This window comes from Neolamprologus multifasciatus, chromosome 12, assembly GCF_963576455.1.
Source record: "Neolamprologus multifasciatus chromosome 12, fNeoMul1.2, whole genome shotgun sequence".
Classification (NCBI taxonomy): domain Eukaryota; kingdom Metazoa; phylum Chordata; class Actinopteri; order Cichliformes; family Cichlidae; genus Neolamprologus; species Neolamprologus multifasciatus.
Window position 1 is genome coordinate 25,786,260 of NC_140450.1, and position 144,179 is coordinate 25,930,438.

Genomic DNA, 144,179 nt, shown 5'->3' on the forward strand with positions numbered 1-144,179 from the left:
GAGGCTGTGGACAGGTGTCTTTTATACAGATGATGAGGTCAAACAGGTGCCATTCATACAGGTAACGAGTGGGGGACAGAAAAGCTTCTTACAGAAGACGTTACAGGTCTGTGAGAGCCAGGGATTTTCCTTGTTTGAGGTGACCAAATACTTATTTTCCACCCTGATTTACGAATAAATTCTTTACAAATCCTACCATGTGAATTCATGGATTTTTTTTTCACATTCTGTCTCTCACAGTTGAAGTGTACCTCTGGTGCAAATTACTGACCTCTGTCATCATTTTAAGTGGGGGAACTTGCACAATCGGTGGCTGACTAAATACTTTTTTGCCCCACTGTATATTGCAATATGCCAATACTGACGTATTGACAATCAAAGCCTCAAGTGTTGAATCCAAAAACGGTTGGAGCCTCCAGTGCATATAGTAAAAAAATCAGTCATTGTGCAGTTATTTACAGAGGCTTACAGATTGTTAAACAGTCATGTTGCTAAGATCAACGTTTTATTTTATGGTTATAAACAAAAAGGTTAGATGTGCTGATAAGTCCCTAGAAGAGTTTTCAGCTCTCTCATGGAGGGGACTGGTAGCCAGAGAAGTTTATGAAGGATGGGAGTATTATCGTGATGGTGCCACACTGTCATTATCCTAATGACAGTGTGGCACTGCTCTGAATATACCGGAATTTCTAAACTCTTGGCAGGAGGCGCAAAACCAAGTATTGCAGCAGTAAAGCCATGCCCATTTACCTCAGAAAAAACGTCAACCGTTATATTTGCATTTTTTAAACAGTATTTGGATCAGAAGACTAAATACAGTATGTGGTTTTAAAGTTTGTACTGGAGATACAGATACAGCGAAAGCTTTAACATGTCATACTAGAAAAAAAACACAGATCTATCAATAACAACACTAGTAATGTTTTAATGAAATGTTACATTAGCTTGCCAGTAAAAACGGTTTTCAGTACCTGTAATTTCACAGCTTAGTGACCACTCTGCTGGTTGTCCTGTGTAGCCTATGGCCAAGAGTGCTTAATGCTGGCAATAAACTGAGTGAGATATGCATCAGTGTGAACAGCCGAGGGAACTAAGAGCATGACAGGAAGATGAGTGAAAAGTACCATGCAACACAACGTGACATTCCCTCTGAGGTGAAAGACGTGACAGTAGCTCATAATGTATGATGTCTTGTTAAGCTACACACAAGCTACACACACATACACCTAACGCAACTAGTCAAAAATTCATAAATAATTTCAATTTCTACACAAGATACCTGAGGAACATCTAATTATGAAACTGAGAAATGAATGAAGGGTGTCGTGATGGGGTGGACTGCGATGCACTGAAACACCTTGTTGCAAACTGGATGGTTTCCTGCATTATATCAGTCAAACTGCTGCAGGGATGCACAAAAGCACCGGGTACCAGACTGTCCAAGGTGCCTAGCCTCGCTGCGTGCTTTCACAAAGTGAGAGAATCAGAAGGAAAAGGACAACGGCGGGGCTGAGAGCAAAGGACGACGGGATCATACTGCCCAAAAAATATTTGCAGACTGGATACTGAACACCGTTGTTGAGGTTACTATTTATCTCATGCCAGCCAAGTTGGCACGCACATCTGGCGCTGGGTACTTAGTGCAATTATTTATGATTTCCTCCAAGATTTAAAAGCTCTTCGCCCGGCCTTGTAATGCAGTAACTGATTGCACTGCTAATGTAATTAAGGGGAGATTATGATGTCCACGTGGCACACCAGATGGTGGCATTCACAGCGATGGGGGAAGGCACAACTGGCACACCACTGCACAAGGGCAGTGAGGCGCAGTCAGTCGGAGCAGTCCAGACTCCCCACCAGACGGAGGAAAGTGTATGTGTGTGCGCGCGCGTGTGTGTGTGCGTTTGTGTGTATGTGTGTGTGCATGCATTAGTGGTCTGCATGCACAGATGCATGTGCGTGTATGGGTGCATTTAATGATAAGTTGAGCAATAAAGTGTAAGCTGATAGAGATAAGCAAATGTAATATACTACAGAAGCAATTACTTACAGTAGGACGCTCACATAAGATCCATGCACAAGTATAAATACACAAATGAAACTTAGAGCCCATATATAAAAACCACTGGTTGATTTTGGAAGTTGTGTACAACACCATCTCCAAAAAAGTTGGAAACTGTTTAAGATGTAAATTACAGAATCTGACTATGTGTGAATTATTTAAACTCTGAAGCACGTGTCATTGAAAAAAAAAGTGTTTCCGTCTTGAAATATATATACTGCATGCTCATTTAAAACCTGATCCCAGTAGCACGATTTGAAAAAGGAAACGTGGTACGTTAAGCTATTCTACCTTTCTATGATCATAGTTTGCCAAATGCTGCAGATTGGCCTGTTTGACTCTTTTATAGATGTATTTGGTTGTAACACCTGCAGAATGTAGGTGTTACAAGAAGACGTTATCTAAATCATAAAATATGTATATATTGTTCAGCATTAATGATGCCTACACAGTTGTGTGCACTGATGCACAACTATGCTGTCATAAATGCTGGCTTTTAACGGTATAACAATCATTTCCTGAAATAATTTCTAGTTTTATTCAGCCAGACAGGACAGCGCGCTACTGTATTTTGCTTAATTCCAACTTAAATGAGCTCCTGATGCAGATTTAACTTGCATTTATAGCTTAAGCGACAAACTCTGCTCGCTCTGGTCTGTCGAGCTGGTGCATTGATTTCCACAACAGAACTGCATCAGGTGGAGCTGGAGGTGGGAGAGTTGAAGATGTTGAAATTTTCATTGGACGTAACCAGGAGGGACGGGGTTAGAAATTATTACAGTGAGAGAGTTCAACTTGAGCAGTTTGGAGACAAAGTTAGAGGGGCAAAGCTGGGATGGTTTGGACATTTAAGACAAGCAGTGCAACTCTTAGACAAAGGACATTAGAGATGGAGCTCCCAGGCAGGAGGAAAAGAGAAGGTCTATGGCTTTAGTGAGAGAAGACATGCAGAAGGTGTGTCTGACATGAGGAGGATACAAGGAGATAGGGTGAGATGAAGACAGCAGACCCCTAAAGAGGAAGATGAAGGAGACTGAATAAGAGCCTGAGGATCACTGCAATTTTACATTGGTTTTCAGCTTTGCCCCTGAAGTACAAGGATATCTCTGAATTCTCTGATTCTTATAATGATATTAGATTCTTAATATCTAACAATAATGTTAGATTTAATCTTTTTCAATTTTCCTTGGACTAATGCTATTCCTAAATTGTTGGAATACTTGAAACAGTTGTTAAAAGAGTGGCGAACCCCCCCCCCCCCCCCCCCCCCCCCGTCTTTACTTGTGGAAGACTCAGCCTCTCTGTTTATACCCAGTCACGTTACAGACCTGCAGTTAATTAACCTAATTTGCAGTGAAATGTTCACCAGATGTTTGTTTTAGGATTAGATCACTTTTATGTGCTGTTAAAAACAAAACATGTGGCAGATATTGATTTCAAACTCAAACAGTTTTGATATTAAACTATTAAATATGCTTTCTTTGTATTTGTCGAGTTAAGATTTGAAAGGATTTCCAAATGAATGCGTTCTGTTTTTACTGAGGTACAGCGAACTTTGTCGGAAATAGCGCCGCGTTATCTAGAAGCATTTTAAGAAGTCTCCTCTTTTTATGGATGATTTGTTTTAAACTGCAAACATGAAGAATTAGTGAGTGAATCTGACAGTTCATACATTTTCAACTTGTGCAATTCAGTGCTTTGGCCAAGAAAACAGATGGCATAAATGGAAAATTAAATCACATTTGGAGAAGCCATCATGTTTCGGGAGGTTTTTTTCCAGCCAGGGCAGCAATGAGACTCGACCAAACTGACCTTTAATTAGAGAGAAGCATGATATCATGGAGCCATGCGAGGCTGTATTCTATGGGGACGCTCAGGGTAGGCTTCCTAAAGCTTGTTATTATAAGCTATTCAGGAGACACTGTTTTTGTTTTTTTTAATGTGTAGAAAAGCAAGGAGGAGGGGGTTGAGGGTTATATATAAAATGAGACCTGCAGATTTCTACATAGCCCATAATGGGCTCATGCGGGTGACGGGGACGTTGGGGCGCAGTAGATTTCCCAAGTTGAGATAGGATATTATTACTCTCGGGGTGGCAACACAGAAATCTCCATCTCTGGTCCCTAGTCTAGTGTCAGCAAATTACTGAACACAGTGAATGACCTTTACACGTGGAAAAGAAAACCTTTGCTGTTTTTTTTTTCTTTAATCATTCAGGTGCAAAGTTATTCACCAAGGTATAATTTTAGTCCAGGGGCTCTTCTTTCATCCACTGATTACCACTCACGACTACAAGATTGTTACTAGAATGTGTGTGTGTGTGTGTGTGTGTGTGTGCGTGATATTTTGCTCACGATAAGATGATCCAGTATTTATGGGGTCAACTTTAAAGCGAGATGTGTCATAAAGTATACATGAAACAAAGCGTGAACAGAGAAATCACAGTTTTAATGAACCTTTTCAAAATGCCAGCTGTAATGCTATGCGTCCTACACTGGCTGCTCCCCCACAGAAATCTGCCACAGCCATCATTCATCTTACCCCACAACCCTCAGCATGCAATGTGCCACACATTAAAACACTGTAAAAGCTGATGGTTTTCACAGTTAGCATGTGTTGCTGCTATCTCCAGACTCTCAATGAGTGTTTCATCACCTATTCCATAATTAGACCATTACTTTAGCAGGTGCACCTCTTCGCAGCTGGAGCATGTGTTGTTGTTTTGGGTTTTTTTCTCCCCTCTCCGTCTACTCTTTTCTCCCTACCAACACCTGAGATTTTATTTTATCAACTTCAGCACCACTGCAAATCTCGTTTCAGTAGGTTGTCAACACCTTGATGTGATAGCATGTGCTGGTGCGTGTGAGGTTGGTGGTGGTGATGATACGGGGTGTTACAGGGGCTTACGAAGTAGGAAAATCTTCTTCCGCTGTGTAAATTTCCTCACCGGAATTAATTGCAGCTCCAACTGACATACAGTTAGCCACAGTTATCAGTGCTGTGTTGTATGACGTGAAGAACACTGTTTGCAACATGCCAGGATCTTTACACTTGTTTTATTCTGTCAGCCACAGGCTATGCAAGACAAACTATTCTCCCCATTACAAACTCAAATGATGACTTAAAGGAGTAAAATCTGATAATCAGATATATTTGGAGGATCATGAAAGATGTTATGCGAATTATTCGAATTGTCATCGCACTGCATCGACAGTAAGATTTGAAACAAAATGTAAAAGGCAAACATTTTATTTTCTCTCAGTCTTTTATGTTCAATAAATGTTAATATACTGGATAGTGAGACAATCAACATGAGAAAAGATTTTTTTTAAAAAGGGTTATAAAGGCAAGCGGTAATATTTTTGTCTGCATCCTTGGTAAAAATCAACCACATGAATGGAGGTGTTGAAATGTTTTTTTGTTACATGGGGTGTCACTTTCCTCTGAAAGTCACCCCCTCTTCCTAAATTTCAGAAGGAAAACCGATCTCCAATAAATACATCTCACTGCCTGTGACATTCGGCCAGCATATGGCACCATGTCATAGAGCAGAGCAACAAATCTTTGATTTGAATACAGTACATTAGGATAATAGTCGCAGAATGAAATAATTTATTTGATTGGTATGGTGGGGGCAGAAATAATAAACTCGATGATGGGAAAGCATCTGTTGCCTGCTGGTGTTTTGGACAGTCTACAAAGAGGCTTTCAAGTTTTGCACTCAGAGAGACATGAACATCCTAATGTTACAGCTAAGTCAATACACTGGGCTTGGTCTTACTTTCATCTGATTACAGAAACGACATGTGACGATTAGAGAGACAACCAACTGCCAGGAGGCGTGACCTGTAGATATAGCCATGTAATGATAGCCATTTAGTGAAGCACAGCCTAATTTAGTTACAACAGCTAAATTGGATCACGTAGGTTATTGCTAAAAAATACACCCTGCCATTGCAGGCCTTGAAATTCTTTGCATGCTTTGTTCTTAATGTAAGTTTTTGTTTTGTTTTGTTTTTTTAAGCAACTGATATCTAAGCCGTTTGCTGAATAAAATGTCCAATTTTGGGGTTTTTTAATCGTTTAATTTATTTATTTATTAATAAAACAATAAATCACAGAAAAAAAATATTCTCGGAAGACCAAATATTGGACTGTAGTTAATAATTTATTCCCTTGAACACCAGGAAGTATTTCCTTCCTACATGTTGGCGTGTAAAGGCCAAAGTTCACAAAGTGGTAGTGATAACCGGGGGGAGACGTTTTAGCAGGTAAAAAAAAAACAAAAAACAAAGGACTCTGTGTTTAGCTTCTGTGTCAGCTCACTGTTGAGTTTGTGGTGGGTTTCAAGTCTCCAGGTAATTTGTAAGACTGCTATATGGCAGGCGTTAGCGTTTTATACCACAAGATGCATTTTGGACGTTAACTAGAGCTGTGTTTGCGTCACACCCCTCTCGGTAAAGCAGTTGTAACTGGGCACTTGTAAATAAGCACTTTCGAGATGGATACAAGATAAAGCTAAAACTCTTTAAACCCTAGAAAAACCAGTAAGTATGCTAGCTAAACAGAAAGTTGTTTTTTTAGCCAAAGAACTGCTCTTAGCTTGTAAATATGACTGTCAGATACACCATAAACCGCATTAGTGTCTTAATTTTATGAGCATAATGTTTCTAAATATGGTTCTTAACATAAGAATTATTGAAGTTTGTCACCTGTGACCTGACAGGTTAGCAATATGCAAAATGTTCGCAGGTACACGTTTAAATAATTTGTAAGATTAATATTATAATATTATAATATTATAATTCTCCATATAACTTACAACCACAAACTGGCTCTTCAGTACTATTTAAGACTGTATACTATCTTGGATTTCATGGTGATTTTTGTCTTTGGAAATGAAATATGCTTGCAATGGTTTCTCTTTTTTTAGTTAATCTGCCTGGATAAGTTCTCCAGGCCTTGTTTTTGTGCCGGAAAAACAAAGCGCGTTTTAAACAAATGAATGTTACAAAGAGATTGTTCAATCTATTAGCTAATTTGCTATCTGTTTCATTTGAATAAGTACAGCTATCTAGCATTTGTTAAAGAGACAGCTGTTTTCTGGAGTAAAACCCCTAATTTGATCAGCTTAATTGCAATAGATTTTCTAAATATCAAGATTGAATGCAGCAACTTTGTCAGTTAGTACAAGAATGTTTTAAACCTAATCTAATAAAATTGCGCAAGGGAACCTTTTGTAAAGCCACTTACCCTGTAAGAGGCTTGCATACCCATTAGAAAAAAATTCCCTTAGACAGGAATAGATAGCAATTGATTGGGACTTCCTTGAAAATATGTGATCACTCCCCCTAATTTGTGATTTGGTGAAGTCATTGGGTAGTCTCCAAATGCTGTTTTGTCACTGGTCTCACTTGTCATTTGATCCTGGATTAGGCGGACACTTTTTCTTCTAGATCCTAATAAGCCTCATCAAGAAGTCAATATTGTGGCCATTTTAGCCAAGAAAGTCTGTGTGCATCCTCTGTGTAATGACTGCCAGAGGTGAAACACACACATACACACACACACGCGTGTGTGTGTGTATGTGTGTGTTTCACCTCTGCAGAAAGAACTGTTGATACCAATTGTACCAATTGTAAAGGTACTCTTCTACTTTTCTAACAGAGCTTCGACATGTCTGAAGTCAGCAGCCAGTTTCCCATAGACCCCATCACTGCAGTTGGAGTAGTGTCTTCACCCAGCAAGGCCCCTGATGGCTACTATGTTGTGAGTACAAACATCCTGAGCACAGGTTTTATAAAACCTGTCCTCAGTACACCATGAAATCACCAATTGCATTCTGGAGGTTCAGTGTTAGCATTTTGCCTGCCACCATGATGTAAACCATACATGGATGAGAGGGTGGATTGTTATCAGCTTATGCTGGCAAGCCTGGTTATTAAGCTGTATCCATAGTTTTCAGATGTCCAGATATTCGCTAATTAGTTCCAAGTAAAGAAGTCATTCACCAAAAACGGACTATTTTTATGGCTGTTCATATAATTAACATACACAAAACCAGTGAAAGTACAGTATCCAGATCCAGTTCTAAGTCAAATTAGCAGAGGTGACACCTAGCCACTTTTGTCAGTGGTAACCCCATATAGTTATTATGATGGCTATAATTACTTACAGTAACTGTAACTGTTTTTTGTACCACACACCGTTATGGTTCTGATGATTTTTACCCCATCAAAGGCTGATGGGGTATCGTCATTATCATGCTGGGTAGGTGGGTGGGTGGCCAGGTGGAGTGGACACCTAAATTTGTGAACATAATAACTCGAGAGCAAGGTGGCTCATATTTCATATTTCATTACATGTGCGTTTGCTAAAACAGGCTGAGAGCAAGTCTGCACTTTATTTTATTTCTTTTAAAAATCACAGGTTCAGTAAAAAAGCACTTTTTTGCCCTGATGATGCATTTAACATTTTAAAGTGTTTTTTGTGATAGGACCAGAATCCAAATTGTTAATCAGTGATTGTTGTCATAATTGGAGCTCTAATAAGATTTATTTTGCTTTCTGTACTGAGTTGCACATGAAACAGTTGAAAATGATTGTGTAGCATAATGCACACCCAGGCTGTTGGCACCCTTTCAAGGTGTTTTTGTAAGATCTGCTAGATGACTTATTCATAAAGTTTACTTTGATGATTAGACGGATTGCCATCGTTGGTTGCCACCAGTGTTGTAGACACACCAGAGGCAAAGGTTTAATGATGTTAGGTTTATCCCCATATAATTTAACTTTGTCCTCATGTTTTCTTTATATTCAAGTCTCACAGCGTCTTCACCATTAACAGAAATGTGAAGTAGTGCAGGGTAGGCTGCTTAATTAGATTTTTTTTTTGTAACTTAGTTTAAAGGGTAAAAAAAGAGAAGATAGTGCACAAGTTTATCAAAGCACGAAACAAGCTCAAGGGCAGATCTCTCTTCCTCTTCCCTTCTTCCTATTCAAGCTTCTTTTGTTTTCATTAGGCCCCCAAAGCCTCCCTCTTCCCCCTGTTTTTATCTCTTCCTGCTCCACCCAACACACTCAGCTTGTTCCTATCGAGCAGATGACGGTGGGTTGGCATCAGAAAGGAGCCATCGGCACGGAAACTGCATACACGCAACACAGTAACAAACACAGGGAAATCAGATTTCATTCTCTACCAGTCCACTGCACCTTACGCTGTGTGCGCAAACACTGTGTATGTTCCAGAGGGTGGTAGACGAGAAGTGCAAAATTAAAAACTAATATTTTTAAAATAAATATAAATCTGATGTCACTCTGTTTTTGCAGGAAATACTGTTACTGCATGAAAACATGCTAGTAGAACTAATTGACCAAACTTAGTAGGTTACTACTTTAGTTTCAAATGGTAATGTTAGCATCTGAGCTACTTTGGGCTGCTCCCTTGTCACAAAGGGTCACCATAGTGTGTAATTCTGCATGTTGGATTTGGCAGGCTTTTATACCAGATGCCTTTCGCTTATCAAGCAAATGTGTGAATCGCTACACTTGGAGCCATAGCTTATTGCTATTGATCTGTTGCAAGGGTATCATAATAAATAAATCTTAATCACAATGTATATGCTCCAATCAGCCTCAGCTGCACTTTGCGTTGAAATGGTCAGCTGCCAGAATGAACTAAGATGGTGTTTAGCAACATGGCAGTTGCTAAATATGAGAAATTTGATATTGTTAACCTTAAATGCACTGTTGTAAGCTTGTTAGCATGCTGTTATTAGGATGTAGTTTATGTAAAGTATTGTGCCTATGTACAGCCTTCCCAATGTGCCAGATGTTGGCTGTTGACTCCTAGTTGTGTCAAGTTATCAGTGCTTAGCTGCAGGGATGTTGCTAGTAGATTATTTTAAACTACCTCATAGCTGCGCTTTGTGACCTGCGTTGGTCACTAAACTGGCTGTGGTTGGTTTTATGCGTTAGTGTGTTGTTAGTGGATCACCCACAAACCTTGGCTGCCTGATAAATCTGATGACTTCCTCTATTTGAGATAGCTTCTGATAGAGTAAGATACCTGTTTGTAGAAAAGAAGGACTGCAGTACAACCTTTAAGAGGGTTTTATTGTCAAATTTTTAAGTCAAATTTAAAAAGTTATGATTCAAGATTAGAGCATAAAGAATAAAAAGTTACGTGCAAGTCATCTTCCAAGATAAGATTCAAGGTCTTTCAGGCTCATAGGATCTATTTCATGTGTTTGTCCCATCTTCAAGAATATCTTTTCGAACATCACTATGTGGTCTTTCATCTGCAGACTTGAAATACAAACAAAAATATCTGCAGTTGGTATCAGTGTACTAATGCACCACTGAGGAGGGAAATCTCAGGATATTAGCTGTATTGACTTTTTTTTTCCTTTCATATAAGAAATCTTTTCAAATACCTCCTTAATACGGACTGTTCACCATACTTTCCATATACTTTATAAAGCAGATCAAAGAACTGATTAACTCTTTTGCTCTCTGATACCGTACGCTCACATCTCTGAACTTGAGCAGGTTGTTCCAACACGAGAGAGCGCAGGCCCAGATCAAACACTGTTCCACTGGGATCAGGAGCTTTGCTAAAGCACCAGCAGCCACCTAACATCAAACGCACAGTAGACTCTTGCTCACTCATGCTCTGTTCATGGGTTGCAAAGGAGCTATGGCAGCTAGCTTCTTCCGCTCTGCTTTCAGCTAAACTAATTGCTCGCACGCTTTAGCACCCACTTTTAACACACACGCTGAATCTCAACAAGAAAGTCAAGTAGATTTCAAAGTGACTTTAGTTCTTTAAAGTACACATATTATGCTTTTTGGGTTTCACCTCTTTTTCTGTCATAAACTATTTTTGTGCTTGTCAAACGTCTGCAAAGTTCAAAGGTCATCCAAAAAAGTTATTCTCTGTCCAAAATGTCTTGTTAGGAAAACAGGGTTTCTTGCATGGCTTGTCTACATCCCTGCACATTTGCATAATGGCCACCTAGTGGCTAGTTGAACACAGCCTCAAGCAAACAGTATGCAGCTGCACCACATCATTATTATGTACTTCTTAATGCTCCTCCTCTATCTGTAAATTTTTTCAGCTATGAACAAAACATTTAGGCATTGTAAGAAAGAGTGAATACGTCTTATCCATCCTCTTATCCTTATCAAGGTGATGGGGGGCTGGAGCCTATCCCAGCTGTCACAGGGCAACTCTATTGCAGGGCTAACACTTAGAGACAGACAACCGTTCACACTCACATTCACACATATGAGCAATTTTAGAATAATCAATTAACCTAACCCCACTAACTGCATGTCTTTGGATTGTGGGAGGAAGCTGGAGTACCCAGAGAGTACTCCACACTCCACACTGAAAGGCCCCAGCCAGATAGTGGAGTCACACTCAGGACCTTGTTGCTGTGAGGCGCCAGTGTTAATGTTTTCCTATTATTCCTTGAATAATAGGAAAATCCTTTGCATTAGCAAATTATTGGGTGTATGACATAGATAGTAATGATGGACATTGCTTCCAACTAGGGCTGCCACGATTAGTCGACTAATCACGATTACGTCGACTATTAAAATTGCCGACGACTAATTTAATAGTCGACGCGTTGTTTGAAGCTTTGTAAGATCCCAAAAGACACAGGAATAAGAAGTTGGATTTAGAAGTGTAATAACGGACTGAAACAGAAGATGGCAGCACTGCATGTACAAGGATGCCAGCTGCCGTTAAACCCCGAAGAAGAAGAAGCAGTGTCCGGTATGGTAGCTGTGTCCAAAGTCAGGAACCGCGCGGCCCTCCTCAGTTTCCAACAATGGTGGCAGATAGTTAGTTTTAATATTATTAGTGATGGTGAGATGATGAACTGAAGCTTTCCACCCAATTGGTCGACTCATGGTTCGAAGCATTGTGATGATTCATTTGCTCTACTGCGCCATCAAGTGGACAATTCAAGTGAAGTGGGCTCTGTGATTATAATGATGTGTAAACCTCTAAACTGAATAAATAAATTGTTTTCTTGGTTATTTATCCCGAATATTGTCTCAGTATGTGTGATACAAAAGAGAAAGTGGAAACTATCAGGACACAGTTTTGGTATGATTGTGTAACTGTTAGCCTCAGACAGTCAATAGTATAATTCAGATCATAGATCAGTACATTTGCATATTTGTATAACTATAAAAAGAAAGCTGACACTTTCGAGACTTCAATGTGTAAGCATCACAGCAGATGCCTTTGTGTCAACATAGCTGAGGCTAAAACAGAAAAACGATTTTATAAAAATATTCAGCAGTAGATCAAAACTGAAAGAAAACCACTAATCAACAAATGAACATTACCTGATGCTGCTGAATTGAAGCAGAGCAAATTACAGAGGTTTTATTAGAGACACACCTTAGCGTTTTGCAATTTTGCATAATGTTAAAAAGTTTAAATTATTTTAGTAGCCTATTGAACGGCAGAAATTAGGTTTTCTTTTCGGAAGTATTTAAAAGGGAAAAAACAGCGGCTGACAAACAACGGTGGTCTTATGCGTAACAAACAAGCGAATAATGCAGAAAACAGATTTTTAGACGGGAAACTGTTCTTGAAGTATACTGTGTGTGTGTGTGTGTGTGTGTGTGTGTGTGCGTGTGCGCGTGTGTGTGTGTGTGTGTGTGTGTCTGTGTGTGTGAGAGAGAGAGAGAAAGCTGTGCATGGAGTGTGATTTTATCCTGGTGAAAGCAAAACAGCAAAAGTAAGAGGAAATTCATGACGATGTTTATGTGAAGCGTAGTTTGGATCTCCTTTTGCTGCTGGTTCAGTCAATATTGTTTGAAGAGAAATAAAACCTACAGCTTCAGAATCAGCGCAAAAAAGGCATAAACACGAAGCACGGACCCACCGACGGATTAGAATCAGTGAGCTGTCAGCTTTTAGCCCTGACCGTGTCCGTGCTGTCTGGTGAGAAAAGCGACATCTCACTGATTCTGATGCGTCCGCGCTTTGTGTTTACGTCTTTGTGCAGAATCGGTGTACCTGCTCTCATTTACTGTTTTAGCTGTTTGGTGGTGGTTGAAATGTAGTAATATTTATATTAAAAATCGATTCAGGATTTTAATGAATCGATATCACGTTATCCAAGCTAGAATCGATTTTAATCGATAATCAAACCCGCTCCAAGTACCTGTGTAATCATGCTTATGTACATCTGGATAATGACACAAACTAGTATTTGGCGCGTCACTTTTTAATAAACTAAAAGACAGAAATCAGATTATAGGATCTGTAGTGTTGTTTATTTATATTATGGTGCTTATCATTTGTGATTTTTATTACTGTGTGCATACTTTATTAGGAGAGATAAAATAAAATAAAAAATCTCTTCCTTCCTGGTTCCATCGAAGAAGAAATGCTCAAGTAACTATGTAACACATACGTAATCCAATTCCACAACACAATGTGATGGGAAATCAGCTGTGTTTTTCTGCCCATTTCGAATCTGGCGCGAACCGGTGAACCAGTCCCTGAATCAGTCACGTGGTACGGACTGCCCGCGAGGCCTCGAACGTCACTGCATACGTAATCAAAGCAAGCCTCGATACGCGCTTCACAGAAACGCCCCCGAGATTACCTGACACACGATTCGACGCTTTGACACACAGGACACATCACTAAATGTTACTCTTATTATTCTTTCTGGGTCACAAAATAAACGTTTAACATATTTTCAGGGGAGAATATAGCTGTGTAAACCTCAAATATCTGCTCAGTTTATCAAGACACTACATATTTTCAAAAGCGCTCCAACATTTTCGGAGACGTCTGTTACCCACCACCTCGATAGTGAGCCGGGGTTCAAGGCTCACCAGAGCCGGTGAGAACATCGGACTCCCGGCAAATCGTTTTAAAACCCATCGCCGTCTTTCGCTACTCAGGTTAAACTTGATATATAAGTCACTTAGATAACTTAAAAATGTTATTGTTTGGCTTTTTTTTTTGTATTTTATTTGTTACTGAGTAAATCGGTTTGGCTGAGATTAAAGGTATAGTTTTTACACAGAATATACTCCAGTGTCCTGTTATATTTTAGATAGCAAGGAGCAGACGGCTGAGTTTATTAAACTCCACCAAAACAATCTGCAAATTTCATTTAATAAACTATCATCTTGTCTTTATTTTTAGTTAGCACATACCTTAAACACTTAAAGCTGTAAGATAATGATAGTTATATAAGATCAGATGCATGCTGGTGCAATAAGCTGTACGTTTTATGTCCAATGGATGCATGATCTGATTAGTCGACTAATCGCAAAAATAATCGGTGACTAGTCGACTATCAAAATAATCGTTTGTGGCAGCCTTACTTCCAACTGAAATATTGGGCTGTGTATTGGAGTATGTCTATACAAAATATGTCTGTTTTTTAAATCTTGGTCATACTGGATTGACCAAGGATTATCTGGGGTTCACCCATTGAACCATTGGCTAACAACTTGCCATTAGCCAATGGGTGGCTTCATAGTCAGACCCGCCCCCTTCACAACTTCCAGTTTGTTGCATTGCACCTGAAAGTTGTATCTCAAAGCTTCAAAATGGGACTTAAGAAACAAATGGATCATGTCATTGTAGTTTTACTTTACTTTATGCTTTAGTGTCCCCAAAGAGGAAATTTGTTGTTGTGTCCAAGCTCAAGCTGCCAGCAGTACAGCCACTATAACTACCATGTAGATACAGCTAAATCTATCTGTATGCTCACATTGCTGTCAGAACTGGAATATTAAAGGACAATAAGGATAACTGTTAAATTGTAAATGCAAACCAATAAACAAGGACTGGGTGTGGGTCATTATGTTTTCGTGTCACTCAGCTGGATTTTCATTAGCCTCCCCTGATATATATTATTATATTATACACACACACACACAAGGGGATTTAAGGGGCAAAAACTCTACCAAGGCAAATGCTGTATTCAGCCGTTTTGAAGAAAGTGATTTTTCTTTAAAATGGCCCAAATTTAAAGGGCACCCATGTGTACCCATGTGCTCCACTTCTCAGGTTTTCTTGGTAGTTTTTTCCATGGTCCTAATGACGGGCAGACAAACAGAACAGCAAACATAGCTTATAAAGGCTTTATCAGAGGAATAAATTGTAATGATGGAAGTCATTTTGGTGTTGTATGAGAGTACTGTGCATACTCACACACATATTTTAAGTACTTGATTTACTCCTCATTTAGTCTGTCCAGCTGTCACGGGTCTGTTAATAAGGTGGGCCTCAAAAAGCAACAGGAACTTAATGGTTATTTTTAATCATTAAAATGTGTGCGCTTTTACACTATTTTACAGACCCCCCAAATAAAGTTAAAAACCTGTAAATAGCCACAGTGTGTGTGTGTTTTTTTTAATATATTGTCAGAAGCTGATTTATTTAAAAATAAGATCTGAAATACTTCTCAGCTTCTGTGTTTTTCTTTGTTTCCCTGTGCCTCGTATATTTTCTCTTCACCTGGTTTTACTCTCCAGAGAGTTTTGATTTTATGCCTTTATATCTGTATTCACAGCTGTGTCTCTCAGTGCTTCATGGCATCTTGCTGCTTATGTCTGTCTCCAGAGATGCTTCATAGGAATATTCAATACCCCCTAAAGACTTGTTTCATCGGTGGGCTTTCAGATCACTGCGAGCATAAGCTTTTAAGAAGCAGTAGTTGAATCTGACATTGCATTTTAAATCAAATGACACGACCATATTTCAATATCAGAGGTGTGATATCTCTTATCAGACAGGTGACATTCTTCTCATTGAAGTCTGTGTAATGACGGCGCCATACAGTGGCACTCGTGTATGTATTAGACAAGATCCACTACAAGTTTACACATGCTTTTGCTGCCGTGGCTCAGCGGTTGGCGTTTCAAATTCAAGCTGCGTCGCATTCTTGCTGCCGGCGGCTGTGGCAGGATGATGCCTGAGGTGCCTCCTCAGAGGACCGTGCCCTCGTTACTCCTCAACTTGACTTTGGGTTTCACAAAGCGAGCCCTTTGTTTACGCTGACAGGATGCGCTGGCTACTGACCTGGAAAAAGGTGGCCAAGACGGGTTGTCTTGTAAGGAAGTAAGGGAGGCTGGTGATGTATTGGCTCCTTCTGGGACCTTTCATGGAAGTGCTGTGGAGAGGCCCTGCAATCCCTCTCTCTGCTCATCTTCTCTTCTTTCTCTCTCCTCATCCTACTATCTGTCTCTGTTCCCCACTCTAGCCTCTGCTCTCATCCCATCTAGTCAGTGGTGGTTTTGCATGAATCTCCCCATACCATGTCCCCCCCCCTCAACCAGTCACCGGGGTCATTCATCATTATTGTCAAGGGGGTAATGTGTGTGGGTGGGTGCAGAGATCTATGACTTCTTCATTTGAATGAACCTCATTAGATTGACTCTTCTTTGTAAAGGATCCCTTTAGAAAATAACTCTGGCAGTTATTTAGGTTATTCTCACATGATAGCCAATGGAACATGACGCTTCAGCCAAGCATGTTTGCTCGAACGATGGAAGAGTCTCTGCGATGCAGTCTGCAGGTTATATTTTGCTTTATCACTCTGCCCTGCATACCTAAATTTACATAGCAATGCAGTATAGGACCTTGAGGTTGACTTGTGGTACCCACATGCTGTCAATTTGATGCAATCTCTCTTTTTTTTACTGACTCTACTGCTTGTTTACAACTATGAATGAGCCTGTTGTACAAGGGCAAGCGGCTCGGGTCTTTGAAATCAGACTTTAAATTCTTTGTAATTTATTCTTAGAAAAAGCTGTCTCCTTAAATAAAGTAAAACTATTCGTGCTGTGTGCGCAGTGTCTCAGTCTCAGTTTACCCACGTCTTCACTCTGGATACATTACAGAAGGTTTATTTTTTTTTAAAAAGATACATTCCACATTTACCATAAATATATTCCCTGCTTTCCCACGTTGAAGTTTGCCTCCCTTATTAGAGCAGATCCTTGTCAGGGCATCTTTAATCAGCCCAGTCCCAAGAGATGATATTTTTAGCCACCTTTTTGGAGGCTAAGACTCCTTTACCCACGCAGAGCACTAATGAGATGGAGCAGTAGTGTAGGCAAGCGTTAATTAAGGCTAGTATGCAAAGGAAGAGGCAAAAGCAGCACGCTCATGGCATACATACATTAACTTTATCCCACCTCCTGCATGTTTTCTCTCTCCTTGTTTTTTCCCCCCTACTTTTTCCACGTAGGTTGCACAAACAACAGATGGCTCTGACGCCGACCTGAGGAAGGACGGCTTATTCAAATCCAAGGTCACTCGCTACCTCTGTTTCACCAGGAAAACTGTAAGCGTGAATGTAAACTTCTCCCTTTTCCTATGCGCTCTGCACTAGCTCCTCATCTGCTGCACCTTCTTTTTTGATTGTTGTATGCCAATGGTCATTAGCTCACTTTTTGCTGCCAGAATATCTTAATAGGCCTTGTGTTTGTATGAGTCAAAGTCCCACTTTAAAAAAGCCAGGACTGGTAGTGCAGTTTTAAAGTTTTCGATAAAATGGATATGCATGCATATTCTGGATGGATAATACCTGGAAGAGGTATTTTTCATGTTGGTGGCCCTCGAAGATATTATTTATGTTTATTCATGAAATAGCAATGAGCTGTATTTTAACTATTCCAATTTATCTGATCAGCAGCAGCCATGGTTACCAAAGCTTATGTACATATAACATTTGAATCAGAAAATGCCTCCTATTTTTGCAAGAGAAAATGCTGTAGGATATATATATATATTTACAGAGAGAGAGTAACCTGATTTGAGTAACCACGACTCCTCTGTGGCTGAAATGATCTTTGCATTGTATTTCTCATAATGCTGTTGGGGCATTTTTTTGACTCCTCTCCTGCCTGCAGCCTACAGCTGATGTGTTTCTGCTTGGCTGTCAGCTGCTCTGTGGCCATAAATACACCTGCTTACATTGCCAGGATAATCAACCTGTCTAACCTCAGCGCATACAGCTTACTATTGGTCGTCTATTAATTAAGTTTCCGTGGGTTGCAGGTGGACGGTGCAGGCAGTAAACAAAACCTGCATTTTTGTTATTACTTTGCATCAGCTCAATTTTAGGACTTAATCGAGTCCGATTCTTTTTCGGCATCCCCCTTAAAGTCAGGCAACCTGGCAGCGGCTGCCTCGTGCCGGAGCTCAATCTGGCCCTCGGTTTAGTATATAGCATACAAATGGCCTTCCCCTAGTTCCTGTATATTATCTTAAAATGCGTGTCCACATTGTTTTGAAGACTTTGACGCAAATAAAACATGACAGAGCCATCAACAAAGGCTATTTTGTCTGCCAGTCAATGGAGCTCCCACTGTAATTGTCTATGACAAAAACAGATTCTGTAGAATTAGCCCCTGTATTATGTGGGGAGAAGTAAATAGTTTGTGATTTATCATACTCTAGGTTGAAGGTAGATAGCCCCCTTTGTCAGGTTGCGAAGGAAAAATTCTCCCCGGAAAAAAAAGGGGGGGAAACACAAAAAAAAAAGGTTTCATGCATAGTAATAACATTCATCCATATTCCTCCTTACGTCAGTGTAAAAACTATGAATAAAAAATGTCTCTAATGGTAATGACTGTCGGGCAACAGTGGCAGTGGAATCCAGGCTTTTCGGACGCATCAAGTCACGCCTGGCTCGCCCCACTCTCTACTGCCGCTGTGTATTATTGCAATTTATTATGGCAAAAAATGAAAATGTAATGGGAGACAGGGAAGAGTCATGCTTGAAAATGTCAGCTACACAGTCCGTGATTATTTTTAACTAGTCCCATTCTGTTGATCAGACTGCCTGCTCTGTCTCCCATCACCCCATAGCTTCTCGCCAAAAGGTTGAGAATGATTACAAGTTCACACATGCATTCTCTCACTCCAGAAAAAGCTATTAGAGAGTAATTACGTGAGCTATTTTGTCAACCATTCTCTTTAGAGACTTCTTGAGCTTTTAGTAAATCATTGAGTCTATTATCTCTACATTTTCCTCCCTGAGCACCCAAAAAAATGACTAACCTTTTTCTCATTCTTGCTCTCTGTCCTTTCCAAAGTTGCATTTGCATATATTATTTTTAAAAGTTGCTGCCTCCGCGCTGTCGTTCGTGCAGGGGCCCGATGTTGTCGTGGACATGAAGCTGACTGATATTAAAGACGCCCTGCCAGAGTCGTTCACACCAATGCAAGAAACAATGGACACAAGTAGGTAAACAGTCAATACCGACCACAGGCTCGCTCCCTTCCTCTTGCTTGTTTTTTTTCCCCCACCACTCTCCGACCAGCTTATGCCGAGGTCCTCAGGGGCAGCTTTGCTTGAGATAGTGAATGTTTTATGGGTGCAGGTTAGCTTAATTTATGGCAGGCTGTGGGAATAAAATAAACATTTTGCCCTGGAGGTACAAGAGAAGAGAATCATGAGTCATTGTTTATCTCAGCTGGAGCTGTGCTTTTCTTTATGAGGGCCTTATTTATGTATTTATTTGGGGAGAGGACGAGTGGATGGGGGTTATCTAATATTAATGAAATGCATTCCCCAATGCTTTAGTGCTTTTTGAGTGCTACGTATTTCCCCCTCACTATCCACGCTGTGGAAATGTAATAATATTTTGGTGTGGGGAGTGAGGACAGCTTGTTTATTATTTTTATTATCATTGCATTTACACTGCACTTTCTAGTGTTGCTGGGGAAATAAATGAGCAAGGCACAGATGCAATATAGGGAAAGCATGGCAATGTGTTTTTTTTTTCTTTTTTCTTTTTGCCAGAATGAAGAAAAGAGATTATGTTTTGTTTGGCTATGTTGTAATTTAATGTTTTATTACTTTATGTGAATCCATGTTTAATGTATACATGTGACATTATGTATGAGTTTCTATCTAGAATATTGAGTTTAAATCCCCGTTGTGCTCTAAAGCTGATGGAGGATTCACTTAGTTCTGTCATTTTACCTACTAAAGCGATAAAAATGATAATAACACATGTGAATTTTGTGGCTTTCCAGTGTCCACTCATTTCCCCTTTGAGCACAGCAAGTCACCCACAAACTGATATTAGCTCATCTTTTATTCGGAGGATGGTAATGACTAAATAGCAAAGCATAAATGGGATTTGTGAATATATATTTTTTCCTAGAGGCTCAAACTGTCGACAGGTTTTTTTTCCTTTTCTTTAGCCCCAAACTGAGGAGAAAACAGAACTGAATAATCAACTAACAATTTCTCTCTGACATCCTCATATTTACTTGACTCATCAGAGGAAGCTGCAATGAGGAAGAGGAGGCTCTGTGTGAAAATGAGCCCTCGTGAGGATGCGAAGACAGCTGTATGTGACATCCAGATCACGGCAAAGTCCAAGACCCATCTTGTTAACTACACCTGTGTAGGGTGAGCTATTTGACAGCGGGAATGAATAAAATCGTGAAGTTTTGTAACTTTTCTTTTTGCCGCAATCATTTTGCCATTTGCAGGTAAACCTGCTAACCAAGCTGTTGTGTGGCTTTTTTTCATTCGTACACAGCGAACTAAACAACATGGGAATATGGTATCGGTTGGGAGATGTTCGCCAGCATCAGCCGTCTAGAGTCACGTCCGGCAGGGTCGAAAGCGACGCCCGACCCAGCACAGCGAGGTAACGCCCCGCCACAATATTCAGCTGTGCGTCTCGGGTTTTAACTTTTCCTCCTTGCCTTACTTTTCATTTCCTGTGCTTGTGAGCTTTTGTTACGCTCCTGTGCCTCTTGTACGCCAACAAAGACACGAGCAATTGATCACTCCCGGGCAATCTGCTGTAAAGGTTGCTGCTGGACAACAAGGTAGCGAGGGTGAACTGGATAGACGGGGCTAACTAGACAGGAACCCCTGAACAAGAACAGAAGTTCAATGAGGGCTAAACTCCTGCTATTTGTGTAGTGTCCCAGGAGGCAGAGGGAGGTCGCTCCTCCGACTGCAGTGACAAGAGGGTTGTAGTTTGCAGACAAAAAAAAGGAGGAGATGTAGCCCGGAGAGGGAGCGACAGCTGCAGAGGAAGGGAGAGCACCAAGATCTCCTCCACTTTGGTATTCGTGTGTCCCCGCCTCTGCTCATGCTGCTCCGGTTTCCTCTGCCTCGGGCCTTCGAGTGAACGGAGCAAACCTTTGTACTGTGTCCAGAGCAAACAGCTCAATTATTTATCGCAATGAAGAGCTGGGGATTTCCACAGCAAATTGTAAATAAACAATCGAGACTCCTTTGGTGTGGCGGTGCTGTGGAGGGTGAAGCTTGGCACAGTGATCTGACGTCTTTGCCAGCTTGAAGTGCTACGTTCTGCCATCCTGTGCCGGGCTGAGTAAAAGCTCCAGCAGGCCAGAGCGGTGGAAGTCACCAGCAGGAGTATTCAAAACAGAGCTTCTGTTCGCCGTGGCTGTGCAGTGGGGTGAGAACCATTAAAACTGGAAGGCTGTGGATTCAAAACTCCAGGTTCAGACCGCGTGGAGTTTTGTGAATCGTCCATATTTTGGAAGCCGATGGTCAATAATCTTTGATGTGATGAAGTTAGATCGAGTGCTCGGGCCCACGTGCGCCTTCACAGCTCTCTTGCCGGTAATCCTCAGTTCTTTTGAAGCCCACTTTCAAGTTGGTGAGGCACAGAGGTTGGAATAAATTGTACCTCGAAGCGACTCACACACCCACTGCCCCCCCTTACTCTTGATGCCTGCTGAGATCACAGGCCGCTGTTTTTGTGTTAACATTAAAATTCATTCCACAGTCAGACTCTTCTTTTGAGAGTATTTCCATCCGTAATGCACCGACGCATAAGGACGAAACTGCGGGCAATTTATACAGTGGCAGTTCTTACATGTACTTCAGACAGCCATACATAGAGCCATAAATAGTTCTGTAATTTTTTTTAAGTCACAGATAAGATAGTTTGACACAGTGATTTATAAACAGCTCCTCAACAAGCACCGATTCCCTGAAGAAGTACAGTAACACAGTGTAACTGTCTGTGCAGTGTTACCCCACTATACTTTATTCATATTCAGCAAGAGAAAATTCTCTCCTTCACGCCTCCTTCGGGCTATCTATTACAACTTTATGGCCGTTGGAGAATAGCACCTCTTAAATTTAAGTGCTCTTTACAGTCAGTGGAAAAGATGTTTTAAATACAGTCAATAATGTATAAATTTTTAATGACCCTTATAATTTTGAAAGCTGCAGTGATCCCTCTCAAATGTTACGTTGCCTCGGGCGGCGAGAGCTCGTTAGGGTTGTATACAAACGTAAACCGCAAATCAGGTTTTTTCGGCGGCAACAGAGCTGCAGTAACTGCAGAGCGTTGCATCATTACGGGACACGCGCAGTTACTGCGTCGAGGCCAAGGTGTTATATTTAAATTGCTTTTGTATCGTTTTTGTCAGCTGTAAAACGCAGGGGCTGAGAAGTTTCGGTTTCGCTTTAAGAGTCCGAAATTGAATTTGCAAAAATCTTAAAACACTTTAGCTTTTCTTTCGTGGGCACTAATGCTCGTTATAAGTGGTTTCTGTGTGAAATAATGAGCCCGGTGAGGGCTTTCCTTTGGCGTGACTCAGAGGTTCAGTCAGCGCCATCAGACCTATTTTAACCTACTGCTAAGCACAGTATAGGGAAGTTTATACTAGAATTATGGCTTCAAGTAATTATTTACCTTCACAATTATTGTAATGAGTCTCTTTTATAATTAGTTTATAAAATTATCAGTATAAAGGAAAATTGCCTCACCCTGTGTGACTGGGGTTGCAAAACCTAAAAAAAAGACTGGGGCTGAAATTATTCATTGGACTTCTGGCTTGTTTGCTGTGTCCAGGTGGCATTAAATTCATACATTATAATAAAAATTGTTATTGACTACTGTGAAGTGCTACAGATAATAAAAAAAGAAATGCCTTTTCATGATATTTCAGGTTTTATGTTAATCAGACAGGTGTTAAAATGTGATCTACTTTCTATTCAGCGTGAAGGAAAGTCCTAAACAAGTCCGATTTTTTAAATTCAACTTTCATTTAAGCATTAGGAACCTTGAGATTAAAATCTCTGTTTCTAGTGAGATCTGTCATAGAGAGGACACCATAAAAATGACAACATAAGCACACAAAGGAACTCAACAAGTAACGTAACACAAACCATAAAGTGAACAGCAGTTGCACAGTTTTTATAAGAGCTCTGAATTCTACCCGGGAGACAAAAGTATTCTGATTTAGTGAGTTTGAACTTTATTCCGTGACCCAGGTGCAAAATCAGAGGACGCTGCTCTAACGAGTTCAGAAAACGTCCTTGGTGCCTTAAAGAAGCTCTGCTTCTAGAGGAATGCAAGACTCTAGCAGGTGCTTGTAAAACTGCAAAAAGGAATGTTGGGGATTTGTAATGCAATAATTTATTTTCCTCATGCAGTTTAGTAGTTAAAATTATGGATAAACAGTAAAGCTGAAATGGTTGTTTCTCACTGGCTCAGGCTGTTGTGCCATATTGAGCAACTAAAAGTTATAGGGAGGAGGCCCGCTGAGCCGTCTGCTGCGCAAATACGTTTAAACACTGTGTGCTTAACGTCTCTTTATCAGGTTTGTCTGAAGCGTCTCAACCCGAGACGGTGTTCTGATTCCATTCATGGCAGCAGGTTGATGTCAACCACTTCAGCTTGTTCTCTGTCAAGACTGACCATATCAGCAAGTCCCTGACTTTATAATGTTAGGGGGAAAAAAAACAGCACCATCCGGTCAGCCTTTTAATGTGGCCAGTAAAGTATCTCCCTGCTTCCTCCTCCTGACCAACGCTGCCATTTGTTCTCCTGATAAAACTGTCATTGTTGAAGCTGGTATCTGACCTCTGCAGTGACTGCTAGCATAAATTAGCCTTATTCTAACATTGCAATTTCTTTTGCCTCACTCAGAATCAAGGTTTTTGACATTTCTCTTAAAATAATGGGCCACTGTACACACTGACACTTTTTAAATCAATCTGTGCAGTGATAAAAATGTCAAGGCAAAGTCTCTTTTTCTTCCATTTCAGAGTTTTTTTTCCCTTTAACACCTGAAGGCTCGATAGTCATCAGTGTCAGAAATGGCACGCGTATCAATACATTTAGGATTGCACAGTCTTCTACCTGTGACACTCCACGCGTTGCTGCTGCTCCGTACGATTATTGTATCAGCTTTCATTGCATGCTGGTTAACCAAGACTTCCCACTGCACACAACTCTTGAGAGAAAGAGACACGGTGACTGTCAGCGTGTCGCATGACAGATCCCCTGTCTGAAGTGTTGAAGAACAATCCTTCCCGGCTCAATCTCACTCATTACTTTGCTACGTTTTGGAAAAAGTTGCAAAAACTAGCCGAGATCAAGCGAATGGATGCAGAGCGATGCCAGAAATGATCGAATGATCAGCTAAGATCTGATGGGCAGAGACTACTCGGTGATTTGCCACCAAAGTCTAAGAGATTCTCTTTTCAACACCTGACACTGAACTTAAAGGAGGATAATGATGGGTGAGAAAGCAGCTCCCACAAAGCAGCACTGTTGGCACATAGAGGAAGGTGTGGAGATGTTGTCACGGGAAAGGCTAGATGTGTGTCAAAACAAGAGCTTCCAGCTCTCTGTATCGCAGCTCTGGCTCTTCAGTCAGTGATATTACTCTCATTCTCATCTTACCTACCTGCCTGTCTGTCGCCACTGTCTCTTCCACTTTCTCTTCTCCTCCTTTTTCTTTTTTTTAAGTAGACAACTCTTTTCCGCATTTGCTATTTGTAACAACAAAAAACGAACACCACTGAATCGTAATTCATGTTGTCGAATAATCTTTTGTGCTTTGGTTTTCTTTCTTATTTTAACTGATTTTAACTCGGGCAGATTTCACGGGGAACATAATACTCTTGATCCACGTTGTAATTGTGTAAATCTATCAGGCCGCGTTCCCAGTTTTACTCTAATTTGATGAGGAACTACACTATAATTGAATATTCAAATTAGGAATATGTGTCAATATGGCTCTCCTTGCCTGAAATGAGGATTAATTGTTGTCAAAACTCCTGTGGCCAACATAACACTGCTGTTGATTAGCAAATGCACTTGCCATGTTTTTTTTTGTTCCTGTTTTGTTTTAAGAATTAGTTGTCTAATTGATTTGCCATATGTTACCCTCTCCAATCCACCTAAAATTGTATTTAGAAATCACCAATTTGGACTGAGACCGTTTTGAGCTTTTCAAACAGATGGGAAAAGAAACCCTGGAGGTTGCCTGTGGAACAGTATTCCACGAGCCTAGTGGGGATTTCCACGAGTACCACATTCACTTTTTAGGTTCACAGATAAATAGCCAGACTCAATGCGGAGCTCCCTGCTCTCTGCGTCTCCTCCAAGCGCTAATATAACACCACAAACTGCGATCCCTTAAAAGACATTTAAACCGTTTGCCTCCACTTTATCACTCCGAGGGACGTCTCTGTGCTTTGAGAGACGCACACCTTTCTTCCTCAGCTCCTCAGCTGTGGAATCAACCTTTGCAGGGTAAAAGAAGTCTGCCTTGAATATGGCAATCGTTCCCACAAGATTGATGCCAACCTTTTAAAAATTCACCATTGGCCTGGATTTAACATGGCCAAATGCTGATGTAAATGAGGAGGAGAAAAAGTCGACCCTTTCATTGCAAATAAATCTGAGTTGCAGGCTTCAGCTCATAAATACCACAGCCTGTCATGAGTCTTGTTTTATTGCTCTTGATGGAAATTATTGCATTTATTTATGTCGTCCGTAGATACGAGTCTTTGCAAGTCACAACTCGCGCACGTACTAATAGAATGTGCAGATCCGGCTTTAGTCTTAATTTTTTTTTTTACGTTTTACACTCTTCGTCAGTGAAAAATTGATTATGTTTTTTCCCATAAACACACCAAAAACAGTACATAATATGCAGAACGCACTTTGTTATTTGCAGCTTCACACCTGCTCACTCCCAGAATTTGTCCTGTCTGCGTTATAATTCAGATTCCTTTTATAACCGACTTGTCTTGTTCGTGGTCTCTAACAACAAACTCGCGTGTGCTCTAATGAAAGCAATTCCCCCTTTTTTTTATTGATATCGCCAACTGCTTTGCATTATCGTTATAAGAGCATTTGTTTTATAATGCCACCGTTGCTCCCTTTACCTACAAAGCATGTCATGTTATGCAGCTCTCTTGAAGCTGTGAATTCCCCCCACCAGCACCACCACTGCTTGCTGTGGATTTATCGATCCGTAGGGGTGAGTCACAGGGTGTAATTCATGATAGCTTGATTGATGAGGATTTCAATCTTATATGGTTTGTTAACTTCAACTCCCCGCAAAGTGCATTCTGTGCTGTTTTCTGTAATACAAGGCCATGAAAGAGGGAGAGAAGAGGGAAAAAAAACAGACTTGCCTTGAATAATGGAATCTCTCAGTTCCTCCAGAATTAACAAGATCCTGCTCCAAACCCCTGCTAAAGGTCTGCTCGAGCCCCTGGGCAGCTGAGGCACAGTTTAACTTCGACCATTTCTCCTCTTCAAGTTCACCCTGTTATTTCAGTGCTCTGTTTTGCCTTTGGACATTTTAGAAAGCCCTTTGTATTTTGGAGAAGTTCTAATGCTTTTAATCCGTAAATAAATTTCCTGCTTTATTATATTTGAATTCCCGAGGGAATTTTGGGAGCACAGGTGTTCCAAAACACAAAGTTAACAAGCATTTTTCTTGTGTGTAACGTGACTGAATATTGTTGCTTTTTTTTCTCTCTCCAGCTCGAGGATTTACTCTGAGCGTCACGGCACTGGACTCTACACCATGACAGGTAAAAGGTGTCTCACTCACACACACACACAGACACGCACACACACAAACAGACACACACAAATATGCTTGTCAGTGCTATTTATGATGCTGTCACTATAGACAATTACATGAAGTGAATATTTGAATATTTCCCAGAATGCACTATGCTGTTAAACTGCTGTCAAAGTTGATATAATGCTTAATGCTTTCTGTGTCGTTTTTGCCGTTTGTAAAAACAACACAAATTTCTGGCTGTACTTGGAAAAGCAGCTCTGGCACTTGATGCTCTGTCTCAGATGTTCTCACTGCTGGATGCTGGACAGAGCTTTGCTCGTCTCAGAGAACGTGGCTTCCCGGAGGAGCTCGGCATTATGCTCAAGAGAACATTTAACAGCTGTCAAAGACGGTCCGTCACATGCCATACTTACATATACACCTTTGCATGCACTGGAGGTATTCCTTTGGCTTTGTCAAGGATAAACTCAACAACAGTTACAATGCTCCGTGACTAAAACACGCGCACATGCACACATACACACACACACACAAAAAAGGCTAATTCATTAGGAAACAGAGCTTAGACTATGACAGCCTAAGCACCACCGAGTCAGAGCCGGCTGAGACGTTCAAGTCTAAAAGAGTGTGTGAGCCACACGAGGTGAATGAGGCAGGTTTTTATCCAGCTGGAGAGAGACACCATGTGGTGAGGAATCCTCCTGCTGCTCCAGCAGAGTCCCAGGCTATGGCCGTGCTACACCCATCTTATTAAATATATAAAAACATGATGTGACATGTGGATATGTGCAGTTCAGGATACTGATTTTATTTCAGTTTTTTTTTTTTAAATGTATTTATCTTTTAAGGACCCTGAATTTAAATCCAGTGATGTTCAAACAAACAAAAAAAAAAGGAAAAGAAATACAGAAGAGACAAAGAGCGTATCATTGACAAAATTACTGATTAATACATCATTGTGCGTGTATGACAGTCATTTTCGTAGATGGTCAGGACAAGTAAGGCCCTGAAGGAGCAGACGTTACCACACAGCTGAACAGTTTGTGGCATTTGGTGTGGGATTCCTCCGCTGGGACGGGGTTTTGAGTGACAGCGAAGGAACCTGCACATACTGTACACGGCGCTGGCAGCAGTCACCATTTATCTCCAGAAAACTGTCCTTTGCAGGTGCACGCTCCCCTTCCTTCTCCTCTTTATGAGCTGGCGAGATTTTTAAGAAAAATTGATAATGGAGTTAGCCTGACACGCTTCTCGCTTTATTACTTGAGACTGCGTACCCGTCAGCCTCGGAGCGTCACACTGCGAGTGTGAGAGGACGCGCCTTCCCTTCATTAACAATATGATGGCCCGCGGACCAAGTGTGAGGTCGTAGCCGACAGCCTATTTGTGTTAATTGTTAGCATGTCGGTAGCCCCGGTGTGTGTTTGTGCGCTGGTGCATGCGCGCCTGCGTGTGTGTGGGCTGACAGCTGGCCAGGTTCGAGTTGGTCTAAAACCATGTGCGCTCTGTCAGGGTTGTACAGGCGCCTTCTTTAGGATTGATGAATTGCCTGCTTTCTTGATTAAACCCTCCGTCACTTCCCAACAAAACAAAAACCCCAACACACACACGCGCACACACACAAAAAAAGGCGAGTTGAGGGGAGGAGAGGTAACATGTCTGGGAAATCTGTCATCTGCAGTCACATCATGTACAGATGTGATGTGCAGAAGCTTTGACATTTATTACCAGAATATTAAAAACTAATTCACATTTATTTTGCAGCCCTCTTTCGCTTGACAGTTGGAGCTCATTTGAAAAGTTATCAAGTTTTCAATGCAGCTCGAACCGTTTGCTTTTCTTCCACCGCCGTTGCTTTGATCCATGCCAAGTCCCTTTGCCAATTAGGTCTTTTATTCATACCTTGGCAGAAAATCAGGATATTTTTAAAAGTAATTATACATGCATTCGAGCTATCTGTCTAAAAAGCATATGTATGATAGAATAAATAAATAAATAAATAAATAAATGTAAATGTTTTGAAAAAAAAACACAAAAAAGCAGCCCCAAACTCTAAAATAAAACCACGTTGCATCGCAGTCTGTCTTTATTACCTGCTGGACAATATATAGCATTCAGCAGGCATCCATCTGATAAAAAGGTAAATGTAATAAAAAGTAATACATTTACATATCTATAGCATTAATCAAAAATAAATAGTGACATTGGCCCTGATCTAACATAATATGGAGAGCAATTATTTCCCTATCCATTAGGGGAACTTCAATTAACATACACGAGAAGGTTCATCCTTCAGAGGAGGAGGAGGATGAGGGGGAGAAAAAAAAATAGGGAGCTGAAAATTAACTTGGGTTTGCAAAATATCTTGGCAGGATGACAGTGATTTTTGATTTTCAGGAAACAATATTAGAATTCTTATTAAACTATGTGCATCTGCTTTTAATTTGCTGCAAATAATTGGAAAATGCAATGGAGCTTTCCAATTAAAGCTCCACTTTATGCTGTTTAATAATACCCTCATAATATTATAGCTTATGAAATGACAGGTGAGTTGGTGTATGAATAAAACATAAAGCCCTGTAATAAGAGACAGAAAAAAAAGAAGAGGAAAAAAAAACGAGACAGTTGTTGGGGGGCTTTTAAATGCTCGACATAATTTGCATATATTAATCTCCTCTTTTCAGCCTTATCAAGTATTCCACTGTATTTGAAGTTAAAATAGTCGTGACAGGCAGGGGTACGCTTCGTTTTTCCATGGATTTATTACTTGTATAATTCTGGATCTTTAATAAGCCAATATGACTGATCCTCTGAGTTCTGTGGAATTTGGTTAATTGTTCCAGATGGTGCTCACTGATTATGCAAAATTACTTTCTTTCTCCTTTTTCCCCCCCTACCAACTACACTATTTCTTGATTGACTAACATGGAGAAAAAAGATTATTTTTGGCGCAGCACTTTCATTAAGAGGGTTCTCATCAGGTTTCAAACAAAAGTTCCATCTTATCTCCCTGTGTAGTTCTGGGCGAGGCTGTGCAGAGGGAGGAGATCAGCCGGCTCTTATCTCAAACCATGATGGATCTCAACTGCTTCTGCACCGCTGGGGTTATATTTTAGAATAACACAATTCTTTAGGCTGAGGGATTAAAAAACACGACCTCTGGATAGTGACACAAAAGTTATTATTAGTGTATAGCGTTCGCTTCTTTCTCCTTTCTCTCTCCAAAGATTGATGAAATTGCTAAGCAGCTGGGTTTGTCCTCCACTTGCAGCTCGGGCTCCATCCACAACTCACTAACATTCTGTTTTGCATCAGCTAAACTGAGCTGAATGAATCATTTATGGAAGTGTTATGGGGGAGGTATGGGCAGATTTACTGCCGAGCTTTTACTTTAGATGGAATGGGATTTCTATGAAACCGATCTTGATGTCTGAAGTAATGCCAAAGCTTGCATCAAGACATGAAAGGAACGCTCTTAAAACCCACGTTTTGCTTCTTAATTCCCCTGGTCAGCAAAAGGCAAAACATACAGAGAGAGAGAGGGAAAGTTCACAGGGAGAACTGTAGTATTTACATCTAATGCCTGTACAGACATTCTCAAACTACTGCTAGCAAGTCTTGATACAAAGAAGCACCTGATTACCTCATAATAAATGAATGGCATATAGTTTAGTGCTTCTGTGCTCATATTAACCTATATGTACGTTTCCCATATTGACATGGTAGCATGTCTTGGGTGGATACTGCACGCGTGAAGCAAAGATCTGGCACAAAATGCTACGGTGCAAATCCTGTGCTAAAATATAATAGCAATAAATAATGTTTTTTGTGTTAAAAAATCCAAATCCAAAATCCAAATCTCTTGAAAAAGGTTGCTTTCTCTTCACATCTCAAGCTTTGCTTCATATTTAGAATAAAGTTCGGATGGTTTGTTATGTAGATCTTGTTGTTTTCACATTTTTTGCATTATTCCAGAAAGTGTCAGTTTCTATTTTTAAACAAATGACAGGCACAACAAGTATTTCCAGTTGTAGATATAGTCAGACGTTGTGGAGTAAGACTCAGTGTCAAAAAGCACATCTGGATTAAAGGCTTTCATGCCATTCAGTCACTTTTATTCAATTAGACGATCCAGGTTTAGTAGCAAAACATGATTGATCCTGGTGCGACGGTGCCATTAAGTATTTGAGGATCAATCCTGTATAAATCCTAATGGAATTTTTGACTCCAGCATTGAGGCCCTCGGGCATTTTCTGGACCTTTATTACAGTCAAATAAGAGACTTTAAATGGCTTTGCATTTGCAGGCCAGACTGGACTCTGGAGTCTCATCCCTCATTGCTTTCTATCCATCCCTGAGATAGAAGCAGTGCTCCATTAGTTTCAGTGTCCAGACGTGGACAGGCTCAATGGATGGGCCTGTCACGGCTCCCTCATTTGCCCCATGTACAGCAGGGTTTGTTATCACACATCTAATTAGAACTTGATAAAAAATATTTCACAAAAATCCAGTCATTAAATATAGTTTAAGGAGATTTATGGTCAAATATGCCTTAAAGATCTTTTAATGGCTCTGCTGACTTGTTAAGTTTGTAATTAATGATCTTCTAATACATACTGTGGTGTGATTTAGAAAGCACAATGAGATTCTGGGAATGAAGTCGTTTTGGAAAAGGGCATCTGGGGTTCCCAGAAGCTATATTAAATGACTCTGCTCACACTGGTTTGCTTAAAACCATGAAAGTCTGCTGTGAAAAGGTTCAAACACATCCGTGTGCTTGCATAGATTGAGGCCATTTTTTTTTGTTGAGGCGCAGGGAATATTGCATTATTATGAAACGGCTGGCTTGTCGTTTTGCAATAGTCCATTAGCGTGTACAGAGAAGTTCCAAGCTCAAACGTAACAGCACTTTTATTTAGGTGCTGCAAAATATCTCTTTTCAAAGTCCACTCATCCTCACACTGTAAAAGTAATAAGCAAGTGAATATGTATCAGACTGTAAATGCATTATACTAATAACAGTCTCCTGTTTCATCAGGAGAGTAATGGTGTCCTTATTAGCATAATTAATGACAAATGGCAGTGCAGCATTGGTGGATTGGTTCTAGGGGATGATAAATTGGTGGATGCCCAGGTTAGTGGCTGCCAAGGAGGCCTCTTTGGCTGTCATCCCTCCTGCTTCCGCTCTGGCACAGTTCATTACTCACTGTGTGAGATGCCACTTTACATTGCTTGGTACTGTGAGCATGGAGAACTTAATAATACCACCCACAACCACATAGGGCCTGCTGCTTTACCCACAGTCCAGAGGGCAAGTAGCTCAGCAAGGGCTTGGGGGTTGTGGAGGAGCAGGGCTACATGGGAATCATCTCCTGCAGCTGCACTGATCAAAACAGATCACGCGTCAGTCGATACTTCAGGGGAGCTGGGGCCATATGACCAAGTCTCCAGTGCTGGTGAGTGTTTCTTGTTAGGATTTCTGGGGCTCACCACATCCCTCGCATCATTACGGGTTAGTTTGCCCACAGAACCGCTAATTAAGAGGGGATTTGTGTAATTGTGCCTTCTGCTGTGTCCCATCCGGCACATGCAATTTACTGTCAGCCCTCTGCCAGCTTTTACACTTGTCCAGAGAGGCGTACCCCATTTATACACACATTCTGCTGCACATTTACCAGCAGCCACAGCTAGGGATCAATGCCAATGCCATGGCAGTGTCTTAAAACACACTGTGCTGCTGATTAAAATCTGATTGTCCATTTAATTTCATGAGAGTTCAGCCCAGCCAGCAAGGAGGGTTCTCTCTGTACTTCTCTAGCATTAAGTGCTTTAGAGGAATGACTAAAACAGGTTTTAAACCAAGTGACCGAACAGCCTCGGTGCTTTACGCTAAATAGCCAGTGCTACATATACAGGCTCGGTCTTGAGAAGTTATCACACATGTACGCACCCCCTCAGAGCGCTCTGCGTTATGCAGCGGTGTTTGTGGCCAAGGCACCGTAAGTGTTGCTGGCTCTGCCCACTTTCTGGAAGACTGATGGACCAGCGCCCGACTGAGGCTGTCGGCTGGCTCCCTACCCACAACCAGATTTCAAGGACTGCTTGTCACAGATGGAAAAATAAGTGGGTCATTCTACATAAGCATGTCGTTTTGCACCCCTCTGGTAACAAAGAGCAAAATTTTAACACTGGTGAATTCAACAATAAAGCAGTTTATTCAGACTCCATTTGAGTCTGTTGCTAGTTCTGTCTCGTTACTTTTTGGTACTTGTCACGAAAATCTCAGTTGCAGCTCTGCTTACAGTTTGACTATAAAGCCAATTTCATATCTCATTCTATTTATACACTGCATATGTTAGGAAAGTAACTGTTTTACTTAATTTAATGGATTAAAGATCAAAATAAGCAGTCAAGTGGACAAAGAGTGAGTTTTAAAAAAATGGTGCAGTTTCTCTCCACTCCCTCGATGCTTTCCTTCCACGATTCCTGAACTCTGTAGCAGCCCCAGCCTGTAGCATGCAACCATAAATGCATTCATCCACTGGATCTTATGCGGCGCACTCTTAGTGCTTCAGAAACCTTTTAAGCTTGTTTACGTTTTTTAAGCGTTAGGTCGAAATGAAATTAATATTTCAGTATAAACTAACTGACTGACTGTCGGGAGAATTGCGAGAGAAGCTCGCACACACTGCTGCCGTGAGACCGCTGCGGAAACAAACTGCACACAGCCGGCAGAAAGAAAATAAAAATAGATTATCAGAAACCCTCAACATCACTTCAGCGTGGGATCTATTTTAATATCAGCGTTTTACGCTCTTTTTTAGAATGTTAATCGACTCCCCGGTAAACATTTTAATAATTTAAAAAGTTACATTTCCGCTATTGCAAAGTTTTTTTTCACTCATCTGTCTAGAGGGGTTGAAAAAGTAAGGAGGAAAAAAAAAGATAAAAGAAAAAGAATGGGTTTCATAGAGCCATAGTCATTAAAAGAATCTGAAAATAGCAACTCGCTATCATCTGTTCTCATAGCACGGGTCAGGAGCTCTGACACCTCCAAAATTCCTCCTGTCAGGGTAGGGGGCCATTTGTATTCTCTCTCATTAGGCAATTTGACTAATGACCTGCCGTGGCTGCAGAGCTACTGAGGGACCCAGAGCCTCGCGCCCTCTCTCTTGCAGCAGCCTGAACACACACCCTCTATTGGAATGGCACAGATGGCAAGCCCGGGCGACAAAATAAACTACAATATGTCTCCGAGATGCTGTCAGGCCTGGGCACTATTTCTCATGTCAGACTCAGGCTAAGGGCTGTGAGTGGGCATAGGGGGTCCTCCTCCAGCTCTCTGTTCATCTACTCACCATTATCTGCAGAGGTGACAGAGAGCAGGGTCTGCAGCAGCTAGAATAGCATTTCCATGGTCTGCATAAAAAATCCAACTCAAATTGAGAGTCGCACCGACAGGGGAGGCAGTGCCATGTCTAGCTCTGGCTACACACAGAGAAAAAAGCAGCATCCAATTGTTTGGCATATGAAATGCAGCAGCCACCAGATAAAGCTTTAACCTTTTTTTTTTTAAATTATTATTTCTATTTTCAGATTATTTTGTGACACAAAACAATAGATGGCAGCTCGATCACGAGTAAAAACTTGTAAAAGACGTTCATTTGCACTTTTCGCATAATCGCCCTGATTCCGCCTCCCCGCCCCCACCCCCTCTCCAATTCAGCTGCGAGACAGATTCACCCAAGTAATCATACTAGACAGAGATCAATGCAATTCTGCTGAATTAGTGAAGTGTAAAATAAAAGTTCATCAACATTCCTAAAGTGCGACTCTCCAGTTGTGGTTCAGGTAATATGGGGTATGCTCGATCACCCACGCATATTTTTCCATCAGTCAGTGTCGGAGCACAACTCGGTGTGGTTTATGTGTTCGTGTGCGTGTGTCTGTGGGTATGCCGCTGCTTGCGTTGCACGCGGCCATGTTTGTTAGAGCCCTGGAAATGCAATGTATGGCACTGCTGAAAACCTGGGTGACAGTGCATCCAACAATGGAAGAGTGAGGGATTAGTGCTCAGCCCAGCGTACGAGGGAGCCCTTCCCGCCCTGAAACAGCCATTCATCTGTGCCCAGGGGCTGGAGATGACAATGCAGCCATTGCTCATCGCACCTGACGGAGCCATTAATAAGGCGATGATCCACACGGGGCCTGTGCTGACTTCGTTCTTTACACTACAATCACTCAATCCGCAGGGTCCTCCTTACTTAACACCACCTCTGTGTTCACTGCCACCATCATCATCATCATCATCATCACCATCATCATCTTAGACGCTATGCCAAAATTCCTTCCAGATGTTTTTGTGCTGAATATACTGACAGGCTCCAAATGCCAAATAACTGCCCAGTTCCCCGCACTGCAATGCACTCATGAGTTAATGGAGTGTAGCGGGGCCATTTAAGCAGCTAGAACATGCTTCATACTGGGATTCCTGCTCAGAAGATTGGATTTACATTATTTTTGCCCTTTGCACCTTCAGATTTCTCCTCAGTACAGCATCCATTCCTTACCACCAAGTCACCACCCGTGCTTTTCCATTTGTCTGGATGTAAGATAGCCTCTCTGGTATAGATGGAAGAGGAATACAAAGTGGGATCTGGTTTTAAATGTAATCCTTGAGCAATAAAGAAACTCTCTGGCCTTCAGCACTGTCCATTCATCTGTCTGTGCCACGCAGATCCATCAGCAGCTACAATCTACGCTTCCCATTGCTGGCTATTGATTCAGATGTATTCTCCCTGCCTACTTGTGCCTGGCGTTGGTACTCCCAGCAACAGAGTGCATGTTTATTCACTTGTAGTCCCGAGCTTGAACAAGCCATCATGCCTACCTAGTTGCCCTCTGCTTCAAATAGCAACGCATTCAAAACCGCTGCAGGGAGATGAGATCGGGCTCAATGTGTTTTTACTCCTAGCACCTATAAGACCTACTTGTGACATCGCTTGCTTGATAGTAATGTCTCTTGATTTTGAACCAGTCTGAACTATTCTAAATATTGGATTTGTTACCAGAAAATTGAATGGTGGTGCACAGAGGAGGAATAACTTTGGTGATCCACCGACTTTCCTGAAATGCAATCATTTTGATAATGCAGGAACTCTTCATCTAACGCCAATCAGCTCAAATTTATATCATATATGGACTCACATGACATTTTTCAACAAAGGCTTGTGACGCCTTAAGACTGTGTTTGTGTCTCCTTCGGGAATCATGTGTTAACTGTACCACAGAAGTGCTAGCTTTGTTAAGTGCTAATTAGTGTAACAATTCCAAATTAGTCTGTTATTTTTGCAATTATGTACACAGAACTTTTTTACCTTTATTTACCCGAGAGAGAGAGAGTTGAAATCAGCAGGAGCGCTCTGGGCTGGGATAGGCAGGGGAAACAGGGGCTCATGGAGAACAGCAGCACAGGGGCAAAGTACAAAACGGCTATCACGGTTGCAGAGTCTTGCTACTGCTGCACTTTTTACTACGGGAGATGATTGGAATCCGAGGAAGTGAGCGAGCTTTCCTGCGGTCACGCAGGGCGCGGGTCACGCTTTGATTACAAAGATCACATTGTGCTGCACTTGTGCGGAAAGTGCCAAACCGTGGATCTGTGTAATAACCTAGAAAAAAAAAAGAAAGGGAAAGCAACTCGCATAAGTGTCAAAGTGAGGGATATTTTAGAATTTCATAATTTTCAGATATTGCTGTGTGAACAGGAAAAGGCCAAAAGGAGTTTCAGCCCCCCCCCCTCATCCCTTCCACCCCCAAAACGATGACTCATGAACAGCTCTGGCTTACGTTTATGAGTTCCGTTTCCTGTGCCAGCGCCTGATGGACTGCGGGTGAAAGAACACCAGTTGGAAGCTCGGCCTCTTGATATTTGGGGCTCGCGTTGAAGTCGACTGCAGCAAGTTTTGTGCCTCCAGATTTGGGAGTTTTCTAATGAAGCCGAGCAGCTGCAGTTTTCCCTTCAGTCTGGAAACGAGAGGCTTTGTGTCTCTTGTCACCCTGTGTTAATTTGGGCCCTAATGTATTTTATAAACAAAGGGCTGCTCTCTAGCCTGACAGTCGTGACACCTTGATTCCAGTGCAGGATGCATGCAGGACGGGGTTACACCATTAATAATCAACTGGCAGCCATCACACCATTTTAACCACGATCATTATGATAAAGGGCATACACTTAATTACAGGCCTGCTTAATTATAGCTCTGTTGAAGCTCGTTTGTTTGGTCAAATGCTAATTATACCACCACGCTCTTGGCAAGTCCTCATTTCAATCCACTTTTTTTGCCAGCTGAACAGTGCGGCTTATTTTCATGCAAATTTGATATCTGGTGAATGTTTTGTCTCTCTTCTTTCCGCTTTTCTGTGCCTAGTGTGAGTGTGTCTTTGTTTCGGAGGTGAACATCTCTCAGACAAGACGGAATCTGGAATAATCAAGAGTAATTAAACTGGAAGAGGGCTGGGAAAGGGCTGGGTTGGAGGAGAGAGAGTGGAGGTGCTCAAATACAGCGGAGAATAAAAAAAAAAAAAAGCCTTTCATCTTCTCTCCGTAGACGGAAGGAAGGGAGGTGTCAGGGTGGCTGGGGATGTTGATAGCTTTGCTGTTTTTATAATCCCACGTTTAGTCTCGTGGAGATTCTTGGGATCAAGAGTGGGGAGTAATATGTTTATGTATAAAAGTCAGACTTCAACTTTGTTTTTTGGGTTTTTTTGCAGCTTTGGATGATGTGCCCTTTGTGATCTCGGAGAAGTTTTCGCGAAAAAACCCCAAAGAGGTAAAAAAAAAAACAAATAAATAAATCAAAAGGTTTCGTGGCTCTAGTGACAAACTGCAAAATGATTTCTTATGAAGGTGCCGATGATTTTTCCTACAAACTCTCTTCAGGTGAACACTAGTTCTGTCCTTTTCTTCCTTTCTTCGCCTTTTTTTCTCCCTATTCTTTCCTTTTCCTTTCCTCCAGACTGAGTGATGAATGCGTGCAGTCAGGCAGAGCTGGCTCAATGCAGTCCATTTGGCTGGCTGGCGGTGGTTGTCACTATAGCCCCGTTTGTATTGACACAGAGAGGGAGAGGATTAAAGATTTTAAGCATGCTTACTTAGCCATGAGCCTAACCGCCATGTTTCTTGTGTGTTTTTTTCTTTCTTCCCCCTTCTCCTTCTCCCTCCTCCTCTCCCCTGCTTTTGATTTCAGATGCAGCAAGTCAATTTAATGGGCATTACGATCAAATCCCTGGCAGACATCGAGGAGGAAGTGAGTAGAGGCTGCAATGCTCGGCTGCCGCTGATGCCGCTGGCCCAGAATGCAAAGCAAACGGTCTTGGGGTTGTAATTAAGTGTCTGAGACAGCGAGGCCCTGTTGGCTCCACTAAGCCCCAATTGAATAAAAGCACGGCCAAGCTAGGCAGCCATTCTTTCTTAAAAGCTTCGTATCCTGTTCCAAAACACTTGACTTATATTCCCCCAATTCTACTCTCCCCCCCCCCCCTCCCCCACCTCTCACACAGCTCAATCGAGAATCTCGCAAGCAGCGCCGTACATCTTAAGGAGCCTTTTTCCGGTCACATAAACTTTTTAAGTTTCCAATCAGCTTTGCAGTTAAAAATAAATAAATAAAAAGTTAAGAGATCACGCCGTGTGAGTAGAAAGCGCCACAAAGCCCTCCACATTTCTGATGAAACACTGTAGCCTACAGGCATTCGTATGAAGCAGATCAGCTGTGTGCGGCAGCTCCTTCTTTGGAGCTCATGTGTTTGTGATGGCAAAGAGAAAGAGAGCCGCTATGTCTTTGTGTGAGCGAGCGTGCGCGTGCGAATGTGTGTAGGTGTGCATGTGCTTTAAAGAGAGTGACAACCCCCCTTCTCTCTCATTAGCACGGTATCTCGGTATCAGAACTGCCAGGAAGTGACAGACCACTGTAAAAGAACAGGTGCTGTTGGGTTTGAGATGTGTTACAGAGCAAACACTCCCTCATCAAACCGGGTGTCTGTTCTGCACTCTGCCTCTGTCTTCTGTCATATACTATCCAAATCACACAGAGTCGCCATCTTGTCATATGGTCATCTGAATGAAGCTCATTGTCAGCACAGGTATTAATGGCATGTACATATATGTGTATGTGAGTGTGTGTGTGTGTGTGTCCGGGTTGGAGACAGCCTGACTGCTCATCCTATATGTTCTTTTCTCCCCCCCCCCTTCTTCCTCTCCCCTCTTCTCATCCTTCCTCCTCTCCTCCTCCTCCTTCCTTTCTTCTCCGAGAGTGTGATTAGCAGGAGGACACATGGTGAGCTGAGCTGGGGAAGAGAAGGGAAGGGCATGAGAAATCATTAATTACAGCCGCGCTGGAGCTGATGAAGTAAATGTGAGATAGTGTAACACACAAGATTTAGTGAAGTGGACGACAGCACAAGATTAATGGTGGGGCCAGGCTGATGAGGATGAAGTCACAGCTTAGCTTGATAATTAGTTTCCAAGTGGAAACATCCCTCACCATTGTGTTATTTTTACTTCTCTCCTCTTATTATTACCCCACAATGATATCTGCAGGACAAAGGAGGGGGTGGGGGGTGGAAACGTAGTCTGTGATATTCTCGCAAACACGCTGGAAAACATCCTGTCTGTAAATTTTCTCCTTTTTTTTTCTGGGTCTGTGCTACATTATTAATTTAATATCCACCGTGTTTTCTTTTCTTTTCTTTTCTCGTCTTTCTTTTCTCCAGGCTGCTAAAGAAGCAGAACTTTATTCGTGGTTGTATAAAACAAAACAAGACAAAAAAAGGCAGCTGTTTTGGATCTAATTGTCCCTCAGCTGGAAGTAGATTTCTTCTTCTCTTGTCCAGAAGAGGTCACTGTCCGTGCCTCACTGTAGGGCTCCTTCTCTTTTTTTCCTCCCTTATTCAGAAACTGGAGGCGCTTTCTGCACAGAACCTAATTGCCTCCTTTTTAAATCCCTTTAAAATTATAGATTCATGGAAGAGATGCGCTTTCCAGAATTCTACATATGCACATGTAATTGAGGAAAACTGTTGTAATCACAGCCACAGTTGTAGATAAGACCATTTCCTAACAGGCATCACTTAAGCCATGTCTCAGATGATGTTGGTTCCAGCAATTAGGCATTCTTTTCATTTCCCAAATGACTCGCAAAACTTGCGGATATTATAATTGCTTTTAGCCACGCATATCTAATTTGTGTCTTTTTAAGTGTTAATTAGTAAGCGATTTAAAGTGACGTCTTTATGTAGTTTGCTCTGCTGAAAAATGTTGTTGGCGGCTGGCTAATGATTTTCAGAGGGAGTACGTTAGGGTGGAAAAGAAGTGTGTATCCACACATGACAAGATTTTCATTAGCACCTATGTATGATTAGTTTTCAGTGCTTGTGGGGAGTTGGGTGTGTGTGTGTGTGTGTGTGTGCGTGTGTGTGCTTCTCTTCCTGCTTATGTTTGCGTGACTGTGCGTTTCCATGTGAATGTATGGCAGGACAGTAGTGTACAGGGGGTATGTGAGAGGGAGAGCTCCAAATAGAGGTGGAATTAATGAAGACAACATGTCACATATTTTTGGCAGTGGAGCAGGGACAGGAAATGAAGCCCGGCTCGTCTGGGTGACTGCCGCCCATGTTCTAGTGTGTCACTGTCCTGTCAGCCTGTGTGTAAAACTGGCAGACATTGATACATGCTCTCCCTGATAACACCCCATTCCCCCATCCATCATCCACACTCACACACGTACACGCAGGAATATTTATTTACTGTGCCAGATGTTAGAGACTGAATTTTTGTGTGGTGTTGGTGGCGGTGAAGTGGGGGAAGGCAGAATTTCTTTTCGCAAATAACGGGCTTGTGATATGTGACAGCTTTTGGGTAAGTTGCAGATTCCCCCCTCAAGTAGATGAAAATGAGGAAAGGTGGTGCTTTGAATCCGGAGAAGCCGATTTCAGCCATTGTGGCTCTGTGGAGTCAGTTGGAGAAACTTATTTGAGTGATCATACAGCATCACCTAGTGCTGCGTTGCAGTAATAACAGCTGTCGAACTTGGTGGAGTGGGCACAACTTTTGGTGCAAAAGTTTCCAGAAAGCGCTCACAAACAAAATCATGAAAACTTCCAGTATTTCAGAGATGTCGTTTAATAATTTAGGGCCAACAGTGTTCTTGTTTTTGGCTTCTTTTTTTTTTCAGATCACACACCACAGCCACCACAAATTTAACATGTGCACATCACCTGTGCACTTGCAGTCATTTTTTTATGATGGTTAATCGAAGCCAGAGATTGAGTGGCTCCGAAAACTGACTGAATGAAAACATTTAAATTTATAAACCACACCTTTGCAGAGGTATTCATTAATGTCAGTCTGTAGCGTTTCCATATCAAGGCCAAAAACATTTGACATTCAGTGTTATATTTTTTTAAACATGACATCACAGGTTTGTGGCACTAAAATTTTAATTCTACTCAGTTGGATTTTGATCTTTTTGGAAAAACTAATTTAAATAATAAACATGCATAAAATCTTTGAAACAAAACAAAAAAATGAAGCATTTCCTGTCGTTAACGCCACAGAAGTCAACAGTGTTTCAGGCTCTCACTTTATTTTGAGCATTGTCCATGCCAAGCCACAAGGGGGCAGTGGTTCTGTTTAGTTTCTCAGTCTTTGGGGAAAGTAGCAAATTATTCTTTAATGTTAAATCAGTTTGTTTTTTAGTTTATAGTTATGAAAATGTTTGACTGTAACATTTGATTTTTGGTGGATTTGCTGCTTGATGTAATTGTTGGTGATGTTTTTAATCTGTTTATGAACAGTGTGTGTACCACCTCTTTGTATTCTTCTTCTCTTTGCAGTTTCAGTACAACTTCAGCACAGAGCGAAGCATTGTTCTGTAACTTGTCACCGAACCTCGTCTCAGCTGACAGAGTCACAGCGACTGAGAGAGTACAGACGGACAAAGGGGATTATTCAGAACAATCATGAACTATCAAATTACACCACAATTTTCAATTGTGTAATTTAAAAAAAGGGGAAAAAATAACCCTTATGGAGATACTGGGATGATGGATTGTATTTAAATAATTCAATACTTTGAATATTTTAAATAGTTGCTACAACTGTGCACAATTAAATTTGACAAAATAATTTATTTTTCATGAAGGTTACTTTTCTAAATTTGCATTTTGTCTTATTTCACCCATCACGTTCAAAGTTAATCTTTTCTAGTTAGTATTCCTGGATAGATTCATTCATAAAAGTATGTTAGCTGTGACTCACATATTGCTCATCAGGGTAACGGGTACATGCTGACAGTAAGTAGCAGTCGGAGTGGAACAGAGAGGCAGCTTCATCACACACGAAAAGGCCAGTCTAACGTTCATTTCCCAGCAGAAGCATCTTTCCGTCAAGAGGTTTATCATGAGCAGCGCGCTGCAAGAATGAGCAGAGCCTTGGGACACGGGAGCGCTTACCCCAGGCGCCCACCCACGTCAGCAGTGACTCCTCCACTGAGTCACCGAGAACAGTTTCAGATGCCATATATATTCACCCAGCTGCAGTTTGCTACAGGAAACTGGTTAGGAAAATCAATTCGAGGGTTTTATAAAGCTGATTTTCAAATATTGTAATATTTATTTGCATATTTTTTTCTTAATATTCAAAGCATTAAAAACAAACCTACATGAAATTATTTGTTTATCTTTTTTTTTTAAATAAACTAAACAACACCCTGCTGCCACATAGAGGTTAAATTTAGAAGCAGAATTTACACTTGAGTACTGAGACATAACTTGTCTCCTTTTTCTTCATGTGTAATTTGCAACTAATTAAATTGCGAAAGAATCCATTCTCACATTTGTGCAGGGGTAATTAGTATCAGAAAGTCGTGAATAGATAAATGTCGCTGTTGGTAATTAGAGTCTTATAGTGCTAATCATACTGCATTGTGAACTTTTGCATTCAGAATTACTGAAGACTTCTGATATTTGCAGGTGTCCAGCATAGCACACAACAGGTGATGTCTCCGTGTGAGCGTTTGCTTTGACTGCTCTGTTTAGAGGACTCCTCTGCACAGACGACCGCTTTCTTCATGAAGAGGTGACACTTATGTAAGCACGGTGACAGCCCCGTCCCCCGCTGCGTGTAAAGTGCACATATACAGTTTACCGTACGTTTTCAGATTCACACTTACACTGTACAAGCAAAGGTGATCATTAATGTATGTGAACAATGAAGTATTTGATTAATTTGATATTAATAGTGCTTATAATAATTAATCCCCTGCCAAGTTTTTTTTTTATATTTTTTGTTTTAACTAAATTTGGTGATAATATTATTTTTTAACTAGTAATTTAAAAAATGACAGATAGCAAATATCTTATTTCTGTGCCATGGAGCATTATTATAGAAGACTTGTAAGCAAACTGATTGATTAGAATGACCGTGGGTACTGCAGTTTAAGAGTCAGTGTCATTCATACCCTTCTGCTATTCGACCAGGACATCTGTAGGGCTGTTTTAGCGGGTTTATAACATTAAAACTGGAACCAGTTTCAGATATGTGCAAGTCTGAAAACTTTAATCTAGAAAACATCATGCTGAGGGAAAAAAATGGCTAATTTAGAAATGCTGTCATCACATAGTTTGTCCAGCAGAGCGCCTCAGACTCCATTGTGTCCCAGCGCTGAATACATACATATATATATTCACCAAAGTGCCAAGTTTGACTGGAAACAGTCCCCAGCAAATCTCCTTTTCATCATAGGATTTTCATTAGAAGTGTTGGGTATTACAGAACTTTTGAATACTGCCAGCTTTGAAACATGCAGCTCCTAATTTGCAGAAACTGCACTTTCTCTGTTTTTCTCAGTGTCACAATGTTTTGTTTCAGGAGATGGACAGCAGGCAGAGTGACATGTTACTCGTGGAGGCCAGATGTGCACGTTTAGATGAAGCTTATCACTAGTTTTGCTTTCATGGTAAAAAAAAGTCTTGTAGCTGAAAGCTCCAGATGGGCAAAGGCAGGGCAAAGACCAGCCTCGAGAGTGCTGTCCATCAAAAAACAGCCTCACATGTTTTCACTCCTCCTTTTGCTCGGCTTCATGATATGAGAAATGATGAAACAACCTGCCTTTGGACCCCACTGGTTTTTAGATGAAGGTGCAATAGTTAGGAGCTGCTGTCTCTAAGCTTTTCACACATGACAAATCTGTTTCAAGGCACCTGCACTCCTTAGTTATCTCTGACCTATCAGACCTACTTAAGGCTTCTCAGTCAATAGCTTTGCACTGCCTGGAGGATTTGGCTCAGCTAAAGTTGAACTGAGCTGCAGAGCAGCACATCAAAGCCCCACCCTCTGTGAGTCGACCAGATGTCCCATGGTCATTTTTAAACTCACACCCCGGTGCATGACATGGAGCAGTGAGCAAGCATGTAGACAGAGCTGGATGGGCCGCTTGGAAATTGGAAAAGGAAGCCTGTATTTATGAGGTGGTTTGAGGTGCTGTGTTAAGACAGGCTTAGACTGCCACTCTGCCTCTGACAGCTCTGTTTCCCCCTGAGCTGTGGTGACCAGAGACTGAGTGAGGTGAAGCAGTAAAGGCAGGAGGCCTGTCAAAGAACACTCAGAACCAAGATGGACCCAAAGTGGACTATCTTAAGCAGGTGACGCATCGAATCACATTACCAGAAGATGCAGAGCTCCAGCATTATCTTTGCTGACCTCATACTTTCATGATTAAAAACAAACAGGGAGCGCAGAGTTTATTCAAAAGCCAAAACCTCTGCTTTTCCTTCATGGGCAGCAAAAGCATGTAGGGAAATTAATGAGTAAGTGTAATCTAAGAAATGAAGATGCTCGGGTTGTACTTTTTTACTGCTTACCTCTGTCAGCCTCTTGTTTCTTTGTTCCATGGTGACATCATCAGGTTTTAGAGTGCCCCACTGAGACTGAAAGCAAGAGGTTAGACGTGTGGTCTTCTCTGTGCCGCCACCTTAACAAGCCCCCGAGCTGCACTCAGAGGGAAGCCGCACATCAAATCTGTCTTTCCGTACCTCAGCTAGAGGCAAGGTGAGTGATCTCCCAGAGCAGCTCTCCTCGCCGCTGCCTCTGCCGTGGTCAGCCAGCCCATGTGAGTCAAATTATTGTAATTGAGCAAGGGTGTAGTCGGGTGTGAGGTGATCTCTCTCTTCACCCCCTCCCGGCCTCTTTTCTCTCTCTTTTTTTTTCTCTCAGTTATTTCGGCACATGTTGTGAAATGACCAGAAAGCATCTTTTTTTTCTCTCCCCCCTCCCTTTCCTCTAACGCTGCCTGTAACACAGAAATCAATTAGCTCTTTTCAAGTCAGATCAAAGGCTCAATACACCGTCCAGAGCTTTCCAAAACCTCCCTGGGACAATTAAATCTCCCTTTGGACAAGGACCAGACTGGACAGATGAAGGGAGGCTGCTGCCACTGTTCGTGTCAAGTAGACATAAACGGGCGGTTCTCTGGCCCTATTTCAATGAGCTTTCCTCTAATTGACCAGTTCGTTGTGCATTATTGTGGCAGTATGATGGTTTTAATTCATTGTGACAGAAGAAACACTTCATTTTAACATACTTGTGCTGTTTTTTGCCACGTGACCAACACGGTACAGCCTCTTCATCCTGCATCGAGGCGAGGCACCCTGACTGGCTTTGACTGGGTCTCATTTGTAGTCGTTTTGAGACTGAAGACATTGCAAGGGATTTGATCATTATCTATCTTTTTGCGTCTGTTTTGCACTTGGTTTTGTATCTGTTTGCTGCAATTTTTGGTCACTCTTTGCAGCACTTTTAAGTCGTCTTGCAGTTGCTTGCATCTCTTTGTGGTCGTCTGTTTGCCTTTCCGACAAGGAATGTTAAACCTCTGGGCCTGCGTCCCCCCCCACCCCTCTACCCTGCGGGCCCAGTACTCTCACTCAGTAAACCACCAGTGCTGTGATGGCACAACATGCGACATCTAACTGATTGGACAAGGCAAAGTGGATGGAGTTTTCATCCACAGACAGGTGCACTGACCCTGTCCACCCTCGAAGGTGCCACTTGCATTTTATTGGACATTTATGGCCAGCCAGCATTTTTTAACAGCCACCTGGATGCAATAAAAGGCCAGCTCCTGAGCTCTGTGGCTGCCCAGAGGATTTCCCAGCAGCTCCCGCGGGACCTCTGGCTAGTTAAGATGTTTATTAAGCTGAAAGTGGTCCAGTGGGAAAACACAGCACTTCTGAGAGATTCGGGCCAGCAGTTTTCTTGTTAGTTGGAGCGCTCCCTGGAGGATTGGGTTTCTTTTCCTTTCAAACCTCGCAGGGAGGACAGGGTCAGTTCACAGGGCACAAGGTTGACCAACTGGTAACTAGGCACATGAACCCAGGAATGGAAATATCTAGAGAGCATCAAGGTCAGCTTGGAGTGATTCCCACAGTTCCAAACACCAAGTATGTCAGCTAAAAGCATCCGTGTTGTGGAAATTTAATAACCTGTATTTCTAGAAAGTTCAACGAAAATGCAAAGGGCTGCATCTATCTGTAACAGGTCTTAGCCTTATTGGCTGGATAAGGTTAAACTGCAAATGGCAAAGTGTACTGTACTTAAATATTAAAAAGAAAAAGCTTATATATGGCTTTTACAATGCACAACTGGGGTTATTGGACCAAATCCTCTTTCCAGAAGAGCACGGTGAAATTAGTTGTGCTTGCTGTTTGACAGATCTTGACCTCACTAAGCTCTGCTGGATCTCTAGTTCAAAGCCCCGGTCTTTAGCCTCAGGCACTCTGCCCTAATAACTTCATTTTGCCTCTGTTTTGCTTTTTGAAAAATTTTCAGACACACACACACACACACAGGAGTTTATAATAACCCATACAGGAAAAGTAGTAGTTAAAATTTCTCCTTTACCACTCGCCTTGATAAATATATGTTTGGCTCTCATCTAATTTCAACTTTCTCTTCAGAGTCTCGGGTGAACACGTTGTGAACTGAGCCGCACAAGCAGGCAGTGATGGGTTTTTAGTGCTCTCTGCCTAATGTTCAAGACAGATTAGAAATGTTCGCCCGTGACAGATGCTGTCTAGATCTTCACTACCAGATCCACCCAGCTGCAAAACATCTGGCGGATTTCTACCTTTTTCTCTGAAGTGCAGCCTATTAATGACACACCCGCAATCATACATGTGCACGTGCACACACACGCGCACAGCGAACACATCCACCATGTTTGATTGTGACAGGGAAATAATCACACATATACAGATGTGTGATTGTAGGGAGTTTTTTATGGCTGCTGGCCTCGCCTGGAAGATTTTCTGTATATTTTGTTGCCATTGCTTTTTTTCACATTTTAGGTATCATTTCTTTGTATCTGTTGTTGCTCATCCAGCAAAACATGGATGGAGTTCTCAAACTGTTGCCATTTAAAAAGGAGCCAATCATATGTAGGTCTATATCATGAGACAGTATCTTAGCCTAGTTTAGCCACAAAGTCTGCTAGCACATGCAGTTTATTTAACAGACACAGACTTTTTTAATATTCCACATGAAGTGCTATGGTTGCTGTTAATGGCACACATTCTAAAATCATGCCCAAACATTTTTACGAAGACAATTCCACTGAATAACACGATGAAAGGAGCTGCAGTTCTTGCTCGGGCTGAGACGCTTCTGCAATAAAGATGAAAACAACCACGTGACAACAAATACCATGCATCCTGCTCCACCACGACAATATAACATCTGTTGCTTATGTTTTAAAGCCAAACTTTTAAAGTGTTTTTTTTTAAAGTGTTCTCATTGTTTTGTTCTGGTACTGCACACACTCTGCACCTCTGCATGGGAAATTTAATGGCCCTCGTTGGACGAAGGCTTAAGATTCTTTAGGAACTCATCAACAGAGAAAGTCACAAATACGTGTGTGTGTGTGTGTGTGTGCGTCAGATGGAGACATTTGGAGACCATGGTTTAATTTAGTTTGAAATTGCCATGCAGTAAGTTGTTCCTCATGTGTCTCAACAGCTTAGGCTCACATGAAGACTTTTTGGCCATCGCCTGTGTGTGAAGTTAAACAGAAAGGGAAGAGGGAGATCCCCACATCACAGAATAGAAAGATGTTGTTATTGCTGGGCTTCATAATGTTCATCTGTTGCCATCTGTGGTCCAACTTTGACCAGCCTTTTAAAATGTTTTGGAGGTAATCCGTTTGAAAATGAAAAGTAATCATTAGGCTTTCATGAAACATTCTGATGTTTGTTTTTTATTATTTTGCATAACCCAGTGCAGAAGAGGCCTTATTCAATTTGCATTTTTGTAAAAGAAAAGAAGAAAAACTATGAATTTATGATGTGCAAGTGATAGTAATTATATTGATGTTGAAAGGAAACGTTTATTTTCTTCTTTACTTTGGCATCAATGCAGCCAAATTACAATAAGTTAAAAAAATATATATTAATTATATTTAGAAAAGAAAAAAATGACCACAGAAATTTTAGGGGAAATAATTCAATAACTTTATGTAAATTAATGAATTAATTACCTATAGTTATATGCTCCTATTATACTCGTAACCTACTAATAATTTATTTATATTTTATTTTTAAGTAAATTATTCTCTAAAGATTGCCATTTATGCTTTGGTAATTAAATGCTCAGTGCAACATTAACTCGCAAGTGAGAGGTCCTTGACTTCTGCAAAAGTACACAGAAGGTGTGCATGCTTTTTGTTGTGTCTCGTGAACTGTGATTGAATAATACAAACAAAAACTCTATCAAAACAATATATAGGATGAGGCAAAATTTGAAAAGTACGGTAATGCATAAAACTCAAATAATACAATAATATGGTAATAATACAATAAGAAACATGCTTTCAGTACTTATTTATAATATATAAGTAGTAAAATAGTTTAAAAAAATTCTATTTATTGTTAAAACAAAAAGAACAGCTGGCTTTCTTTGCTGTTATAGTTATATAGTTATAGTTATAAGTTATATGTTTTTTATTCAGACTGAACTGAATAATATATTTTAGATATTTTTTTAAATTGATGATGTTATATATATATATATATATATATATATATATATATATATATATATATATATATATATATATATATATATATATTGATAGAAATAAAAGAAATGCAGAAATAATAATATAAGACATTGTAATTTTATTATTAGAAGTACAGACATTGAACTGTTTACATTTAAATTTCTTTGTAAGAATTAAAGCAAGGACTTTTTAAACATTTTGGACGCCCACAATAAGTAAATAAATACATAAATAGAATAGAGTATACTGGTGGGAGTTCTTGAAGTACAAACAAAGTTTAAAAAAAAAAAAAAGCTATATGTATTACTGACATATACTTCACTGAAAGCCAGACACGGTGATAACAAAATTAGTCAAAGCAAAACGCTCACTTGGTTTTACAGAAAACATTACATCACATTATCTTTTATTACTGTAGTGTATTTACAGTACATAAATAAATAATGTGTATTAACCTGTTCTTTTGCGTTCTCGTGTTAATGTATCTTTAAGAGACGATAAAACGTTGCCGTGGATGAGCAGCCACTGTTGTACTTGTAAGTTTTGTCCAGCAGGGGGTGATGTTGTCATTGGGATAGTGTGTATTGTGGCTCTCTCTCCAACGTCGCCATTAATATGTGTCCGGACTGCGTCAGGAGACCAGGTGCATAAATCTGACTCGATCGTGGATCACTGTCATCAGATGAGCCGGTCCGTCACGAAAACCGACAGCGCTGCGTGTAAGTGCGCCTTAAAAATGACGGCGACTTATTAAAACGTTCTTAAACGATGCTTTTTGGCTAGCAGCGTACTTTTCACAAGATTTGCTTCCTATTTTAGGAAATGTAGACAAATACAGATAGTAATAATCTCAACTTTGAATTACTGTTCATAAAAATACATCCAGTATATCATTAGAAGTGCTACAGGTATACGCGTGTGGCTAGAAAGTCGGACTATATTTTTTTTTACATATTAGCTTAATTCGATTAGAGCTTTAATTTGCTCACTGCATCATAGCAAATGTAGCCTAAACGCAGGTAAACAGATTTCTACCGTAGATTTGTTTTTTGTTTTTTGTTTTAAGAAAGAAAGAAAAAAAGTTGTATGTCAGCTTGCTGCCACACGGGCCTGTCAGGCCATTTGTCAGGAACTCAATAAATTTGTCAGTGGAGGAGGAAGAGAGAAAAAAAAAAAAGCAGAATTCAATAAATCATAACATAAACAAATCTAGCCATGAGTTGACAGTGCTGTATTATACTTTGACTTAATCCTCGGGGAGCTGGGATTATCCTGCAGTGGGCTATCATTTTTTGGGGGTGGTGGTGATGGCGAGGCTGCCTCAATAAAATAAGAAAGGCCGTGTGGTTCAATGTGGAGTAAAAAGCGGGAAAATGTGACAGAGTGGGTAGAAAGAAAGTTCAAATGACTCATTTGTTATCCTGCATGGTACACCAACGATTTGAAGAATAGTATTTAAAATAATGGCATGTAAAATACAAATAAATAAATAAATATTTAAAAGCGAGGTAAATTTAGTAGTCCTATATCCCGGCTCTCACAGGCCGATGGGGCCCTGGGCTGTCTCACTGTTTGTTGTTACAGTGGTTTACTGACTGTTCACTGTCTGAAATCACATTATAGCTGCATGATTTTTTTTAGCCCATGAAACCAACGAAGAAGTGCAGAAAACATTCAGTATCCCAAATTAATTTACCGCTGATTGATCGGAAATTGACGCTCAAACCTTTATAATAATCCTCCCTGTTGATCCACGAGGCTCAGCCTGTCCGTTGACTTGATGGGAAGAAAAAACAACAAAAAAATTTTTTTTTGAAGTGATCTCCCTATGAAACTCTGTCACAGCCACAGTAATGGCCCACGGAAGACAAAAGAAGAATATGACACATTTCTTCCCCCAGTTCGCTGAATCTCTCTAGGCTCAGAAACTGCCCGCTGCTGCACAATGTGAAGGTTTTGTAGGTGTTGAAGTGCAGATCGGCAGCAACAACAAAAAAATAAAGGAAGTGTGTGTGAGAGCGTTTTTTTTATTCGAGCTTAAAAAAAGGGGGCATCGTGGAGAGCTTAGACTCATTAAAAGATCAAAGTGAGTTAACTATCAAAGTCTTCAAGCCCTGCAATTTAGGGAGCCATTATGGCTTTGGTTTGCTACCTCTGAGGATGTGAAATGCTCGTCCCATTTTCGCTGAGGTGTTTTATTTATTTTTCTAAAGAAAAAAAAATCTTATCGGCGAGCTTTGTTTTAGGAATAATTAATAATATGAGCGTTTTAGTATAAATGAGCCTATAATGGGATTAGATGAGGTGCAGCGCAGTATTACCGGCCCACACATGCGGGGTGATATGGATTATAGTTTTACGTTTTAAAGGTGATTTTCTGAGACTTTGCGTCGCTGCATTGATTGTAGCCTCCGGGTTTAAGCAGAGCAGGCCGGGCACTGCTGGAGTTATCCTCTGAGCTGGAAACTGAATGAATTGTGAGTGCCTCCCAAAAACACACCGCAGTGTAAATGTAATTAAAGCAGAACGATTGTCCGTATTTTTTGTGCCCATATTTCAGTTTTATTAAATTTAAAACGGTGTTTTAATTTGATGAAATTATCGTAATTATTTCATTCCCCTTCCTGCAGTAGGCTTTCAATTCTGTTTTTTTTAATCGGCCTACACTGATTAATTATGATAGATTAATTTTACTCCTGCGAGTGGGCTGTATTTATTTCCTTTCTTCCTTATGCACTTTCCTTACATTTTTTTTTAAATTCTGCCTTAATGAAATTGAAAAGTTTGACTTTAGAGAAGGCAAACGTTTGCGCAAAAACCGCAGTTTTGTTTGGCTTCAAAGAAGAAAAAAACCTTTCCTTCCGCGATAATTCCAGTGTGGAATCACGTTTTTGCTACTTCCCCAATTGAAATGAAAATTATTATTAAAATTATTATTATTATTATTATTTTAATGTTTTTACTTTCAGCATTATTAAGTGAAGCCTGAAACCAGAATTACAGCGAACTCCTGCAGGAACGTTAGCCTCTCTGAGGGCGCATTATAATGATCTCTTACCTTTCCGATGGACGTAACAGTTCTGCTTAGCTTAAAGTAAATTGCCTAACTTTAGGGACCATTGCTTTCTGTTCTGCACACCTGCTGCAACGTTTTTTTTCCGCCCTGGAAGGCGAGGGAGGGCTTGTCATGTAGTGCCTCATTAAAACACCGCGGGCTGAAAGTCGGCGGATTGATTTATTGAATGAATGTTTGATGTCCTCATTCACGCGAGTGACCTGGCCGATAACTGCTAAATGAATGGAGGGAGGAGAGGTATCACATGCTTTTCTTCCTTTCCTTTTCTTTAAATGTATTGATTATATTGTATTGGTAGTCCTCCGCTCCTAATGCTGCTTAGTGGTAAGATAATCCAATATAGTGGGCGGAGGTAATTGACCCCATGTTGATAGAAGCGCTGGAAGGAAACCAAGCAAACCGGGGGTGGATAACTTCATGAGTGGCAGGTATGTCCTCATTTTAGCAAGAACACGAGTCGTCCAATGAGAAATGCAACGAATTTAAATATTTATATTAGATTTCGGTGTGCTGTAAACATTTCTGCGATGGTTAAATCCATCTAAAACTGCCACCGTTGGTGAAATCTCCTCTCTGTGCCTGTGTTTTATGATCGGCAGCTGTTCTCTTGTTGAACAGCAGAGGGCAACGCCAACAATCTCTTCTCTGTTTCCCCAAACTGGGCTACAGGTCATCGCCTTGATGCTTCACAAAGGCTGTAAGAAACAACACACAGCAGGCCTTTGGACTGAAGGTAAACACTGGCTGTGGAGATGTGATATACTGACATATGATTTTTTTTTAAGGGTCCATTTTTTTCCTGAGAGGAAATAATACATTAAATTATGTAAAAAAAATACCTGTTTATTTGCACAGTTTACTTAAAAATATATTGTTATTATTATTATTACGTGGAACCGTTATGACACTTTAAATAAAGTCCACAAAAAGCTATAGCTCACCCCAGTATAATATAAATATAATATTTACTATAATATAATATTTACTGTTCCCCGGCCTTCTCCGTGTGTCCACTCTTATTTTTGCCTACCCCGAGTGTATAGCTATAGAAGTATATTACATTGTGCCACGCAGCGTGTCACGGGACACAGTGGACGATCTCATTAGCAGCCCTGTAATTTCAGGCAGGCCCTCCGCAGATTTTTAAACATCTTGATCGCACCTTGACGAAGGATGTTTTTTTCCTGATGTCTGATTTTTTTTTCTATTTGTGAAATCTGAATTCGTGGGTTTTTATTAATGTACCTTAAAAAGCACGTGGATTTTTTTTTTAAACTGATAATTTCAAGTATTTGTAATATGGGGGTTCGTTTTATTTTGCTGTGGGATCCTCACATTAAATAATAATATTAATAATAATAAAATTAAAATAAAGATCAGTTCTTAAATAAGAAGGTTGTATTTATTGTCAGGAAGATCGTGTCAGTTATTATTTATTTATTTATTTATTATTTTTCCTCTCTGACCTTCCTTAAGATGAATAGCTGTGGTTGGCAGAGGGGACCTCCGTGCTGGACAGCCCGCTGTTATCGCCACTGATCGCCAGGTGCATCAGCTGAAAGGCAACAGCAGCTTCCACTGGAGACAATACACAAAAGAGCGTGGAAACACAAACACACACATACACACACTGCCTAAATTCATATGCATTTTTTTCACAGTATATAATAAATGTCCACTAAGTCCACGGAGGGCATTTTATGGCATCAAAAAGGCGCATTATTTAATCCACCACACAATGTAATAATACTTCAATTGTGTTATTATCTGTATTATTGTTGTTGTTGTTGTTATTATTATTGCTATGATGGCAGGTCAGGCCTCAGTAAAATATCACTTTGGGCTGTCTGCTTTAGGTTGCCTGTCTGTGTGTTGTTATTGGACTGTGTGGAGCTCACTGTACTCTGCTCCAATAGCATCCCAATAGCAGTGAATGGAGGACTGAAAAAAAAGTGTAGCCATGCATGCAGGAGTGGGAGGATCTACTCGCTTCAATCTCGATCTCAGACTTTTGCAGCGACAGGGGCACAACCAACCAACCGTCTCTGTTACTTCCAAAGAGTTACTGCCGGGACATCCTACACACACACACACATTCATACACACACGCACACACACACACACACTATACTATCTTTGGATTTGTTCTCAACTTTTACTTCTGCGATTTTTTCCTTGGCGAGACTGTAATCCCGTGAAGACATTTTTCCAGACTTCTCCCGTCGGCTTAGGGACGAGAAGATAAAGCTTCCTCGGTCCTCTTATCATAACAGGTGACTGTTCAGAGAGTTTCCACAGTTTCTTATTAGCTTTGTCTTCCTGCACGCTTCTCTGACACATCAGGGATTTACATAGCCAGCCTTTAACTGCCTTTACCTTTTAGCCATTGCGAGCACAAAGTCGAGTTTTTCCTCCTCACAGTTTAGTTTATTTTCCCCTTTCCTCCTCCGAGCTGCAGGCTGTATCCCACACGGATCTCAGACGGCTTCCTACACAGCATTTTCCCCCCTCCGATCAGCTCTGTGTGCCCGGGATTTTCTTGTCACGTCTGACCGTATTCTTATGGATATTGCAACAGGTCTGGTGTCACTGGAGCGCCTCTCCGCGGGTGAACAGTCCGAGACGTGCATCATGCTAGACGGCATTAAAATAGAAGATCATCCCCTGCGATCGGGACAAGCCACACTCGGAGTTATGCTCGGTGAGTCTTCTTTTTCTTTTTCTGTTGTGTAAATTACTCTGATCTGCGCGATCAAACGCTCGCTTGTGTTCTGATGTCATTATAATATTTCATTTTCTTTTCTCTGCATGCGCCCACACTGCTGTTTATTTCCTGATATCAGTTCAAAAGTATGCAAAACCGACGAAAGGTCGCACTCATGTGTGCAAATGGATATAATAACAGATCCAGATAAAGAGAAATAGCCCCTTTAAAAATGTCTCTCTCTATATATTACTATTATTGTTGCAGTCTGGATGATGGCGTAATTCGGGCCTTATATGAAGAGTAAATAAAATCAATTACAACCCTGTTTCCTTTATAATAATATCTTAAACCTCAGCGGATTTCTTCAAACAGACTGGCAAAATCTGAAATTATTTGGGGGCTTTTATCAGTTATCACTTATTGCAGTCCTTGATTCAGGCTATTTTCCTTTCTTTCTGACGGGAAACTCTTGTGCCCTTTTCCAGGGACTGAATGTCATCACAGATCCGTGTGTGAAGGATGCCAGCGTCCCATCTCCGACCGCTTCTTGATGAGAGTCAACGATTCCTCGTGGCATGAAGAGTGTTTGCAGTGCACCGTGTGTCAACAGCCCCTCACCAACAGCTGTTACTTCAGAGAAAGGAAACTTTACTGCAAACACGACTACCAACAGTAAGCACAGTTTCCGGGAAGGACTTTTCGCTTTCCCTCCCTCTCTGTCTCACTTTCTCTCTCTCTCTCTCTTTGTGTGCATTTCTTCGCATTGTTTTGGTGATTCAGTGATTTTTTTTTAAATCTTTTTTTTTTTTTTCAAAAATGGGTACATTGGGTGGTTTCTGTTGACCTGACCCGGAGGCCTCCTGTGCGCAAAAGTGCACCTGAAACGTCATTCAGCTGTAGTATAAAATGCTATTTGAATTTTTAAAAAGATGTAACCGTGGAAATAAGGAGACTTAAACTAACCTGTTGCCATCGCTCCTTCCTCCGTTGGTTTATATTTACTTCATGTAAAATGCATATTTATAAAAGAGAAAACGGAATTAAACCAAATGTCTTTTCGTAGTTAAGAAAAAAAATATATTTAATATTATAAGAGTGCTCAGACTCGCACTCCGGCTGCTCCCATTAGCGGTCATATATTATTGTCGTGTACTTGGCTTTATTATTGTCACACTGGCCCACGATATTTCCACGTTTGTCTCTTCGCAGCGGATGCATTTATAGCAAAAAGATGCGATCCCACTCAGGCCCGAGAATATGCAGGCGTGGTGCAGTCCTGATTTTTATTTTTTCCGCTTATTGTCATACATTTTCACTTTACCAGCAGCCGCTTCAGAGTTTTTCAAATATGGAAAACGTAGTCTGAGACTACAGCGCTCTTACGATTTATTTTCCGATCAGCTCATATTCCTTCATTCTTTAAATCACTTTTTTTCATTGATGTAATCAAATTTTACTAGTTAAAATAATAATATAATAATAATATCATTATTACCGTTTTAAGTTGTTCCAACTCTTCTTATTCTTATTTGGTTTATTAGAAATGCGTGGCAGGCGTCACCATACATGGCAACAATTTAACCGTTTATTGAAAAGCAATATGCGCAAAATATTGCACAGAATTACACCAACCTGCAAAGCTGAGGTTATAATTAAAAGTTCGGCCATGTGCACAAGCGCGATTCGAAGTGCATAGATCAAATTATATATACATGCATGTATAAATCTGGTGTAATCATTCAATTTTCAGCTTTTCCAAATATCTAAATAATAATGATAATAATAATAATGATTACAATAAAAAAAAATTGGCTGTAAATTAAATTGCTATACTGCGGCATTACATCAGCAGACTGAGTGCAGACTGTTCATCTGGACATTTGCTTGAGAAAATAAAACACCATAATTATTATTACAGCTAATGCTCATATATATTTTTTAAAATAAAGGAGAATTGTATTTATTTTTTGTGCAATTAGACTAGTACAGTCTTAAAACTACAAGGAATTGTCCCATTGTTTTTTAATTAAAAGCTACAATAGCTTTATGTTTTAATTCAGGCATAAGACAGAAATCATTTTAAAAAATGTAAGTTAAATTGGAGGTGTTAAATTTTTCCCATGCAAACACTTAAAGCAGGACGAGCATTCACTGTGAAGCAGAATAAATTAGTGAATGGAATCAGTAAATTATAACAAACCAGCAGAGATGGCAGATATAGGGAAGCAAATAGTGAGCTTAAATAACACAAGTATTACAATAGTGAGGGTTGCTGTTTAGCCTATGAGGACCCTGGGGTGGCCTGTGTTTCTCATCGCATGAGCGCTTTTCATGCTTGTCACTAAATTTTCAGCTTTTTGTGTCCGGCCTTTTTAACAATTCTACTTCGATTACCGGGACATTATGGCTCTCTGTTAGATACCGTGCAAGCAACAAAGAGTTACATCTATTGCCATGCGTGCCATTCATCCAGCTCTGTGACAGGAGTGTAGTCGGCTGATAACAATGGAAAATTCATAGCAGTAACTAGGGGATACCAGAGTCACGGCGTCACGGCTCAGAGGTGCCTGGAAGTTGAGACAGTCCAGCAGGGAGAGAGAGGGAGAGAGAGAGGGAGAAGGGATCTCTTTCTCATGCTTGCTTCAGCGTTGTCCATTTGGAGAATTTCTGAAATGAATTCGGTGTGTGTAAAAAGAAGAGATAAAGACAGACGTGCCAAGACTGGCAGGCTCTGTCTGCCTGCCTGATAGTGTCTACTGCCTGGCGTTTAGTTTCTGATATGCTCTTGAGGAACCATATTTGGAATATAGCTGACCATTTCCCTCTTTTTTCGCTCTCTGCCTGGTGAGCTTGTGTGGCAAAGCTGATCACTGCAGCCAAATGCAACAACCTGCTGGGCGCCGTCCTGCTCTCACACGCTATTATTCATCACGTCTTTTATTCTTCTCCCACCTCCTTTTTTGTTTGTTTGTTTGTTTGTTTTAACTCCTCCCAGGTTTGGCTTTGGTCTTTGACACCGACACAAGTATAGTCCCTGCCTTTTTTTTCTTTTTCTTTTTTTAACGTTGTTTATTCCATTTGCATTGATGGGATACTTAAAGATGTAATTGGCACCTTTTTGACTTTTATGACATCCATTTAAGATGCATTTCTCAGCCCACAAACTGCTTTGGGCTGCGAAGAGAACTCCTAGCCATACAGAGGTCTACGTGCCTAATAACATTCCTACAGCAACTGATTCATGCCCCGTAATCAGCTCTCACTAGCTATAATAAATCAAGGAATTGGCAAGCAGTCTTTTTTCACACCTTTGGAACAGGTTTAAGTGCAGACGGGGGAAAACAATTGTGTACTGTATTATTAAAACTCCCACCAACCCAGTTCAACACAACCTGCTCCATATAGTGCAATTATATAGTAACAAGATTGGATTTTATTAGTCTTTTTCCCATATGTTGGCTTTGCACATGCACGTGTGTGTGTAACTGACCTGTGCTCGCCATTATCTGTTTTGTTATTTCTTTTGAATGAGGAATATTTTTGATGGTATTAAGAGTCCTAAAGCGGCCGTCGACGTGTTAGGTAAAAAGAAAAATTAAATGTAATGTATTTACGGTAAGAATATTTTGAGGGCAAAGAGCTGTCAGTTGGACGAGAGGTGTAGTCGTGGAGTAGCAACAAGCTCAAACGAGACACGCGGTATGTGAAAGGTAGTGTGTAATCGGGCCAATCCGACCGAGTTTGTTGTGCCCTGGTGTTCGGACGTCAATTATACATCATTAGAAAGAGAGAGATCTTTTCCCCAAGGGGGGGCGGCCTTTTCTTCTAGCCGAGCAGATGCTTTGAAAGCAGCCGTGTAATAAGGCTTATCATTTGAACCCAAGTGTTGGACAACACCCCTGTAATGGACTGTCTTGTTAGAAACTGCCATAGGCTCCATCTACAAAACATAACATTAACTAACTATATTATACACCACGCCGCCTACTTTTGGGTGCCGCTGATGCATAAAAAACCTCTCATTTCATAGTGGATTTTTTTCCTCATGCTCTATAAACTTTTATTGTCCAGCAACATGTTATTTTAAAATGTTCCATTTGTAAGCCATCCAAATACATCAGCCTGCTTTTTTTTTTTTTTTAATCTTTTACCTCACGTGCTGGAGGCTAAATTTGATTCAGGTCACGGTAGTATGAGCAGTAGAAAAACACAGCGGTGATGAAGCCATAAAAGAAGAGCTCCCAAAACCGGTCTTACCTCCCATGTATTCCAGGACGATCCCCCGGTGTGCTGAGAGGTGCTTTTTAGAACAGTTTGGAGCGCCCTCCTGTGAAATTGTTGTTTTTTAATTAGCCGTGCTTGGGACGCAGCAGCGGCAGCAGTGTGTGTGTGTGTGTGTGTGTGCCGGATAGATGCTGACGGCTGGGTTTCTATGTTAGCTCACCCATTTTGTGTGCGTGTGTGTGTTTTACACTCACAAGGACACTCCCGTATGGCCTGGCACTTGTGAACACTCACTATATGGATAACAAACATTTAAAAAATAAAGAAATAAAAAGATTTTTTTTAAAAAGCCACCGGGATATGTTTTGTGCTGCCAGCGCAGCTGGGTAGTTTTGCAGTTAAAGACTGTCCTTGTGTATTTTAAAGTGCTTCACAGGCGGCTCTGCAGGCAGATGCGAGTGTGTATTACTGTTTTTTGTGTGTGGAAGGCTTCCTTAACTTTCTATTCCTTAATTCTGCCTAAAAAGGATAAAAATGTGTCTTTAGCTGCTGCTCTTGGGTAAATAAGAGAGGACCTCTACGGAGAGACAAATCTAATGTTAGAAACACAAAACTGGATAATATTGCTTCAGCTTGCTGGGATTTTTTAGTGCTCGGCAAGGAGCTAGCTGAAGCTGGCCCCGTTCCTCTGTAAGGAAGTATTGGGTTTTATGTCAACATGGCTCGGCCTGTCCCAGCAGCATACTAGGATGCATCATCTGTCATCTCATGGTTTACTAACTGTGCACCCCACCCCACCCCCCAAACACATTTAGACCATTAAAAAGACCTGTTAAAGTGTGTTTATTTGCATCACTACCAGCATCTGTGGGTTTTTTCTTCTTCTTTTGTTGTCCTTTCTAGTTCCCATAAAGTGTGATATTTAATTTTTCCGTGAGCTCTACATGTTAAAAAAAAAGGGGTTGTACGTTTTTTAAGTTACATCCATAAAGAGTTCACTGGTTTTGTCTGCCAGTGGCTTTCTGACATTATCAGTAAATATCAAGTTCAATTATTGTGTTATCAAATCGAGTGATGTCATTGATCTTCCTGTTTCTAAAGGCATTTCCCCCCTGTGTTTTAGTCTTCCCTGGGTGCAGGGGATGAGTAGTGTGTGTGTGTGTGTGTGTAGCAACAGTTGGAGCACAAAGCACTTTGCAGGACGCTATGGGAAGCCACAGAGGCTCAGCCACGGTAATGCCCATCACCACTTTAGAGGCCAGACTGGTGGCAAGGGATGTGGAAAGAGGTCTCTGTGGCTTTGTGTGGGGGAGCTGTTGTGCAGGGGAGGAGAAGGATCTGCAGAGGGATCTGCCTGGTGTGCTCACATTACACTGGATGATAGCAGAGGGGTGCAGAGGAACTCAGGCGTGCAATTTGTTGGTAGCCACAATTTAACCTCATCTCCTAAAGCCAGCAGTTAGGCAGCCAGTGGGACATGTCAGTCAGTCGGGAATGCTAATCAGCGACGGTCGAGAGAAAGCCCTCGACTCGGCGATGCAGGGATTTTCATTATTGGTTCCAAGTCCTCGGGCCTTCAGGTTTATTTTCACAGCGTGACAACTCTTCATAACAAAAAGTACGACAACCACAAACCATTAAATGCAATTTACAAATTAGATTTTGGCTAAATCAGTGAAATACTGTAATGGCCTCCTTAAAGTAGCCAGCCGAAAAAATACACACGCTCAGCAAATGTTTTCAATTTTGATTTCCCAGATTACATGTTTAAATCAGGACAGCAAGCATTTTTAGTAGCCGGATTTTTGCAGCTACTATAATGACTTATTTTTAAAGGATGCCTCGTTTTCCACGTGCCACTGAGAGGGTAACAGTTCCTAATTATTAGCAACACTTCTGATTACATTTCAGATCTTTTCATCTTTTGTCTGGTTTTATAGCCTGGAAATAGGCCACACTTGTTCCTTCAGGCTGGCAGGTCGAACGGGCATGAGAAATTGAGACATGGCCTCTGCTGCTGGCTCGCGATATTGCCGCTGGCCCCAACTGTGTATATGTGATCCCACTCTGGAATGTTTTTCCAACACGTAGGCTTTTCACAGATACACTAGAGAGGACTGGCATCATAGTGGCAAGTGCTGCATTCAGACTGTTGTGTGCCCAAGGCTTACTCTCACACTCACGTCACACATTCTAGCTCTACATGGGAATGGGCAGAGCAGTGTGTTTGTCTACATACACCCCACGTTTTTTTTGGGGGTTTTTTTGTGAGGGTGTGGGCGCATGTGCATGGGCACTTGCTTCCTCTCTCTCAGCCCCTTTCTGTCTTTTGTCTTTAATCTAAGCAAGATCCACTGCCTCTCATTCACACTGCGTTGTAAAAGACACATTTCAGCACCTCGTCATGTTATGTTGGTCCTTTGAATTACAGCAGTGTAGATTTATTTATTTATTTTTATTTATTTCTTTGCACAGATGCATCATAACACATTTCATTGTCTTCTTTTTAACCCTTTTAATCTTCATCAAATGAGATTAGCCCCCAAATACCGGTATTCCTGCCCAAAGTGACTGACAGAGATTTGCACTTTTATCATTAAGTGTGACACTAAGCTGGTCGGAGCTTTGTTTTGAATGGAGGGCCTGACGGAAACGGGGGCTCCTAATCCTTTTATTTGTGTCAGGCCTAGAAAGAAGGAAGAATGGGGCCGGGGTGGGATTGGGCTACAGAATGCCGTGGCCCTTAGTACCCTCAAGACCCGAGCTACACAGCCAAGTGAGCATGAGAGTCATCTTATGTGGTCTGTGCACTCGAGTAGACACACACTCACACACAGGGGCACGCATTTTTGCGTCTGCAGGACAGCATGTTTCAAAGTTTGCACCAGCATCTGCGCACAGTACAAACCACACGCGGGATTTTCTCCTACCTATGCACACAATCAGAGATAGATACACACAGACACGTACCTGCGTGTGTACCTATCTCTGTGAATCTGAGCAGATACACACACGGAGCGTGTACCTGCTCAGATTCACAGCAAGCATGAGTCCTGCCTATAAGTGCATAAATTCCAGTAGCAGGAGGTTCAGTCTAGGATGAGATTAATAAAGTTTGCCAGTTCCCTGGTCGAGGTCCAGTGCAAGGCTTTTGTCTGCAGCTCACATCGGGTTGTGGGGCTTCGGCTCCTTTTGTGTGTGCACCCTTGTGGTAATCCATCTCCAGCGGGAGTCCCCTGGGGCACTTTATTTACTCATTCAACTGTTTGGAAGTCTGTTAGACTGCAGATCAGATGCAGTGAGACCAATGTGATTACTTTAACCAGCACTTGCAGATTCCTGCCCAGCATCTCCTCTCACCCTGAACTGGTTTTGCTCTGCAGGTGGGAGGGAAGGTCCACACTGGCTCATCCTCCCCTGTCTGTCCTGTTTACCGGCATGGTTTTAGGGCCTGTCCAATATCCTCTGTTATGAAAATCCTGCATTAGATATTGAACCTCCTGTGCCCACACACCATACAGCTGATAAATCCTTTATTATCTTTGTGTATCTGACTTTGCTTTTCCTTTTTTCTCTCCCTTGCATCTCAAAAATACAACCTTTAAAAACCGATGGCTTCCTGAATTTTTTTTGCTCTCTCAGTACGTCGTAATTCAGCACCCACAGCAAGTGTGGTGTCACAGTGTAAAAACTAACATCTATGTTTTATTGCAAACAGTGAAATGGATTTGGTTATCCATCCATCAACATAAACCCAGAGCTATGTATTTGGGGCTAACCCCCATGTTAAACCACTGCAGGCTGTCAGGGCTCTCTGAATTTACTCCTCGTGTCTTCCCCTTGGCGTGGCTGGGGAATATGGTTGCGATCAGCTGCCAGCACCGGCATCTAGAGCGAGAGCTCCCTAAACTTGCTGTTTAGAACCGGCCGCTGATTGGTGATGGCTGTCTTGGCAAGAAAAATAACTCTGTATGAAAACAGTGCAGATTGGATTTCTATGCGTCTGACTCACTCCCGTCCTCTCTGACTGGCCCCCCCACGGCAAGCCAGCATGATTTGTGCATGAGGTCCCGTGACCTATAGAAGCTTCAAAAAGCAGCGAGGGGAAATATTTGGATGATCCTGATGGGGGAGTGGAGACACGGGAGGGAGGCAGAGATGATGGGGGGGCTTGGTAAGAGCAGGGTTAAGCGGTGTAAGGCAAGGCAGATGTGGAGAATCTGCAGTGCAGCCATTATGAAAAGGGAGTGTGTGTGTGTGTGTGTGTGGTGGGGGGGATGATTCTGGGCTCTTAGCACCCATCAAAATCTCCACTGTCCTTTAGGAGAGAGCCAGTGTGTTCTGCTTAAAAAACGTGTCAAACAGTCAAACAGTGAGGTAAAAGTGCACAGTGGGTTGGAAAGGGCTGAATAGACGAGGTGTTTTATGATCAGGTACCGTGCAGTGATACTGATCGTTTGTAACCAACCCCCCCCCCGCTGTACACCCCCGATCCCTTCTCCTCTCCCTTTACCTTTCCTCTGCTGGTTGGATATTAATATTTCCCAGAAAGTTGCTACAATACATCTTCCTGCGAATTTCCATGTCTCCAAAACGCTGAAAAATGATCCGGTGTCTATGAAAGGGATGGATAAGGGGATACAACATTAAAACACATACAAAAAAAAAATAAGATAGTTGTCTTTGTTTGGGTTTTTTTGCACGTGTGATTTTCTAGTTGTGTCTGAATGGAAATTTCTATATTGCCACCTCGATAAGAAAAATGCGTTGCTGCAGGTGAAGGCCGAGTTGTTTGCTCGATTCATCTAAATTTTCCTCCTCTGGCGCGCGGTATTGTTTGATTCCACCTCTTGGCCTCATAGCACATTATTTATGCGCAGAATTTGCCTCTGGGGGCAGCTCGCTGGAAACCCCGTTGAACAGAAATAGCTGTAGTAGGCTGAGGCTCAAACCCAAACTCAGCAGTTAAAAAAGCAAATCTGTGCTCCAAGGCCGCCCCAATCAGTCTTTGGCCTCTGTGCTTGTCGCTGCCTCCTCCTGAGAGTAGGTGGGTTGACTGCTCTCCCCCCCCCCCCCCCCTCCCAGGGTTTCTGTCTGCCTTAACGCTGGCCCTGCAGGCCCAGCATCACAGGGGGAGCGCTGTCCCAGCCCCCAGGCCAGATTTGTGATCTGAAACCAGAGCTCCATCGTTGTGTTGTGATCCCAGCTGGAGAGACAGCGCCGGGTCTGAGCGGGAGCCCTCTCGCAGTGTGCAGCCGGGGTCACTGGTGGCCTCTCGGCCTTCAGCGCTCATCAATCCACCGTGCTTCTGCAAAGCACCGAGCAAGACTGAAATATTTATTGACCCCTCGTCTTTCAGTTATTCTAAGTTTCTGTCTCACAACAAATACTGCAGAAAAGAATTATTGATGAGGTCATGTAACTAATTGCATCTAGCTTGAGACGGACTGTGAATATTAGTAGATGAATGCTGCAAACGAGTTGTAGCATCAGTAGCATCACACTGTTAAAATCCCTTCCTTTATGTCCATGTAACCGTAGCTGCTTTATTATGGGAAGAAACCAGAAAAATCACGACTTAAGAAAAATGTCACTTTGAGTGTTTGTGGTGTGAAATGTTTATCTCATTGTATCTGATAGGTTCCAGCTCTATAGTGCATTTAGTGATGTTTCTTTGCATTCCTGTTTGAAAGTGCTTGCATGTGTGTAGCTGTACGTGCGCATCCCATGCCTGAGTCTGTCTGTCAGCCAATCACCGGACATGCTGTTGGCAGGCGATCCACTCTTTGGATTCTCCTTTTTGGTCGTGCAGCTCTGGAGGCGCAAAAAGTGGTGCATGCCACCCAAACCACCAGCTACTTACGCACCCCCCCAATTCTCTATCATCAGCCGAGCAGCCCTCTCTCTGCTCTCCATGCTCTCCTTTTCCTGGGCCCCAGAATCTGGGCTGTGGCCTGTGGATGAGTGCTACATCCTGGCTGTCAGCACAGGGGTTAGCTGGGGATTGGCCTGTGGTGGAAGTGCAGTATCAGGCCCTGTCTGTCAGCTCCTCGTTCGACTTCCTCCCGCCCCTCGGCACAGGCCGCCGTCAGTGGCACAAACATACGTTGAGCTGTGACTGACTCGGATCTCAGGCTTGAAAATGAAAGCATCACCCTCAGAATAGGCATATTCATAGCCCTGCCAATGAAAAAGGGGCTGTTTAAGTGCTCGGGTGTTGTGTTTTTAAACAGACCACGAAAAGCTTTGACAGATGGTTTACCATTTCACCCAGGATTTGATTTCAGGTACTTTCAACCGTTTCTCTCCGACTTCCGAAGAATGACCGCTCACCCACGCCATGCATGCAAATACAGATGCAACTTCAATGCAACCATTTTCTTCCCAGAAAGGTCCGTTCCCTTTTGTCAGACTGATTTAAGAAAAAAAATAAGTTCGCGCTGGATTTTTGTGTAAGTCCTGCGAGTTTTGTGCGTGGACTCTTAACTTCACTCTGTCTTTGCATCCCATTATCTCATACGCACACATGGACACACATCTGTAGCACACATGGTCGCAGACGGGCCTACACATGTCAGAGGATTTGCGACTATAATCAGATTAATTGGTCCATCTCTCCTTGGAAACATCACATATACACTTTGAGGCCTCTGGTAGCTTTCAGCTGGATGCTGCTTACACTAACCAGAAGCCAGGCAGCATGCACAAGGTTAGAGAGGTCACAGCACACTCTCTGGCATCAACATCGCTTTATGGCTTACATGTTAGAAAAATTATTATGGCACTTACAGCCTTGTTCTGTTTGACAGAGAAGGAATTTCTATCTAATACTCTTGAGGGTTCCAGACTTTCTTTACTCTCTTTTAGTTAAATTTGACTCGGAGAAACCTTTTTTTTAAACAACATAAACATCAAGGTTTGTGTTGCTTGGCAGAACCTTCAACCTCCACAAAGACAGTGGCAAAACATGTTTGGCCATTGGAACGAATACTATAAGTGCATTAACCATAATCCTTATTAACATTCGCCAAGCTGCATGCAGTTTCACCTCCTCAGTACACTGTGTATGTTTTTCTTGTTTCCCACAAGTATGTCTATGTGAGGGTCTATCTACACACAGCCATTCATGATTTTATTATAGGTTTTAGCTTCACCACAATTTATACATTGGAATAAGTAGTTCTCGCTGTGTCTCTTTCTCCATTTCAAATTTTGCCATCTCCTCAGAACTACATAGACTTCAGCTCACGTGTATTTTAGTCATCATTATTGTGTCTGTGGGCAACTTGGGTCATCTTTCCTGGCAAAAAAATACTGTCATGTCATTGTGCTGTAGGGTGGTGATGTCCAGCCAGTGATTAAAAAGATCCACATACTGAATCATCAATGCTTAATAGAGGTTTGATGTTAACACAAACACAAAAAAAACACATCTTAAGTACGGTGGCCTCAATGTGCAAAACTGACCACAGGATACCATTTTAGAATAAGAATTTGTTTTCCTAACAAAAGATATTTGCAAAACTACACAATGTTTGCATTGCGAAGCTATTTCACTGAACAAAAACAAAAAAACACAACAAAATTTCGGCATGCCAAAAGGCTTCATCTTTTTTATTTTCTACTTCCTTGTGTTTCCCAAAATGCCAACATTTCTAGATTAACATGTGAGAAAGCTGATTTCATTTCATTTCTGTTGTTTTTTTAGCTTAAAAATATCAAAATATGTCATTTGTTTGAATCATTGCAGTCTGATGATAATGCAAATGGATACAAATTCACTTGTAGCACTTTTGTAACTGATTAACTTTCACCTGTATCATTGGAAGAGGGCGGGGCAAATTTCCCTGCCTGGATTGGTCGGGTTGAACCACCTCCGAGCATATATCCTTGTTAGACAGGGATGTGGGGCACAGTATATCCATCAGAAACAGTTTGTTAAGCTACATATTATCAGGTATATAATTTTGTCAGATATTCCACACAGCAAAGTTAGGACAACAAATACTGGGAATACTGGAAATTCCAGCTGTTCTAGATTGCGTCATTGGTGTTTTTGTGCTCAGCTGGGATTCTCAGTCTGTCTTTGGCAGATTTTTCCTGTGCCGAGTCACATATTTTTAAATAAAACAATGATTTTTAGTTTGATGATATTTATTTTTCTTTTTATTTATTTATTTTTATCTGTGTTTTTGTTGTGTTTTGCATTTAAGGGCTGCTGTAGGACAAATGACTAGAATCAGTGATGATGACTGGCACAAATTTCTCAAAGGTATGAATAAATCATTTTAAAGTTAGCTAAAGGTAACCATAAAATTGGTTGGAAAGCTAATGCTAATGGATGCAAAGTCGTAATAGGGAGCTAAAATGGAAAAACGGTTAAAATACTTGGTAAAAGCAGTAATTAAATTGCTGAAATGACCACATATCCAGTTTAAAGGTAATTCAAACGAACATATTTAGAATGGGGCAGGTTCATCTTGAAGTTCATCTAACAGGCTGTGTGAGTAGAACAGAAAACCAGTCATAACTGCTGCTTTTGTAGTAGAAACAGTGTTTATGCACATGCACGCTGACTTCCAGCCAAAAGTCAGAATCGTGCATGAATTTTCTTTCGTGTTATTTATATTATCCAGCCTTAAATATCAGCGGGATGAGGTTAACCAAATCACAAACACAAAGACAATGTTAGGTAAGCCGTCAGTCACGAACAGAGCAAATTAACCTAAACATACTTCCCCGCAATTGTCCAAATTCTGCCCGTCTGCTCTGCTTTATGTGGTAAACCTAGCTCTGCTGGCACTTAAAATGAGCGAAGCAACCCATAAAAAAAGTATTTTGCAAATACTGTTTCGCCCGGCTCTGTTTTTTTCACACATTCTGGCATTAATAAGTTCTGACACACCCTAAACAATCACCCTCTCAAAGAGTACAACTAGTGGGGAGCGGTGGTTTGGTGTCCAGGGGAAGCCTGTGGTTCTGGAGCCAGAGAAGGAGTCGTGCCCTGCCGTCCCACAGAGATGACAGGAAGATAAGAAAGAGAGGTGGCCTCTCCACACAAAAACATCCCACCAGGAACTAACCTAACCTGGGGCAGAGATGGAGGGCTTCAGGACTCATGTCAAAATCTATCCATACTGCAAGAAAATTTGCAGGAAAAAACCCCCAAAAAACATTCACTTCTTTGGCAAAATCAGGATTCCTTGAAGAATGTTGACTCAGACTGTTAGTCATCCAGAAGAATCTGAATCTCCTCTAAGAGCTTCTTGCGGTATCAAAATATCTATTCTACAACAGCATGCCTCTGTATGTCACAACTTTGGCTTTGCGGTATGACTTCCCTTAACCAACAGCCACAGAACTAAAGAGGGGAGAAAAAACTAAGCACAAGCGACAGACTCTTGGCAGACACGGGCCCCGCAGTTATAACTTAGAAAACTGCTTATAGTTTGCAATATTTGAGAAGGTGAAGTGAAGAGGTAGCCGTTTCTCCTAGACGATGCGTAATGAGGGAACCGTAGGGAAAGAGAAGCAGTGAGCGGTTTCTGGAAGCGGCACTAACACAGGGATCAGGAGCATTAAAAGAGATTTACACTCTCAGCTCTTAAACAGTTTTCTTTTGCTCAATGGTTTCTCTTTCACAGATATTTCAAGGAAGTAATAAACTGCACTGACAAGCATTCGAGTGCCTTTGAAACATCCCTCATGGGCAACAGAGCTCTATCACTTCCATCACAGTGACTTGGCTCTGCGTTGTTGTTTCTGTAGCAGTCAGCTTGTTTCTGTCTGTTAACAGCATTTGGCCTCTCTCAGATATTATGATCAGCTTGTTGTTGTTTATATCGAAGAAATGTTGCGACAACCAAGTATGATACGTCAAGCGCCGTGCTTTCCCCCTCGAGGGTAACCCAGTTCAACATTTATCTCGTTGTGAGTGGTGCTTTTTTGCCGTGTGGTTTCAGCCTACAGACTGTTTGTCTTGACAGTTAAATTCTTTTGAAGCTGACTGCATGGTCCAGAATGAGGCCCTGCACAGTGTAAGATGTCATACTCCCACTGTGCTGACCAACATGCTCTGTGGGCCTTGATGTGCCCATAACATTTAATGGTACTTTGGCAAATGCTAATGGAAACTCTTACGTTGCAGAGTAATCACATTTCCGTTCACTCTGGTTGTGCTTTTTTTTTTTTTTACCATAATTATTTGTTTGCATCTTCGATATAGTATGAACTCATGGCGGAGAGAGAAAAGTAGGGAAAAATATGAATTATCTGCTAATTATTAAGAATAAAGGTGGGGATGAATAAACTTGCAGCAGGTACGTAGAACCGCTGACTTAGTGTCGCTCTGGCTTTGATTCTGGGAGCCAGCGAGGCACTGTGAGGGAGGAAGAGCGGGGAAGGTCATGCCGTGGCACGTACCTGTCTCAGTGTGGGATGAGGAAACATCTCGACCTCGCACAGGTTCAAGAAGAAAGAGCCTGCTTTTGATTAGTTACTCTGATCTACAGCGATAAACAATTCCTGTGGTCTCCTGCGCACAGAGACATCACTGGCAACAATTGCATATTCACGGGTGGTTTGTGTTTTTGCATGTATGCTCAGACATGCAGGGTTCAAATGTGTGTGCTTTTGTGTTTAAAATGACCCCCCACGCCCACCCTTGCTTCAACAACAAAAAAATCTGTATCTTACCAAAAATGGCATATAATTTGGTTTTCCTAGTCAGATATGGAAATGGAGTAATGGGATGTTCTGATGGTCTAGAACAGGGATGTCAAAGTCATTGTACAACCCACTGTGATCTTAAGTGGGCAGGGCGAGTGAAATTCCCTTCACTATCAGTGTAAAGTTTGATTACACATTTAATCCCTGGGCTAACACAAAAAGAAGAAGTGCAATTTCAACAACTGTCTTTCATTTCTTTTAATACATAATAAGAAATGCTGCTTTGGGTTTAAAATGTAACAAAAAAGTAATAAATGTGTAAAATTACAGAAAAGTTTTGTCTGTCCCGTAATTATAAAATTGAATTTTTTTGACAGTATTTTTTTTTTACTGTGAACCCACAGTAAAAGTCATAAAGTTCTATAGTATATAGTAAAAAACCTAGAAGCCTTCTGTTATTTAATTATATATTACTCACTGATATTGCTGTAGTATGAATGGGAGCTCTTTAATAGTAGGAAAAGCTGTAAAATGTATAAAAACACAGTTAAAATTGAAAAGTCTTCAGATATTTCAAAGCCGTCCAGTGGGCCAGATTGGAGTATTTGATGGGCAAATTTTGGCCCCCGGGCCGTATGTTTGACACCCCTGATCTAGAAGGGCATGGGAGCTGTGATTTGCAATCCAGAGGTTTTGTGGTTATTTTGCTAAGTGTATAGATAGTCACATGTTTACATAGTGGGGTAGATTTAAAAAAACAAAACAGAACAAAAACATGCAAGATGTTTTTTAACGCCAGATCTACAGCCCACAAGAATCCAAAGCTATCAGCAGAAACCAGAAGGTTTCAAACATTTCACTAAGAGAGTCTGTTGTCCTCTTTGCCCTTGCTGGTAACTGTCAAATTTATCTGTTGCTGTACTTCCGCGCAGAGGCCTGGCATCGAGCCTCAGCGTGATAAAAACGTCTTCAGGAGGTAAGTGTTTATGGTGAGGATCCATAAGGTTAGCAGGATCAAAGCTTCGCTGTAAGAACATTAAGCGAAGAAACAAGAATAATAAACAAAACAGTCGGTTAGTCATCCAATCAGATTTATGATATGCAGAAACCATGTCAGTGAGAGGCAGATTTCTATTAGTCTCTTCTTTATTGCTGAGAAAAAAACACACACAACAAAAACAGGCCGCTCGAGTAAATTGTAGAACAATTGTACCGTGGAGGAGAGGAAAGCATTTGAGATTTCACACCACAAATATACATAAGATCCTTTTTTGGCCATTTATATTGCTCTTGGGTTATTTTCTTTCTCTTTGCCAGGGATTGAAATGAGACACTGATTGGATGAAAACTGTGTTTGACTTTTTCAATCTCTATGAATTTCTGAGTATGCTGGGAGGGAAATGCTCACCAGCCCTCTGCCTGTCTTACGAGGAAGAGTATTTTAGCGTCAGACAAGAACCTTGTGTGTGACTCAGCGCAGGCTCCGGCTCTTTCTTTCATCGACGGGGAATGGCTGATTGGGTTGACTGTTTTAGCTGGATTTCTTCCCCTTGAATCCCCCACCTCGGTGCACGCTTTAGTGCCAGATTATACTTAGGGTAAAGTAAAAGTAAATAAATATCACTTTTTTTTTTAGACCTATAGGGAGTTAAATGACAGGGTGTTTTTCTTTTTATGCTTTTTTTTTTTTTTACATGCTCATGTTCAAACTGGGTTTTGGAGTTTAGCTGTGTTGCGAGGACTTGCTGCAGTGGCCACGGACACGTCTTTATTTGTGTTCCCTTTGGTAGCTTCTGCCTCACTGAAACCTGTCAGACTCTCGAAGGAATGGGAGTGGTGTACCACTCGGGCCTGCCATTCTCGTCCTGCCGAGTCATTTGCTCGCGGCTAAAGCTTTAAGTGGGAATTATTACGGGGAAGATAAGTATGGAGATAAGCCGGTCCTTGCCTGCAAGATGTATGAGGTGTCTGGACATGGCGAGAGGTGCACCTGACCTGGAAATGAATGGTGCGAAGGTGCAAGTGCAGCACATGAACCTCTGTTTTGTATGTACATACCCCCAGATCATGACACAGGCACTAGGAGGTGCAGGCAGTTATATTTTGAGGAGATTATGAGGCTTTATGTGGTGTTTAGGTTAAAATAATAAAGCTATAGAGACTGTAGGGAATGTATAATTATTATTAATGTGGAAAAGAAGGAGAAGGGGGTTTAAGCTTCAGAGTCATCATTTTTTTTATTGTTAATATTTTATTAGGATCCTCCCTTTGACTGAGAGTAAAACTGCAGTCCTCTCCCTGCAATATTTCCTGTTAATATCAGTACAGCTTGATTCATAAGAGCAGGTTATGAATCAAGCTGAATCAAGAATCAAGCTGAATCAAGAATATTAATTTCAGGAAACAAAGCATAGTAAGTTTGATATGATAGTTTACCTGACCATAAATAGACTAATGTTTTGGTCAGTACTGAGTTTAATTTAGGAGACACTGGAATAAGATGTGCAGCAAGTAAAAAAAAAAAAAAAAAAATACATTTACATTTCCAGTCCTGGGTGGAACTCACGTCTAAAAATGTATTTTCGCTAAACTCTGAACAAATCACACTCTCACAATTGTAGGTTTCACTCCTCTGCTCGCTCTCTTTTTTCAGAAAAAAAGTGATTAGGTTGCAGCTTCGCAGAGGTGTGTGTGTGTGGGAGAAACATTCCTCCTGCTTGGTATGATAATTCACAGCTCCGGGGTCTCTACCAGCCTTTGTGTTTTCTTTTTTTTTTCTCCCCCCAAGTTTCTATCTAGCGTTGCCTTCCCTCCGTCAGGTGGACCCGCGGCCTCTCACGATTTTTATTTATTAGACGATCCCTTACATGTAAAAAATGACAACGCTGACATGTTACAGTCGGCCGCCGCTTTCACGCATCGAGGAGAGGGCTTTGTTAAACACCCCAGCAAATTTGAGCTTTAAATTCGATGACACTTTACATGCCAGAGGAGCTCGCTCATTGGACAGCTGCCAAGACACTAAAGAGAATCCAGGCCAGATGATTATGATCTTACAGACACTGTCAGTGAAGCAAAGTACTCAGAGGATGATTTTATATTTACCTATCTCTATCACTTTTTTTTCTTTACAAATCCCTTCAATCCGTGGTGAAACTTGTTGTGTGCAGCACTTCACTACTTGGATCATTTTCTCTTACTCATCTGCCAATATTGCCTTTTTTCTTCTTCTCCTTCTTCTTCTTCTTCTCTAAATCTCTTTGCTAAGAATCATTGTCAGGTAGCCAGCTGATGTCCAGAAATGATCACCTGCTGTTATGATTGAAGCGAGTAGTAATGGTTGGACTCGCCACACAAAGAGTTATAGGTGGTCGGTCAGCTTGTCAGTCAGGCTGGGTGGTTTTTTAATCATTTCATCTTTGCCGAGGGGCTCTCCTGAGACCCCTGCAACGTTTAGCACACTGCGGCTCAGGACCCGAGGGCTTGTCTAAGCCCTGCCTGTATCCGAGCTGCCATTATTAGCTCTGCTCTCCAGAGCACAGCGCTCATCTCTCCCCTGAGAGGGCGGCTGAGAAATGAAGCGCGCTGGCTAGGCGCGGCAGCGGAGGGCCAATAGCCCGACATGGAACAGTAATTACTCCATTGATATTCCGCACACAATAACACTGTCATCTCTCATTTGCATAACCCCGCTCAGCTCGCCACAGCAGATGAATGCATATGATCTTGTCAGGAGGCTGCAAGAGTTTAGACGCTGTGCGATTGGAGGGGTTTCTTCACATCCTTTTAGGTGCCAGTTTTGTTTCAAACACAGGATAAACTGTTTGATTATGATTAAGTTTGCAGATTGAAAGAGGAAACCACCTTTCTATCGCTCTGTGTAAACAGAGCTTTGTGGCTCAGCTGTCTTTGTGTTACCAGAACATAAACAACAAAACGGGGAGAAGAGGCAGCGGCGTATCACGTTTGTAACAGTGTGTACGCGGATGCCAGTCTGCCGGGGGAGAATGAGAGCGTGTCGAGGGGGTGGGGTGTCAGTGGATGTCATAGGGCCCTGTCTCAGTTCTTGGTTAATGGCCATTGGTCATAGGCTGTCTCCCCTTTATTTCTTTTGCTCTCCTGCTCTATCCTCCCAGGTCTCCCACTGGAGCAGCGCCCTCAGGCACCGCATCATTTATTGCTGTCAGGAGTCACAGTGGAGAGGAGGTGGGGGAGAGAAGCGGGGCGAGAGGAAGGGGGGTGGCGGTGGGTTGCAGGAGGAGAGGGAGACAGGGAGAAGATGTGCTGCAGAGAGAATCCAGTGGAGGCAACGGGTAGAGGCAGGCATGCTAGACTGTCAAATCTCAGCCTTTGAATATTTAATGGAGCCTGGAGTGTTTATTTAGTTAGCCTGTCGATTTTTACCGCTCTGTCAATAGCAGCTCCCGTGTAGCCTGCTGATGATCTTTAGTGTCTCTTCCCCCAGGAGAGGCCAGGCACTAAATGCAATTATGGATTTTCCTGCACCGCAATGTGTTTGATATTTTTACTGATCTAATTTGCAATCTGGTAGTTTATTGTTTGGCATTTTAGTGGCGCTCAAGTGGCGAGGCAAATTTGATTTCCCCTCATAATTCTTTATAACTTCATTAATGCTGTTAGCACATTGGCACAGATCTTAAATAAAGCTAGAGAATCATCCCATGGATGAATGCATTCCTCATTTTATTGTCTCCGTGCCCCATTCTTTTTACAGATTCGGGTCCTAATTAAAAATCATCCTAGTGGTGTACTGTCTGTGTGAAATATGAAATCATAATCCGATTTGAATGGCTCCCTTCACAGAGCCCTGCGCGTTCAACCGTGTGCCTAGATCTGTTGTGGGCAGAAGGAAACAGAATCAAAACAACTTACTTTTGGTGGCGTTCAGCATCTTTTGAGACAAATGAGGGTATTAGCCACAGAGCAACAAAACTAACCGAGGCAAAATAATGTGGGTGATTGTCTCCGAGAGACAGTGCGGCTCCGCGGCTTTTCTGTAGAGCCGTAGGATTTCTAGGCCTATGACGGATGTGTTAGTTAGAGGGGGCAGCATTAGCTGTAATGCTGTTAGCATGTAGCCGTGTGAGTGATGTGCTAGTTAGATGCCCAGCAGTAGCGCTAATGGTGTTACCGTGTTGAGCCTTCAGAGGGATGCAATCGGTTAGGCTGTGATGGATGAGTGTCGTGCTGCAGAGGCCTGCAAGCCTCCTCATTCGCCAGCCTGTCAGCTTCTTAAGTGGACGTGCACAATTAGCGCTGAAATCAGAGACTACTTAATCTGATAGCAGGCTTAACATTCAGTAGGAGAAATTGCTCATCTAGCTTGTGAGTGAATGGTGAGTGAATGATGGGCTCTAAAGGAGAAAAAAAAAGAAGAAGACTCAAAGCAGTGTAAGCGAGAAGGGGGCTGATATGCATCTCTCTCATTCAGAATTCCTCCAAATGTACAGTAAGCTGTGCATTGCACTGAAACCCGGTCTCACCCAGGAAAACATTGATACCGGAGAGCTTTGAAGCGCTTCACTTTAGAATTTAGCAATCTGTCATCGCTGCTCTTCGTCCCTGTTGATTGACTGACAAACAGACGCCGTTAGGTGTCGTCGGAAGCACAAGACACATTCCACTTCACAGGTAATGAACAGGGCACATATTGTAGTCAAATACACTTAAGCGTGGGACACGGTCAGACATCAGTGAGTTTCCAAAACAAACATGGGGAATTATCAAAGGTAGCTCTCCCCCTATCAGTCATTTTATATCAACAGAACTTGTTCTCACTTGGCCCCGTGCTGTGCACAGAAACATATAGCTGTCATTACCAGACAGATTATTAGCTAGACTCAGCTGTTCCTGTGATTAAAGCAACCGCATATTAGATTATTATATATTTGTTATACAGTATTCGATCTCATTTCAAACAATGACGTCTCAAAAAGAAACGTGTTTGAAAATTTCTTTATTGGATTAGAAAACTGTTGTTTTTGGCCAAGCGCAGCTCTTGCCCTCTCGTCAATCTGCCCGATTTTTTTTTCTCAGTTATTTACAAATGTCACATTTCTATATATTTAAGTAATTTTTTTTCCAGATAACATGAATGTGCCAGCGTTTCCTATGACTGATAAAATCATTTGGGTGAAACTCTTAACATGTGTAACCTTTATACACCAACTTAAACACAGTGCTTTTTTTGTGGAATCGCTCCAATTGCACAGACTTTTATTTTGAAAAAGAATTTACCAACAGCCCCCCCCCCCCCCCCCCCCCCCCCCCCCAGTCTCTAACTGAGAATTGTCATCAAATCTATTGTGACTTTTGCACTTCCCCGCTTGCATCACTTGTAGTTTCAGAGGAACACAGACCCCCTCGGCCAGATCTTAATGACACAAGCACACATGAGAGATGTTTGTACTCCAGCCGTGTATAGAATTCATTGTCCTTATCAGCTCAGATGAGACAGGGAGCGAGACTAAGGAGGATTTCTCTCGGAGCAGAAAATGTCATTTCTCTGTAATAGTTTATGATTCATCCTCCACCTTTGACTAAATAATGAGGGATGACAATTAGAGCAGGCCATGGGAGTAGAAATCAAAGGGCTTAGATTCCCCTTGGCAGAGTCAGGCCTGTCTGAGTGTGCTCCGAGCAAACAGGATCCAGATGTCGGCGTCTGTGCTGCCATAGGCTGCTGCTGCTGCTGCCATAGCCACACAACGGGGTCTTTCTGCCAGCTAGCTAGTCGGCCAATCTCTCAACCTCCATGCTTGCAAACATGACAGGAGACTCTCCCGGTGAGAGCCTGGGACAGAGGCCCCCACTCCAAATAAAAGAATTCCAGCTCACAGAGCCAAGGGCTGCAAAGTATCATTTCTTCACGCTGTGATTTATCTAACCTTCAGTTTTTGTCTCTATCCCCTCTTTGTCTTCCCTTGTTCTTCAGTTTGTGTCTCTCCCTGCCTACTGTGCATCAGGGTGGAGGCAAAATTAAAAAAAAAGGTCATGGACGTAAACAGGCGCATTTCAGTAGGTGCACTTTAGCTGTTGAGAATCTGCTGAAAGAGTGCCAATTTTGTGCTTTAATCCTCAGACTTTTATTTTCCCCCGTTCCCTTAAAAAATAATAAAATAAAAACAAAACAAACAGCCAAGAGATAGTAAGGTGATTTAATGTGTCTGTTTGTGGACAGGAGGGAGTGAAATCAAGGGGCAGCATGTTGTCACTCAGCGCGGATGCTGAATCAATGGTTCGATGCGGCAGAGAAAAGGCCGGCCGAGCACTATTGATATGTTTAACAAATTAGTCCTGATGACGGCAGGTGTGATTGTGAGCGCGGTCCTGGGGTCAGCTCGTCATATGGTGGCTAACAGACACGATATTGCCGCGTGTCCTGATCTCTCCATTCCCTCACAATGGCATTAGGGGCACCCCAGGGAAATAAAGAGTCCCACTCCCCTATCCCCAGTGCTCTTCAAATTAACTCCCCAGAAGGTTAAGCTCCCTGATTCATAATTATTCAAGCCCACCACCGCCACCAACAGCCCTCTCCACAGCCACTTCACAACCCTTCTCTTTATTTCTCTCTCTCTTTCTCTCCCTGACACTTCTCCTGAGTGGCACTTGGGTTTTTTTTCTTTCTTTTTTTTTGTGGGAAAGCCCAGGAATTAGATTAACTAAGCCTGACCTGTGAAACGCACAGCCAGATGACGGGAGCAGGATTGGACTTGATCTCTGCCTGTCTAGCTGTCTCTCTATTCAATCTAGCTGTCTGTCTCTCATATAGTGTGTTATTGCTTGTGAGCGTCCCTATGGATGAGACATTTTCAGCCGCAGCTTTTCTGCAATTGCATATATGGCTCTCGGAGGAGCGACCAGTGTCAAGAGTACATCTCACTTGCATGGGCTTGATTTGAATGATGTGAAGTGCGATTGGCTTTCAGCTCTCCCTTTGTGGGCTTGTGACAGTCTCGGCACTGGTCTGCTCATTAAATAAGTGCCAGTGTAGAGAACAAAACACAGCACAGAAAGGAGGGTGTTTCCACCAACTGGAAATAGAATGGCGAAACCGCCCACTCTATTATTGCAGTTGAAGGTTCTCTGCTCTGAGAGTACTATTTTATTAATATCGGCGATCATGAGAGGAATGTTGGCGGTCAAAAGCGATACACTTCCCCACACACATGCTGATATATATCAATATACACACAATGAAATGGCTCCATGGTTTTTGATGTATTTGCTTCTTCTGAGTTCACTTAGGCCCCAAAACCCTCAATGTTGTATAGCTAACACATTTTGTTCCAATGATTCGCCTCACCTCTGCAATTTGATTGGCTCGACACAGCTTCTGAGGCCATGCAGATATCAACTGTTGATAGTTGCCACAGTTCTCAATCAGTGTAGATGCTCTGTGGAGGAGCTGCCTGCCTCTAAAGTCAATTGGGTTCCTGTGGAGGACGAGGTAACGTAATGAGGGACCTCTCTGACTGAGAGCTTTGCTTCTTTTTTCTACAATCACGTAATTAATCTCCTGATTCTACTACTCATCATGTCACGACAGATAGGTTTGTGGCCGGTGTATAATGGTGAAGTGCTTCCTGCGTGCCTTTTGTTTTGGACAGCGCTTATAAAAACCCATTCTTTTACAGCCTGCAGAGGGTTATGTGCAAAACAACACTCCCTTTGGGCTCTATTAGGAGACAAAAAGGAAACACACACACACTTCTCAAGCAGGTACCCTAATAATATGTTGGCAATTTAGATAATGACTGGGAGTGAGATCAACTGAAGTGTGTGTTACAGGTAATTGGATCTGTGGTGGTGGCTACCTAAATATCTATGGTGTTCTATACTGTGAGCTGGTTCTTCAGCCTACAAGTGAGCACTAGGTGATAGATTGCCAGTGATAAGTACTATAAGGTTTTCCAGCATACTGTAGGCGCTAATAATGGCTGATTTAGGATATTTTAGCTGCCCACACCTATCGTCATCATGAGAGCCTCAAGAAAATCAGAGCTGACTCTGGAAATCCGGCTCTGAGTGAGGCAGGCTCTACATCATTTCTCCTCAGATCCCCGGCTCTTGCGAGCACTTCCAGTTAGTCAGAGGATGACAAATACAACAACCGGGGCTGTCAGAATGATCAAGTTGAGAGAGTTTGTTTCTCTGAGGTGAAGCCTAGAAAAGTTGGAGCCATAATGAGAGTTGTCAAGCTTGTGAGGTGAAGCGTGAGAGTATAGAAGGCGGTGGGAGCGTCACAAGGGTGCCTTTGGGGGAATGGTGGGCTGGATCTCCTTGGCCTTTAAAGAGATTACCTTGGCAGTGTAAGGAGCAAGTCTACCCAAAGGGTTTAGGGAGCGATAGGCCAACCAGCCCATTACCAATACTGCAGAGGACCCTCACAAGCTTCATTAATAATCTGATGATGAATCACTACTTTAATTGGGCATTTATAGCTGTTGCCTGATCCCCAGTCCTATCTTCTCATCTCAGTTCTTAATGGGCTGGTAGTTTGTTTTTATTTCATGCGATATTTTTTTTTTTCAATTCATTCATTAAGTTTTCTTATTTCATGCAAAGCAGGATGGATAAATAGGAGTCATGACTAATGTGATGCCTCTTTATAGAAGCATTCTTTTAGCCTAAAATTGTAACCTTTGTTTGGATACGTCCATATGGTTCAAAATAGTGTCTGTTTTTAAGACTACACACAGGGTCAGATTTCTCCCACTCTTAATTAGATGAGGGGATGGTGTAATTAAATCAAATTCATTATCCTCAGCTCTAGAAATCAAGAGGCTCTATTGGAAATAAGGTTAGGCTCCCCCTCATCCATCATGCCCTAACTAACCAATTTACAGGCCAGCCTTTTGCATGAGGCATTATTACCTTGTCATAAACACTTACCTTTAAAATCCTCGAATCAAGCCGTGATATGCTAAGCTTTTATCGCATTAGTTTGTGCTACTGTGTCAGCCTCTTTCTGCCTAAGATAAAGTAGGCTCCCAATAATTGTATTAGCCACATAAGGCGAAGACAGTGCAAACGACTGCTATTTAAAGCTGGCTGATAATTCCGTATAATTAAGACATAGTACAGTTCCTCACTCAGAAGAGGGACTGAGGGCTTTTCTGTGGTGAAACAATGAAAAACAGAACGGGGCTCTTTGCAAGGTGTTTTTTTTTTTTTAGGTTAATGCAAAAGAGGCTCCACCACCAGAAAAAGAAAATCAGTCCAGCCTCACATTTATCTATGAAGAATTTTACCTTTAGTCGAGTCTGCTGCTTCGGTTGCATGCAGAGTCTAATATTGTTAACTTGGCCACAGCGCCTCACTCCTGCAGCTGCAAGTCGCTCCGCATCCATTGTCTAGAAAACACAAAAAGCCACCATCAGGATTATTCCGATGAGCCATACATCATACAGGCCGTCTTTCATAACGCCGATGTGGAAAAATGATTAAAACGCTCTCTTTTAATAAACTGTCGCGGCGCTGTTTCCCGGCTGATGTCTTTGCATATTCACACCAGATTAGCTCAGGTTTAGCATGTGAATGGTATCTTAAGGATGTGAGAATGCTGTTACTTAAAATTTATAACAGTCCACCATAGGGCCACAAGTCCTTTTAAATGCCACTCAGTGGTGGAGCCATATTCTGAAACACATGAGGCCTGTCCTCTGATCTGTGTTGGAAAGTGAATTAGTAAGCTCCATTCTAAAGCCGGTGATAGCAACGGGCTGAGAGCAGTGATTTGTTGGCAGCGTATATTACAGCCCACGGTCAGGGAGGGAGGGATCAGAAAAAGTGTGTGTGTGTGTGTGTGTGAAGGATAGGACAGGGGGCCTTATCACTCAGTGTTTACTCACAGTAAATTGAGTTGAAATAATAGTCTTTCTCTGAGGCCAAACAATGGTGCAGGCTGCAGGCCGAGGACCCAGGCTGGTGCAGAGCTGGCCCGCGCCACTTCAAAATGAAAGGCTGAGCCTGGGGCCATGGGGAGAAGAAGGGGTAGGGTGGGTGGCGGGGGGGAAGCAGGGGTGGATCTCCTTTATGTGGACAGCTACACCAGTCGCAGAGCAGGCACCCTCTGACAGGCACCTGGGTAGGACAACAGGGAGACTGAGAGAAGCGTGGAGCTGGGAGGAGATGTGGAGGGAGGGATGCAGGAGGAAGGGGAGGGTGAAGGTGGAGTGATGAGGCCTCGGGGCTCTGTCATTAGGTTGGTGGCGGAAAGGAAGATGACTGCCCCGAGGACAGAGGAGCGACAGGTCCCGGTGGGACAGCGATCGCGACCTCCTGCTCCCCTGGGTCTGTACGGGGACTGGTGGGACGTGTCAGTTCTGTTAACCCACCCCCCAGCCTCCCCCCTTGCTTCAACACTCATAACCTCTGGCTACGGCTGAGCCGGCTGAGTCTAACCTACAGAGAGAGAGAGTGAATGCATGTGTGTGTGTGGGTAAGCAAGAGTGAAGTTGAGACTGAAAGAGAAAGGCGCACAGAGCATATCCATGTAGCGCACGGGTCTTCCTCCGCCATTGTTTCTGCATGCTTCAGCTGCACCTCAGCTCTGCCTCGTCCCCTTCATTTATCATTCTGCAACATAAAGTGCTGCCACAGCGTTATAGAAACAGCTGCTTTTTTCAGACAGCCACGGAGAATGGGCTGCTCCCCAGCACACAAAGACACTCCTGGACCCAAAGAGAGTGTAAAATTGGTTGGTGAATGCAAACCTTTTTCCATGCTGAGTGGGCTGACCACGGGTGTCACTGTCGTGGGAGACATTGTCATCACTTCTGAAGACAAATAAGGATCCATATCAGCCGAATTGGGTGTACAATGAGTGGCTGGGGCACCGGTGAGATTGGCCTTGTTCGCAGCCAAATGTGCATAACTACAGCTGCTGCGCATCATACTCTCTTGAGAATTCATATCAAGCTGTTTAAGCGGGCCTTATATGTATGAATCATCCGAGTCGAGGCATCTGTAGCTCTGTGCGCTACGGCACAATGCATTGTCAATTTGCCGAGTCCAGAGCCAAAGCAAAGGGAAAATAAACCATGTCAGTGCTCTATTAGGGGTCATAATGCAGTCACTAAGAGGCTGTGGTAAGGCCACTGAGTTGACTCGAGGTAAGCGCCGCGGGGCCATGCAGATACACTGCCGGTTGGTTCAGGGAGAGGACCAGATGTGCCGTGCCATGCTTTGCCATTCCGTTCCATGCCTTAGAGGCTCCACGCGAAGAAAAGGGAATTTTGTAGAACCGGTTCTCTTCCAGCTGGAGAGATGAGATTTTACACTCCACCAACCACATGACAGAGAAATGTTTGTTGTGCGTGTGTGGGTGGGTGGGTGTGTGGGAAAAAAACAGTGGAAAGTAGACAGAAAGAAGCAGTGAGGGCATCAGACAACTCCTCTGCCAGACCTCCCAGGGCAAAATGCATGCTTGAGTACTTTAAGTCATGAACAAAATAGTTTCGCAGTAACATTAGCTGCTACAATGGAGAGAGAATTTCCCTTTCAAGATTAAATACACAAACACCCACGTACACAACGCATGTTGCAGCCTGTACAGACAATTCCTATATTGTTCTATTAGAGTTATTTGTATCTTGTGTGGAAGGTAGAGCTAAAAAAGAAAGAAAAGAAAATAGCGTAGGGACTAATACTGCAGGATTGCACACAGGTATACTGAATCTCAAAGTAGCTGCTTCAATATGTTTGCTGTAAACTGGCTAATTATATGGCTGGTAGAGGAACTTAGACCCTTAGAATGACTAAAATTAATAAAATCTCTCATATCGGCATGGACAGTTACTTATGATAGTACACGGAAAAAGTTCTGAGACTGTTACATATGCAGCTCGTTTGTTATTTTACTATAGTCGGTAAAATAAAGGCTTTGTGATTTATTATACAGTGTCCTGATATGTTTTTGTATTCATAAAACATGTCTTTAAAGGTTTATTCTTAACTGTAGCACAAATGAATTTAGTTACATTTTGTCCTTTGACACTTTTCTGGATACATTATTTTTATTTTAAGTGCACATTTTGCATGTAATGTCATAAAACATCACACATTTGCATCTTGCATACAGTGAGGAATTTGGTTTCATTTATCTATCTTTTTTTTTTTTACATATTTTAACACACATCTCACCTACTTGACTGATGAACATAAGGTGAAATATGTCACGTGCGTTATGTGGATATGTGTAGCCTTACGCAGAGCAGATAAAGTCCTTTCGCACGAGTCGTGCAGTGAGCGTTTCACTCTACTTTCAGCCTATACAAATGTAAAGCATTTTTTTCATGTGAGAGTAACATCAAGTCCACAGAGATTTAGAAAATATTATTAACTGCATTGCTGCTGATAGTGTAGCTCTTGAAATATAACATAAACTGTGGTAACATTACACTGCTTTATATACTGTGATATAAAGGGACATGTGTTAGGGAAAAAGGATAGCAGATTTTGTTTCAATTCATCTTTCTGTGGAAACCAGACAAGCATGAATTCATCATTTTTCATATCTGACTCCCTTGGCTGGACCAGGCATCCTTAAATCAAACCAATTGGAAAAGAATATATTTAAAAAACATATCTAAATATATTTATATGATGATGCAAAATGACCTTTCTTTCGCTCTCGACCTGAATCTCCTGGGAATTTGTAGGTGGTCTCAATAATGTAGCCGATGGTCTTTAGTGAAACAGCAGGTTTTTGGTTTGCTCTGCGGTGTGTGTGCGCCCCTCTGTCTGTTTGACACATTCCAACACTGCAGCCTTCTCCAGGGCTCCTAACTACCAGTCAGTCGCCATGGTTACAACCATATCCATGCCAGCTCTTCACACTCAAAGACATATTTGTTTGGCTAGTGTAGCTACGTTCCCGACAAAAAAAAAAGGGAAAAAAAAAAACACAGCTTTTTAGCATAACACCTGCTAATCTTGGGATTTAGCTCTTTGAAGAGGATTGCTGATCAGAAATTCAAATATATTATTTGAATGCTAATCTGAATGCTAATCCGCAGCCCCCGGGTCTTAGAGCATCCTGTCTTTCAATAACAATGTTTATTTTTCATTTGCTTTTTTTTTTCCTTTCTTTTCTTTTTTATCTCCTCTCACCCCTGCGCCACCTCAATCCCACCGCACGTTTAACTCTGCAGTCCATTCCCTCAAGGAATACCGCGCTCATCTTTTAAAGTATGTGACAATTTGAGAGTATCAATGATTCGGAGTCCCCTGGAGAGGAGGATTATTATCATTCGTTCTGATGAGAATTTGAGTTGACCGGTAAAGTGCTTGCTATCGATCCTGCTCTGCTGATCTATCCTGCTGCGATCGTTCAGCCGCCACTGTCTTCTGATATCAGTGAACAATGTTATACAGTAATTAAAATCCCCAACTAGCTCTTTAAAAAACAGTCTTATGAAATTATGTGAGCCATATTTTCATCCATCTTCCTTTCATTGTGTGTTTTTTGTCTGTCTCCCACCCCCCCCCCCCACCCCCTTGCATTTCTTGGCTTTTTTCCTAGATCTTATCTGCATGTCTGTGTATCTGTGAGTGTGAGGCCACATGATAGCACGTAAAGCAGATGAGTGGGCGTTCTTTAAATTATCTTTAAGTTCAGATAAATAAATGCAAAGGAGGAGGAAAAAAACAGAAAAGATAATGAAAGATAGACAATCCTAAAATGTATACATCCTTATAAAGCTCTCACTGCTTATTGACCCTTCTAAGTAGTTAACATCTTTGCTATCACTGTATACGCTTGTGCAGTCAGCGGACTCATTCATGTTTGGTGTTCTTTAGACATCTGTTTCTATGGTGCTGACTTTTGTCTCGGTTGAGACGCGGACACAGAGAATCAAGGGCAGAGGGATCACAAACACATGGATCCGGATCTTGTGAACGACGTCTAATTCCCGGCTGCCTCACATTCACTCGCTCCAAAGTAATTTTGGGCTTAGGCCGAATCTCTGATAAGTAAACAGAGACCCCCTTATGCAACCATCCTCAGTCACAATGATCTCCAGATCATCTCTGCCCATTAAAACCTGGGCAAACACTTTACTCCACACCAATATACTAAAGACTGGAGGAAGAAAAGGATGGGAAGCACATAAGGGCTTTTTTTTTCAGACTTTCCCAGATTGTCTCTCTTTCTCCTTTTTCTACCTTTTAATCTAGTATCTTTGAGCCCTAGTAAACTCCTCAAGATGGACATTGCTTGGTTTAGGGTGGAAAGGGGTCAAGCTCCACTGGCCTCCGCACAGAGCTGTGGAATTTTTCATTAGTGCACAGCTGGGTCACAAGTGGCTCCAAAGCCGTCTTAATATTGTGTAGGCCCACAGATTAGGAGCCGGAGAAAAGAAGCCGAAGCGCGATGCTCTCCACCAGACCCTGTCTTTGCATATTTGCAGACTTGTGCTTTTGAACACCTCATATTACTGTTTGTTTTATTTCTTAGACCCAGAACCTCTGGGTCAATAGTAATTATAAAGCCCTCCAATCCAAATGTTGTTTTTTAACCATTCCAGCGCTGAATCTGAAAGCCGAGTCCATTTATTTTCTTATAATGAAGAAAGTAAAGTGTCTTAGACCGTGTTTCAAACCTCTTGTAATTATGCACATCATGATTTAATCTAATCTGTGTTATTTTACTGGACGTGAGATGCAAATTGTTTTTGCTGCTGCAACTTTTTCAAATTGACTGTTGCTTACGAAGAAAAAAAAAGCTAAACTGATCGTGTAACATCTGATAGCCATTACACTCACTAGCCATCGCTCTCGCCGTTCTGCCCGCTCCCTCAGAAGCAGCAGTCGATCGCAGTCCTGCATAAGCAATATAGTCCCCTTCACCTCACGCAGATCAGCCTGGAAGGAGGACGGACGAACAGCGCTATTAAAACATATACAAAAAGGGTGCGAGTGATTTTTACGGGTGTCTCAGCAGGAGCAGTCCAGACTTGCTTCTCGTGTCTGTGTCGTAAAGCTGTCAAATCTATCAGTGATGGCTTCTTACAGGAGGTGGAACAAACCGTCTTTTAAATTACTGTCTTTTTTTAAAAAAAAAGTTTTTAAAGAATAAGTAAAAGAATAAATCTCCAAATCTCCAGTGTCATAATTTCTTCACTGACGCTGTCACTCGGGGGCGTGTGACCATATTGTTTGCTCTGAGCTCTAAAAAACGAACTTAAATGCGATGTTGCACTCATTTTACATACTCAGGAAGACCAGCTGTCCAAACAGCATCGTGTGTGCTCGCCTGCTTACTCTTGTATTTAGATGTGTACTTAGCCTCCTCTGCTGCCCAATACACTGTCCTTTTCACTCCATGAGCTTTGTTCTACCTGTGTGGCAGCGGAGGATTATTTCCACGCTGTTTTCCTAGTGACTCATTAGCAGATCGGTGTAAAGGAGAGAGGCACTGGGTAAACTGATGCTGCAAGACAGAGCTTGAACACGGCATGGCACTGACTCTGTCGTATGCCATATAGCTTGATACCACACAGCAGAAACGCTCGTTTTCAACTGGAGCATAGTCGAGGAAAACTGAGACGTGGTGTGCATGTTTAGAGGCAGTCTGTTAGAACAACACGTTCTCTCTTAACTGTATTTCGGCATTTGCGTAATCTGTGAAGAGCACGGCGCACGGAATGAGATCATTTGAATAACGACTTAAGGGTTAGGATTTCTTTTTGCAGCTGTGCAGTATAGCCTCACACACAGATATGCCTGGGATGTCCGTCTAGCCTGTGGGGGGATGCGGGGGGACTCGTCTGAGGAGCCGTACATTCCAGCACATAGGAGCTCATGCTGCCATAGAAATAAAGTGGCCGTATTTATTTTCACAATAGTGGACATGTGGGATAGATGATCCTGGAAACATTTGACTCCACATTCACTGTAAGAGCCGCCTTTTTTTTTTTACAGATTTAGTGTAGCTCTGTTCAGCAGCTATTATCGCGCGCGCTCCCTCTGAGATGCAGGGCAGGTGCATATATGCATACTCGAACACATCGAACACCTCTCCCTGCTATTATCTTTGCTATGCCAAGTGCAATCAGCTTGTCTCATTCCTCCCCTGTGAGCTCGCAGGCTGCCGGTGCTGCGCTTCAGTGCAGGAAACAAGCAGAACCCTGTGGCCAGAGCTACGTGATGAAGAAGGCACCTTTGGGCCATTAGTGGTGTACACATTTCCCGTTAATGTGTTTTACTTTTACCTGCTGGGAGTTTAATTAAAAAACAAAGAGCCTCAATTTAAAGGCCATTATTATGCTAATGTAGTAAGCACGGGATGGTGATTAAGCAGCTTTTAGAGCTGACTGGAGCTGGCCTTTGGGAGCAGAAGGATGGCACTTTTTATTTGGCTTCATTACTCTCCATGAATCTATGCTCCAAAGAGAAATGCTGATACTATGAAACAAGGTCAGCCACAGAGGTTGTTTATGCAGACGGCATCATCGCTACTACTTTTTAACACTTTACTGCTCACGCAGGCCGAAAGTTTGTTTCAGGCTCCTTTCATGGTGAAAGAATCAATGATACTTTATCTGCTTTACGCACAAAAATATGGTGCGTTAATGTACAGGCCCCCCCTTATTTGAATCTGCTTTTATCATTAGGCCCCTCTGCAAGCAATCAAACACTCGTATCAGCCAAATTCAGATTATTTTTAGGCTTGTGTGTCTGCCACGTGTAGAGGTCAGCGTAAATGTACATAGCAAAGTAATTTTCACAACGCTGAGGCGAAGTTGAAAAGGTTTGCCGTCCTCCCTTTCACATGTAGCTAAACATCTGGGGATCAAATGTTTTCTTCTATGGCCAAAGCTCTTGATACAGTTGCTACAAAACCAATTATCCCTTATTAAGGCGTGTCTTGTGAAAAAAAAAATCTAAAATAGTGGCTGTTCAACATTTTGGAAAGTCTCTGCTGTGACGGATTAGTTTGGTGCTTTTCAGACAGCAAACAGGACAGGATTTAATCTGAAAACGTGAAGGAGAAACAAGCTTTTTGTTTGATGTACAAACTGTTTGTCAAGATAATTCTTTGAGATCCGCGAGAAAATAAATATCAGATAAAAACAGGGCTACAGCATGTTACTGTAGCAGTAGCGCATCAAAAACAGATCAACTCTGTCCTTTTGACTCATGTTTTTTAATGGTGGATTTTTAATTTGGTTGAACCCAGCTAACCATTTACACAGGTAACTGACTTCTCCTGCATTTAAACAGAAATCAGAGTCTGACCTACAAACCTTGGTCAGTGTAAAATGTTATTGCTAGTGACTTTTTCCATATCCATTTCATTCACTGTGATGGAAAAGTTAAGCCAGTGGAGCGGCAACTCGCAACAAACTTGCATTCTTTCTTATTGCCAGCAGGGGGCAACTCCACTGTTAGAAGTCTGATTCTATGGAAGTGAGTGAGAAAAGGACTCTACTCATCACTTGATTTATGACCTAAGGAAAGACTTCCTCAATGATTTTATCACCTCAATTGCTAGTTGCAGCTGTGTTTGAATACATCACGATGTTTGTTTTTTATATTATGAGCCCCATTAGATTAAAAGACAACGAATATCATGTTTCGCTGGGAGAGTTCACAAAGGCTACTGCTATCTTTTATATATTCTCTGGTTTTATCCTGGTTTGTGCTGTAGTATTTCTGCTAATGTAGTCTGCCTGGACACTGGTTCTACTCACATATTTCGCTTTAAAGTTTGAAAAAAAAAAAAAAAAAGACTTATTAGCAAGAATGTGAATGAGCATAACCAAAAAATTTAAGTGAACTAGTCTGCCTTGATAGTAAAAAGTCCTGGAAACATGCTCATCAGCTGTGTCAGGCAGTCTGTGGAATGACTGACTTGAGCTTTAGCCAGTAAGTCATTCGCTCCATTCTGTCCGGAGGGCCCTCTCCTGACCTGCCTCACAGGCCTCATCTCTCACCTCTGCATGATTGGCATGGCCACAGGTTTCCTGCCCAAACACGAGAGCCCATCTTCAAAGTAATAGCTTACAGCTGCTGCCGGGATAATCCTCATCCCCTCTGTCTTTGAAGGGCTGTGGTGACATAATAGCTCTGGCTGTTCTTTCCTAAATTCTTCTGCTGTCTCTCAGAGTGTTGTTCAATAGCAAAAGAGGAGTTAGGTGAGACTATTGCACGTGTTGCTAAATGTAGCATGATTATCAAGCAGCATAAGCAGCTCCATACTCATCCCCTCTGCCCCCCTCCAACCCTCTCTCTTATTCTTCTGGTTTCCTTTTATCCCATCCAGTCCTCCTGATGCTTATCACTGCAGCAGAAGCATTAAATGTAATGTCTGTAGAAGGGCAATCACTGGCAACATGTGGTGAGAGCTTAAGATGTTGTCACACTTTAAGTTGCCCATAATCTGCTCAAAGGGAGCGTGGATAGTTCTCCAAAGCGCTTGCAAAAACAGAAAGGATAGAAGATGAACGACACAGAGGCCGACGTTTCTCAGCTGCACTTTACTCACTTTAAGTGTTCACTTGTTTCTGGCCTTTGCCCACTTTATAATTGTCCTTTTCGTGTGTGTGCGGAGGGGTTGGGGGGTTGGGTCCTATCTACTGTTGATGATGCTGCATTTTGTGCATTTTCTTGCAAGCCTTACAAGCCTCAGCAGTGTGATAATCTGTCACAGAGAGAGAGCGACAACCTTAGAAGAAAAAAAAAGAACAGACAAAGGATTACAGGTATGTGGACACAGGATTAAAAAGAGGGATGTAATGATTCCTCCGGGAGTGAGGTATGTGCTGAGATGGCCTCTTCTTTTCATTTATGAGTCCCGTCCCGGGGAGGCCTGGGTAAATATTGACAGTTCTCTTGGCTTGAGATGCAGCCATTGATCCACACGGGAGGGTCTCATCACTTGATCTGTGCGCTCAGGTGTGGGAGGAGGAAAGGCGAGAGCTGGGACGCGACTGTCGCGCTGGTGGTCCCCTTTGTGGTGTCTTTTTATACTGATGCTGGTTCACCTCTGCAACACTGGGAGTCAAGTTACCAAAAGCAGCTCAACGTCCAGAAAGTGGATTTTAGGTGGATACAAGCTTTAATGTGATTGGTCACTGGGATCAGCTAGAGGGACAAAGTGGTAATTGATCACTTAAATCAGTTCAGGTCTGATTTTCAGTCGCAGCTACATCTTCTTTGATATCTTTAATATCCCTGTAGAGCAGTGCAGGGAGCGGTGTCTCTTTCCTGGTGCAGTTTCCAGTTAAATACCACCTGTTGATATGTTTTTCTCTCTATATATAAAATAATCATTTACATCTCCCTCTCTGTCTCCTGTTGGCAGCGGCCTGTTCCTCAAACCACTAATCAGGTAATGTTAGGGAGGTTGAATGGCGTGCCTCCCTCTGGTCAACCTTCACTGCTCACACAGTGGTGTTGTTTTAAAGAGCATTCTTTAGCAGCTGAACTTGGAAAGGTATTAAAGTGGGATTAGGCTCCTCCACAATCCACTGCTTGTGTCATTCAGGGAGTTTGTGTTCTCCGCTGCCACCTCCCCACTCCTCCTCTGTTTGATTGTGGCTAGCCACAGGAGTGGGACTGACTGTGCCTTTCAAAGGAGAGGGGTAGGGTTAAATCCCTAGTCCACTGCTCCCTGCTAATTCTCCTTGTTCCTTAGAGAAGGATTTACTTCTGCTGCCAGCTTCTCAAAGGCCTTCTCTGCCCATCCGAAAAGTCGGCGTTGCCTTCCTGTGGAGGTGTGGTTGCCATAGAAGGGGCGTCATGCATGGCTTTTCCATCTGAACCCCACTGAGAATGGGGACCGGGGACTGAAAACAGGCAGAAAGTCCGGATTAGACCCGAGGACAAAGCAGGACAGGAAGATTCCAGAAGGGACGAATGGGAATTACAGCAGCAAAAATAATGCAAAGTGACAGAGAGGGGAAATAGAAAAATAATGGCTTACAAGATTAGACTCGGCAAAGGAGAAAGAAGAAAGGAAAGAGGGCTGAATGAGAATGTTTTCATCTAGATGAGAAGATTTTAGAGAGCGGTCGTAGGTGAATACGGAGTGCTGGACATATCAAAACCGCGCTAATAAGTCATTTCCTCAACTTTTTGCGCTCTCTCTGAGCCTAAGCTGGCAACCTTTAGCCAAACAGACTTAGAGCTGGGAACTTTGTCTTGACAAACTCATCGCCTCCTTAAGATGAGCCCAGCCTATAACGATCCTTCTAAAACCTAGAAACTGGCCTATTAATGCGCCGTTCGCGGGAATAAGTCAGTGTTTAAAATGTTTTCTAATGTTCTAAATGTTTTTTCTAATTTATTTTTTATAAGCCAAACTGGGTAGTTTGTTTAGAAAACCGATCCAGGTTGGCAGGTCAGTTAAACAAGATCCATGTTTGTTTGAGAAACATGCCGAAATTTCTTTTTCAGGGGATTATCCTTGAGGTTTTTCCATAGTTCAATAATAATCTTCTTAACTTATTGTAATAAATGAAAGATTAAAGGATTTTATGAACCCAGAGAGTGCCTGGGCTGACATCTCTGTTGTTTTATAAAGAAAAGAAGATGCTCTGTCTAACCGTCCTTAGCTTACGGATCCAGGTTGTAATGCTCATTATGATGAATAGATGGATGGATATCTCGAAACTAGTAAAATAGGCTATTAATTGTTGTGAAGTGATTACGATGATATAAAATGTAGCTCTCCCGATTGCGATCTGATGAGCAGCAGTGAAGCAATTATTTTAGAAAGCTGCAGAGGCAACAACAAAAACCAAACTTGCTACCAGCGTGCACACAGCTGTTCATACAAATGCATTTACATGTGTGAACACACACACACACGCACACACCATATCACTACTCAATCAGTACCTATAACACCATTACCATAACAAAACCACCCTTTGGTTTCCCCTCTTCTCATATTTACACATTATATTCATCACTATCGCTCAACCCCGTCCCGAACCAGCAGATGATGTCAATTGCTCCTCTCACTACCTCCCTGCCTTGCACAATGAAATAGATGTTCACCACAAATAGATAGGCGGTTGCCAGCTGTCTTCCAGACCAGGGCAAACAAAGAGGCCACTAATAAATCCAGCTTTACGGCTGGACAAGATCAACCACACTCCCTGCCTCCTTGCTCCATTTAATGTGGCTTCTTCTAAACAACAGAGGGCAAATTAAATGCCACTCAGTCACCAATAAAACAATGCAAACATCTTCCTGAAAGCACATAAAAGAAGATGGAAGTGTTGTCTAGGAAATGGTGATAGAGGCAGTGTTGCGCCACAGAGGCACGATATTAGACAGTAAGATGAGATACAGACAGACCAGACCCACTAACCAGCAATGAATCATGATATGATATCTGATGCATATAGAGCATTGTGTGGATATGAAAGAAATGCATAAACTGCCAACAAAGGCTTGATTAAGATCATCAGGGTTTAGTAGTTGCTGCACTACAGCATGATCTAGCCTGTTTTTGGGGGGGTTTTTTGGTCAGGCTTGTGAGGGGGTTGGGGTCAGTCCCCATGACTGAGCTCACTTGGAATGATGCAAGGCTGGGCTTAACCTAAAATTTTAACAGATGACTAGCTGCCAAAGGAGGCACCTCTTTCGCTGCACGGCAAACACTGTAACCCTGGACAATTAGCAGATAGGCAGAGATGTAAGTTGGTAAGATCTGTTGAACATTCAGGTCCCCGAGGAAGAATAGCTTCAACTCTCATCGTGCACGTAATTACTGTCGGGTGAGAGAGGTCCCTGCAATATTTTCAGTTTCCAAATTTAAATTATGTTTGTTGAGATAACTTGAAGTGGCACATAAATGCTTTCAAATAAATCTTAAGATATAAGGAAGGGTGGAGGGAAACCAACGCTTAGAAATTACATTCAAATTAAAGATGATTACAATGCAGAAAAATCTAATTAACACCGAATGCAAAAGTTAAGAAGTAGAACTTTACAATTGGCAATTAAGGTAGGCAGATATATAAAGCAGTGTCTATTTCTTTTTTATGTTGGTGTTGCCGAGGATGGATTACATTTTGTGTTTCATTGTCCTTTGCGCAGTGATTAGACAAACTATTCGTTTGATAAGATCCAATTGAAGAAGCCTGATTTGTTATGCTTGGTTTCAAGCCTTTGTTTTGGTGAGATTTATAGAAGTTCCCTGGCAGTTGAAATAACTACATCCAAAACACCAAAACGGGCTAGATGGGACTATGTTTATGGAAGTGTGAATAATAATTTTTGTTAAAGAGCCTTCCAGGCAATTGTTAAATATTTTGTAAGGCCAAATGAGCTGGACACTACACAGGTCCAAGATACTGAAACAGTCATAATCAAACCAGATGTAAGTATACAGCGGTGTGAAATAGTGTTTGCCCCCTTACTGATTTCCTAGTGTTTTGCATATTTGTCACACTTTAGATGTTTCCAGTCATCCAACAAATTTTAATAATAGACAAAGGTAACCAAAACACACCAGCAAGTCCACCTCTGAATGGCTTGAAAAAAACTTTGGAGTGACCTAAGCCCTAACCTGAATCCGATTGAGATGCTGTGGCACGACCTTAAAAAGCCGGTTAATGCTCAGAAACCCTTCAATGTGGCTGAATTACAACAATTCTGCAAAGAAGAGTGGGCCAAAATTCCTTCACAACACTGTAAAAGATGCTTGACTGCATCCAGTTATTAGGCTTGTGGGGCAATCACTTTTTAACACAGGGCCGCGTAGCTTTGGATTTTCTTTCCCCCTTAACAATAAATACCTTCATTTAGAAACTGCATGTTTTTTTACTTGTGTTATTTTTATCTTTTTCACAAGTGCTGCTTTGAACAGCAAAATTTGGTTTGGGTGTTCTGTTTAAATCACCACACTTCCTACCATATTCTCTTTTATTTCTTTATAGGTTGTTTGCAACCAAGTGCAGCGGCTGCATGGAGAAAATCGCCCCCACAGAGTTTGTGATGCGTGCTCTGGAGTGCGTCTACCACCTGAACTGCTTTTGCTGCTGCGTGTGCGACCGCCAGCTGAGGAAGGGCGACGAGTTTGTTCTGAAGGAGGGTCAGCTGCTTTGCAAGATTGACTACGAGAGGGAGAAAGACTTACTCAGCTCGGTCAGCCCGGATGACTCAGACTCAGGTGAGCCTTCTGCACCCTCTCACACAAGAGTGAGAACGACACTGTGGTGCGATCGTCAAATGGCACCAGGGTGTTGTATTCTGTATGCTCTGTCCCATCACAGCTGTGGCCACCTTAGACGTCCTCCACGAGGAACCTGGTTCTGAATCTTACTGGATTTAGTTTTAGTTTTGTTAATAGCAAAGGAATAAAGCAGTTCTAGATACTAGATGTATTGACATCTGACATCTGAGGTCTTGCTTACAGCCCAGGCCGTAAAAAGTCTAGCGTGGCTCCATCTGCAGCTTTTCAGTGGCTGATTTTGTAGCATTCATTCGAGCAGGGAGCGTAAGTTTATGATACAGTAGGAAGTGGAAACAGGACAAAGCCAAGCCACCCTGTATTAATGGTGCTCCATGCGTGGGCAGGATCTGGTGCTGGAAAGAATTAAATCACTGTATCACGGTGAGTGACAGAGGGATTTGAGGCCTTTCTGCAGAAAGCCTGCACCTCCACTCTTATCAGCTCTAGTGTTCCTCTCCTATAGCCTCCATACACATTGAGGCATCTTGCCAAGCCTAGCTGTTCACTACCATCTGGCTCGCATTTAAACATGCACAAAAGCAGGGAATTTGTCAAATACATCTGTGCCTGTGTCAACTTTTGTCAACTTGTGGGAATATTTGCTCCACGTCTTCCTCGTTTGCTTGTATCCCAGTGTATCGCACAGGCATGTCTTTTGTGCATGTCTCAGAATTTAAAGATGGAGAAAATGTTGACATGAATAGAGGTTAACCTCGGCATGTGGCAGATGAAATGTAGGTTTTCAGTGGTTACATATCAGAACCAGATGACAGGAGACAATAAGCCATCATGCATGCGCCTGCGCCCTGAAGACCCCAGAGTCATTGGGGTTTGTTAACAGCAATTGTAGTTTTGATTTGTAAACACTTGCTTTTAGCCTCATATGAAAAATATATTAAATGTAATAACTGAATAATAATTATATTGTCATTTGTTTTTTGTTTTTTCACCATCTACTAGCAATCAGCTAAAGGATGTGACCAGCCCAAACCAGTTTATGTATAAAGCATTATGTGGTGTTACATTATATAATATTGCATCATGTGCAGATATTTAGCCTATTACAACTTGCAATTCAGTAAATTAGCTTAGATTCTCAAACTACTGTCTTATTTGAGTTGGTCTGATACTCTGTTCAAACCATGCTTGCTGGCTTCACAGTTTAGCTTAGCTTGATGGAAATGCTCTCTTTACTCAGTGGGCCTGCCTCTTTTTAAATAGTATTTAGTATAATTAACACATAGGTTGTGCAAGCAGCTTAGCAGGTCAATTATTTTCAGTTATTAAACAAAATCAGGTCTCGGGAAACGGAAAACTCTATGAAACATTAATTATTTATATTTTGCTCAATTTTAATTACTCTAAATCCAGATAGAGCTAATGGTGTAAATAAATTAGTGATGAAATTGTTGCTATTCTTTAAAGAATTAGACAGAAAAATACAAATTCAAGTTCTGTGAAATATAGTCCTTCTTTTTGTTCCATTATATTTACAGTTGTGAATGTTGCGTTTTATTTAACGCCATGTTATTATATAGTCTGTGACACCATGAGTGCAGTGGGTTTCTGCATCAGAAAGATAGGTGACTTCACTGGAACAAGTAAAAACTGTGAAGCAAAATGGACATTATCTCGCTTAAGCAATATCAGTGGGTGCTTGTCATAATATTCCCTGATAACAGTGAAAAGTGAATATGGTGAGGCTTCCCAACAGACAGCTCTGTCCCAATTTAACGTCTGAACACATATATATATATATATATATATATAAATGACAGCAATTTTACTGACCCAGATTTTAATATCCTGCCCTTGACAGTTAAGGTTTAGCAAAGTGTATAAATTCCGTCATTATTTTAAGGTTACGTTTGAATCGAGACTATCTTACATAATGTGTTGCAGGAGATGCATTTCCCATATGTACTCATTGCCCGTTTCATGTTGCACTTGATGTAGTACTCTTATCAGAGATTGATTTTGTGTAAATCAGAGAAAGCTGAGAGTAATAATTTACTAGTGACATTGTGTCCAGTTCAGTGACAAATGTGCATATTTCACTGTGCTTTCCATAGATGTTTGTAGGTCTAATCATACATGAGGCCTTTTCCTTTTGTAATAAATTGATAATGTATCAAAAACACATGTGTCTCCTTTGATTAGGCACTTGTGGTGTGTGAATCTCTTGAAATAGGGAAGAATGAAAATATATTTATCAGCAGACTGTCATAGACAAAAAAATAAGGGTGTAGCCAGTTCAAGCTTGTGCTCATGATACAGAGAACTGATTCTCTTTACAGAGAAAAGTGACGATGAGGAGTTGGACATCAAGCCAGAGAAAGGCATAGGAAGCCAGGGGAAGGGGGATGACAGCAAGGATCCAAGGAGGCCCAAAAGACCACGAACCATTCTGACCACTCAACAGAGACGGGCCTTTAAGGCTTCTTTTGAGGTCTCTTCAAAGCCCTGCAGAAAGGTAAGACAAAGATTTAATAACCAGCTGCAACTGAGTAAAGAAAATCTGAGATTTATGTTTTTTTAATTCCCTGGTAAGGGTTTAGATAGAAGTTGAGATGCGAACCACGAGCCCTACAGTAGTTTGACAAATAAAATTCTCAAATTAAAAAAATCTCCCCCACCTCAAAGCTGAGCTTTGAAGTGGCAAGCAGCATTCTGTTCTGTGTTAACTGAGGCAGTCTGGTGTAACGCACTCCGTCTGCACCAAATGTCACACTGAGATAGGAGAACTCCCTCCATAGCCCGGGCCCTAAAACAGGCGCTGCACTCGGTCCGAACTTTGAAGCGGCAATAACCAGTAGGTCCAAAAAGACCACTGCATTCAGTCAGCGTTGACTTAAAAGCAAATCAAAGAGGCAGTGCGGCTGTTAGGAACTGTGGCAGTTATGTTAAGGCGGAACGCGATTTCAGAGGGCTGTGAAGCGTTTCGGTTTTTTGTGTGATGCTCACAGTATTTTGTTTGGATTTTCAGGTGAGGGAGACTCTGGCTGCAGAGACAGGACTCAGTGTTCGGGTGGTCCAGGTGTGGTTTCAGAACCAGAGAGCTAAGGTGAGAGCAAATACCTTTTGTATTTTGTGTCCTTACCCTACCCACTCCCAAAAAAAGCAGCTTCGGTCCATTTTAGAGTTCAGCTAGTAAATCACTACAACTATGTGTGTTAAACTTATCACTGCATTCCTTTTGCAAATGCAAAAGAGCAAGGAGCTGCAAATCTAGCTCACTCTTGCATTAAATGTCTACGCCCTCCTCTTTTCTGATGATTATCTTGTGAAAACCTTTGATATTTGACAATGAAGTGCGCTCAGATACAGATTTTACGCAGTTCATTCAAGGGTGAAGAGCGAGGAGCATCCTTTTTAAATTAAAGAGAGCATGTTAGTTTTGGGAGTTCCTCACAACTTTGACTCCTTCGTTTCAGATGAAGAAGTTGGCAAGAAGACAGCAGCAACAACAAGAACAACAGAATTCTCAAAGACTTGGCCAAGGTACGATGCTCCACATACCCTGCAAACACAATGGAGGCCCATTGTCTCCGGCAGCCCCAAGCTTAAAGTGATATTTGTACATAATTCCAAGTAGGTCAAGAGTGTTTATATCGCGGCAATAGTTTGTTGTTGATGTTGACATCGGAATAGGGAGAAGGTGTACCAATTGCTTAATCTCAAAACAGGAACTTTTCTTCTCTCACTTACGCTGCGCTCTAATCAAAGCTGTATTTGCTAGTGATGCTGAATTACAAATTACAAATATGTCACTGTGTAAACAAGGGCATTTCACATGAAGGGTAAAATGGAAATTCAGTTTGGAAGCCAAATGAAATGAATCATCATCATTTCACTTAACCACTATAAAGGAAAGTGAATGGGGATGGGCTCCAGTGATGAAGCCACAAGAACTTTGTGTCCCACATTCAGTTAGCCAAGAGCATTGTTTGTAGAGGGAAATGGGAGAGAAGCCACAGCGAGGACTACCGTATGTTTCCATAAAAACAACAAGGGCGAGCAATCCACATATTTGGGGTACAAATAGGAATCTATCAGGAAGTACCTACTCTGTGGTTTTCTCTTGGTCAGCGTCACCGGCTCTCTGTGGACCCGGTTTGCGTAGTGGCATTTAATATTTTGCAGACTCATCTGAAGTCTTCTTGTTGGCTGTATTAACTTTCCCCCTTTGCTTTCATTGCCTTGCAGAGGTGATGTCTAATCGAATGGAAGGGATGATGAACTCCTTCACACCGCTGGCTCCGCCGCAGCAGCAGCTGGTCGCCATGGATCAGAATGGTTACAGCACAGACCCGTTCCAACAGGGGCTCACCCCCCCACAGATGCCCGGGGACCATATGAACCCATATGGTGAGCATCTACCCCACCCCCCACACCTCCCTTACACACACACACACACACACACACTACTACACCCCCCAAAAACCCCACTGCTGCTTACAAAGCGCACACATGCCTGTCCCTTGATCAACCTCAAAGCTCCCCAGTGTGGGACATGTGCTCAGGCCACAGCCCCCTGATTTAAGTTGCTCACAGAGAAGAACGAGCAGCTTCTCCTCCCACATGAGATAACACAAGTGTTCTCATAAGCCGTTGGGTTTTGAAGTGTAATTTCAAATCTGTTTAATATGGTTTTAACTCCTTGCCCCCAGCCCCGTTACTGATGATGTTTCCGAATGTTGGTAAAAACATGTGGTCTATGTGGGCAGCTTAAGATAAAATGCACTGCAAATAATGATTGAAGACCGTGTGAGCTAATGAATCAGAATTGGAAAACAACAAGTCTCAGATTTCTGTTTGATAAAGGAAGGAATTAGAGCGCAAACAAAGGCGGGAGGGGAGAAAAGAAAAAAGAAAAAATCAGTCAATCAAGTGTTAGTCCACAGGATGTAACTGGAATAACACATTTTCGAGCGATGTCCTCAACATGTCCCAGAGGGACCATTTCCTGAAGTTCATAACTTCCTTATAATTTGCCTCCATTTAGTTCTCTTCGGTAGTAAGAACCAAATCCCCAGTCTCATCACTCTCCTTTGGTTTGGGGAAAAGAACAATATTGGCAAGGCATTAAAAGATATGTCTCAAAACACTGTCCCCATTTTGTGCAACACTATCATTAAGATCCAGAGTGTAATAAAGTTAACTATTCCCTCCAGAGAAATAACATGTTGAGGTTTTATGAAAGGCGTAAACAGTTGCTATTAACCAGATCTTTTAGGAGGATGCCCCTTGTTTACATGCTCCCTCACAGACCGCAATTGTCCCAGTGAGCGCAGCAAAAAGTGAGCTTTGATGATATCTAACAAAACAGTTCTCACATTTGTGATGACACATAACAGCAGTTTCTCAAAGGGACTATTAGTAATTATAATTTCCCAACGCGTCTATAAATCTCAAATACAAGATTACACCGATTTCGCAGCCAGAGTAGGGTGTTGTGCTCTTTGAATGACGCCTCTGCCTCTGAATCCTGACAGCTTTTTCCGTATCCGCTCTCTGCAGGTAATGATTCTGCATTCCATGACATAGACAGTGACACGTCTTTAACCAGCCTCAGTGACTGCTTCATGGCATCGTCAGAAGTCAACTCCTTGCAGGCCCGCGTGGGGAACCCCATCGACCGCCTCTACTCCATGCAGAACTCTTATTTTGCGTCATGAAAACAGAAGAGGAAGCTAACATTAGCGCAGAATAAACTGCCCATCTCAACCTGAAGAGCGATGGATGGCCAGGACCTACGCTAACATGGACATGACAGAAGAAACACCTCCTTGCAGTAGCTCCTGGTTATGTGTGGAAGCTTACTGAAAAGATAGTAAAACCACTTATTGTAGGACAGTGACGATTCCTGGGGGAAAGACTTAAATATTGTTAGAGATTATTTGGTAGGATTGCTTATTTGTCACAGGAGATATTACTCTTTTCTTTGTTCACTTAAAGGAAATAAGTAGATATTGAAGCCACTGATTACACACTCTCAAACCAAATAACACAAAGAATTTATACAGTGCATGATCAATTGTAAACAAAAAGTTTTTGTAAGCTCCCCCCTCCCTCCCTTCCTCCCCCAGTTAAGATGTGGTGTTTGGACTGTTTCTTCTTTCACACTACATGGGATTCCATGTTCACCGTTAGCATTTTGATCACTTTCCATAGGTTTAGATATTGTGTTAATAGTAAATAGGTGCAGCATGTCTGCAAGAGTGACTGTACATTTGTGTATGTATGAGAGAAAGAACTGTTTAGCTGAGACAAAAGTGGAGAATTTGGTGGACAAGTAGGATCAGTGAAGTGTAAATACTTTCCCCAGGCAAATTGGATGTGCATGTTAAAAATGGAAAGCATTCTATTTATTTAACTATAACAGGCTCTTGAAGGTACATATTAAAACTGAAAAGCTTTATTTAAAAAGGAGAGCATTTTTGTTGAGGAATTAGTGAGTTCATGAGTATCACAGCTCATCTGTATACCTTTTTAATATGAAGATTAACCCTCTTGTTTTTGTTTTATTCAGCCAAGCTGTAAATGGGCAAAGTTGCTATTTATTTCATACAGACCATAAACCTTTTGTTGTCATTGTCCTATGTGCATTATCAAAATGTTAAAGTTGCTAATTGACCAAAGTCGACTGGTTTGATGAATAAACAATGTCTTTCTCCTGATAACGTTAAATAAATACCATCAGTGACAAGTCATCAAGTATTACCAACTTTTAGGGCTCAAAAATTAAGCCAGTGTGGGAGTGCCAAAAACTGCAGTTGCTCAAATGACAACTTGAGGCTAATTCCAAAAGAAAGTCAGTCCTTTTGATGTTGATGCAGACATGTGATTAACCCTCTGATGTTAACTTGTCTATCATTTTGGACATGTGACAGTCATGGTATGAATAAGGCCCCAATCACACCGGCCTAGAGAACTGTCTGTGACCATCTAGTAATCTTTAGTCGTGAGGGGAAAATTAGTATTGCCTGACTGGTTATGGGTAGTTGCTGGAGGTTGATGGCAGTCGCTGGCAAATGATTGTTAAAACCCCAGTCACGCAGGCCAACAGGCCTGTCAGTGACCCCCTTTCAAACAATGGTCGCTAGGGAAAAATGTGTATTCCCCAACTGGTTGGCAAGCATACTAGCATACTGCTGCAATCATGGTTTGAATGGAAGTGGCAGAATTGTCTACACACACTGGCCAGCTAGTCCCTGAGCTGCAGTTAAACTGTGAACAGTTTTTCATGTTTGTCTACAAACACTTGTAAACTACTAGCTGAGCTGTAGTAAAACCTGAAAAAGTGCAACACAAACCAGAAATGGAGACCATCTGTCTTCAAAGTAAAAATTGAAACATGTTGGCTGCAGCACTGAGGCTCAACTTTTACTTTGAAGACAAACCTTCTTTCATTTCTGGTTTGTGTTACAGTTTTTCAAGTTTTTATATTGCTCAGTTAGTAGTTAACAAGTGTTTGTAGACACACAAAAAAACTATAGGCAACTGTGGAAATAACAACCAAAGCTATCCCCAGGACCCTCTTTGGAACTTATCTCTCTCAGCAACAGCCTTTAGGAGCCCCTGCCATCTAGTCAGGGTAAAACACGTTTCCCTAGCAACCATGGTTGTAACATGTGTAATACAACTGACAACTCTTGATCAATGTGTGTAGGATGTCACTCAAGAAACTTTAATAGACTGTGAATCATGGTCTTAACTTGGTCAGGCATCAAACACGTAGATCTAGAGACCAGTAAGTGAACCTCTAGAAATCTCCAATCACTAGGGAAAAATTTGGTATATTGCCCAATTCATTGGCTGCTGCTAGTTGAAATTGGTCCCAACAAAGGTGCTGCACCAAAGCCCTTTTTGTGATTGTTTTGGTCACTAGCATTTTGCTGGGGTCACCTGTAGTTTCCATGGAGGACGTCAGCTTGTCTACAAATATCCACCATTTATTCTCCAACCTGTTCAGAAAATTGAAGAAGTGCAATGCAAACTGGAAACAGAGACTGTTCACCTTCAGAGTAAAGGTTGGCCCTCACTGCTGCAACTAACACATTTCAAAGGCCCAATTTTGACTTTGAAGATGAACAGTCTCCATTTATGGTTTCCATCATACTTTACCCAGTTATACTAGAATTTGGTGAATACTTTGCCAGTGTTTGCAGACAAGTTGCTGTCTTCCTTACAAAGTGCTAGTCACCAAAGCAAGAAGGTACCTCTCACAAATTGCACAGACTTTTCCCTAGCCATTAGTGGGGGTTACTGACTGGTCCATAGTCCTGCATGAATAAGGCCTTAGCAAGGTGAATCCATGACTGTATGGGTGCATCATGCAGACACAGATATCTCCAAGTTGGTGCAAACATAACATAGAAATACCCCCCCCCCCCCCCCCCCCAAAAAAAATAAATAAATAAATAATAATAATAATACCACAATGGAGCAAGTATGGAGAGTTAGTGAAGTATCTGCATATTATATGTTTGTTACTTTCACTAATGTGCAGGTATCTGTGTCTCCTGAGAAAAACATCTAGCTGACCAAGCTAGCTAGCCTTAGCTTATAACTCTGTGCTACATATCCTTAGTTTTTCAGTTCTGTTAGAACAGTACTCTATATTAACACTATTCTCAGCACGTGTGAGCTACTTCAGTTAATGGCCTTTATGCACACTTCATTAAATTCATCTTTAATTTTTAGCAGCATTATCAATGGTTCTCGAAAAATAATAAACATTATTGGTCCCAAAAAGTTAAATCCCAATAAAACTGGTGGTCACTTGACTTTTCTTTTAGCACCAATACTTAATTTAAATGCTTCTGTATTTAGTAAACATTATAATGTACTAAAATTGTGAAAACAGTAAAGATAACTACTTTACATTAGCGTGTTAGAGTTTTTTTGTGAACATTTTATAACACTGGCATTAGTTAGAACTTATGTAAGTCTTTTACAACTCATTGACTACATTTACAGCTCAACTGTAACCTAGCTAATTTGTCCAACATCAGTAGCAGACCTGAGTAAGCATGAAAACATTCCAGTTTATGACTTGTCTGTAAGAGAATGCGGACGTTAAGGCATAAACACCTATGTGGGCTGAGGGTGAGGTCGGAGAAAAGTTCAGGTGACATACCAGTACAGCTGCACGACTACAGCGCAAACCCCACCTATAACCTCAGGGCTGTCGGGCGGTTGCTTGGAAGTACCATCTGGGTGCTCCTTCATCTCACCGACAGTTCTCAGTGCTGCCAGGCAGTCTTCCACCCACAGTCTGTTTAGTCATGTGACCAAACAGCTTAATCAACACACGCATGATCTTGTGTCTTATTGTGTCCCGGTATGCTTCACGAAATGCGACTAGCTAGAACATAACAGAAGATGACTGCACTATCTTCTCTCCATCTACCTATATATAACATTTACTGTCGATGGCTATCTTGTCTTCAATCTGACAGCCAGGTGTTGGACTTGTTACACTGCCATTTATCTTCGCTTGTCATTCCACAAGGAGGAAACGCCCTACAGTGACATCATCTTAGTCTTAGATTGGGTACTCATTGGACGGGTGAGATTTTGGTTTTAAAACACCCAAAAAATTTGTCAAACCCAGCTGGGAATAAAAGGCACGGTCAGCTTAAGTTGCCATGCGGCAGATAAACTAAAGCATAGCAAACATGATAGTGATAGACAGTGTGTGCGTCTGTTTGCGACTGTCTGCTTGACTTAGTGTGTGTCTGTTTTCAGGTTTAATGAGAACAATGAACATGTTAGCGTCAGGTTTCTAATATATATGTGGATTCAAGTGTGAAAGATGTGAAAGACTGAGTAAACAGACATAACAAAGACTTCCACTTACAGTAAACATGAATGAGGCTGTTACGCACACACTGTGTTTGCACGGGAGCCACGGTACAGTTGGTTCAAGCGCTCTCCTTTCAGGCCAGGCCAGGTGAGCTTACAGAAAGGTGTTTAGGTGTGGAGGAGGACAGAAGGTCCTGCTGCTGACATTGTAGTGGAAAAGATGAGAGTAAACCTCAAAAACCATAAATCCTACGACATATTTTGAACATTGGCTGCTTTTTCACTCATTTTCAGACCTGTGAAACATTCAAAAGGGACTTAACTTAAGGGATGAACCAGTGTTCTGTCTAATTCTCCTTTTTGGAAAAAAAAAAACAAAATCAACCATTCAACATGTTTGTCCAGAATGTCCTGAATTTTGGTTTAGAACTAGCTTGGTCTTGTTGAAAATAATCATTTAGCTAAATTGTGGTGATGTGCTTTCATCACGGCACTCTCTCCTGTCAAGATTTAGAAGGCAATATGCCTGGATGGTAAACATGTAGCTGTCACCACTACCCTGTTAGCTTATCTTGACTGAATTTAAATTCTAATCTAGCTCAAACAAAGGAAAGGGATAGCTTCCATTTTTTATTATTTCCTATGATAAAACTCTTTCCTGTCATAAACTGTCATAATCTTTATAATATAAATATCTACTCTATCCAATCTCCTCCGGGTGTGGAGTAGACTTAAAAACAAAAACACAAGCAAATACATGTGTTTCATCAAGTATCTCCCTACAGTTTTACTTTTCGTTTGCCAAAAAAGTCACGGTAATGAGCAAACATAATCCATGTCACTGCTTGTTCACTGGCACTTGGGTGTGAATTGGCCAAAAGAGACCGTCAGAGGTTGAGGTAAGCGTGGCCCCGATATAAAAACAGTCACTCTGAAACCTGAGCTGGAGACACAAACTCACCAAGAGTTAAAGAGTCAACCCTCAGTATACTGTTAACACATTTTCTCTTCTACCTTTCTGGCACCACATAGGAAATGAGTCTAGTGACAATATTTTCATTAGATAACCAAAATCCTGAAATTTTCTACCTGAGACATAATTGGACGTTTGTGGTTCATTTAGTCTCCTTAACTGTTAGGTTTTCTTTCCCGGCCCATCAAAAACACATGGAGCTCGATTTGTTATTCGGGGTAATTTAAAGCAAGTTTCTGACCAGCTGCCCCATAAAAGCACAACGTGACCCGAGACAGTAGCTGAAGAGTGAACAACAGGGCCGCACATCCAACCCTTACTTCATCGCACTCACTCAGTCAGGGAGGGGCTCATTCAAACCATTTTTTTTTTAAATTTTATTTTGAAATGCCCATTGTTTAAAATTTACTGTTCTTCTAATTGGCATTCCCAGTTGTCATTACTGAGCGTCACAGTTACATTTTCTTTCCAACCAAATCCAATTAATTGTTGCTTTGCCAGGCCAAAGACACTCAGACGTTTGTGGGTTTTAGCACTGTCTAGATTTCTTCTCATGATTTCCCAGGGTTCGCAGGAGTTCACAGCGAGTCCCCAGTTGAGACGGTTGGGGGAGGTTTTGGGGGTGTTTTTGTTGGGCATTTTCCATGGCGTGTGGTTAATTGTTCAGGGAGACTTTTAAGCAGCGTCTGACACATATTCTTTGAGCCTTGAGGGCTTGTGCATAATCAAATAAAAGGCTATAGTGTGGGTTTTTTTTACCAGAGTAAGAGGTCATAGCCAAACCTCCGAGCATGCCCTCACAGCAGTCTGTTGCCCTGTTGTGTCAGTCAGCGGTGCAAGACATTGCTGCCTCTGTATGACACATTATTTGCAAGTTACATGTCCAACATACAGTACCATTGTTACCTTCTTGGTTTCACTGTAACCAACTAGTGTACTGTAGCACCATAAACTGCGTGCCATAGATATGTGAACAGTGTTCATGGAGGCGAGCATATTTGTAATATGTAAGACTTTAAAATAAAATACAAAAGCCACAATTCGAAGGAGGGTTCAGTGAAAATCCAGTCCTATCCTCTCACATCTAAAAAGAAATGATTGGAACCTTGCCATAAACATTTCTGGCACACGTAAACATATTGCTGCAACTGTTTTATTCACCTCCTGCCTTTGTTTTATGCTGAGAAAAAAACAGCTCGGGATTCACATCTCAGCGCCCAGGGGTGTAGATAGAGCCCTGGATAGGGCTGAGTAATCCCCACCTCTATTGGAGCCCATCTGTTTTGGTTTTCATTTTTCTGCATTATTAGTGCTTATTGGTACATGGTCTAGGAGCGTAGCCAGGGTTTTTGAAGTCAAGGAGGAAGGTGATGCCAGGGGCATTAGCCGAAGGAATGGTGACCTTAAGGTCCGACACAAGGCAGCACTCTCACCCTCCGGGAGCCTCTCCCTTGATGTTGGAATCTAAGTCCTGCACTCTCTCCAACCCCAGGCTCCAGGGACATTACAAATTTGCCACATCATCTGACAATTGGGTAATATCTTAAGCATAACATTTTATTATTTGTGCCTTAGTCATAGTGTGCAGAGTCATGCATATTGCAGTTATAATTCTATTAAAAAGTGAAAAGTGGAGCTACATAACTCCCATATGATATGCACTACATAATTAAGGCACAACAAAGTTTTGAATTAGATGTGAATGCCAGTATAGCAGTAGACATGCACACTGATGAAGTTAAAATGTCAGTTTTAGTCTGTGTGATAATCTCACAGGGGTACCATGTGGGTTGGCTCTAAAAGTCAACTCTTATGTTAAAAGCATAGTTAAAAAAAGGCTTTTGATAGTTCCCAACAGCTATTCAGTTATGGGCGTGGCCACTTTGACAGCCAATCACTGTCTGTCCGTCTGCCTCGTTCCAGTAACTGCATTGGATCTCTTCACCATGTGTATGCTTTAGAGCATTTCTATTGGATTACCTGGTTAGCATTATAGCTTGCCCTGTGGTACAGACCATCCAAGAAGTTTGTACTTCAGTTCTGGTGAGGAACGTTCTAGTATTTTATCAGCCTGTTATTGCAGCACTAATTAGCAAACATGTGTGCCTGTACATTTCACCCACACAGTTTATTGATGCAGCTGCTAACCAAGCTGGCTAGCATTAGCTCTCCACCCTCTCATCCGGCTTGTGGTGACTTCTGGCTCTGAAAGTCAGTATAAAAATTTTCAAGGTTGAAGCTTCAAAATGTGGGTTGTAAAACCAAGGGGTGACATCATGGTGCTTACATTCGTCTTTTACCGTGGACTGTCTATTGTCTTTACCTGCCCACACATAAATACATGAACCTCTCAGCTTTGTTTGCGGAGCAATTTTAATGCAATTGTTTAACAAATAATATGGCGGGCTGTGCGGCAGATGTGCTAACTGTGGGGAGTAAAATTCCACTAGGTTATTTGTGCATGTGGTCATTTAGTGTAGCCAAGCAAGTTAACTTTAATCGACTTAAACTTCAACCTTCATGTCCAAATATAGTCACTTTTGGCTCCAAAGATGGCAGCCGTCACAGTGCTTGACTCATATGAGGCCTCGTTTCTCCCTTCAGATGTTTTAAGAAGTAATACTAAGCACTAATAAGGCCTTCAAAGAAATTAAAGTTCAGGCAAATATTCTAATTGTCCACAAAGTAAATTTTGCTTTTATGATCAGTGTACCAGCTCCAGGCTGTGCGGCGGTGTAATAATGCAGATTACAATCCCCATGCTGTCTTTCAACTCTAGCTCTAGCAGAGGATAGTTTATGCTCCCACATTACACTTGTAATTTTGGCATTCTCTTGAGGACTAAATGACAAGCTAGGTCAATCAAATTTCACTCCTATGAAGAGCGATTGGTAATTAGTACTGATATGTTTTCCACATCATCACGTGCGCGGCCAGCTGAAACCTGTGTTTATGATTACTCCTTGTGTTAAGTTACCTTCCGGAAAATAGACACCAGCACAGTTCAAGCAAACCTTTATCCAACAGGGTGTGTCGTGGATGCGCTGTGCATTTGTCAAACTGGGAGCAGAGAATTAAGTTCGTCACTCTGGCAGATAAATGCAGCAATCATATTAAACACATTAGGAGGAAGAGTGTGTGCAGTGCAATACAGTTCAGGTTTCTCGGGCAATTTATTAAGAGAGCCTTAAAAAAAGAAAGAAAGACTTTTACTTGAGTTACTCCTATTCCCAAAGCACGCGTGCATATAAAAGTAATCTGAAAGCTTGTTAAAGTCTGAATTCAGAGTAACTCCTTCGTTCTTGTATGGCTGAAGTCGAAGAGGAGAGGAGGAAGTCTCGCCTGGCTGTTCACAGCAGCTCACACAAACATTACCTCTGGGTGTGGGATACCATGCAGGAAAAGGTGAGCCCAGAGCTGTATATTTAAGCCCTGGATGTTTTGACAGAACTCACCTGTGAGGCTGATAAATCACTCGCAGTGTACACTCAGAGTTGAGCGTGGACAGTAAATCTGAAAGTCAACAGCGAGTGAGGGCTAAACCAAACTGTTAGGAATTTTGTATTTGGCACACCTCCTGTCATGTATACCCTATTTATTATATACCCTTAATGACTCCAATGAGAGGCTTTCTGGAGACCGTCAGTGAGTTAAAAGGCATACGCTTGCTCTCAAAATAGAGCTTGACCCACGTCCTCCACCTAGCTGGTTATAAAAGATGCTTTTCTGTTTGTTTAGATAAATTAAATCCAGCTAATTGCGTAAGATGTTTTTAAAACTGTAAATCAGTATCTACTGAGTGCCATGCTAGCTATTGCACTGAGATCATCTAGTGACCACTGGGCCACATTTGACTCCCACCGTTTGAACATTTGACCCACTGTAACTTAATAATTTGTGTTTTCAGAGGACAGAGGTCAGTGTGACTCTGCCCCAAACTGACCTTTTACATTGTAGCAAGAACCAGCACGATTATCACTACATCATGACAATTATAATCCATAGTGTTACATATGAATATCATTTGTCCGCCCTGTCTTTCTGTCCAATCCCCCTCCCCAGAGACAGCGCTCCTCTAATAGAGTTTTGATGTGGAGAGCATTGATTAGCCTCCCGCTCTCTTCCAGTTAACAGCAGACAATCATCCTTTGTGCGCTGCCCGACCTTTCGGTGTGTTTTTATTATATGGTCTAAAACGGCCCCAAATAAACTGCGGATGAACTGCCTCCTCTTGCTAGCTTTTCAAAAGGTTAGTAAATTTCACCATATGGATTTTTTGGTGTCTCCGCCAAATGTCATGGCTTAATTATTAACTGTGGGGCCATTTTGGAGAGAGATTTGCACTTTTACAATATTGTTGTGCCTGGCGAGGTTAAGTGTTGGGAGTTCAAGGAAGGCCATTGTCCTCCCACTGTTTTAATGAAGATGGATTTAGAGATGAAATGTTGTGTGTAATAAAGACAGCGTGACCTTTAAGTCCTTGCCATAGGAAGCACGCTGATAGCTTGAACGGACAAATAATTAGCTTTAAGACTGTTAGAACAGGTTTCCGCTGATGAATGAGTAAAGATATTTTATCACCAGCTCTTGTAATATGCATCATGACTGATAGCTGTAATGAAATTGTTCACTGAGCGTTCCAATAGATCAGGATCTACGAGCCCTAACTCAAGATTATAACCAGCCACCAACACCAAAGGTCGCGACCTCCCTGTGTGGCCGTTATGAGTAAATATTGATTACACTAGAGTCCGTCGGCTAACTAGAGCCACCCGAGCACAACACAGCCGTGTACTATGGTGTTTTTTTTCTCAAAGTAATATGTGATCTAATCCGAGCCTCAGCCCTGCTTTCGCCCCAGCCGGTTCTTTCTGCTGTGCGTATCAGCATGCGTGCCTTTGCTCCAGGCTCGAGTTTCTCAGAGCTCCTGCTTAGTGCAGTCAGACCTTCGCACGGCGCTGCATTGGAACGGGCTGCCCCGAATCTTGAAGTCAGGGCTTCCTCGGGGGCAGAGGCGTCCCTGCTGCTAAGGAGGCATGTCAGTTTCTGAGTTCACATGTTCCTCATCCCCACCTTTATGCATGTCATCAGACTCGCTGTGCCCGCCTCGGTGAAAGCGCTCTGCTGACTTCCTGTGCTGACAAGCGGGACGTGACGAGCTCCTTGGCGCTGAGCGCTAAGAACCTTGCAGGGCATTGAAATAAAATTAGTAAAACGTTGTTATTTAATGCGTAATGTTGCCAGGTTCGTGATACAGAATATGCAGCAGCTTTCTGTGTTAAACAGGCTCTTTTTGAGAACAGGAAGTGATGTTTGACTAATATGTGGCAGAGATCCCTATGTATTTCAGTAAGCTAGTTTTACCACTGAAAAAGGCAACAACAGGGGTTTTCCTTAGCTACACAACTCTCTACTTCTGTCTATCTACATATATATATATCTTGTTTGTTTCAAAATGTTGAGAACAAAAAGTTATGATTTTTCTGGTGTTAACGTTTTGAATGATTTCAGCACCATGAGGGTGCCAGGCATTGTGGACGTTGTTACCTTCAGCCTTGGCTTGTCTAACCGTTTCTCCCATTTTCCTGTCTTTCTTCCAAGCTTAACTAACCAACTGCTGGCAGTAGCTTTACAGCATGTCAGCACAGGAGGCATTTTTAGTCGCTTTTCTAAGGCCTCCATTCAATGCACATCGGAAGAAACAGATAAGTTTCTATTTTAACCAGTCCAACTGCCTAGAAAACATAGCTGCTCATGTTTAGCACTGCCTTTAACACAGCTGCTCTGGGTCTATTTTCTATGTTTTGCACGTGTACCTGCATCTGTATTATAGGACATTGTTAACCTTGTCAGAGTATTGATGCAATTTGTTCTTTTGAGTCTTCCTTGATATATAATTAAAAAGAGCTCACAAATCCAAACACAAAGGGAGGATTTTGAGCCACTCAGCAGCAGCAGCAGTGGTGTCAACTTTGCAGATTGACAGAATGGCCTCATTTTCTTCTTCGGGTGTTTGGGAACCGGAGGCTCGGGAGAAGGCAGCAAGCCCTGACAAAGAGCTGCCATTGCACAGAAACCTACCCACAAACCCTTGCCTGTGGCTTTCCCTTTGAAGGTGCATGTCTCTTCTTGACATTTCTTGTTGACTCGCCTTGGGAACGTTGAATTCCATCTTCTCGGTCCAAAGTTTGTGTTCAAACTGCGTGAAACGATGCAGAAGATAAAAACCACTTTGTTGCCATTCAACTGAGGGACAAAGTCATTAATCGTCTGAGTACCCAAAACAACGCGCTGGCCGCAGTTTCTAACGTGCTGCCATGACGCCTTGAAGTGAGGAACATCTTTGCACTTTGTAGTGGAAAACACGGATTAGGTCATGCAAAGCTGAGGGTGGTTTTGAAAGATACCCCTGCCTCCTGAATAGCACATCGCTCTGCTTCCTCTGCCGCATGCACACCAGAGCTGACGGGGAACATGGCATATTTGTGTCACTCCAGCAATTGGAACAGAGCAACATTAATAGACCGTGCGGGTTGCAATGCAATTAAAACATAAATATGCAAAGCAGATGAGTTTGCCAATGCTGTGCTGTATGTGAGGAGACAGGTGCCAGCCATCTTTAGTGTTTACAACAAAGATACTCCAGCAAATGGGATCACTGTGATCAGACTGGATTAATTTGCCATGTCTGGGAGCTTGAATTTCAGTATGACTTCAGCCTAGGACAATCTAAAACAGTAAATGATCTCAGCAGGAGGAACCCAGGTCTGAAACAATAAAGTAATGTGAGGCAGATATGAAGAAACTACCCATGTTAATATATCAAAAGATGTTGTAAACTGTCAATGCGCTGTAATGAGCAGAATTACTATTCTTTTACACTCAATGACAAACTAGGACATACATGACTTCAATATCTCTCTTCTCAGTCATCATGTAATTCAAATTAGCTAATGATCATTGCCTGTCTATTAAATCCCTTTGATGTAAGAGGAGGTGCCCAAAACATTCGGCGTGTCTGAACAGACGACTTTGTTAGCTCCGGGGCAGCTGCATCAGAAAGCCGGCGTGTTTCAGATAGTGAAAGCTGACAGAGTCCTGGCTGTTGAGCTGATTCTGGTCTACTGACATGCCCCGTCCTCTCGCAGGGTGCTCACATTCTCTTTCTCGCTCTCGGTGGTCTCGCGTTCATTTCGCCTGATTGAGCGGTCGGTTACAGTTGCGGCGCGGCAAATTCTACACATTTACACAAAATGTCCCTCAAGTAGTGACCGTTCAATAATATAGCCTTTACAGCCAATACCCAAGGACCCGTAGGCCATTAAAGGGGCCATTACCAGTGAAATCCTTGTCTGGTCAAGTGGAGGCAAACTAATGTGTTGCTGTGAGGAAAGGTCCTCATTGTGAGAGTTGCAGAAAGAGCTGCAGGGGGAGATGGGATCAATTGCAAATTAAACTAGTAGCCATACTGTAGCTAGTGTTATTAAACAACAAAGTGTTGGTTCACCATGGTAGCTCCTTCAAAATTACATCTGAAGCCATTACAAAAAAATAAGAAGTTCTAATTAACTTCACGAGTCACTGGTTTGTTTGGAACGCTTCCGACATTTTCATATGTATGATGAATATGCTCAAAAAGTAAGATTTACCCAGTAGCTCATATGCACTCTGAAGTTTGGGGAACAAACACCGAGGCTTGGGTTGACAGCTGCTGACAGCCAAACTGAATTAGATCAATTCAGTTTGATTAAAAAAACAAACCTTGCTGAAAATTCTTGCAGATGTGTGAAAATGTGCGATCATCTAAACTGCTCCCATTCTACCCGCTTGATAAACTGGACAAGCTCCTGATTTGAATTGCTGCGTTACATGATTATGCAGCAAGTGATTCCTCGTACAATCAGCCATTCAGACAAGCTGTAGCTGCCGGTAGTTTGTGACGAGTTTAATTCTAGACTTCCACATCTGTTTTTGTTTTCCTTCGGGTTTAAACTGTCTATCATGGCGCAGTTTTCCAAAATTTGCTGGGTGTTTCTCGACGAACCCACACAAAATTTCTCCAGCTCCGGTAATAAATTTGCTTTCATATTTCATCTGCGGTTACCCATATATGCATTAGCTTTTCTTCTACTTATGTTTTCAATAAATATCTAAATGCCACTTTTGGTTTGGTTTTTTTTGTTATTCCTCTACTGCATGAGCTTCTGCTCAGCTAATAATTGAGGCTTTCAAATGTAGCCTGTTTCCAAAGTGACATAATCAAAATGAGCACCGTGCACTAGAAAAAAACTGTCTACAAACTAAACAGCATGTAGGTGTGTTAACACTCATACTTTTGTAGAGTGAAGCAAAATTTTTTACTTGGAGGGGGAGGACCTTGTGTCTTGGATTAATTAAGATGAGGAACTCCCACTTTGCGGAGCTTAGCGTGTGCGGGGCGATGTTTTCTTCAGTCTTTTCCACAGGGATAGGTTTGCACTCATCTTTGATAGTTAACCCTATGTGACCCCTCCCTAGAGCCAGTCCCACTCCCACTTCACTGCTCCTGCTTCTCATTAGAGCCTGTCCACTAGTCTGACTCGGCCTAAGTAGGCCGACACCCAGGCCACTGACCCACTGGTTCCTCCCAAAGACATAAAAATGTGTGTGTATGTGTGTGTGTGTGTGAGTGAGTGTGTGAGTATGCTGAGCTATGACTGCGTGGGCTCTCAAGAAGGCTTATCAGTTATTAAGTTGTCAGTTTAATTCAGACATGAAATAAAACTCAATTTACTGTCAGATTAGTATGTATGCATGAATATTTTACTGTGAAATTCCACTAACTTAACAGTTTATTTTGGCAACATTGGAGGTAATATGTTACTGCTCTGTCTGAAAAATACCGATTTGTCAAAATCAGTGAACCAAACGGAGCGGCAATGAATTGATTTAAATTCCTCCAATGCCACATTTTTGTCTGTCGCGAAAGCATCAACGGATAAAAATGTTGTTTGTGCGTTCATTTCAGGTACTTTCTGCATGCAGACGGAATCAGGCAAGATCCGAGTGTTTTGATGAACATATTTTACAGCAGAGGCGACAGAGCTGAAACTGCAGCTGAGTCATTATCCTGTATCGTTGGCTATCTCAGAGGATGATGAGACATGAATTTGTCTGACCTACACAGGGCAGCACAAAGGACTGAATTCAAAGCAGGGCACCCGGGGGCCAAGCTGGCGGCAGGCCCAGCTGAGGAGCACCAGCCAGTCACCACCTGCATACTGCTGCTCGCCCAGTCCCCCCCCCCCCCTCCCCCGAACATCACCACCACCCACTGTCCATCCCCTCCTCCAGCGACCAACCCCTCCTCCTCCTCCAACCCGCTCTGACAAGCCTCATCTGCATCCTGGTCATATCCTTCTCCCACTCTTAATATCTCCCCGGTCCATCTCAGCTGTCCATCAAATTCTATGTGAAGGCAACAGTGTGGCCTCAGCTGTGAACACCCTTTTCATTCTGTCGCCGTGCTGCAGTCCAGCCGATTTTTGAGATAAAGCAGCAATCGAACGAACTTAAATGCCAAACGTGTTTGACGTCTGAAAATGAGAATTAGGTTTTGGAGGCCAATGCTGCCCTTTTGTTTCATTCTACAGTACTGTATAATTGCTGTTTGGACAAAAGGGAAGGGGGGGGGGGGGGGGGGGGGGGAAGAATCGACCCTGGTGCTTTTACGTGGTAAAACTTGGTATAGAAAGATCACAGTACTTAGAGGTGATATAATTACTGTGTCTTATCTCATCAGTGCTCCCAGAAACATACAATCTCGAACAATTATGTCACTCAAAAAGATGTAAGATGCTGTAGGACAGAAAGTCAGGTTTCCAATTTCACAGGTCAGCGAAATGATGGCCGTCGTCATGTTCCAAATTGAGTTTTAGACTTCATTCAGCTGCTCAATCCATATAAATGTTTTTTTTTTTAATCCATGTCACAGAGTTATCAATAAGAGTTTGATTATTTGCCTTAAACCTTGTGTTCACCCTCAGAAGAAGTGTCTCTGCTGCCTCAACAGTCACCAGTGTGGTTCTCTCTTAGTTCAATACTGCCCCCTGGAAAATAGTCTGTGTACTGCATGCAGCAAAACTGGATGAGGACGTAAAAAGATGGCAGCCCCCTGGACTTATCATTTAGTCCTCTTATCAGCCTCCAGTGAAGTTGTGGGCTTCCAAAGCTTGGCATTGGACCACTGTGACACTGTAGGACACAGTGATAATGATAATGATGTCAAGATGTCTGTTGGACCACACACACACACACACACACACACAAACATATTAATTGCCAGGATTATTATTAATAACTGCGGTGGCGATATCATTATTATTAGCGTACCTGCTAGTAACAACAGCTCTCTTCTTCTCCTCTGTTTTTTCTGTCACAGTCAATCCCAGTTTAAATTTTCACCTTTATCGTGATCACTGTTTGCAATTCATTTCCCGTCAAACTCGGATGTCACAGCCTGGCTGACCCTTGCCCTTGAGCAAAACTAATATCAAAACAGCGAGCTGTGAGAACAACTGAGCCAGACAGGGAACACTGGGATGCCACTGCCAGACAATAGGAGGGTGAGAAGGAGGATGGTAGAAATTCTCCTCCCAGCTGTAGACCTCGTCGAACCCCGAATCTGAATTCCTGAGCTGTTCTGGAGGAGCCCCGAGGGCTGGCAGAACGGCGTGGCGCGTTATGGGAGTCTGTCCTTTCTCTGTGAGCCCAGGCAGGGGATTCGGTGAGGAAGGTGGGGGTGTTTGATAACACTGCATTTTTGACCCCCTCTCGTTCTTGCTGTCTCTTCTGCAGCGTCGGATTCACGCAGAGACACCGGCAATCCTTTAGACCTGTCTCTTAGATTCATGCCAAGACTAATTCACTGGCTCATCGTGGGCGACAGTGTTTGAAACCACGCATCGGCTTCCAAGGTAGACTAATGGGAGAGTTCACAGAAGGTTAAAGGGTTAGTGTGCTTTACTACTGCTCTGACCTTGATCACCAAAGTAATTACGAGAGAGGGAGGGACCGAGAACATGCCTGAGGCTGTGGACGTGGCAGAGCAAGCCAGCACAATGTGTAAGTGTAAATGCTCAGGTGTGTGTGGCGTGGGTGTGCGCACATATTTGCCTATTTCTCCAAATACAAGCGATCCCCAAACAAACCAAATCAATTGAAGGAAATGTCACGTTTGATTGTGTAATTCACCCAACTGCAATATTTTTATTTTAAGCAAGGAAGGAAACCAAGTCATGTGAAGTCCTGCTTCGGTAAAAACACCAAACAACTGGAAGGAACTTGCCAAACCCAGCAACTGTTCTTTTTTCGAAATGCTCAAACATACTCTTGTAATAATCCCATGAAAAAATAGAATAATTAGAACAGCTGGTGAAGTTTTCTGGTGTAGTCAGATTCTTGAAGGAATTCGTCGATGCCAAAGAAAAGCCTCACATCGCCCCTAGCCTCTTTGATGCTGTCTTACTGCATGAAAGTTAACATGTCATATCGTGTGTGTTCATCAGCGTGCCGCAGCTCCCCTCAGAGCACGAACTGCAGCTCCACGCAGGACCGGTTCGGCCTCCGAGGGGGGCGGTTCTGGAAGCGATTCTTTATCAGTAATGGGTCGGGGGGGGGGGGGGGGGGGTCACACAATGGGGACACTTTGTCAGATCTGTTGGGGATGCACTGCGGTAGGCAAAGGGGTTGCTTTGATCTTGGCGCGTATGCTCACCGGAGTGTGCCATGTCTGAAAACTGATCTGCTCTTTGACTTTGTCCTCCCAAAACCATCGAAGGATCTATATCTTTTCTCTGGGAAAAAAATCTGATAAATAAAAGCTAATACTTCATTTATGTCGTACTTTTTGTGACGGAAAGGGCCAAAATTCCTGTCCGGTGGAACTAACAGCCGAGGCAGATAATATCTTTGTCTTTGTTATTGTCTCTCCATTGTATTGAAGATAAATGGGCTGTTAACAGTTGGTGTGTGTGTGCATGTATGCATGCAAGTGTGCATCTGTGTGTCTCAGTGAGCTTGGACAGCCGAGTGTTTGTAGTTTTTGTAGTCTTTAGGGCCCCTGGTGGGTGTGCTCACTTTAAAGGGCCCAGTGAACTGTGAGGACTTGAGACATGAGCCTGTGCTGCCCAACTGGCCCCAGGACACGGGTTCACCCAGAGAATGTGAGCTGAGCGGGGGAACTGGGCCGAAACGAGCTCCCACAAGCCTCCGCTCCATCCCACAGCCGCCCCAGCAGAGAGAGACTCTACCGTCGCCCGTCAGAGGGGAGAATCTACCTTACTGCGGTGACTCACTGGAATCTCTAACTCTACCATCTTAGTCAAAGCTTTATTCTCTTCTTTTTTTAAAAAATTCTACATTTGTGGTACACACTTGAATTAGTTATGATCTTGTAGTTATGTTTCATCTGTGTGTAAATCACACTGAAATTAAGAAAAGAGATCACAGCAAATGTTTTTCTACACTGTTTCAGCGATCTTTTAGCAACTTGCAATAATCCATGTCATTGATTTTCCTGTTCTTACCCAGTCAAAGGTAAGACCCATCGCTAGTGACATTCTTCACATCCTCAACAGACCAAAACCAGCAAGTAGTTGATCCTACTAAGTATTTTGTATATAGCGGCCTGACATGGCCATTGTATAATTTGAGCCAGTGACATTATCGCTCTGGTATAAAACTAACCAGCTCAATAAATTCATGTTCTTTTTACATTAATAAACAACTACATGATTAAAAATGGTAATATTTAGTTTATAAGTTTACATTTTCAGATGGTTAAACATGACAGTGTAATCCATCTATAAACATTTATGTGGATATTAAAAAAAAACTTGTAACTTGTGTTTTAAAGAGCTTCTAATTGGCAGGTGGAGTGCTGTTGCCATAAATAATCAGTGATGAATGGAGTTTGTCACATGACTTTTGGTTTCACTTCTTATTTACATTCATTTTCGCCTGCTTGTTGGTTGGCTTCAGGCACCAAAACTACTTTCTTAGGTACGTGCATCACAGGACTGAACAAGGAAACTTTGTACATATCTGTAGGTTCCAACAGCTTTAGCTAAACAGAAGCATTTGGTGCCTTGGTATCCACTAATTATTAATAAAACCAAACACCAAAGCTATATTTGGTGCTCATTAACAACTTTGTGCAACAATAGTTATCATGTTTACAGATGGTGTATTATGATACCATACATAATATAGGCTATAATTCATAAAACAAATATTTATTTTAAAAAAAACTTTTCTTGGTTTGTTTGTTTTTGTTTTGAGGTGATACCTATGGACCAGTGATGGCATTAACACAGAGATAATACAGAGTTCAGAGGAAAACAAGACAAACAAGGAAGTCCAAGTTGAAATTGCGTGAAGTATGGGTGTGTAAAATTCTGATTAGCTGCTGGAGGTGGGTGGATGGAGGAATGGGGAAATGCATGGATAAATAAATGATAACCAAAGATAAATAATAACCTTCATTGTGAGTGGAAACGGTTACACACAACTGTGCTATATAGGTCGAAGAAAAAAATTCCAACATAATTAACGATAAGTCCATGTAATTTCGTTCTTTGCTAACAGTAACTATTTACTAAAGAGTTACTTAACTATTAATTTTCTAATGACGAGCAATTATTATTACAAAGTGTGACACAGTCTATATTTGGAACTGGCTTTTACAAACTGAAAACAAAAAGTACAAACTTGGAGCTGGGCGTGACATACGTGGTGCGAAACTTAAGGAAAGAAAGAACAGTTCAAAAATTGGCTTGAGATTTGATGACAATGACAAAAATGAGAACATTATTTGAATTCTAGTATACTTAGGATAAGATTAAAATTAGATGCACTCGTGTGATTGGAATTGACTAATTGTATCGATTCTATAACTGGAAAAAACATAAATAAGACATTGTCTCCTTCTACTGACCAAAATGTATTATTTCAACAGAAGACAAAATAAAGTTGTTTTTATTCTAGTCTTCAGTTATAGTCTCACATGTATTGCACTGGTATAAAATGTATTTTCTAAGCTACATATCCATTGCAGCGGTTGATTCAGGGTCAGCTGACTGGCTTGCATGAGCTGCATTCATTCAGCGAAGGCAATTGCCGTTTTGAAGATAATGTTTTTAAGTAAAACGCCTATTATCCTCTTCTCAAAAACACCTTGTACATAAACCCACCCTATCATCTGACATCCTAATCTGAATATGCAATCTGATACAGAAAAATGTGCACATTTTCCCCAGAAAACTTGTTAAACTCCTGACACCAGCGTAACGTATATGAGGGTTTATTTTTAGCCACGAAGATAGTTTGAGGAAGCCCTTATAGACTGCACCCTCCCAAGAGAGAAAAACTGAGACTGCAGAAGCAAAGCGAACCCCAGCTGAGTGTTGATATCAGGTTATGATGTTTGCTGTTTTAACATGAGCCTCTCTCTCTCTTTTTTTTTCTTCCTTTCCTCTTGTTGTTTCTTCTCCTCTTCAAGGGTAGGCAGGCAGACAGAGCCTGGAGCTGGATCTCCCCAGCTGGGATCTTAGGTTAAGCTCCAAAGAGAAAAATACCAGTGTTATTTTTTTGGTGCATTTCCTTCTGCGTTGATCATTTTTACATTATCCAGTGAACAAATCCCTTCACATGGCTTTGTTGTTTGAAGAATGGACTCCAAGACCCTTTAATGTAACCTTTTATCTGACTGCGGTTCATGCTAAGGTCAGAGGTTATAAAAATACTGTCAATATACACTGCTGAGCCGTGCCCCCTTAGTGTCATTTAAAGGCATAAATCTACACCACTGAACATAAAGGGGGGTAGCTTTCTGTTGTATTCTAACATTTAAAGACAAAAATGGGGAGAAGACAAAAAGGCAATACCAGGATTTTCTTGGAGTTTGATCCGAGGTTTGACAGAAGCTAATTAAAGGGGCATTTAAATATTTAAGGAACAAAGTTTGCAAGTTGTCTCTTGGGTGCAGTTATAGGGTAGAGGGTGGGGGGAATTGTGTGTGTGGGGAGGGGTTGATGCAGCCTCAGCTCTCCACGGAATAGCTAAATGCCAGGCAGGCAGTGTGGATAGTTGGGAGGCATCACGGCTAGGGTTACAGTGTGAATTAAAGCTGACACTAAGAAGCGCTCCTCACAATGACCTGCAGAAAACGGCAGACAAAAGAGTCTTTTTTAAAGCGGGACAAAGGGGAGGTTAGTGGAGATACCTGAGCCCGAGCTGGCCTAGTCTGCGTGTCTGTGGAAGGACGAATGGCTGGTGCCGCGGGACCACCACAGCTAAAAGCTGGCAGGGAAGGAAAACACACTGGAAAGTGCATTCCTGCATAGCCGTAACACCAGCAGAAAGGAGTATGACACACACACACACACACACATGCGAGAATATGCCAAATACAAGGTGTAATTTGTAAGGCATCATTTTCTGGGTATTAATATCAGTGTTGTCAGAGTCCTGGATGGTGTTGCGCTAGGTTCCTCCACTCTGACACACACTGCACATGTTTTATAACGGATCAAAACACAGAGAGATTGTCATCAATTTGTTATGCTCCCAGGGGGTACTTTGAAAAGTATATATCAGAAATATCAGTTTCTTTGTGGTAGGATTCATTCAATTATTGCAAAAGACATTTTGAGATTTAATTTGTGGGATTTCTTTGGTTTTATCTGCCAAAAATACTTCATAGAAAGATACAGCGCTCTGTTGGCAACCTCAAAAGTTTTGCTGTGAATTCCACAGGAGTTTTGGCCACCTCCCTTCATTCGCTGTCACCGTGGTCCTCAGCATGCTTTCACCTCCACCCTAATCCCCCACTTCATCCTGAAAGGCAGGATGACAGCTCTGGCTCTAGTCCTCTCCGTGTGTGTCTGTGTTCACTCCTTTTGACTATAGCAATTTGCACCTGTTCTCGGTGCAGGCAGGTTTCCCCTAGACAGGTAGAACTAATTGTTGGCGTAATTGGGATCATCACAATCAGAACACTCCAGTTAATTATTTTCCTAATATCAAACTATCCATACCCATCTCCACTCACACTAGCTTATCTAAATAATTGATACGCTGGTTGACCTTTTTTTCAGACATTAGATCATTTGCTTCTGGCCAAGCTGACAGCAGCCTGGTTGAAGTTATTGCTTTCTGCAGACATCTCCCAGGGTGCAAAGTGTCCAGACGACAGCCACATTCTTACTCTGGCACTCCGAGGATCACAGCTCACTCTGCAGATGCAGCTCACTGGACTGTTCAGAAGTCCATTTGAAATACAATCTTCATATTCACCCTTGCTTTCTCTCTGAGTCTATTCATAAAACATGTCCTGAAACACAAAGAAAAGCTGCAGTTTTTAAGATGTTTTTTTAAAACACTGAATAGCAAATGTTATCATCCTCACAACTTGGGTTTAGTCAGAAAATCTGCTTTCAGTCTGTGAAAATAACAAAAATGCTGAGACTGAAACAGGTGATAGAAAGGGTCCAACCAAGTTGTGTTCAGGGTTATGAAACATGGCATAAAATAAAAAATACACACAAACAACAATTTTAGGTGTACTGGAGAGCTGGATGAGAGATTACCAACATAAACACAAAATAGATCTGAAACCTTGTGAAAATGGTTCACAAAGGAAGAGCTGCAGTCTTCATGATTTGTGTTATCATAAAATCCTTTTTATCTATTAATCTATCAAAACACCACATAGGTAATAAAAGACCTTTATGTATAATTTTTTGTTTTCCTTTTGGTATGTTGCTAAATGTAATATACCAAAAAATAATAATAATAATAATAATATATAACAGCAAATTAATGGCATCTACATTTTTAATGGTCAGTTTGTATTAACACAAGTTTCTATATTAAATGCAAAGTCTGGTACGAGCACACATTCAGACAGAGAAGCCCCAGCAGGAAACCAGCAGCTTATATGTCTCCGGTCTCTGCTGATTAACATGGATAACTTTGACCCACGGAACGAGTGAGGATTCCTGTCTAATTAAATTACTGGCAGTCTTCTAGCCTCCAAATATTGTCTTGAACTTATACCCTGCTCTGTTGCCAGAAACTGTTTACATTATATATGCTTAGTGTTTTCCCCTTTTTCTCCTTAACTATAGATTAGTTTCAGACTTCGGAATGGAGCTTAATTGCTTCGCTTTATCTACAAGTGCAAACGGCGGTTGCGTCAAATGTTTTAACCACAAAAAGGCCCAGTAATTAAATGGATGGCTAATTGCACGAAGCCAAAATGATGGCACTGTATTTTTTTTTTTTTTTTTAAAGTGCTGTTTTGGGGAACCGATGGAACAGCAATCAAAGGAGATTTAAGATCATTCATGGTAAACCTGCTGTGTTGGCTACAAAATAACACCTCTAACAGATTGCACGGAGTCATGGTATTTTATGTGTCAAGACTTAATAAAAATAATCAAGTGATCAACAAGTCTTAAAATGAAATACTGTAAAAGCAACCTGAGCAACATGACCTATCACACTCTGTCATTAGTTATTTAACAAAAACCAAGCCAAAGTTGAGAAACGGTGTCTGGAAAAACTTCCATAGGATATAAGAGAGTAAGTAGGGGTGGGTTTTTATAATCGATTTATCGATTAAAATCGATTCTGGCTTGGATAACGTAAAATCGATTCATTAAAATCCTGAATCGATTTTTTAATATAAATTTATTTGCCCGAAATGCCAGAATCTCTGGTGAAATCTCACAAAATTTCAACAACCACCAAACAGCTAAGACAGTAAATGAGAGCAGGAACACGGATTCTGCACAAAGACTTAAACACACAGCGCGACCCGCGGATCAGAATCAGTTAGATGTCGCCTTTCTCACGGTCGGGGCTGAAAGCTGACAGCTCACTGATTCTGATCTGTCGGCGGGTCTGCGCTTTGTGTTCACGCCCTTTATGCGCTGATTCTGAAGCTGTTAGTTTGATGTCTCTCCAAACAATATTGACCGAACCAGCAGCAAAAGAATATCCAAACTACGCTTCACATAAACATCGTCATGTATTCACTCTTACTTTTACTGTTTTGCTTGGACCACAGCTCTCTCTCTCTCTCTCTCTCTCTCTCTCTCTCTCTGTACTGTTTTCTGCATTATTGGTTGCTTGTTACGCACAAGACTACCGTTGTTTACAGCGCTGTCGGCCGACGTTTTTTTTTCCCGTTTTATATACTTCCGAAAAGAAAACCTAATTTCTGCCGTTCAATACTGAACAAATGTAAACTTTTTTAAAATTATGCAAAATGCAAAACGCTTACCGCTGTAACTTCAGAGGTAATGTTCATATGTTGATTAATGGTTTTCTTTCGTTTTTGATGTACTGCAGAATATTTTTTATAAAATCCCAGGCCAGGAAAATCGCCTTCATGTTTTTCTGTGTTTTATCTTCAGCTACTTTGACACAAAGGCATCTGCTGTGATGCTCACACCTTTGATAAAGTCTTGCGTGTGTCAGCTTCCTTTTTATAGATACAAAAATATGTAAATGTACTGATCTGAATTATAATATTTCTGACTGTCAAAATTTCCCAGATTCAAATCGAAGTGAATCGAATCCAATCGAATTAAATCGAATCGTGGATCGAATCGATTCGGGACCTTGTGAATCGGAATTGAATCGATTCTAGAAATCAGTGACGATACCCAGCCCTAAGAGTAAGTAACAGCCAAGTGCTGATAATCAAATGCATGTGATTAACTAATGATTGGGAAGTGTGACCATCTCTATTGCAATGCTAAGGAGAAATGATCTTAGAGAAGCAATTTCCAAGAATTTGAGGTCCACAGGTGAAAAACATTCAAAACAGTTGCCAGTCTTCCCATCAGGGGACAGTACCTGACATGCCTCAGTTATCATGTTAAAGTTCAGGAAAGTACTAGATAACAGTATTAGATAAAGACTGAACAAGTAGGGCTTGTTTGGAAGGGTTGTCGGGAGAAATCCCTTTCTTTTCAAAAAAGCAAAACAAACAAAAAGGATGCTGCAATGTGGCAAATCGGACATGTTTGGGCACAGAGCAACATTTAGTGAAAACTTGACACAGCATAACAGCACAACCCAACACCTCAGACCAACTAAACTAAACTAAAGCACTGATGGGCTGATGATTTGGATTTGTTTTGCAGGACCTGGGCACCTTGCAGCCATTGGATCAACCGTAAACTTCCCTGTATACCAAAGTATTCTAGAGGCAAGTTTGTGATATAGCTGTTATATAATGTGTTTCCAATTGCCTGGAAACCTCAATCTCGTCTGAGACTGGTCAAGTCTACATAAAGTCTACATAAAACAAGTCTACATAAAACAACTATTTCAAGGTACTTTAAGATATTGCTGGAAGATGCTTCTACAAGCTACTGATTAGTTTTTCACATGTTTAAGCGTTTCAGTTTTTGTCTTGATATATAAAACATTAGTATTGCCAGAGTTTGCATTCATTCAGTAAAGTGAAGTCATGATGGACAATAGGGCTGGGCTATATCATACACTTCACGGTAACACCGGTGTAATTTTGGGCAACGATAGGAAAATGAAATATCGCGATAGAATATGGGTAAAACGCGCATGCGCAGTGCCTTTGTTTACATACGCACATGGTGGCAGAATGAGAAGGGCGATGAACTATAACATGAACGATGAACTATAACAGATGAACTAGAATTGGTTTGTAAAAATGCTGCAACTTCAGTGATGTGGAACTGGTTTAGCTTTCGTCCGTCAGATACACAACAAAGCACTATTTTTGGTAGAGCATGCTAGCGGGCCTCGTTAAACACAGCACACTTAAAATCAATCCTTTGATTTTTCTGAAAATCAACAGTGCCCCTTATAATCCCGTGTGCCTTTTGACCTCGAAGCGATTTTATGCCATACACGGCGCTTGAAAATCTGTTAAATGTTTTAGTACAACTTTGCTAAGCTACGAACTCGCACTGCTTGATGGATTGTCGGAGCATTACGGCTATATTAGGCAGGCGCCTCGCGGAGTGATACGTACTGCGCTTCAACATAATATTACTGCATTGTGTGAGTATAACCTCTTTTAAGTTTTGTGGATATTATACATGGTTATGCTGAGGATATGTCGGCCAATTTCCACTGGAAATGCCTTTTGGTTAAACTGTCAGCAAGGAATTTGCACTGTTATATTTTTATATAACTCTAATGCACATAAAAAAAACAGCTGCTTGTTTAAGTGAAAATACATTGATGGGGTTTTTTGCACTAATAAAGTTGTGGAGTTGTAAAGTATTTTGTCTAGTGTCAATTATACCGTCAGTTATATCGTTATCGCAAATTTTCAAATGTATATCGTGATAAATATTTTTGGTCATATCGCCCTGCTCTAATGGACAGACAGATTTCTGAGAGAGCTGGTTAAAGGGAGAATGCTTGTCTCTGACTGTGAGTCTCACAGGTTACATCACTTATTGCATTGCTCTGGAATGAGGTGCAAAAACATGGCTGTTAGCTCTTTCCCCCCCCCCCAGCCCTTCAAAAGACCAACAGGTATGTGCCATTTTATCTATTTTGCATTACAGGAAGACAGAATAAAGACCGTTTAGCGATATGTCTCTCCAGCTCATAGAGAAGTTTGTGTTCACTTGTTAACATCTAGCAACAGTTCTCTTTAAATGAAAAACATTTGACTTGGCCATTCAAGACACGTCGACATGAACGTTCTATTAAATATGCATATCTCAAGTGTCCATGTCAGATTCCAAAGTGGACAGTCTAAGATTTATGGCACCATTGACCCTCATTGCTTTCCTGCTTCCTCAAGAGAACCTGCCACAGGCTGCATGCCAAATGCTTTAAAATTTAAAGAGGTGATGAAGAAACTATCCAGAGAAGACAAAAACACATCAGTTCTGCCACAATAAGACTTTCCTCTAGCTTCCTTCTAGCCTCTTCTTTCCACTTGATCTGTCTACAGCTCAACTCATTATAGCAGCCTTGTTTTTATATTAAGACAGCTCCACATTCAGAGTTACGGTTGTGGTCATGGCTTTGGAAAGCATGGGAAAATCAGATGAGCCTTTCACAGCAAAAGCCCTGTGGGAATGATGAAATTACTGGCTTAGCTTCTAATAGTTTTTTTGTAATTGCAATCATGTGTAAGTGACCAACATTATCTACATGCCAAGTTTACAAACCAAAGATCCTAAAATACTTCATCACTGTGATTGCCATGTGAACAGTGTCACAAACTGTAAGGATGAAGGAGGCTCAAGAGTGAAGGGAGAGGTTTTTCTTGTCCTTCAGGCCGTTTGCTGACAGCAGAACACCTGCACTGCACTCAGGCTCCAAGTACTCTGAATCTGACCTCAGCTCTGTGGTATAAGGGTATGTAACGCCTTTGAAATGTCAGAATGCCACATAACTCTATTGTTCCTGACATTTCTCCTGATAGAGGCCCAGATAAAGAAATGTCTTTCTCAAAGCGGTGACTTTCACATACCAGTGCAATGAAGAAAACAAGAACTCCCATATTCTCACTGCAGCTCTTTGATTTTCCACACTTATTGCTAAGCAGCACGTGATATCTCCAGAGGGTCTCATAAATGCTTTTGTACTGACCTTAAAACATTTGCTGACCACAAACAGAACCATGAACACCGGGGGTATTTCTCCTGAGAGTGATATTCTCTGACAGGCACACAGGTTCACTATCTGGTCCTGTGCGCTGACCCCTCAGCAGACAGTAGCACCTTCCATTGCTCCAAGCCTTCAGCCTGAAAATCTCTCCTCTGTTGGACAGATTGAGTTCCAGGACCGTCTTCTCTCCTGGGACTGAACCAAGCCGGGGAACCCAGCGAGCTTTCGTGGGAGATCACAGGTGCTTATATACAAAATGGCAATTTTCTTCTTCCATAATTCCATGTTACTGCATTACCAGATCTTATCACAAGGCCAGTATCTCATTCCTGAGGTTTTTGACGTTAATGAAAGATGCTTTGCCTCCGGCCACTGGGGGCTAAATCAACAAGCCTAGGATTCCTGTTGGCCTTTGTAGAGGAATACCAAAGACAGAGAGCAGACTGAGCTGAGGTCGGAGACAAAGCACGCAGCTAAAGACGGAAACGCTATGCCCAAAACAAGCTTGTATGCAGCGTAGTATCCCCCCCTCCCAAAAAACTTTTGTCCAGACCAGAGGACTATGATATTAAGTCAGATACCGTTGCACTGACACCACCTGTCACGTTCTAAACATTTAAACTGGCTGTGTAAACCGTTATATAAGTTATTATTGTTATACAGTAATGCTTTGACTGCATTTTGATCGGGAGAAGCTAAACAAGCACGGAAGATCAACTGCTTACCTCTACAACTATTTATTTATCTCTCCTGAAGCTATATTAAGCTACTTGCCCTTTAAAAATCTTACTTAACTGTTTTTTACCATCTTTAACTGATCAATTTATCCTCAATAATGTATTCACCGCCTTTATCTCTGCACGTTATGCTAGATATACCAACTTTCAGTTGTTTAAGTAGCTCTCTCGCCTTACTTTGCCATACTTTTGTCTGATTTTTGTGTTTTACGTGTGTTTAATGCTTTGTCTTTTTTTTAAGTACTAGTTGAACTTCTTCTTCTTCTTCATTTTCCATGTCCTCCCTGTCTCACCTGTAAAACCTCTGGAGTACAAGTACTCCTGGCTGGGAATCACCAATCTAGTGCACTCTGGCAAGCCAAGTTAAAAAAAATATTGCCTTTCTTATTATTCCCAGGCCACACATGATAATTATCACCGACACAGTCGCGATGTACCATCACATAAACAGAAATATTAAAAAGGACGTACTTGATCTTCGTACACTATGGTATAATAACACAAAATAAATGGCGTATTTCTCTTTTCACCGGAGAATTAAGCCATTTTGATAATTACTTTTTATGCCCTTAGTGTGCGCTGGTATGAGAACAACCTCAACAATATGTGTTGAGGATATGTAATTTCAGCCACTTAGGATCATTAAAAAGAGATCATATTGAATATCACTTCTAGAAAGGGAAAGAGAAAGCGAGAAAGAAATAAAGAAGAGATTTGTTTGTCAGTCAATTCCGACCCACTCAATCTCCTTAGCCTTGTGAAAGACGTGGCGGGGGGAGAGAAAGGGTCGGGGTCAGCTTTCTGTAAATCTTCTGATGAAATGTTGACAAAACAGCCAATTTTCTGTAATTTCGCTGCAGCCCTCTTTCAGCAGCTTACTCACTCAGAACCCCTTCATTTCAAACAGCAGCGCACCGCGACCTCTGACATGTATCTCGTCCCCGACTTCTTTGGCCTGGCAGAAAGACGTAACAGTTGTGCCTTTTAGGTCAGGTGGATGCCGTTTAAGAAGCCAGCTTCATAAAGGAGGCCTTTGTCTCTCGAGCGGGCTCTCTTGGGCCCCAGTAAAAGGATAAGAAATGTAGTTAATAGCTCAGGAGTGGCCTAATCATCAGCTGCCATTACTGCTCCAATATCAGCGGAGATGACAGACTTATCAATAACAAAGGCCCAGCTGAAGCCTCCACCGCTCTGTCATTTTGATCTTTGCTCCACTAATCAGAGCTTTCATTTGAGCTAAGCACCGGGCAGCACACCTCTCATTCTCTTCATGCTGTGCCAGATATCACTCATCTTTACAAGCCACTCTGTATTCCCCCAACCCCAGGCCACCATTTCCACAAATTGGCTTAATTTCTCAGGCAAATACATGACACATCTGAGAGCTCATTATCCTCGCAGTGGACTAACTGCTAAAACTCTTCTAGCGTTTGAAGGTTTGCCTTGAATGGCTTTGGTTGGAGTCCAGCTGATCCTTAAAATGAAATAAAGATATGTCAAACTGACTATCAATGTGCTGTATGAATATTTCATAAGATTATACTGTGTTTGGCTTAATAGTGACCGCTAAGCACAAGACAATTTTAATTTAGGTTTCTTCAACAGTTTGTCCAAAATAGACTAAAGTGCAGTCATCGCACACACTATCTTTTGTAAGAAGACTCGCGATTATTAAAAAAAAATGAACTATGCACAGTATAACAATTAGTGTCATTACCCTAATTTAGTAAATTACCCTTATGCACACAACTGCATATTCTAAAGTGGATAATAAATGCATTTTAATAGCAATGCACATAGTATAATGTCAATATTTACCTTGCCCAGTCTTCCACAAACAGCTCCTCCATCAAGGAGAAACCTGAGAGGGACCGAGGGGTGCTCCCGCACCTGGACGGGCTGGCCCTTTCATTTACAGTCATGGTGAGGATCAAGCACTGAATGGCTAAGACACCTGCTATTGGGAAATATGTTCTCCATCAGTGAGCTATAGACTATTTCTGGACAGGAGGACTGGGAGACCATTGTTCTCACCAGCACCGACAGCCAAGGTATTCTGGGACTCTTGGCACACATAAAGGACAATGTGTTATTCATGTTAAGCTTGAAAATTGGGCTACTTATTCAACATTAACTAACAACCTGTTTGGCGCGAAATGATCAGAACTGCGAAAAATAAATAAATAAATACAATTTTCCAATTAAAAGCTCAAATTTTGATCAAATATAATCGATGAAGCAAAACCATGGATTATGATGCTTTATGAGCGAAATCGCACAAATGTCCCTCTTTAGAAAAAAGAACAGAAATACCTATCTTTAATATAAAGTAATAACCTGGTCTCAGGCTTAACATAAAACAGTGGAACTCCTTATTTCCACAGTTTGATACATGATATGTGCTTCTTAAACAAATCATCTGCTCTGTGCTCCTATACAGTCTTACACAGGGGGCAGGCTTCGGGGATTTTGCAATGTCATCTGGGATTAAAAAGGAGCAGCACATCAGAGCCCCGGGGCACACCACCTGGAGCCCCCTATACGATCCCCTGGCGCTGCACCACTCAAAACCAGCCCCATTAGCTTACCACCAAATAATTCCCGGTCAACCAAATGACACCGAGCTAACAAAGGTCCCATTTCAGAAAAGATTACAACTCCAACAGGAAACCCTTTGATTATGAGTTTGTTTGAAATGTTATCAATACCACGATCATTCCTGCGGATCAACAAAACCATCTCTAATCACCATACCTTGGCTGCACCTTCAGTTGTGCATCAAGCTCCTGGAAAAAAAGAGATGGGGGAAAAAAAGCAAATCATGGTCGAGGATAGAGGAGTGACTTGTTTAACAAGAAGCACGTGCAATGACAAAGCGATTCCTTTCTCTACGCCGATCACCCACCTGCACACAGATTAGGTCAGATATTCACCTGAGCTGCCAACCTGTCACTCACACTTTTAAAAAAAAAAGAGAGAAAGAAACACACAGCGCACATTCATTCCTCTCCACCACAAGGAGCATAGAAAGTCTAAGAGTAGACCAAAGACAGGTGTGTTTGTCCCTTTTACCAACAGAAAAACAGACACCATATCAAGTTTGATAAAAAGAGCAATAATATTAACATCTGGGGAGGTTACATTTGATATTTACACATGAATGGGTTATGAAGGATAAAATGAAATGAGCAAAGCTTTTATGCAAAAATTATATATATATATATATAAACTTGCGTGTGTATACTCCGCAAGTATACATACGCAAGTATGTGTGTATACTTGCGGAGCTTCTTTGAATACTGTTAAGTGCACATAAAACAGATTACAGCAGGGAAGAAATCCTTTTATCTCAGTGAGAGCCAAATTAAAATAGTGTTTGCCTAAACTCCTCCTACACTGATATTCTTTTATACTATGTCATTATTGGTCGATTTCTTAAATTAATTGTAGAATTACGACCAACAATGTTTATTTCTACTATGTGAGCCAACACTGGGCTTTATGAAACAGAACATTTCCTCATTCTGCTGAGTTCCAGTGTTTTCCTCACTCGTCCATGGACATTCACCACATGGCTCAAAGCCAGAGAAACACATTTACATTTTTGCACATCACTTACATTCAGTTTAGCAATTTACTATTATTATTATTATTATTAACAATAATGTCATTGTTTAAATTGGATGACTCCCTTGCTATCCTGATGTACCTTAACCTTTTGAAAGCTGCGCGTCACTGTGAGAGGTCGAGATTGTGTTTCATCAATTTAGTCTCTGGCGCCCCTTTGTGGTAGAAGGGAATTCATGGTTTTTAATGTATAATGCCAGATTATCGTAGATTTACCAGAAGTATTAACAAAGCACGTTGGAAAAATATAATAAAATAAAAATATATATACATATATTATCAACTCTTATGAACGCAGAGTTGACTAAAGCTGTCGAAGCAGTTTGATCAAACGAGACAGAGTTTAAGACACTTGGTGATAATGCAGATGTTTTGGTAATAAACTTATGCTTCTAAACTAAACAATAAAATGTGTGTGCGTGTGTGTGTGTGCGTGTGTGTCGCTGCCTGCGTGAAAATGTGTGTGTGCGTGTGTGTGCGTGTGTGTGTGTGTGTGTGTGTGTGCATCTTGGGGGCGGATGGGGGAGGTGAGGGTCTCTACACAGCTGGAAAGTGCCGGTGTCGTGCCAAACTAGGTATCCCCGACAGAATTTGTTTCCCCTGCGTCGGGAGCACACGCTGGACTGTCCAAATCACGGACAAACAGTATCCCACATTGTTGATTTTTAGTTTACAAACACTTCTTATAATGACTAACTACTCCTGACATTTTTGAGATGTTAGCTCTTTATACAACGAAGTTATAGTGGGATACAAATAATATCAGGCTGATCCTGCCACAATTTGTTCCCCCTGTGTAAATCACGGACAAACAGTATCCCACATTGCTGATTTTTCGTTCACAAAGACTTCTTATTATGACGCATTACTCCTGAAACTTTGGAGGATTTAGCTCTTTATATAGTAAAGTTACAGGAGAATAAAAATAGTTATCAGCCAAAATGTTAATGGTTTATTAAAAGAATCCCACCTGACACCCGTGAGCAATAAATATATAATTTTCTGTTGTAACCCTCAAACTGAATGGTAATGTAACGATACTAATTTTTCACAAAATGAAAACATCAGTACTTCTTGCGTGCTCCCAGCACAGGGGAAACAAATTCTGTCGGGGATACCTACTTTGGCACAACACCGGTATAACTTGATTCCAATAAAGCAAACGATAGTTTTACCAAATTTACAAGATTTACTTTATAGAGCTTAGCAAAAGTGAAAGCACTCGAATCTGACGTACACTGCCGCGTTATGGGCGTAGACGTATAAGAGAATGTATAGCCACGTTATCTGTAGAAAACAATCAGAGCGCGACTGTGGGTTACTTTACATTTATTTTTCCGCCTGTGCGCGTCCTCCATCACGTTCTATACTGGGAACACGATGTTACAGTATGCAACGCTGACATGAAGCAAGGGAGGGGCTGCTGCAAACCACACTGATAGAATGAATGTAAAGAGCCTAAAGAACACTTCCTGTTGATGCAAAAATTGCAGCAGCAACTGTCTGACACATCTGGACTGGAGAGGGGGGGAGGCCTGGCTGTAGCGTTAGCGAACCACTGAAGGGAATGGACAACGTTTAATGCTAATCTGCAAGACGGTGAGTTTGGTGGACTTAAGATCTGGCATGGACTGGTGACCATAAATACGCTTGTAAAGTCGGGTCTTCTGTGCTCTCGCAGTGTGAGTAATGAGGAGTTATTACCCGCGACCGCTAGCAACTAATTGCTAGTTAACGTTAGCTCCTAGCTAGCACTGGTCGCTACTGAGCGGTTGCTCCTAAAGCTAGTTCTGTTAGCATAAGCTAACTAGCATGATACCGCTTTCATATGACAGCCTACATAGTTTGTGCCCGTGTTCGACGTTGTTGCCTAGTTAAATCGTGTGAGGGTGTCAAGCTTTTTTAAAGCGACAGAAAACGTGTTCAGCTCGTTAGCTTACACAGGAATAAAGTCTCTTTGAAAGTTATGTATTTTTTTTCAGGAATAAAGCTCGATTCCAGGGTAGCTAATGTGGCTAGTTAGCCGCTGCTTGAGCGGTGCTTGATACTTTTGGATGTCTCGGCCCGGTGAACTGAAGCAAATTTGTAACCCACCTTAATCTAACTAGAAGATACCGCAGAAGTGAGAAGCAGGGGAGATGTAAACAGAAAGCCGGTGGCTGTAAATTGTCAAGCTAGCGCTAACATTAGCTGCTCCGCAGAGTAGACCCCCCCCCCCCCCCCAAATTAGTAACTACCAACGAAGCGTTTGCATTAAAGTTTGAGACACCCTGCATTTGCTCCGCAATGGAAAGACATGCATGTGCGGTTAGATAGACGCTGCATGCTAATATTCTCCCATGCACATACCAGGCTGACACAGGTAAAGGGAGCTCATAATAAGTTAACGCACCAAATTAGCTCTAACAGTACGATTTATTTTTAACCCTATTCTTCGTTCCCAGGGTGGCATCGGTCCCCCATTTATTTTACATATCAGATAGTAGCCTGCATCTAATTTCGTTTTCATAAGGCAGGTTTTAAACATAAAGACTAAAGAACATATCAATGTAGCAGGGCTCTTTGGAAAAGTCGGTGCCTACTAACTTATAGTGATGTTACAACTGTGAAGGGCAAAGTGCAGAGACATCATGGCGAGCTGTCAGACACATTATAAGGAATACCTGGGTTCATTGTCACCAAGCACTTGTGCTTATTGCTGTTATCTTATATTTTCCATTTAAATATGTTGATAATTTACAAAGAAACCACCAACTTGTGTTATTCGTTAATAACGATATCGGAAAACAGTAGTAATATCTTATATATTACGAGTCATGTTAGAACAGAGTGGAATTAATACAGTTAGAGTTGGCAATATGGTTTAAACCCGCCCAACTGTCCGCTTTTGTTTTGTTTTTGTTTTTTTTGCTTTGCTTTCTGTTTTGGAGAAGCAGCAATATTGTGTTATGAAACACAAGACAGTTAGCAGGAGAGTTAGCTATGTACATTGTTATATGCTAAAACAGGGCTCTGTGTTGTAACCTGGTCATTTAGAAGATTATTGGGGCATAAATATAGTGACTGCCTGTAGTAATTTTGTCTGTTTCAGATACATTACAGTGCCATGCAAATTTCATAATAATAATAATTTCTCCACTGTGTTTTTCTCATGATTTGTGATGTTTATCTCTCAATTCTTTATATAAATGTTACTGTGTTGATGTTCTTTTATATTATAACCTAAACTCTAATATTTTCTCATGCATTTCCTTAAATTGTCTTATTAAATTGTACAATATTTATAACAAAGTAAAATGTAGACATTCGATAACTGCTTTGCTACCATCAGTAGTTGTAACAGTGTAAGAACTGTAGATTTGCTCCAGGTATAAATACAGTGTAGTGAAGTGATGGCTCAGCTAATTGCTGCTGGTCATTAAAAGTGCTGTTCATATGATGTAGAAAATTTGTCAGGGAATGCGTGACAACTGATTCAGAAAAGGAAAAGTCATAAAGTATTGTTGTGTGTGTGAACAGGGTTGCCCTTTAACTGAACCTGGCACAAACAGTTTGTGCAAATTTTACTGTACAAGGTTGTGTGTGGATCAATAATTGTTGTAACACTGCAATGGCGATAAAGATTATACTGCTTGAAACCCTGTTTATTCCCCCCTAAATGATGACGCCTTTGTAAGGAAAATGCATTTGTGGGTTGAGCTGCTGAGTCAAGGATGTTGGTTGCACCCATGAAAATCTTGACAGAGTGGTTTTTATCATAGACTACCTCCAGAATTTGGGAGTGGAGAGGGTTGAATGGGCTTCCTGCAGTCCTGACCCGAATCCCGTTAAACACTTGTGTGATAAACCTGGGTGTCCAGTTTGTGCCAGAGTGATCAACACAGCCCCTCTGGCTCACCAATGCTGGTTTAAGCATGGGATGCCATCCCACAGCAATGTGTAATCAAGTTGGTCACCAGCATGAGGAGTGGGTGGCAGGCTGTTCTGGCTATGTATGGTTCTTCCAGGTGCTACTGAGACCCCAGTTTGTTGAATTAAGCCCCTTTTCCATTAGGATCGACTTGGCACAGTTTGCCATGGTTTCCAGGGTTTTCCATTAGGTCCAAGTACCTGGTACCAGGTACTTTTTTAGTACCTCTGGCAGGTTCTAAAATGTCACGTCGTCAGACTGCATGGCACCGATTAGCTGGTCAGTAGTGTCACTAGGATGAGTCATGAGAGCGTCTAGTTGACGAAAATCAAAACCGCCATTTTTGTTTTCCGCGAGTCTGATGAAAAGCCACAGACCAAACACCAGGTATGTTCCTCCCTTGACATCCATCTTTGTTGTAACATTCCTGTCGCATATTAATTATGTCGCGGCACGCTCCTACACGTTGCCATGATAACGACCGCACAAATCAGGAGGCACTAAATTGTAATGGAAAACCATTTGATCTGAGAGGAGTCGAGTCCATCTGAGTAGGTACTAATGGAAAATGGGCTTTAATTGTAATTGTTGAACTGCCAATAACTCTCATTTCTTCATATTTTAATTATCCAATCTAATAAACAACACCAAACAAGAGTCAATTACAGAATAAGCTGTTTGGCACTGGCAGAGAAGATTTGCCAAGTTTTTCATGGGTGCAACACATATACTTATCTCTGCTGCTCAACCCAAAAATTCATTTTTTATAGGAACATGGCACCATTTAAGAGGAAATAAGCAAACTTTCCAAAATTACAAGATGTATTGCAAAGAAGCATTGTTACAGTAAAGAATTAACCGACTAAACACAAATATCCTTACCTTTTCTGCTAAGGTTAGTTACTCTTAACTAAATTCTTCAGCTGCTGCTTGTAGTGAATGCATATGATGAAAAAGGAACGATAACATTAACCTCCTTGTATGTTATCTTGAATCTTATCTTTGGGGAGCACACTGTCACCAACAAGTCATGTGAATGCTTACATTGCTGTATGATTGTGTTAGTCAATTGTTCCTCATTAGTGGTTTATGAATGTAAGTATTTTGTGTGTGTGTGGGGGGGGGGGGGGGGGGGGGGAGTGCAGTAAGATTATAGATATGGATGGTTTGTACTATAAAGTTTTCCACTGTGTTCATCTCATAAGCATGTGAGTAGGCAGAAACGAAGGATGAGCATTTTCTTGAATTCCACTTATGTACTGCAAACAAATTTAATAAGCGAAGACACCCAAAGGCTAAGCATCCAATATTTAGCTCTGCTTTCTGATATTTTACTAAGCCTTAACGTTTTTCAGAATGTGCCTTATTTTCACTCCTAAGAGTTTCACATCGTACCCTCCCCTAGGTGTATCACAATTTAGTTTATTTTTGTGTATCTATACATATATATATTTTTTAAAATCTCATTAAAAATGCTCCCCGAGCCTTTTGCTTGTGAGGCACTTCTGTCCTGATGTTGAAGAAAGCATACAGTGTTTGCCTGCTGACTTAGACTTTCAGTGAAATGGCAGCATTTTAGAATCCAAACTTGTGTGTGTGACATCTTTCCATCACTGTTAAGCTGATGTTTTGGTTATGTAGAATATCCCTTTCTTTTTTTACCTGCCTACATTAAGCAGCTGTGTCAGATTGGTCTATTACCAGACAGGGAACTTGAGCCACAGATGTAATTTTTGAGCTGAGTTTAAACATTTTCAGCTTTCCCATGTGAGCCAAGCATGTGACCCTCACTCAGCATGTGCATCTCAACTACTGAGCATGCATTCTTTGGCTGCCCTTCCACTTGGCTCCTTCTCACATGCATGCTGTTGGCAGCCACTGCTAGAATCTTTTTTTTTTTTTTTTTTTTGCGCATGTGTATGAAGATGTTGTATTTGAATGCTGCCTATGGAGGAAGTGAAACTAATGCATGTCTGCTTTAGGGTTCTTTATGTTTTCTTACCACTTCTCCTTTCCTAAACCAGGATGACGACATATGGTTTGTTGGACAGGTGTCTTGGCACGCTTTGGCAACTAGATAAAGTGTTTATGTTCCCAAAGTGCTGACAGGGACTAAATGCACAGAAGATCATGCTGAATTGCCAGCAAGGGGGCAGGAGGGATGGAGGAGGTGCAGAGGGATAGATTATTTAAGGGCAGATGGAGTTGAGAGGGAGGAAGTCTATTCTGGAGAACTGACACACCAGTTAAGGTTTGCAAGATAAATGTATTCGCTTTTACAAACAGAAGTGTTCCCAGTGTTGTTTAACTAGTTTGTCTAGGAAGGCAGGATTTCCATTTGTTGATATTTTTTAATCCACCTTAAATCAATATATTATTGTTGAAGCTTAGTGTGCCAGTTGTCAACATTGGCCGCTCCACTTTGATGGGGGCATGAAAGTGAAACCCTGAAAGTTGTAACTTTTAGGTTGTAAACCTTTTAATTTAGCTATTGGAGGTGTGCTCATCAAGAAAGAAAAGCGCAAACAGCAAATTTAAAAAACGGCGTACTTCCTCATGCTCATGTTAGGTATGAAAAAAGGTTTTTCTTTTTAAGAACGGTTATCTTGCGCTCATCTTCCAGGCAGAACCAGATTTTCTTCTTTCTCTGCCAAACAAGGTATACACATATCTTTATGGCACGACTAACTGCCTGATATAGCACAATGCAGTCAGTGTATGCGGGACACAGGAACATAATCTCTCTATCGCTTTCATTTCTTAGAGTTACTTTACTTTCAACTCCCTCTTTACTAGCAGCAGCGAGTAAGTAGTAAATGTAAGGAACTTTAAAGACATTAAACTATAGGACAAAGCATGGGAAACTGAAATTCTCTATTCAATAATAATTACACTTTATTAACTTTACATGTTGCCTTCCAAGAAAATGACCAAGATATTCAGCACTCCTACTTTACACTACTATGGACTATACAAGTTGCCCATTTCCTAAGGTATTTCCACTATTGTGTTTGAGTGTTGTTATGATGTTGTTTTCTTGAAAAGCTGTCTCTGGTCTGTGTTTGACTTTACTTTCGATATGTACCTCTCCTTGTTTCACCAGAGCACATTTTTTCAGAAAGTGTGATGTTGTATTTACTGTCAGGCCTTAGTTTGCAAGGGCTGTTACCTAGCTTGCTTCCCATGCAGGTGAAGTGCATTGTGTCACTTTATAACTGTAAATGCATGTCAGCAGAGCAGCAAGTCTGGACAAACTGGCAGCCGTTTGTACTTACAGTGAAATGACTTTTTTTCAAATGACTTGAAGCTCTTCTCTGAGGTTTTTACATAATTATTTTCTGAAGATTTTAGAGAGCTTTTGAGATCTTCCCATGATAATGCTACATTCTTCAGAGCTGAAAGAATGAAATCAGATTCCACATTGTTCATTTTCAAAGCACCAACCGTCCAGACATTACTTCAAAAACATGGTTTCATCTCATTGTCTTCTTTTGACCATATCTTTTGAAATGAATTGTTTGTTTGGTGGTTTATCTGCAACTGAGCAGTACAGTTGCAAGTGCTCTGGCCAGGACTAACTTCCCTTCATCATAATTACTGACATTTGGGATCTTTTTGTTGTCTGTCCATCTGGGTTTTAGATTTACATTTACAGTAGGCTCAGGTGTTGTCAACAACTGTAGTCTCTTATCTTCTCTCTGCTTCACATGTCCTACTGTCCAAGAAATTGATAGAACATTTTTAGAGGAGACGTTCCCAAATTGAAACTAAAGCAAGTTGATGTGTCATCCACAGCACAGACAGACTGGGAAAAACCTGACAGAGGACTATCTAACAGTCACATCAGAAGAAATAAATGGTAAATGGACCGGTTCTTATATAGCACTTTTCTACTCAAACACTCAAAACACTCCATAAAACATGCCTCATTCATCCAGAGTTTCTTTCTACACCTAAGTGTGTTCAATCTAAAATTCACAACCATTCACACTACACTGAACAACTTGGAGAGCAACTTGGGGTTCCGTATCTTGCCCAAGGATACTTTAGCCAGCAGACTGGATTATTCAGGCTTTGAACCACCGACTTTCCGATTAGTAGGTAACCTGCTTTACCTCGTGATCCACAGCCAACCCAAAGCCATGGCTGAGAATCTGATAATTGCCTCGTTGCTGTAATTTATTGCAGGGGCACTGTTTTGGCAAAAATTTAAGTGAGCTACGTGGTTCAACCAAGCATCTTTTTTCACATTGTATTAAGCACTCAGTTTGTGCTACTTTTAAACAGCATGTGTGTGCACATACAGGTTGAGAAATGGCTATTAAGAAATGGCTTTGGTAAGGTACCTAAGTTAAAATTTGACATGTCACAATCAGTCCAGCAACTGGCAGCGACAGTTGCATTCCTAGACAACCGTGTGTGTGCATGCAGTGCAACCAAAAACCAACTTTTAGTCAGTTCATCCAGTTGCCTGTGGCAGATATATTAGTCTAGTCACCCTAATGCATATGTAATTAACACAATTATTATTCACATATTCATGTTGGTGGTTAATGCCAATGAGAAAAGCATAAAATCTTGAATGTTTGGAGGTTGTTAGGGTAAAGAGTGAACTTGAAAGAAATTGGAATCTATCCATCCATTTTCTCCTGCTTGTCTGAATAGGAGTTTATTTTTTGTCAAATTTTAAAAATGCTTTGAGGAGCAGTTTAAACCTACTTAACATTATAATGTTAATGAAGGTATGATTTAGTGCAGGGCTTGAATGACATGGCATTAGTTTCTGCACAAAGCTGAGTGTATACATGGCCCAGTGCTTTTTTGTACCTAGAAGCTATTAAAATGTTGCAGTTTAATATGACAACATTTGTCTTTTTTCTTCTCCCATCAGGCTGTCAACAAACTGGAGAAACGTATACAAGAAATGGACGACGGCAGCTACATCGAGTTTGATGTGCCGGAGTTCAGCAACACTGTTCTGACCCAACTCAATGAGTTGCGGCTGCAAGGGAAGCTGTGCGACATCATTGTTCACGTTCAGGGCCAGCCCTTTCGAGCCCACAAGGCCGTGCTGGCAGCTAGTTCACCCTACTTCCGTGACCACTCAGCTTTGAGCACCATGAGTGGCCTTTCCATTTCAGTCATCAAAAGCCCTGAGGTGTTTGAACAGCTTCTTGCTTTCTGCTACACAGGTCACATGTCCCTGCAGCTCAAAGATATTATCAGTTTTCTCACCGCTGCCAGCTTTCTGCAAATGCAGGCAATCATTGACAAGTGCACTCAAATCCTGGAGAGCCTCCATTCCAAGATCAGCCTCCCAGTTAGTGTCAGCAGCCCAGAGAAAGACAGCTTGCAGACTAGCCGCAACGGGGTCAATGACAGCAACCTCTTCATAAATCCCACCCAGATCTCCCCCCCTTACTACTCCCGACAGAGTCAGGCAGGGAATGAAGTGCGCTTGGAGCTGGGAGGAAAAAGCCTGGGCCGGGTGAGACAGCAGCAAGAGGAAGGCCACTCGGATCGTGGCAGTAGTGATAGTGTGTCAGAGCACGATGCGCCCGTGGAGGGAGAAACAGAGCAAGTGGAACTGATTGGCAAAGATGGGCAAGTAACAGATGTGCATGTGAAGATAGAAAAGACCGATAGGCCCACTTACTCAGACAGTTCCTCAGCTGGTGATGATGGCTATCACACAGAGTTGGTGGATGGAGACCAGGTAGTGGCTGTCACTGTGGGCTCTTATGGTCCTGTAATCCAGCCTGCTTCCTATTCTTACTCAGGGCTGTCCTCCCCGTGCTTTGTCAACCTCAGCAACACCAGTCCTTCCCGCTCCATTCTCAGTGGCTTCAGAGGTGGCCGAGCCAGGGCAAAGCGCCCGTTGGCTATCCCCGCAGGGGTGCTGAGTCATATTAAACCAGGCTCAGACGATGGCGAATCAACTGTGGGACCCACAGGGTTGGAGAACGATGTGCGAGAACGTAGCCTACGGAGCCAGTGGTACCCTTACAATGAGAGACTCATTTGCATCTACTGTGGAAAGACCTTCAATCAGAAAGGGAGCCTGGACCGCCACATGCGCCTGCACATGGGAATCACCCCATTTGTTTGTAAATTCTGTGGCAAGAAGTACACAAGGAAAGACCAGCTGGAGTACCACATCCGTGGCCACACGGACAACAAGCCCTTTCACTGTCAGATCTGTGGGAAATGCTTCCCATTTCAGGGCACCCTTAACCAGCACCTGAGGAAGAAGCACCTGGGAGCATCAGAGGGCAGCAATCACATGGACTCTCCAGAGAGGATGGAGGGAAGCTCAGGTCAGAAGGACCAAGAAGATACGTCTGAGGGGATGGCCTTTGAGGCACAATATGCAGAAGAGGCACCAGCCAATGAAATGGAGGAGAGTTCAAAGTGCAGTCCAGAGGAGGCTCAAGCATCAAGATGTGATTTTTAGGTCCTGCTTCAGGTTAAGGAAGCTTTAAGAAATGTTTATTTCAGCGCAATTTAAAGGACTCTCCTCTTTTTGAATCAGCTCCCGCTACTATGGACCTTTCTTTCATCGAGGGTTTCTGTCAGTTTTGTGAAAGTTAAATGCTAAATACAGAGAGAAAATGGGTGCTTTATAGAAATCGGATTCTTTCAAGTAAAGGGAGTAACAACTTACTATTTTTAAGGTGGTCCCAATAATCAAGACCCCCGGATTGATTTCTCTTTTTATCTTTCCATGTTTTTTAAAACATATTTACAGAGTTATATAGGCATGTTGCAATAATTGATAATGTGAAAGCTCTGGTAAGATGCTTGTCATATCACCTTTTTACCTAACCTGTTTTTGCACATGTGGCCACAGGAGGCCACTTACACACAAGGAATGATTTTTCTGCCAGTGCAAAGCTTCGTGTGACATATCCGTTCAATACCTCATGATGCAACTACATACTCATAATAGACAGTATTTTAACTTAAATGAAACTCACCAGGTTCTACCTCATAGCCAAGAACCTACCAGGCACAGATGTGTTCAATGTTTAAAATCCGTTCTAGGTTTTTTGTACAGTATCTTATTGCCAAACCCTGTAAAGAATATTCTTTCAACACAAAGCCTTGATACTTAGGGGAAATATTCCTTGCTGATTGTATGGATTAGGGACAAAGTCCTTGTCAAATGTTTCATGGTTAGCCAGGATAACATGATTAAGAAGGTGCTATGTTATGAGTAGAAAGATTGCTGGCCTACTTGTGTGCTATTGGGCAAATATGGAGAGCAGAGTAAGAGAAATTTCTCTGTTATTTTTCAAGATAAAATTTTTTTTTCTTCAAAACACTTCAGGATTTTATCTCTCATCACTACTGGAGATCTCACTCTGTCAGCCTAGGCGTGTTTTTAGATGCTGCCATCCATGTAATGGATGAATCTCATCCATACAGTGAAGTAATTTGTATTCCTCTATATCCCCTGTATGAGGTTTATTCAGAACTATTATATATGTTTTTGTTTTTTTCTGGGGTAGGCTTCCAGTCTGATACTCAGTGTCTAACAGAGGCAGGGAGTACTCATTGTAAACTCAGCACACCAGGAACAGCTCTGGATGTGTTCACCTAAATCACTATAATATACTAGTCTGAACAATATGCAAGCAGAAAGAACAAAGGAATCTCAGCCATTGTGACATGGTTTTTCTTCCATTATTTGAAAGAGCTATGGGTTTGTTTTCCATTGTGTCCTCTACAATTGGACACTTAATCTGTGATATTCATTTTCTGCATTGTTCAGGGTCAGGTGCAGACTTGTAACACGTTTTCCTCATTTTGTCAAGCCCACTTTATGGTATTGTCAAGGTTAAGAGGTAAATGTTTTAAGAGGTAGCTGATGATCCAAAGTATCGATGCACTTTGCAGAGTTAGCAGTTTGGGTGAGTGCTGTCCCAGTAATAAAATGTGCTAATCTGTCTTAATTGTGATGATTTTTACTCTGAGTAAAAATGTCTTGAGCTTTGATGAGACTCTGCAATCACATAAATACTTTTGGCTACAAGTCACATATATGGTAACATTGCATTTTATCTATACTATTTGAATTACGGGGATGGGGTGTTGTGGGAATATAGAGATTTATTTCCATTGTGATTTAAAAATTCATATTCACATTTAAAAGGCCTGGTTGATGATTAGAATTTGCTAATTTAAAGCTCAGCTGGGTGGTTCCTTTTGTGCTATTTTTTGCTTTCTTACTTGCCATCCAGCTGGTTAATGCCTTTATTTTTGAAGAGCACCTGCTTTATGCTTTTATTTTGTCCCAACTGGTCCATGCTGAATTTGTGTCAATGAATTGAGAATTGATTGACAATTTTATAGTTTTCATATTATTTCCTACGTTGTGTGCATTTGGTGGGAGAATCTTGTGTTTTGTTGCTTATGTCAGATTTTATATTAAGAGTGCAGTCCTTTTTATTCCTTTGAATGTGCATTCATCGTCTTTACTCATCGACAAACCAAAATTTGGATAATTTTGCAAAATCGGTATAGCTAGCTTTTCATTGTCTTTAGTGTACGAATTTATCACAAACACTCTTAATCACCATCACCAATGTCTGTCTGTCAGCATATACAGTACTTTTTTAGATGAATGTTTTCCAAGTCAAGTATATTTTTGTCAGCGGGCGATGCGCGCAGGGTTGCCAGCTGATCTGACCTCAACAAAATCAGTTTCTGATTCATGTTAACCTCACTACGATAATTCTTGCCCTTTATTTGAAGACAAAAAAACAACAACAAGCATTTCTTCTTGGAATATTGTCAGCAAGGTTTTGTGAATAGGGTACAAACTGCTAAAATATTTTTGTGCCAAAAGACAACACCAAAGACTAATAGGGGATGATTTTTTTTTTCTGGTAAATTTTGGCTGGATTGTGTAATTTAATGCTCGTTAGGAAGAATAGGTTCTTAATTTAATGTGAGACTAATTCATTGCAATTTGCAAAAGAATGTATGTTTCCCAGCTTATAACAATCACTTGTGTAGAAAATAAATAAATGAACAAGCAGAAATTAAGTAGCAGAGTCATAAATAACATAACAATACTAAGCCATAAAAACAAGGTATAAAAGTTGTGCAGTAGGTAATGTAATTGTTTAAAGCCAGTGTAAAAAAGAGAGACTGCTTCACAACAAGTGGCATCTTAAACTTAGTGCCTTGCCACAAGCTTTATGTTTTAGATTCTGGCACTTGGATTTTTGTGCCTCTTTACTTTTGGAATGGATTAAATGGAGAGATTATGATGAAATATGGCTGCATCTTTTATTGTGAAGTGGAGCCAAGAATGAATAGAAATTAAGTCATGTCATTCTTGTCCATTTTGTACTAGTCTACTTAAGCTCTGCCCCTAATTTTCACTTGCTATCACTGGATTTTTATTTTGTTTTATTAATCTGTGACATGATGGGCAACTGATTTTAAAGCGTAACTGATTTTGTAGCATTTGATTACAATCAGATGAGGCAAACTTGTTCCCTGCAAGCCGCTGCCCTATAGTCAG

General features: G+C 41.6%; 3 protein-coding genes and 2 long non-coding RNA genes across 17 annotated transcripts in view; 4 read left to right on the forward strand and 1 right to left on the reverse strand.

Annotated features, from left to right (window-relative positions):
• Positions 1 to 6,272: 6,272 nt before the first annotated feature.
• On the forward strand, positions 6,273 to 42,232 carry mvb12bb (multivesicular body subunit 12Bb). 7 transcript variants are annotated; one of them, XM_085180628.1, is made up of 10 exons: positions 6,315 to 6,420; positions 7,730 to 7,831; positions 17,310 to 17,405; positions 19,219 to 19,309; positions 20,360 to 20,489; positions 20,623 to 20,733; positions 26,866 to 26,915; positions 37,685 to 37,743; positions 38,161 to 38,220; positions 41,807 to 41,982. In XM_085180628.1, the coding sequence occupies exons 2-10, from the start codon at positions 7,739 to 7,741 to the stop codon at positions 41,846 to 41,848; spliced, it is 732 nt and encodes a 243-aa protein (XP_085036754.1). In that variant the 5' UTR covers positions 6,315 to 6,420; positions 7,730 to 7,738; the 3' UTR covers positions 41,849 to 41,982. The 7 variants fall into 7 exon arrangements, with proteins under 7 accessions (XP_085036752.1, XP_085036754.1, XP_085036750.1 ...); XM_085180626.1 differs by lacking the exon at positions 37,685 to 37,743 and having other exon boundaries at positions 6,273 to 6,333; positions 41,807 to 42,232; XM_085180624.1 differs by lacking the exon at positions 37,685 to 37,743 and having other exon boundaries at positions 41,807 to 42,232.
• Positions 26,250 to 42,329, reverse strand: LOC146507122 (uncharacterized). Its single transcript, XR_014877246.1, has 3 exons — positions 42,231 to 42,329; positions 41,780 to 41,889; positions 26,250 to 39,259 (listed from the first exon to the last, which is right to left on the reverse strand). It is a non-coding gene; the product is annotated as an uncharacterized LOC146507122 (long non-coding RNA).
• A 6,914-nt stretch (positions 42,330 to 49,243) lies between these two features.
• lmx1bb (LIM homeobox transcription factor 1, beta b) lies at positions 49,244 to 102,804 on the forward strand. 3 transcript variants are annotated; one of them, XM_085180405.1, is made up of 11 exons: positions 49,251 to 49,739; positions 52,766 to 52,829; positions 53,573 to 54,369; positions 54,675 to 54,797; positions 55,289 to 55,475; positions 93,623 to 93,855; positions 96,216 to 96,391; positions 96,905 to 96,982; positions 97,353 to 97,419; positions 98,125 to 98,286; positions 99,439 to 102,804. In XM_085180405.1, exons 4-11 carry the CDS (start codon positions 54,728 to 54,730, stop codon positions 99,594 to 99,596), a joined length of 1,131 nt encoding a protein of 376 aa, XP_085036531.1. In that variant the 5' UTR covers positions 49,251 to 49,739; positions 52,766 to 52,829; positions 53,573 to 54,369; positions 54,675 to 54,727; the 3' UTR covers positions 99,597 to 102,804. The 3 variants fall into 3 exon arrangements, with proteins under 3 accessions (XP_085036529.1, XP_085036531.1, XP_085036530.1); XM_085180403.1 differs by having other exon boundaries at positions 49,244 to 49,739; positions 53,573 to 54,797; XM_085180404.1 differs by lacking the exon at positions 49,251 to 49,739 and adding an exon at positions 49,821 to 52,524 and having other exon boundaries at positions 53,573 to 54,797.
• A 3,674-nt stretch (positions 102,805 to 106,478) lies between these two features.
• LOC146507124 (uncharacterized) lies at positions 106,479 to 114,374 on the forward strand. The gene is made up of 2 exons (XR_014877220.1): positions 106,479 to 106,744; positions 113,709 to 114,374. It is a non-coding gene; the product is annotated as an uncharacterized LOC146507124 (long non-coding RNA).
• Positions 114,375 to 131,904: 17,530 nt separating this feature from the next.
• Positions 131,905 to 144,179, forward strand: part of zbtb34 (zinc finger and BTB domain containing 34) — a 20,581-nt gene continuing 8,306 nt past the window's right edge. The window contains exons 1-3 of one of the 5 annotated variants that reach the window (XM_085179472.1): positions 131,906 to 132,416; positions 138,440 to 138,503; positions 139,536 to 144,179. The exon at positions 139,536 to 144,179 is cut by the window's right edge and continues 8,306 nt beyond it. In XM_085179472.1, the coding sequence (XP_085035598.1) occupies positions 138,501 to 138,503; positions 139,536 to 141,098 (1,566 nt within the window). In that variant the 5' untranslated portion in view covers positions 131,906 to 132,416; positions 138,440 to 138,500 and the 3' untranslated portion in view covers positions 141,099 to 144,179. The other 4 variants (XM_085179470.1, XM_085179473.1, XM_085179469.1 and 1 more) reach the window with 4 other exon arrangements.

What these genes read in the sequence shown, in the direction of transcription:
- mvb12bb (XM_085180626.1), top strand. Translation starts at nt 7,739, where the DNA reads ATGTCTGAAGTCAGCAGCCAGTTTCCCATAGACCCCATCACTGCAGTT. An exon ending in TCTGTTTCACCAGGAAAACT is followed by an intron (nt 17,406 to 19,218) that starts GTAAGCGTGAAT and finishes TCGTTCGTGCAG; the next exon opens with GGGCCCGATGTTGTCGTGGA. An exon ending in TGGACTCTACACCATGACAG is followed by an intron (nt 26,916 to 38,160) that starts GTAAAAGGTGTC and finishes TTTTGATTTCAG; the next exon opens with ATGCAGCAAGTCAATTTAAT.
- lmx1bb (XM_085180403.1), top strand. Translation starts at nt 54,659, where the DNA reads ATGGATATTGCAACAGGTCTGGTGTCACTGGAGCGCCTCTCCGCGGGT. An exon ending in TGCAAACACGACTACCAACA is followed by an intron (nt 55,476 to 93,622) that starts GTAAGCACAGTT and finishes ATTTCTTTATAG; the next exon opens with GTTGTTTGCAACCAAGTGCA. An exon ending in GGACCATATGAACCCATATG is followed by an intron (nt 98,287 to 99,438) that starts GTGAGCATCTAC and finishes CGCTCTCTGCAG; the next exon opens with GTAATGATTCTGCATTCCAT.